The sequence below is a fragment of the Pongo abelii genome, chromosome 7, assembly GCF_028885655.2.
Source record: "Pongo abelii isolate AG06213 chromosome 7, NHGRI_mPonAbe1-v2.0_pri, whole genome shotgun sequence".
Taxonomy (NCBI): domain Eukaryota; kingdom Metazoa; phylum Chordata; class Mammalia; order Primates; family Hominidae; genus Pongo; species Pongo abelii.
This window is the reverse complement of record NC_071992.2, coordinates 125295810-125417705: the sequence shown is the minus strand read 5'-3', so window position 1 is coordinate 125417705 and position 121896 is coordinate 125295810. Positions and strand designations below refer to the sequence as shown.

Genomic DNA, 121896 nt, shown 5'->3' with positions numbered 1-121896 from the left:
CATTAAGTTCTTTCTTGACCTTAGTATGTGGGGATGCAATTTAAAGATTCTGCATTCAAAGTTCAGATGAGTAGAGTATGTGGAAGGAGCTTGGTATGGAGCCAACTTGCAAATGTTCTCTCTTCCATTAGATGGTAAATTCTTTGAAGCATAAGGAAGGCACATAAAGATGAGTAAGACCCAGTCCTAACCCTCAGAGTTTATAAACAATACGAATAAGACAACTGTAGTACAAGATGGGGCATTACAATTTATAAAATATTATGGGGACTCAAAAGAGGAATACACCATATGCAGTCAGAAAAGGTTGCTTACTTTCCAGCTGTTAACACAGAGAACTGTACATACTAAATACTTAAACTACATTAATTGCTTTTGCGCTCAACAAATTTGGTGAATTAGTAATAAAGACAAAGTCCCATTCATTTCAAAATCCAAGCAAACTTCAAACTCATTCATGAGATATTTATTAAAATAACACATTTAGGGAAAAAAATCAATACAATGTATACATCATTACTGAAAACTGTATACCATCATACAAAAAAGGATTTTATTTTGGGAAATTGTTTTCTAATTTATGGCAAGTTTTACTTTCAGAAATAAAACCACAACAACACAATCTAATTCAATCTTAAAGGCTGGCATGCTGAGCAAGGAATGTTCTTATTCTTTGTAGGAGCTCCTTCTTTACACTGTCAGGTACCAGGGCTGAAAAACAAAAACAAAAAAAAATAAGAGTAAGAAGGTACCAATTAATACATGACAATTTCAGATCTGACATTTTGCTCAGGGTAAACAACATAAGAATTTCATAAATTACCCTCATGTTCAATTAAAAAAATAGGTAAAAGACAAAGAAAAGTGTCTTCTTGCAATTCATCATTTTAAATGAACTATCCAATGCCTAAATGCACTGCATGTTGATGAGAAGAAAACATGAGAAAATTCTTTAGGAGTAAAGAAGACCATTTTTAAATACAGAGGCTATAACAGATGGATAAATTTGATTAAAACACAATAACAATTTATGCTGAATGAAAAATCACCATAAGCAAGGCCAAAAGATAAAAACTGAGGAAATGTTCTTACAGAAAAGGGCTGATCTTTCTACTATACAGTTGTTTCACACTGATAAGGAAAAGATCAAAAGGCTAATAGAAACATGAGCAAAAGAGATGAAGAAGAGTTCTTGAACATAAAAGGGTCTCAATCTCAGAAGAGAAATGAAATTAAAACCACATTTACATAGCATATTTTACCAATCATAGGCAAAAATACAAAGGTCAATAATATACTGTGTTGGCTGGGTACTATGGCTCATGCCTGTCATCCCAGCAGTCTGGAAGGTTGAGGCAGGAGGATTGCCTGAGTCCGGGAGTTCAAGACCAGCCTGGGCAACATGGCGAAACCTGTCTCTACAAAAAACAAAATTAGTGGAGCATGGTGGTGTGTGTCTGTGGTCTCAGCTACTCGGGAAGCTGAGGCAGAAGGATCACTTAAGCCTGGGAGATCGGGGCTAGTGGGCCATGATCATGCCACTGCACTCCATCCTGGGTGACAGAGCAAGATCCTATCTCAAAAAAAAAAAAAAAAAAGGGTATATATATTTATACATACACAAAAATATACATTTATATACATACATAAAATATATAAACATATATAATATATATTTTAAGTATACACCTATGTAAAAATATATATGTATACATACACACTGTTGGCAACACTGTGTTGGCAAGACTAAGGGAGCACTCTCATATTAGGTGGAGTATAAACTGGTATATGTTTTAGAAGGTAATCTGTATTTTACTGAAATAATTCACGTCTATACACTCCGAGCTAGTAAAAATCCAAAAAACTGCAACTGTTATACGTTATATCTTTGACCCATTTGACTATTATCTATTCAGAATATTAAACCATGAATGCAAAAAAAAAAAGGGGGGGTTAACTAAAACTTCTAATGTATTTACTTGTGTTCTGGGGAAATGGAAAACTTCAGATACAGTTCAATATTTCCATAAAAAAATTATACAAATCAAATAAGCCAGATATTCTTCTTTATAAACTGTTCAGTTTAAGCCAACCTACAAATCAAGACTATATAATTAATTCAAGTCCACTGGAAATGTAATCAATATGTATACTAAAAATAATTTTAATCAAAATTATGGTGATTGAGAACAGGATCAGTTAGTTGCCTTGAAATAAGATGGGACTATAAAGGAATACCATTAGGGAGGTTTTGGTGGTGAGGGAACTGTTTGTTCTGTATCCTGACAGTGGTAGCTACATGAACCTATACATATGTATAAAGTACACAGAACTGCACACTAAAAAAACGACAATTTTACTGTGTTAAAAAATATGTCTACTCTTAACAGTAAGAAGACTAAGAACATAAATTAAAACATCTATTTTTACTTCTCTTTTCTTTATTTGCTCATTCTCTAGCAGGGGAGCTACAAGACATTGAAATGTCCAAGGTTTAAGTATTGAAGGAGAAGCAAAGGATAGTTTCTAACTTGTACAGCTGGTTCCTAAATAATGTTAACAGACTAAGTGTAAGTCACAGAAGAAAACAAAAACAAAATGAATTTAGAGAAATTTAAAAATATAAATTCATAAGGGGAATAATAATTTTTTTTCCTTTCCCCAAGACATATTTGAAGAAAAAGTCATGTTTTTCAGTTGTAAACAGGCCTAAAGAGATGGCTGACAAGGACCATGGGATTCTATAGCTTATTCCCAGCAGGGAGGAGTTCAAAAATTCATGATCTGTAGTAATAATTTTCAAACTTATTTACTTTTTACACTTAAATTCTTTTCACAATTTCTGTGTGAGAAAACAACTTGGGCCATCTAATTTACCTTCCAGTTACAACCCCAACTTTACCAAAGTAAATGAAAATAATGTAGTTATATCTAAGATAACAATGATGTAGCTCCTGACAACATTTACTACACATCATCAGTTTTAATATAATATTTCCTATCTCAACTTTGCCTTCTGTAAACAAGGCATTAAAGGTTGAAATTAAGAAGGTGGTTGCATTGTGAGTCTTAAATATAAATTACTCTGAACATGAAGTCATGGAGCTACCAAATTCTTAAGTAGACATTTAAGAAGACAGACCTTCATTAATTTTTAATAAGGAGATAAAGGGGCAATGACTCAGGGGTTGGAATAAGACTTTGAATTATTAAATATTTAAGTGGAGTCATGCCATATCTGATAAAGTTTATAAATCCTAGCTTCATGTAGTATTTGACACTGCAGAATCCCATATTTTAAAAATTATTTGCTTGAACAACTGTATCAACTTGCATTGGTGCACTGTTCTAGAGTACAAGAACACTAAAACCTAGTATCTCATTTGTTACTCCCAGACTATGCTAGGAGGCAGGTAGGCAATTTTAACTCTTTACAAGAGGCAACACAGGTAGTGCTTTTCCTTAAAAACAGAAAGAAAATCTGAATCAGCAAGAGATTTTTAAAAAATCATGTCTGCAGCATGTTTCCTTTAACACACTCTGTATTCCTTACCTCTGCCTTTTGGAGTGATTTCAGCCACCAAGTCATCAACAGTAACGTGTTCTAGTCCTTTTTCTTTAATTACCTCTTATGCAAAAGCAAAAAACAAATCATATCATTTAAAATCATTATCTGTAAGAAAGATTTTCATAGAGGAAGGGTTAAGATCATGTTTTTAGAGTGTAGACTGGTTTTTTTAAAAAAAGGACACTGAAAATTTAGTTCAACCTTACAAACACATCAAGTATTCTTTAGATCTAAAAGATAAAAGTCTGTTCATAAGTCTCAGCTAAATAACCAGTAACTTAATAATTGTGACATAATAAATTTAGACTGTAATATTCAAATCTAACATCTGTAAAATGCCAAAAACTTAGTAACTGTTATAACTAACATTTACTAGATCTCTATAGGTGCTTTACAACATTTAATATTCACAATGATCTAATGGGTTAGGCATTTTCCCACTTCACAGGTGAGGCAACTGAGGCTTAAAGATTAAATAAGTCATCCAGCCCTGAGTTGAAATCCAGCTCTATTCTTTCAGTGATGAAAATCTATATGACCTTAAAGTCTATGCTTTTACTAATTTGTCACATTGCCTTCTTAAAGTTAACATATAAATAGTTCATTATTTTTATTTGTAGAAACCATTACAATACAATGGGGATTCATTAAAAATATCCAGAGTTCCATTATATCAAAAGCTGAGACAGAAAGAACGCTCCCCTTAGTGACATGTATAATCCATCAAATGGTATCATCAATACCCAGCAATTTAATAAGCTTCCCTGCTACTTTTTTTTTAAGTGCATTCTAAGAGCTTTCATAGATGAATTTTTCAAATTTTCACTGTTAAAGACAGGAAAGAGATAATTTCTATAAGTCTGCCAACCCTAAAGTGTTCCATTTAAGTTAAAACATAAGAAACAATAAAGTTGCTGAAAGACATGAGATTCCATATTCTGATGCCAGAGAAAATCTTAAGTGCTCATGTTTCACTTAACAGAAACAGAGAAAATTTCTAAAAATTTGGGAATTAGGTCTACATATGCCACCAAGAAGAGGAAACCATTACAAGATTAAATTCCATATTTGTTTAAAATCATGCTTGAATACTCAATATACCTCAAAATAAGCAACCCCCCAAACCAATCCTGATCAGAAAAATGGGATTAGTTTATCTTCCAAATGAAACTGATTACCTTTACAGTGTGCCTTCAACTGATCCTTCCAGCCACATTCAATTAATTTAGCTCTCAGCAACTCTTTGAGGCTGTTGAAACAGAAGTGTTTTCAAATTGAACAATGTATAACATCTTAGACAGGAATGTATGAAGCAAAGGTTCAGTGTTCAACTAAAAATTCCCTGCCTTCCAGTTACCAAACTTTAACTGTGGCCTAATCTTGGTTCGATTGCTAAATAGTTCTTTGATCTTATGCAAGTACTTAAACTGTGGCCTTTCATTTCATCTGGGTCTCATTTAGTGAGTAAAATCAAATGAAGTGGAGGGGCTAAAATACTTTTCAAGGAGATCTATTCTTTGGCCACGTTATATACTTTTTACCGTTCTCTACCAACAGGAATATCATGGGTCTTGTACAACATCTAGAGAGTATTAACTGAACTTGGAGCAGCTGCACCTCTGAAATCTTCAAATTCCAAAATCCATTCTTTAACCTTAACTTCTTATCCTTTAGCTCTACTATTTCCCCCATTACCTCTAACCTCACAGGCTACCCACTTCTTTGATCCCAGCCTATCGGGCCCTTCTAAACTACAAAATGACAATGGTATTTCATTGACTGTAAGACTGTTGTTCTCCCCACATTTTAACGGTTCAGTAATTGGCAAGCCCCCAGTGTTTTCTTTTTCTCAATGGCAAAAAAGTGGCAGTGTATATGCAACTAATGGCATCACAGATGCAATAAAATATTTTCTTATCCTTTTGCCATATCCACTTTTACAAATCTTCAGTCCTCAACCTAAATCATTTAACTTCTCAGGTTAAAAATGTCACATCCCAAACAAATTCTCTTTCCCTGCAAACCACTTTCACTATCCCTAGACATCCACTATGTGACATTCTCATCTTAATATTTAATTAGGTCTTTCAATCTTAATAGGGCCAAAATCCAACTTCTGATTCTCTACCACTTCATCCTGTTTGTTCTTCTTCTGAGAATGGCAATTCCATTCTTCTGGTTCCTCAAACTAGGAATCTCTGTAGTATCCTTTTGCTCAGCTGCCTTGTTAACACTGCACATCCAATCTATGAGCAAATCCTATTGGGTTCAATTTAAAACATATACCTAGAATTCACCTTTCTCAGTATCTCCACCACTACTACCCTAGTTCAAGCCATCATCTCTTCTCTAGAATATTACCATAGCATTCTAGGTTGTCTCCCTGCTTCTTCCCTTGTACACTTAGTTCTTCTCCTGCTGCTCAAAAACCTCCCAGTGCCTTCCCAATTTACTCAGAATAAAACTCCAAGACTTTATTACACCCTACTTGATCCTTCATGATCTGCCTTCTCCCCAGCTACGCCACTGACTTGATCTCCACTCTCCCTCACCCAATTTACTCAGTCTCCCTAGCATCCCTGTGCTCCTCAAAAATGAAAGGCAAGCTCCTATCTCAGGAACTTGAACTGCTTGCCCTCATATCCTTCTGATTTTTTTTTTTTTTGAGATGGAGTTTCACTCTTGTCACCCAGGCTGGAGTGAAGTGGCGCGATCTCAGGTCACCACAACCTCCGCCTCCCGAGTTCAAGCGATTCGCCTGCCTCAGCCTCCCAAGTAGCTGGGACTACAGCCCATCACCATGCATGGCTAATTTTTGTATTTTTAGTAGAGATGGGGTTTCACCATGTTAGCCAGGATAGTCTCAATCTCCTGACCTTGTGATCCGCCAACCTCGGCCTCCCAAAGTGCTGGGATTACAGGCGTGAGCCACTGCGCACGGCCTCCTGATTTCTTGTTTTTTCTATGTAAAATATTACACCTCTTTATTTTCTGCTTTATTGTTCCTCTAGTGCTCATCACCATCTGACATTATTACACATTTTTATTTGTCTCCTCCCATTAGAATGCAAGCTCCGTGAAAACACAGACTCCATTTTTGTCTACTACTGTTACCTCCAACACCTTAACAGGGCATGGCATATGATAGAAACTCAGTAACTTAAAGCTGCATGAATCAAAAACAAACAAAAAAAACAACACACAATCCGTACTCCTTACCAGCAGTACTATCCTCTAAAGCTACCCAAGGCAGTTATAGATGCCTCCTTCCTCATTTTGAGGGTTGCTGTTTCTACATTTTATTAAAATTCTAAGATCTCCTTCCAATTTTTGGAGTTTTCCATTTTCAACCCTGTATAATCTTCTACCTCATTTTTCTATCTTGTTCCCTTCAAGTCCAAGCTCCACACCAACAGAGTAAGATTCCTAAAGTGTAAATGTGATCTAGTCATTTCCTTTCTTAAAACTTTAAATGACTCCCATCATCCAAAAATAAAGTCAGCAACACATGTACCTCTTTTTCTTATTGTGTGAGATCTTACATGATCACCTTAATGCCCAGGTTGAGTTGAAAGATTCCCCCTCTTCCTTATACATATTTGTCTTACTCACTTTATAACCCTGCCTCTGGGAGCCTTTCTTGATTCCTCAGCCCCTTCTTTGTACTTCTAAACCTGTTGATTCTGCAAGTATTTACTTGGCCAATTATGAACCAAACAAAGCATTAGATGCTGGGTATACAATGTTGTTTTTGGTGTTAAAGAACTTAGACTATACTGGAGAATACAAACTAGCCAAGTAGGTTGTTAGAATACAATACTGATTAAATGCTATGATGGAACAAGGTATTCGGGACTTAAAAACATTCCTTGAAGAGACAACATATAAATTAGGCCTGATAGTTGAGCTAGAATTAGCTAAAAAGGAAGAGAAGGAAGAATGTTTTAGAGAGTGGAAACAGCACTTGCTGCTCCAAGGTTGAGAGCTTGGTAAATGAAGCTGGTTCCACAACGTTGTCTCCCTGTTAAAACCCAGGTAACATTATGTCTCCGGTTGTAATTCAGGTGTGTACTTTTTCTTCTCCGTCAAATTACTCTTTAAGAGCCATATCTTGCTCATCTTTCTACATCACCACTTCCCTCCAAGTCCTGCAATACTTAACAAACCTAAATTATTTTTTCCAGATGTTCGGAATAGAAACTTTTATAATCTCAATTGTCTGTAATTCTTTCCAGTGACATGTTTCATTTCTTGTTTAGATTCTTACAAGCTAACTATTAAAGACGGTGAAATGTAATTTATTGACACAATCTATTACTTACCGTTCTCTTTCTCCAGTTTCTATCAACTTTTGGTTAATCGCTGCTCTCATCTGCGCATCTTTGTTCATCTTGCTAACCTGGACATCAACATGTATTTTCAGATGTAGAACATTTACAAAGTATTTTCTTCTAAATCCTCTAGGCAGGCATCCTAACATGTTTACCATTCTATTAACTGAAGGGGTGATACATTTCAAGTGTGTTAACAATATCATTACTCTTTATTAAACACTTATGTGCTTGGCACTGGGCTAATGCAGTGTGGGTTTGCTTTTTTTAAAACATCACATTTAATTCCCAGAACGTAGTGTTACATATTAATAAAATAATCTGTATTTTACTGATGAGGAAACTGAGGCACAGAGAAAGTGAAAAGGCAGAATTTGAACTCAAGTACTTTGACCCTAGGAGCTCCAGAACTGAACATTAACTGACGATCACTTCTGCACAAACTGCATCCAAAAATTGGGATAAGTCATATATACTAAACATCAAAAAAAGATTAAACACTACTAGTTAAAAAATAAAATTACCAGGCCGGGCGCGGTAGGTCACGCCTGTAATCCCAGCACTTTGGGAGGCCCAGGCGGGTGGATCACGAGGTCAGGAGTTCAAGACCAGCCTGACCAAGATGGTGAAACCCCGTCTCTACTAAAAATAGAAAAATAAGCCGGGCTTGGTGGCAGGTGTCTGTAATCCCAGCTACTCAGGAGGGTGAGGCAGGAGAATAGCTTGAACCCGGGAGGCACAGGTTGCAGTGAGCCGACATTGCGCCGCTGCACTCCAGCCTGGGTGACAGGGCAAGACTCCGTCTCAAAACAATAATAATAATAATAATTAATTAATCAAAAAAATAAAATTACTAGATAAGGCTCTAAGTGTTTTGCTTTACTCTTCACTAGGATGAATCCACAATTACAACTGCTAAACCTAAGTGTGTGGATGCATGTGTTTACACATACATTGCTGATGAGATAAGGAGAAAACAAATCTCAAACTAATTCCTAACTTACAAAGTCCTCAATTTTCAGTAAAAACAGACAACCCAAACCAAAATGATGTTGAAAGGAGAGGAAAGTTAGGTTTTGAAAGCGTTCAAGCCACCTAAAAGTTTAAATTAAATAAAACTTGGCGTAAACTAACGTTTTCCCACCTCATCTGTCACTAACTTGAGATTACTTTTGTTGTCTTCCATCTGGCCTATTGAAAATTCAGACTGGCAATGAGTTTCCAGAGTTGTTTTTTTTTTCTTTTTTGAGAGGAACAGGAAAAAGGAGAAGTTGAGTAAGAACTAGGAAATGCTTGCTTTTGTAATTGGAGGCTAACATTTTCAAAATAACTACAAGGTCTAGTCAGTACCATTCCTGGAATATTGAATTTGATCTCCTCTTGGCTCCTAAAATTCGGATAGTGACCTTGGACAAGTCACTTAATTCTTAAAGGCCTCAGTTTTCTCACTGGTAAAACAAGGGCGCTAGGGTATCCCTCCCAGTTCAGACATTCTTAGGGAAAATAGAACAGGGCGGAGACAGCGGGAGAGGCGGGAGGGGAGGAGCCAGAAAACAAAGCGAGGACTGGCTTCAGGCCAACTCCGGTAGCACGCCCTGTCGGAGAGCCCTACAGGCCCGCGAGCGCGGGTCGGGGACGCTAACGAAAGACAGTACATCGAAAGGAGCCTGGGCTGGGCCCGGGTCCCGGCCCTGAGGACCACGGGCATAGCTCACCACCATCACCGCGGGCGAGGGCCGTCCCTTCCCAGCGACGAAATGACCCTTGCGCTGACGACCGTTACCTACCACACTCTTCGGCTGCCCGGACTTAGACCCTCAGTAGCTCGGGCACCTAAGCACACAGAAAGCTAGAACACGCATTTCCGGGGCGGGGTCTCGCCACCCTGCCTATAATGTGAGAATTTAACCAGCGCGGGCCGCCTCCTGGTTGCTAGGGCCTCTGGGTAAGAGAGTTCAGACCTTGCCGTCGCGCGGGCGTTAAGTACCAGGAGAACTACATAGCCCAGCATGCAACAGTCTCAACTTTTTCACGGACACTACATTTCCCAGAAGGCAGTTCGCACCGCAGTGTCCTGTGGGATGGGAACCACGCCGCTTCCCAGTCTCTGTGCGCGGCGTGAAGCGCGGACCTTTCAACAAGGGCTTTATTAATTCTCACGCTGCGACCCCGGAAAGCGATGGAGGTGGCGGCTAATTGCTCCCTACGGGTGAAGAGACCTCTGTTGGATCCCCGCTTCGAGGGTTACAAGCTCTCTCTTGAGCCGCTGCCTTGTTACCAGCTGGAGCTTGACGCAGGTGGGAAGCGGCGGCGCCCTTCGTACTCCGTTCCTTTCCCCTTTCGGCTGCCTCTGGCCTGACCCTTCCCGCAATTTCTTTCTTTCTGACTGGCAAGCGAAGCCACCGTGGCGGCTTGGGTGGAGTCACGGAGGCCGCTGCTTCTGGGGAATGATGCCCATCCCAGAACCCAGTGGGAGCCGCTTTCGCGCGCTCTTCGGTAACGGGACCCTGAGCCCCCTCCGTCAGCAGCCCAGCCTCTGAGGTCTGAGGTCTGAGGGCTGGCGTGCGGGTGCTGCCTGGGGCCCTGGCTGCTCTGTGTCCACAGCCTGGTTCCTGTTTCGGGGGACGCTGAGAACATTCCTTCCTCCTGGAGCATCGCTTGTGAACGTGTGCGTTGAGAAACCACACCTCCTTGGAGGACCCCCAGTTCCTGTTTCCTCTGACCGAGAGCCGTTTCTTAGAAGAGAAACTACATTCCGGTCATAGCATTTTTAATTACTCAGTTCCTGGCACATTAAGAACTCTGTGGTAGAGAACATCTCTAGAAGATAGTGAGGAAAAGTGGATTTACTCCCACACTGCTACTCCTTGCTTTATCTGTAGCTGGTAGAATATCCTTATTCTTGTTTTTACAACTTAACGGCATTTTCGTTATGATAGAGTCCAGAGATCTGCGTTTTAAAATACACACCCCTGCTGATTCTGATGCATGTTTTCAGAGATCACACTTTGAGAAATAGTGGTCTAGAGTTAATTATAATAACAGACATTAAAGTATAAAACAAGTTTTTGCTAATTTATTAAATTCAGAAATATTTACTGAGTGCCTGTTTTGTGTTACGTCCTGATGATATCGAAATGAACAAGACACCTTCCATAACAGAAGAGGACTATTAACTAGTTAGAAAGAAAATTGTGAACAGATAATTGTAAAACAATATGGGAAGGCAGTGATAGGGATATGTACAAAATACAATGGTAGTACTTGAATATCTTTCCTAAACTAGTCTGGGGATCTGGGAAGGCTTCTTGGAGGAGTTAATATCTAAGTTGAGCTTTGAAGGGTAGGTAAGAGTTGACTAGGATGACAGAGGATAAGCTTGATTTTTCTTTTTATTTGCTTCCTTTTCCTCTTTGCCACTGTGTTTCTTCCAGTGACCCCATGTCAGTAGATGGTACCACCATGTTTAGTTAGTGCATTAGAAAGTGAAGCCAAAATTCAGTGTCTCAAAACAAGAAGCAGTTATTATTGCTCACAAGTCTACGGGTCAGCTGAGTGGTTCTTCTAGTCCTACTTGGGCTCACTGATGCATCCTTGTTCAGTAATGGATCTGCTGGGAAGCTCTGCTCATTTGGCTGGACTTCCTCATATGTTTGGAGGGTGGGGGTAGGGTCTCAGACTATAGGCTTATTTAAGATTCTTTCAAATGGTCTCCTTTTGACTTTTCTCCATGTGGTCTCTTATCCTTTAGCCGACTAGACTAGCCCAGGTTGGTTCCAAGAGACACTTGTGCTGGAGTCATTTGGGGTTTATTTCTTTTAGCCACTGTCTGCTTGGTAGCAAGTCTGGTCAGCTCCACATTTTGATATCTCTAGGCCTCCACCCTTATCCAAATCAGAGTGATCTCTTACCTGAACTCTAGTAGCCTCCTGACTAGCCTTCCTGCCTTCACTTTTGGGCTTCCTCATTGCATTCTCCATAAGAGGTACTTATCGGCTTTTTAAATTCTATCTTGATTTGTTGTCTGTTTCCTCCACTAGACTATGAGTTCCTTGAAAACAGTGATGTTTTTCTTTTGCTCACTACCCTATATCTAGTGCTTGACACATAGTATGTATTCAATAAAATTAGTATATGAAGAAGAGAAGAAATTGTTGAGGTCATTCCATTCATGGAAAAGCATGAGGAAAGGGAAATAATTAGTAGGTTGTATGCTGGACATCCTTGCACTCTTACATTGCTGGAGCAAAATGTCTGGGAAAGTGAGAGGAAATAGATCAGTGAGGGCCTTGTTTGCCTTTTGGATTTCCGGTCATTCAGTGTTTCCCTGACATTTTTGTATTGAGCCATTACAATATAAAATAAAACTCAGCTGCTGTAGTTCTGTCAACTTTTCTGTTTACTAGGTGGAGATGTTTCTTAAAAACTATCATTTACTCATCCATCTTTTCATAAACAAAAGGATATTTTAACACCAAAAAAGCAGGAAGCAAAATCTCACAATAAACAATCCATTGAATACTTTAACTTTAGAAAAAATTCACAAAGTTGTCCTTGTTCCATACTCATTTCATCAGTGTTAATCTTAGATTCTGTGTTTGGGATGTACAACTGCAGGATATCAGTTGCCATTTGAAGATTTTTTTTTTTTTTGAGGCTGAGTCTTGCTCTATTGCCCAGGCTGGACTGTAGTGGTGTGATCTCGTCTCACTGCAACCTCTGTCTTCCGGGTTCAGGCGATTCTCCTGCCTCAGCCTCCCGAGTAGTTGGGATTACAGGCGTCCGCCACCATGCCCAGCTAATTTTTGTTTGTTTCTTTTTGTTTTTGTTTTGTTTTTTGAGACAGAGTCTCTATCGTCGAGGCTGGAGTGCAGTGGCGCTATCTCAGCTCACTGCAACTTCCGCCTCCCGGGTTCAAGCAGTTCTCTGCCTCAGCCTCTGGAGTAGCTGGGATTACAAGTGCCTGCCACCAAGCCCAGCTAATTTTTGTATGTTTAGTAGAGAAGGAGTTTTACCATCTTGGCCAAGCTGGTCTTGAACTCCTGACTTCGCGATCCACCTGCCTCAGCCTCCCAAAGTGCTGGGATTACAGGCCTGAGCCACTGCTTCGACCGATTTTTTTTTTCTTTGAAGTTCAGGTACATGTGCAGGATGTGCAGGTTTGGTACATAGGTAAACGTGTGCCATGGTGGTTTGCTGCACCTATCAACGCATCACCTAGGTATTAAGCCCAGCATGCATTAGCTATTTTTCCTAATGTTCTCCTTCCCCCTACCCCATCCTCTGACAGACCACAGTGTGTGTTGTTCCCCTCCCTGTGTCCATGTGATCTCATTGTTCAGCTCCCACTTACAAGTGAGAACATGTGGTGTTTTGTGTTCTGTTACTTCATTAGTTTGTTGAGGGCAGTGGCTTCCAGCTCCTTCCATGTCCCTTTGAAAGATATGATTGTGTTCCTTTTTATGGCTGCATAGTATTACATCGTGTATGTGTACCACATTTTAAGTACAAGGGACATGAACAGATACGGGAGTTGAAAAGCTTACCTCAGGCTCTGTGGAGGTTGAGTTTGGAAGATGAGATGACTGCACACAGCAAATAGGAGGCTTTTGCAATAGTTCACATGATGAGTTTTTCATTAGGAATTACTTGAGAATGACGAAAAAGATTATTTTGTTTAAAAACTATCATTTCTAGAGATAGTGAAGCATAATTGAGGTGCTACTGGTAATTTGATTTCTTTTATTCTAACCAAAGGAGTTCACTTTAGTTCCACAAACCTTTGATGGGCACCTTGGCTACCTGAAACACTGCATTTAAGATGTAAAGATGACATGGTCTCTGGTGTCAAGAACTTGATGCAATGAGGCTTATTCTCTTGTCTTAAATAAAACCTAAAGTATAATAATAATAATAATAAAAGAAAAAAATTATAAAAAAAAAAAAAAGAATGTTAAACTCAAAAACTTAAATAATGTTATTAAGTTGTACCAAAATTTCCTTTGCTATATAAGCAGTAAATGTCACTTTGTCTTTTTCTATTCCAAAGAACTAAACAAAATTATTTTTAATCAAATTGCAATTGCCTTTTGATCCGGCAATTCCCTTCCTAGGCATTTATAAATATCCTTTTCCTAGAATCTTCATTTAGTACATGTCTTTTTATATGTTTTTATATGTTTCCCACCTGTATTTCACCTAGCTAATTCATACTTCATTCTTTCATGTTGGCTTACATGTTACTTCCTCAGGGATTCCTTTCTTGACTAGTCAGAATCTACACTATAGAATCTGTATTTATACGTTGCCATAGTAACCAGTACTTCATAGACTTTATCATACTTCGTAGCATCCAGTATGTTTTCTTTGCTAAGGTTATTGATTTTGTATTGAAGGGTCCCGTGTCCATCATTTTCAATGCTTTATCTCCAGGGTTGGAGCATGCCTGGTAAGTAGGACATAAATTTGTGTCACAGATTAAACAGCTTTATGAAGACATAATTGACAATAAACTACAAATTTAAAATGTACAACTTAACAAGTTGTGATATATGTATACACCTGTGAAATCATCACCACAATCAAGATACTAAACTTAGCTATCATTCCCAAAGTTTCCTTGTACCCTTCTGTAACCATCTCTCTGCTCCTTCTGTGTAGGTTGACAGTTTTTTCTTTCAATGCTTTAAAGTTATAGCCTCAGTCTTCTTGCTTATATTGTTTCTGATGAGAAATCTCACATTATCCTATCTTTGTTGCTCTATACATAACATGCCTTTTTTCTTCTGTTTTAAGATTTTTCTCTTTTACATTGGTTTTGAGCAGTTTGATAATATTGTGCCCAGCTGTGGTTTTCTTTATGATTCTTATGTTTGGGGTTTGTTGAGCTATAAACTGTGGACATATAGTTTTTATCAAGATCAATGGCAGTATCTTGGCTATTATTTCTTCCAATTTTTCCCCCCTGTTCTCTCCTTTGAAGACTCCAGTTACACATTTTTAGATCACAGAAGTTGGCCTCAGCTCATGAATGCCCGTTTCACTTTTTCTATATGCTTTTTTCTGTTTTATTGCCAATAGTTTCCATTTTCATGCCTTTAGTTTCGTTTACTTTTTTTTTTTGTAATATTAATCTCTTGTTAATCCCATCCGGTGTATTTTTCATCTTGGACATTGTAATATTCACATCTAGAAGTTTGACTTAAATAATTTGCATCTTTCTTGCTTCTACTTACTTATGTTGAACATATATGGAGTACACGTGGCAATAATTGTTTTTACATCTTGTTGTGTGAATTGTAGCTTCCATGTCAGTTTTATATTGACTTCTGTTGATTGGTAATTCTATTCATTATGGGTTTTGTTTTCTTTCCTCTTTGCATATCTGGTAACCTTTGATTGGATGCCAGACATTGTGAATTTTACCTTGTTAGGTGCAGGTTATTTTTGTATTTTTATAATGTTCTTGAGATTTTTTTCTGGGATGTAGTTGAGTTACTTGGAAACAGATTAATTCCATTGGTTCTTGCTTTTATGATTTGTTAGTCCGATCAGGAGCGGTGCTCAGTCTAGGGTTATTTCCCACTACCGAGGCAAGACTTTCCTGTGTATACTACCCAGTATCCCACAAATTAAGGGTTTTCTCCATTCTGCTTATTGGGAGCAGTTATGGTTCCTAACCTTGTGTGAGTGCCCAGGATTTCTCTTCAACCCTTTCAGATGGTTCTTTCTGTAGCCTGGGGTAATCGCCTCAAACACATGCCATTAGTACTCTTGAGTACTTGAGGCAGACTCTTAGATCTCTGGGCTTCTCTCTGCATCTCTCTTTTCTCTGCTACTCTGTCTAATGAACTATAGCTGCCTTGATCTCCCCAGGCAGCCTAGTTCTTCAACTCAAGGAGGTTGAAGTCAACTCTACATACAAGTACTCTGGCCTTTTTCTTTCTTCAGAGAAGGGGGAAGAAAAGCTGGTGAAGATTTACACTACAGTTAAAGGGAGGGAAAAGCCATGTAACCGTTGTATTTTTATGTAGAGTTGACTATACCTCACTTTCCCTTCTTTGTGCTGTGGTCTGGAAACTCCTCAAGGCAGTAAACTAGATTGGTGGTAGGGCTAATCTCATAAGTCTCCTTTGTTGCTTTATGTCTGATGTCTTGAAAACTGTTGTTTCATTTAACTTTCTCTGGTTTATTTCATCTTATTGGATGTTTCTGGTGGAGAGATAAATCTGGTTCCTATTCTTCCATCTTTGCTGCAAGCAAAAGTTGTTCAATATATATTTTTAAGTGAAAAAATATTTTCTGTAGAATAATAGAGCTAGAAACAATTGAAAAGACCTAATGAGGATAGTGAGAAAATGGATGTATAAACGGCTTTTTAAAGAAGTTTGAGAAGAACAAGGTAGGGGAGAGCTCTGCTTTAGCGGCCAGGCAGAGAAAAGGAAGCCTTCTTTATTTGTTTATTTTTCGAGTGGGGAAGTTTCAGCATCTATAAGTGGAGGGGAAACACCAGTGGAGAGGAGATAACTTCTGGCAGGAGAAAACTGAATCATAAACACCTGTGTGGGAATTAGCCTTAGATGGGAGAAAAGGAACAGGGAAATCAATGCTTAATCTTATGTGCCATGCATTGATAGTAAATACATTGCATATTTCGATTGAAGCTTGTAAATGCTTTTGTACAATTAGTATTACTAACCTTTATTATAGATGAGGAAATGGGCAATAAGATGAGCTAACTTAACCAAGCTATTCATCAGTGGCAAAGCTGACCCTAAAGCTTATGCTTTTTCTAATGATCTTTGTGGTCACTCTGGCCTTCTTCTTTCTTCAGAGCGGGGGGAAGAAAAGCTGGTGAAGATTTACACTACAGTTAGAGTAAAGGGAGGGAAAAGCCACGTAACCATTGTATTTATGTAGAGTTGACTATAAAACTCATCTCTACCCTTATGGAGGAAAAGATGGGGAAAATACCCACATGAATGTGTTATGGTCAGAGAAGTATTGCATAAAATAATTTTATGGGAGCAGTGCTGTTAACTCGGGTTCTCCTGTGTTCTTTAAGTCTCGCTTTAGAATTTGTGGACTTGTACTTTTACTTTTTTACACCTTTATAGATAAAAAGTAAGCTCAGTAACTAGGTGAAAAGAAGACTTTTTGGATTGATTCTAGAAGATAAGTGGTCCATGAAGTGACTTTTGTAAGTTAATGTTCTTTGCCTCTCTCTTCTCCCTTTTTAAAGATTATTATACTTTGCTTATGTAAATATTAGACTGCATCATATTTAATTGGTGTCAAAGAGTTAAATATTGGCAATATCATGTGGTTCAAGTAATAGTGTATTTTGAGAAGCCAAGAAACAGTAATGAATATCATTGTTAGCACCAGTAGTGCAGGAGACAGGTCTGTTTTATTCACTGTTTGTGCCCAATGCCAACCACAATGTCTGGTACATATAGTAGATAATAAATAATTATGAATGAAGAACTATAGGCCTTTGAGGTCCCATGAGGCTTTTGTGGTTTTCATGTGAAAAACTAGGTTTTGAGGTTTGGTAAGTATTTGAGCAAATGTTAAGGGAAACTCTTCTTGTGAGGCCCTAAGTTCTTTTTAGAAGACAAATCCTTATCAGATTTTTCAGCAAAGCTCTTTTATTTTCAATGCAAGATATCATTAAATAATAAAATATTTACTACACTGGCTTCTCTGTAAAAAGTTCCTCTTCTTCAACCCTTAACAAAGATCTATGCAGAGATTGAAGCCTCACTGCCCCCTACTTCTTTTTTTGGGAGAACTGTGCGAAAGAGCTCTGCCGGTAGCTAAGAACTGTCACATTCTGGACACTGCTTTTCTACTTTCAGTTGCTCTGCCTCCCACTTTTATAATCAAGATAATTGACATGGTCATCATCATGTGATAACTTTTCCTTTCTCATTTGGGGCCAGAGAGGTGTCCTTTTTCTATGCATTAATAGGGATTTTACAAAATAGCATGTAATGTGGCCTAGACTCACATCTGTGTCTTAATAACTTAAATAAATTATCTTGTTGGAATGAAACAATCATGAAGTGTTGTAATAAGGCAGATGTCTAAGAAGCCTCCAGTTTGTTCAGCATTGCCCAGAGGTCTTTGCACAGATATGAAGAAAATGTATTTGTTATATCGTTGTCTAATATTACTGCTTCAGGCCCTTATGTTACCATGCACTTTTCCTGCAGTATTGAGTTTCATCCACACAGTGGTGCTAGAAAACCAAGAAATGATCATTGTTTTCCTCCTAATCAGTACAATACATATTTCTAACTGTTGCTTATAAAATAAGTGGTGTTATATGTTTCCTCAACCTCTATCAAATCTATCATAATTAGGATTTTTACCTGTGAAATGTTTCCATGATTATTCAACCAGATGATTGCAATAGCTCTCTAGTGGATCTTCCTGGATTTACCCTGCTTTATTCCAATTTGTTTTCCATATTGTAGTTATAAGTACTCTTTTATAAACTCAAATCTGAACTTTACTTTCCTGCTTAAAAACTGTTAATGAATTCTTTTAAGTTGAATTTGTCAACAAAAATAAATACAGTCCGTTCATAATCCAGTTCTTGCTGAGCTTTCATTTGCTGCAACCTTTCCTGTACAAGTCCCCTTGTTGCTCTGCATTTTGGCCAGTGTGGCCTTCTTTGAACAATAGTGTGGCCTTATTTGTGTTCTTTGAACACAAGTTTTTCTTCCTACTTTTTACAGATTTTCTTTCTGTCTGGAAAAGTAGAGGAGTGGGTATGCATGTATATAGGTATATTTTTTATTTTAAAAATATGTTAAATTGATAAACTGGGATTTTATGTTATATTTTGATGCATGCATACAGTGTGTAATGATCAAATCAGTATTTAGGGTGTTCATCAACTTCAGTATTTACCATTTCTTTGTGTTGAGAACATTTGAAATCTTCTAGCTATTTTGGTACTCGCTGTTTTGAAATATACAATATATTGTTGTTAACTGTAGTCACCCAACTGTGCTATCAAACATGAGAACTTAATCCTTTTAATTGTGTGTTCGCACCCATTAAGCAACCTCCCTTCATCCCCCACCCCCATCTTTCCCAGCCTCTGATAACTATCTTTCTACTCTCTCCCTCCATGAAATCCACTTTTTTAGCTGCGTATATGATGTCTTTCTGTACCTGGTTTATTTTATTTATTTATTTTTGAGATGAAGTTTCACTCTGTCCTAGGCTGGAGTGCAGTGGATCGATCTCGGCTCACTGCAACCTCCGCCTCCTGGGTTCAAGCGATTCTCGTGCCTCAGCCTCCCCAGTAGTTGGAATTACAGGCACGCACTGTCACACCCAGCTAATTTGTTTTTTGTATTTTTAGTAGAGACGGAGTTTCACCACGTTGGCCAGGATGGTCTCAATCTCCTGACCTTGTGATCCGCCCGCCTTGGCCTCCCAAAGTGCTGGGATTACAGGCCTGAGCCTCGGCGCCCGGCCCTGTGCCTGGTTTATTTCACTTAACTTAATGACCTCCAGTTCCATCTATGTTGCTGCAAATGATAGAATTTCGTTCTTTTTTATGGCTGAATAGTATTTCAGTGTGTGTATATACTACATTTTCTTTATCTGTTCATTCTTTGATGGCCACTTAGGTTTCCCCCATGTCTTGGCTTTTGTAAATAGTGCTGAAATAATCATGGAAGTGATGGTATTCCTTTTGATATACTGACTTTCTTTTGTTTTGATAAATATTCATTTGTGGGAGTGCCTACTGTGGTATAGTAGTTATAGTTTTAGTTTATTGAGAAACCTCTTTACTACTATAATGGCTGTACTAATTTACATTCCCACTGACAGATTATGCGTTCCCTTTTCTCCACATCCTTGCCAGCATTTGTTAATTTTTTTTTGTATTTTTTTGAAAATAGCCATTCTAACTAGAAGAAGATGATATCTCATTGTGATTTCGATTTGCATTTCCTCAATAATTAGTGATGTTGAGCATTTTTTCATGTACCTGTTGGCTATTTATTTATAAATTCTTTTGAGAAATGTCTATTAAGATCTTTGCCCTCTTTATAATGGGACTTTTTTTTTTTTTTTGCTTCAACAGCAAAAAAAATTTTCATTCCTTACGATTGAATAGTTTGCAAATATTTTCTCCCGTTCTATAGGTTTTTTTAAAAAAGAAAAACTGTGATTAATATTACAAAATATTAATATTGTTTTACATCTTGTTCTGTGAATTGTAGCTTCCATGTCAGTTTTATATTGACTTCTATTGATTGGTAATTCTATTCATTATGGATTTTGTTTTCTTTCCTCTTTGCATATCTGGTAATCTTTGATTGGATGCCAGACATTGTGAATTTTACCTTGTTAGGTGCAGGTTATTTTTGTATTTTTATAATGTTCTTGAGATTTTTTTCTGGGATGTAGTTGAGTTACTTGGAAACAGATTAATTCCATTGGTTCTTGCTTTTATGATTTGTTAGTCCGATCAGGAGCGGTGCTCAGTCTAGGGTTATTTCCCACTACCGAGGCAAGACTTTCCTGTGTATACTACCCAGTATCCCACAAATTAAGGGTTTTCTCCATTCTGCTTATTGGGAGCAGCTATAGTTCCTAGCCTTGTGTGAGTGCCCAGGATTTCTCTTCAACCCTTTCAGATGGTTCTTTCTGTAGCCTGGAGTAATCACCTCAAACACATGCCATTAGTACTCTTGAGTACTTTGCTCTGCAGAAGGTTTTTTGTTGTTGTTGTTGTTTAGTTAAATATAAACCCATTTGTCTTTTTGTTTTTCTTGCCTATGCTTTTGAGGTCTTAACCATAAAATCTTTGCATAGACTTATATCCTGAAGCATTTCATCTCTGTTTCCTTTTGGTATTTTTATAGTTTTTGAGTTGATTTTTACATATGATGAGAGATAGGAGTCTAATTTTATTTTTCTGCTATGGATATCCAATTTTCACACCATTTATTGAAGAAGGTATCCTTTTCCCAGTGTATGTTCTTTGCACCTTTGTCAAAAGTCAGTTGGCTATAAGTACATGGATTTATTTCTGAATTCTCTATTCTGTTCCAGTGGTGTATATGTTTGTTTTTATACCAGCACTAGGCTGTTTTGGTTATTATTGCTTTGTAGTATATTTTGAAGTCAGGTAGTATGATGCCTCCAGATTTGTTCTTTTTGTTCAGTATTACCTTGGCTATTCAGGGTCTTTTGTGGTTCCATACAAATTTTAGGATTGCTTTTTTCTTCCTGTGAAGAATGTTATTGGTATTTTGATAGGGATTGCATTGAATGTATAGATTGCTTCGGGTAGTATGGTCATTTTAACAATACTGATTTTTCTGATCCATGAGCATGAAATGTCTATCTGTGTTCTCTTCAATTTCTTTCATTAATATTTTGTAGTTTTCTTGTAGAAGTCTTTCACCTTCTTGTTAAAATACTTTTTCTTAAGTTAATTCTTTCTTATCTTTTATATCTTGGCTCAAACCTTGGAAAGCTTTTGTTAATGTCCCCAAGTATCTTACATTATGTGTTCTCATGGTACCCAGTGATTATTCTTTATCACAATTTAATTATATAAAATTTATTTCATAAGAATTATTTAAGATTTATATGATTATTTGACTAATGCCCATTTCCTCACTGTATCATAAGTGCTAATTGGCAAGATTCCATTCTTGGCTCATCACTGTGTCATTGATGCCTATTGAAATTTTATTTATTTATTTTTAAATTTTTAATAGTTGCTATATAAATGAATATAAGTCAGACAGGACTCAAAGCAGGTATTGGAAGTGGGAACAGGTGAGCATTTGGGGGAAGAAGAAAACAGTTGCCATCAGAATACAGTAAAGTGAGTTTTATATTAGGGTAGGATATTGACCCAGCATAATCCATATATATGTTTCCTGCTGGGGCGGAAATTAATTCCAGATCATGAGCAGTTCTGAGCCATGAAAATTTCCATCTTCATGAAAGGGCAGGAGGAGTGGGAGGAAGAGATCACATTTGCTAGATTTAAACCTAGGGAAGCATCTAATGCTTAAGTGAAGAAATCTCTGTTCTGTAAGTAGGAGATCTTGTTTCTAGTCCAGCTGTGATACTGTTTTGCTCTGTACCCTTGGAAAAGATGTAGTATAACATTGGAGAAGTCATTATTTGTGTATACATTTATTTATATAACTGTATAATGAGATTTTAAAAGTTAATTTATTAATATGTATTAAAATGAATGAGATAATAGTATATTAAAATGTTTTTAAAGTATATAAACACTTCATAAATTGGGCTTAACATTTTCCTGGAAATGGGAGATTCTTCAATTTTAGAATTTCTGTTATTTTTATTCATAATTATTAGAAGTGCCTAAAAGAGGGTCATGACATAAAAAGCCCTATCTCCTGTGGCCACTATATTCTAAGTCTTGTAAGGACGTGGGACCATATCAGTTTTACTTACTGTTTATCCTCTGTACACAGTACCCAGAAATTATCTTTGAAAGAATCATATACTGACTTGTCCTGAAGGCCTTTGTGATTGGCATCCTGTAATTTTTTTGCCTTGTAGGCATTCTACAGATAGAAACTATCTGAGGCAAAACTCTTGATGTTTATGTTTGCTTTTCTTGTATTTCAGCTGTGGCAGAGGTAAAGCTTCGAGATGATCAATATACACTGGAACACATGCATGCTTTTGGAATGTATAATTACCTGCACTGTGATTCATGGTATCAAGACAGTGTCTACTATATTGATACCCTTGGAAGAATTATGAATTTAACAGTAATGCTGGTAAGAGAAACATGTATGTAATAATAAATATATGTATGTAATGTCAAGCAAATTTGATAATTAAGTTTCCCTTTTGAATCTAATATCCAGAGAAGTGAGGTGCACATACCTGTAGTATATGGAATCCTATCTACGTAATACTCCATTTCTTATTTCAATTTTAATTTTTCTCTTTGATCCTATTATTTACACTTACCTCCACTCTCACCACTGGGCAGCGACTCTCATGGATTTTTTATATTATTAATACTGATGTAACTGTTCATGTCTGCTTTTCCTATGTGAGGTATTGTCCCCAACTATAATGGTGAATTTGCTTTTGTTTTAGTTTTTACTTTATATATCTTTAACTATGTTAATTGGTACAAACATTTAGGATTGTTTTGTTTATACTGAATTGATTCTTTTAGCATTATAAAATGTCTCTGTTTATCTCTAGGTTCTGTGAATATTTTTTGTCTTGAAATCTTCTTTGGTATTAATACAGTTATTTTTGGATTTTGTAAATTAGTATTTTTCTTCTTATATCCTTTTTCTGTTTATCAGTGTTCTTGTTTTTAAAGTATGTGTCATAAAGAGCATATAGTTGGCTCTTGTTTTTTCCATGTGACAGTGTTTCTCTTGATTGGAGGGCTTACATTTATACTTAATTTAATCTAGTTCCTGATATTCTTGGGTTAATATTACCATCTTGCTCTTCTCATTATGCCCTGTTTGTTCTTTGTTACTTGGTGTCTCTGTTCCTATTTTTTTGTGGGAGGAATTAATCACAGTTTTTCTTTTTAAAAAAAATGTCCTTAGAACTCGATTTAATTTCCTCTTTTGGCTTTTTATTTAAACCTATTTGTATTATTATTTTTTAAATGGTCAATACAGAGATTATAGTGTTTTCCTTGACTTACCACAGTCTGCCTCTAATTAATATTATTTTACTTTAAAAACAATGTGAAAACCTTAGAACAATATAATTCCTTTCACTTACCCTCTCATTGTTTGAGCTAATTTTATCATATGTTTTTCACCTTCATATGTTGGAAACTCCACAATACATTGTTAATATATTTGCTTCAAACAGCCAATAATCTGTTAATAGCTTCCTAAGTACTCTGTTCCTTCTAGCCCTCCTCCGCATTGCATCTACAGAGTAGTCTGTCTAATTTGCATGTGTAATATTATCACTTGCTGAAATTCTTTTAATATTTCCTTCATGGCAAAATCCATGTTTTTAATATGTAATTTAAAAATAGGCAATGTGTTCATGTAATTTAAAAAACAAAAAAGTTATAAAAGGTGTTTAGTGAGGCCTCCTTGATTGCATCTTTTATCTATCCTATCTCCAGTATCCATTAATTTCCCCTCCAATGTCTTTATTGGTTTTGTGTGTCTTTCCAGATGTGGTAGGTTATTTATTGTTGTTTTTTGCAAGTATAAACACAAAATGATGTTGTGGGAAGTCAGGGACCCCAAATCGAGGGACCAGCTGAAGCCATGGCAGAAGAACAACGTAGATTGTGAAGATTTCGTGGACATTTATTAGTTCCCCAAATTAATACTTTTGTAATTTCTTATGCCTGTCTTTACTGCAGTCTCTAAACATAAATTGTAAAGATTTCATGGACACTTATCACTTCCCCAGTCAATACCCTTGTGATTTCCTATACCTGTCTTTACTTTAATCTCTTAATCCTGTCAGCTGAGGAGGATGTATATCACCTCAGGACCCTGTAATAATTGCATTAACTGCACAAATTGTACAGCATGTGTGTTTGAGCAATATGAAATGGTGGGCACCTTGAAAAAAGAACAGGATAATAGAAATTGTTCAGGGAATAAGAGAGAGAACCTTAAAAACTCTGACCGCCGATGAGCCAGGCAGAACAGAGCCATATTTCTCTTCTTTCAAAAGCAAATGGGAGAAATATCGCTGAATTCTTTTTCTCAGCATGAAACATCCCTGAGAAAGAGAATGCGCACCTGGGGATGGGTCTCTGAACTGGCCCCCCTGGGCGTGGTCGTCTCTTATGGTCGAGACTGCAGAGGTGAAATAGACTCCAGTCTGCTATAGCACTCCCAGGCTTATTAGGAAGAGGAAATTCCTGCCTAATAAATTTTGGTCAGACCGATTGATCTCAAAACCTGTCCCCTGATAAGATGTTATCAATGACAAGGGTGCCCGAAACTTCATTAGCAATTTTAATTTCTCCCCGGGTCCTGTGGTCCTGTGATCTCACCCTGCCTCCACTTGCCTTGTGATATTCTATTACCTTGTAAAGTACTTGATGTCTGTGACCCACACCTATTCGCACACTCCCTCCCCTTTTGAAACTCCCTAATAAACACTTGCTGGTTTTTGCGGCTTGTGGGGCATCACAGAAGCTACCGACATGTGATGTCTCCCCCGGACACCCAGCTTTAAAATTTCTCTGTTTTGTACTCTGTCCCTTTATTTCTCAAGCTGGCCGACGCTTAGGGAAAATAGAAAAGAACCTACATGAATATCGGGGCAGGCTCCCCGATAAAATGATATATATGCTAAAATAAACTTTTCATCTTTGCATATATGTTTATATGCCAAGTTTTCTCCAACCTTGCCGTACAGCACTTTGTATACTACATTCTAGCCATACTAAACTCTTGCAGTTCCTGAGACATGCTCTGTATCCTATTTCTTCTGGTCCTTTTCTCATTGATTAACTACCTGGAGCATACTTTTAATTCAGCGTCAGTCTGCTTTGCAATCTTTACTTAAGTCCCAGGTAACCATTTTGTCATCTAGCAAGCTTGCCTTGACATCTTACCTCTGTTCCCCTAGGAATATTCACACCATTGGCTCTCAAATCTACATGTGCTATGAATTTCCTCTAGTCTAGAGGTTGATACGCTTTTCTGCACAAGGCCAGCTAATTTAGGCTTTGTGGGCCAGATAGTCTCTTGTTGCTCGCTTTTGCTGTTGTAGTGTGAAATCAGCCATAGACAGTTTGTAAGCAAATGAGTGTGGCCGTGTTCCAATTAACCTTTATTTACAAAAACATAAAATGGGCCGAGCGCGGTGGCTCACACCTGTAATCCCAGCACTTTGTGAGGCCGAGGAGGGCGGATCATGAGGTTAGGAGATCGAGACCATCCTGGCTGACACGATGAAACCCCGTCTCTACTAAAAATACAAAAAATTAGCCAGGCATGGTGGCAGTTGCCTGTAGTCCCAGCTACTTGGAAGGCTGAGGCAGGAGAATGGCGTGAACCCGGGAGGTGGAGCTTGCAGTGAGCGGAGCTTGCAGTGAGCCGAGATCGCACCACTGCACTCCAGCCTGGGCGACAGAGCAAGAGTCTGTCTCAAAACAAACAAACAAACAAACATAAAATGGGCAGGAATTGGCTTGTGAACTGTAGTTTGCCACCCCCTGGACGAGGCCATGGGTTCTAGCACCCAGCAGAAGGCTTGATCAGTATATTTGTTGAATGGATAATAGCTGTGTAAGGTTCATTATTACTGTTGGGAGTTGGCTTTGCATTCTGAATAGGATCTTCCTCCTGTTATTTCTAATCCGAGTATAGGTGTGAGTTCTGTATTGGCAATGCAGTGTTTATCTCAAAATGTTCGGAAAGGAGTTAGACATTTCCTGGTAATAAATATTTTCCTCCAGGTGACTCCTAAAACAGATAGTATAAAATTCTGATTCCTTCTTGTTGGATCAGAGGAGATGCAATCTGGCCTCTTACTCTCTTAGGTATTAGTTGCTTTTTCTTGCTAGCCCGATGTTCTACTAAGAATTACTATCTAGGCCCAATGTGTATAAGCCAACTAAAGTGATAGGACATGCATTTTTATGAGCGGCTATGCTCTGATCTCTCTGATCAAATAAATTTTAATGATCAAATAGATTTTGATGTAGAGTTCTGTGTGTATGTGCGTGAAAGTTTTTCCTTAATCCTTTTCGTGTTAACAAATAGGGCATTTGTTGATAGCATTTGCTGTACCATAAAGTTTGCCAATAACATTTATTCTACCAATTTTCTGACTCAAGAAGTTAGATGACATTATGGTAGATCTGAAAGTGTTAATTTTTGTAGCACCATCCATATTCATAATTTATTTTACTTTTCCATAGGTATCTTGTGGCACATGTGATGTAGCTCTAATACTTGTTGTTAGGGAGGTAGGGTAGTTAGTCGAAAGGGAACTAGATATTTAAGACAGACTTACCAAATGAGTTCATTTTAATGTGTTTATTGAAAACCTACTCCATGTAGGACACTAATGTATAGGTTGGTGCAAAAATAATAATGGCTTTACCATTACTTTTAACATGTTCAAGTACTTATATGTATACTTATACATGTATGTTCAGGTAACTTATATGTTATACTTTTTAGGTGCTAATATGAGTGTACAGGTAACTATTACATGGTAATATGTAGCTGACAGTGTACAGCAGTCTCCATATATCCTTGGCTTCAGTTTCATAGAAAATAAGAATAATGATAAGGTTTTTTAGACATTAAAGCAAGGTGTGTGAAAATGCTTTGAAAAGTGGAAGGCATTATGCAAATATAAAGAGATGTTACTGGCATATGCCTTGGGGTATCACTTTATGGGAGACAAACACTGGTTAGGTTTTTTGCACATATTCCTTCTTTGAGAGTAGTAGAACTGTATGATAAGAATAAATCATAATGTCAGGTAACTTTTATTGCATAGAGATTATTACATATCAGGAACAATCCTAAACACTTTACACGTACTAATTTTAATCCACAGAACAATGGATCCTGTGGATCCTTTCTCATAGGATAATATCCTGATATTATCCTGATATACGAGATACTGTTATTATGCACATCTTACAGTTGAGGAAACTGAGGCGTAGGGATGTTTGTAAGAGTCTGGATTTAAACTCATTTATTCCAGAATGCCGCAGTGCTCTACTAGTTCTCCTTATTTCTTGTTAATAGAGACGGATATTATGTGTTAATAGAGACAGAGTTTCACCATGTTGCCCAGGCTGGTTTTGAACCCCTAGGCTCTAGAGATCTGCCTGCCTCAGTCTCCCAAAGTGCTGGAGGATTACAGGCATGAGCAACTGCTCCTGGCCTCTATTATCATTTTCAGTGCTAATTCTCTAATCATTTGTTCAGTTTTTTGTGTAGTAATGGGTTTATTCAAAGTGTGTTTCTAGGGTAATTTTGTAATATGTATTTTTATTAGAGGAAATCATCAGTTTCCTCTTAGGTTTCCAAATATGCTGCTATAAAGTTGCATGCGTTATGCTCTTAAGATTATTGTTGTCTTTTCTCTCTTTTCTCTTTCCTTTCTATATTTTTCCTCTTTTTACCTAATCAAGCTTTAGGAAGGGTGTTAGTTTATTTTTAAAGAACCATGTTTTAGGCTCTTACAGCTTGTTTTCTGCTTAATTTTCTTTGGTTCTCAGACCATATTGTACCTCGGAATAATTGTGGAGTAATTGATCAAAACAAAAACTAATTTCAAGGTACCATTTCCCAAAATTCTGATTCATTATTGTCAGGGTTGGTCATGGACTGGGAACCTGCATTTTATCAAGCACCTCAGGTAGTTTTGCTTGTGGTCCAGGGATGACCAGGTATGAAGAAATTTTGTACCTGGGATACAGAAGAATACTACACTTATTATTTTTCTCATCAGCAACAAGTGAAATCAACCTACTCTGAGTTTCTGTCAGGTGCAGGCAGGTAGAGAATATTGACCACTAACTAGACTATTGGCTTATAGCAGAAAACAGCTCTTCCAATATCCATTTTATTGTTTAATAATTTTTTTTGTTTTCTTTTGTTTTCATCAAAGGCACACGTGCACAAATCCTAGACAGGCTCCTTTTCTGTGACTGAGGTACAAATGACCACCTTTGTTAAACCTGAACTGTTGTAGTAAAAGTGAATGCTATGGGACCCAACACTTAAAAGCCATAGGATGCTAGGTCTTCAGACTGTCTGGAGCCAGCAGGTGGCAGCAGGTCTACATACTGGTTTATAAAGACAGAATACAGTACTTACAAGAAAGTTTAACTTGTAGGTTTACAGTCCTTAATTTTAGAGAAGTGTCCCTTGGGAATAAGTGTGCTAAGGAAGTAGAAAATGCCTTGGGAAAGCAAAAAAGTGTTTAAAATTTGGTTTTTTAATATATCGTTATTTTATATGATATTATGGCTCATTTTAAAGTAATGTGTTCCATTTCTTAATATTTAGGAAATTATTTCTGTAATAATTTGTTTTGTATTTACCTGAAAAGCTAATTTGTTTCTGTTACTAAAAGAGTGTCATCTTATAATGCCTCTTTAATTTGTACTTAAAGGTCTAAGGGGCAGTTACTGGATTTCATTTGTAAGAATATATGTGTGAGGCTACAACTATTTGTTAGAGGAGCTCAGTTTTATGTCAGTATGTTCATCTCTAGGCCTGAATGTCAGCTTGTTTTCACAGTTGAGTTAATTATTAGGGGACCACTTACTTACCTGTGTAGAGACAAAGGCAAAGTGTCCCCTTTATTCTTAGAAGGTTTGCTGAAAATCTGTTGACAAACGGCAGATTAATATGAGAAAAAGGCATATAAATATATTTTAACATGTGTACATGGCAGAATCCAGGAAAATGACTACCCAGTAACCCAGTGGGGTACAGATGCTTATATACCCTTGTTCATACCCTTCTTGTGCTTGATCAGTAGGGGACATGGGGGAAATGCGGGATAGCAAATCATCTTTAGGGGGAAATGAATGAATGAGCCTAATGCTCAGGCAATGATTAGTTAATGCTTTTCTTTGGAAATTGAATGGGATGGAGAGCAGACAGTGGTTTGTGACTAAGTTCATCTGGGCTGTAGGTGGGGTGTTTAATTTTCAGCCTCTTCCTCTGTGATAGAAGTTTTAATCTTCTCTGGTTAATGAAATTTCAGGGAAAGCAGTTGTGTTTCTCTTTGGCAGGTCCAGTTTATAGGTAGATGAAGGAACTTCAGAGAATAACTTCATCCTGTACTTGGGAGAGACAGGAAGGGAGGGGAGGCCAGAAAGACCTTGAGGCTGCTTCATGTTGAAGTGCCATTATTTCGGAGTAACATTTTTTGAGCTGCAATGCCTGATGAAAGAAAAAAAAAATAAAGAGTGGGGTAAATTCTTAGAACTGTGTGTTTAATACAAAATAAAAGGGAAAAGGAAAAAGGAACTTTTTATATTCTTTCTTCCAAATAAAGTTAATGGTTATTAATGATGAAAAGACTGTCCAGAAAAAGATCACTTCCTTTTAAAAGGGCAAAGTTTTAAATATCATTGTCTCATAATACTAGTAAATAGTATCTAATAATACTAGTAAATGGTATCCCCACTTGCTTATTTTTTTAAAGTTGAGTAGCCCTTTCTATAAATCTATATTTATTAGAAAACTACTTTGTTAGTTCAAAGATTCTCTACTTATAGCTGCAACTAAGAGGGCCCCAAAATGTGTTTAAGATGTTTTTTATAAATATATATAGTTTATGTATTACTTGTTTACTATTTATTTACAGTGTCATTTATATATAATATATGGGCATTATAATTTTTATATTACATCTATGCTGACCCAGGCATCTGCATTAAAAATACTGTGTAGAGGCCTGAAGAAAAACTGAATACAGTAGTTACATTCAAGGTTGGTTTGGGGGGTTGGGGATGGGTATACTAGAAATTGTATTGAGATCTGAACTATTAATTTATTTAGAAAATCTTGAGAAGTGGTTTCTTCTCAAGCAAATGTGGAGTAGGGGAAAGAAAACCAACTTTTGGAGTAGGGTTTATCAGGATTTGAATCTTGGCCCTGTCATTTTCTAGCAGTGGAGCTCCAGGCAAATTATTTAATCTTTTTGAACCTCTCTTCTAAGTGTGGTTAATAATTTTAACTTCATAGAGTTTGGTGATAAATACATGACATGGCAAAAATTCAAAGCACTTATTTAATACAATTCTTATACATTATACTGATTCAGTAAGCATTCCATTCATCAATGAAATTTTAATCCTTCTGCAGTCAGCTATGAAATGTTGCCTTAGAATGATTTTCAGCGTTAGCCCTTGAATGTAGTTACATTAACTCTTTTTATGAGGAAAAAGAAAATGATTATATGAGACCTGGACATTATAGATGTCAGTTAGCATATAAAGTGTTGTTATGAGGGCATGTAGTGAAATTGTTGATAGAGGTTATTCAGATATAAGTAAATGCTATATTTTAGGATTTAGAGAAAAAGATATTTTATTGCTTATAGTCCAGTTAAACTGTACTTTGAAAATTAGATCTAAACAATCAGAAACATTTAGTTTGCTTTCACTTGAACTGTCATTAATGCAAGTAAGAGAGCCACAATGTGTTTCCTTTTGTGTTTTAATTTAATTTTGGTTTCACATTTAGATACTCAAGTATCTTAATCATTCTATTGGATATTGTATCCATTTATCTGATTGATAATTAGACTTCTAGCAACCTCCGTCATGTATAACCAGGTATTTTAAAGAAAATGGCTTAAAATGCTCATAATTGTGTATAAAATGAAGAATAGTAATTTAACAAGTTTATCTCTAGATTCTTCCCAGTAATCGTTTATTAGATTAAATGCAGTGTGGGGCATGTAGTAGAGACAGCTAGAAACCTTTACTTTGAAATAACTGTTTTGAGGAAAGCCTCCCATTTTATCTTACTAATACCTTTAAAATTATGTATATCACACACAAGTTGCTCAGTCTTAAAAAAGTAATGTATTTGAAGCAAAAGGCGAAAATTTTCTCATACTCCTCATCTCCCCAACCACTACACTTCAGTCTTATTTTCCTAATGGTAAACATTCTTAACAGGTCAGCATGTGTCTGTCTATACTTTGTGCTGTCGTATCATGTTTGTTTTGGCATGTATGGATTCATATTGTATGTATTCTGCATCTTTTTTTAAAAAGTCAGTATCTAGGAGATCTTTTTATGTCAGTATTATTAATCCGCCTCAGTATATTGAACAGTTATTTGGTATTCTATAGGGTGGATGTTCCATAGTTAACCATTTGCCTGCCAGTGCTCTCCAGACAAAGATACCAGGCATGCATCTGTGGTTGAAAGTGTTGGATTTGTTACTTTTGCAGTAGGGGAGAACACATACCATGGGAACCACAGAGTGTTCAGTAAAAGGAACAGGATGCTGTTAGAAGGTTGGGCTTCTGTTGGGTGATTTTGGAGGAAGGGTTAAAGAAAGTGAGGCTTTATTCTAGATTGAATACTGTCAGGAAACTGGTTGTTTATGTAATGGGTATCTTAATAAGTCTTTTCTAGGAGAGAAGACTAGACTGAGGCTCACACTATAATTAGTAAGGAAGCTGCAGCTGCTTATATTGGCCTGGTCATATTTGTAGCCTTGACAGTGTTCATGTTTTTTCTGTGTTCAGATATTACTGTGAAGTGCTGCTGTTTTTGTCCTGCTCCATCACGGTCATGCAGAGGCCTTATCTGATGTTTATGTTTTGTGAAACTATTCCTGTTCAACAGAACACCTGTTAGTGCCAGGCCAGCTTGTCAAAAAACAAAGGCCTGGCTGATACTGCTAGGCCTTCTCCGTAATGTCAGCGTCTGCTTTCATCTTACCTACTTTATTGATAAACAACTAGGTTGTTTTTCCTAGTTTTTATTGGTGCAGTTTTTCCTTTTCATTATTAAAATAAACATTCTTGTTACGTGGATCTTCGTGTACATATGCATGTATTCTTATTGAATAAATTCCTGTAAGTGGAATCATGTCAAAAGGTATATAAAACATAAAACTTAATAAAACCATAGCAGTACCTCATAGCTTTAAATTATCTCCAAAAAGCCTATAGTTATTTTTACTCCCACCAACATGGCACTTCAGCCAAGAATTGTCACTGCTAGTGTAAGACGGTTTTCTCTGGCCAGTGAGGTAATCATATCTATTAATCCATTATTTTATACTCGTGATTTGGGGCTTTTTTTTTTTTTTTTTTTTTTTTGACAGTGTCTCGCTCTGTTACCCGGGCTGGAGTGCAGTGGTGCGATTTCAGCTCACTGCAAACTCCGCCTCCAGGTTCAAGTAATTCTCCTGCCTCAGCCTCCTGAGTAGCTGGGATTACTCAGGTGCCTGCCACCACACCTGTCTAATTTTTGTATTTTTAGTAGAGATGGGGTTTCACCACATTGGCCAGGCTGGTCTTGAACTCCTGCCTCAGGTGATTCGCCTGCCTTGGCCCCACAAAGTGCTGAGATTATAGGCATGAGCCACCACGCCCAACCGACTTTTTTTAAACTATAGTTGTCCTGTTCAAATATTTTCCCCATTTAACATTTTTTAATTTTTAATTTTTAATTTTTTTATTTCCATAGGTTATTGGGGAACAACAAATGGTGTTTGGTTACAGGAGTAAGTTCTTTAATGGTGATTTGTGAGATTTTGGTTAAGCCATCACCCGAGCAGTATACACTATACCCTATTTGTAGTCCTATTTGTAGTTGAATTTTATCCCTCACCACTTCCCACTCTTTCCCCGGAGTCCTCAAAGTCCATTGTGTCATTCTTATGCTTTTGCATCCTCATAGCTTAGCTCCCACTTACAAGTGAGAACATACAATGTTTGGTTTCCTTTCCTGAGTTACTTCACTTAGAATAATAGTCTCCAATCTCATCCAGGTCACTGTGAATGCCATTAATTCATTCCTTTTCATGGCTGAGCAGTGTCCCATCATATATATACATATGTATATATATATACACACATATATATACACGTATATGTGTATATACGTGTATATATATACACGTATATGTGTATATACGTGTATATATATACACGTATATGTGTATATACGTGTATATATATACACGTATATGTGTATATACGTGTATATATATACACGTATATGTGTATATACGTGTATATATATACACGTATATGTGTGTACACACGCATACATGTGTATATGTGTGTACACACGCATACATGTGTATATGTGTGTACACACGCATACATGTGTATATGTGTGTACACACGCATACATGTATATATGTGTGTACACACGCATACATGTATATATGTGTGTACACACGCATACATGTATATATGTGTGTACACACGCATACATGTATATATGTGTGTACACACGCATACATGTATATATGTGTATATATACACATATGTACACATATGCGTGTATATATACGTATACATATGTATATATACACATGTACACATATGTGTGTGTATATACACATGTGTGTATATGTGTGTGTGTATATACACATATGTGTATGTGTGTGTATATATATACACATATATACCCACCACAGTTTCTTTATCCACTCATTGATTGATGGGCATTTGGGTTGGTTCCACTTTTTGCAGTTGCAAATTGTGCTGCTATAAACGTGTGTGCAAGTATCTTTTTTGTATAATGACTTCTTTTCCTCTGGGTAGATACCCAGTAGTGGGATTGCTGGATCAAATGGAGGTTCTACTTTTAGTTTGTTAAGGAATCTTCATACTGTTTTCCATAGTGGTTGTACTAGTTTACGTTCCTGCTAGCAGCACAGAAGTGGTCTCTGTTCACAGCATCCACGCCAACCTCTACTATTTTTTGATATTTTGATTTTGGCCATTCTGGCAGGACTAAGGTAGTACTGCATTGTAGTTTTGATTTGCATTTCCCTGATCATTAGTGATGTTGAGTTTTTCATATGCTTTTTGGCCATTTGTATATCTTCTTTTAAGAATTGTCTATTCATGGCCAGGTGTGGTGGCTTATGCCTGTAATCCTAGCACTTTGGGAGGCTGAGGCGGGTGGATCACAAGGTCAGGAGATTGGGACCATCCTGACCAACATGGTGAAACCCCGTCTCTACTAAAATACTAAAAATTAGCCGGACGTGGTGGCGTGTGTCCCAGCCACTCGGGAGGCTGAGGCAGGGGAATCGCTTGAACCTGGGAGACGGAGGTTTCAGTGAGCCGAGATCGCACCACTGCACTCCAGCCTGGCAACGGAGCAAGACTCCGTCTCAAAAAAAAAAAAGGAATTGTCTATTCACATCCTTAGCCCGCTTTTTTGATGGGATTGTTTGTTTTTTTTCCTTGCTGATTTGTTTGAGTTCGTTGTAGATTCTGGATATTAGTCCTTTGTCAGACGTATAGATTGTGAAGATTTTCTCCCACTCTATAGGTTGTCTGTGTATTCTGCTGAATGTTCCTTTTGCTGTGCAAAAGCTCTTTAGTTTAATTAAGTCCCAGCTATTTATCTTTGTTTTTAATCTCATTTGTTTTTGGGTTCTTAGTCATGAAATCCTGGCCTTAGCCAATGTCTAGAAGGGTTTTTCCAATGTTATCTTATAACATTTTTATAGTTTCAGGTCTTAGATTTAAGTCCTTAATCCATCTTGAGTTGATTTTTGTATAAGGTGAGAAATGAAGATCCCATTTCATTCTCCTACATGTGGCTGGCCAATTATCTCAGCACCATTTGTTGAAAAGGGTATCCTTTCCCCACTTTATGTTTTTGTTTGCTTTGTCGAAGATTAGTTGGCTGTAAGTATTTGGGTTTGTTTATGGATTCTCTTTTTTTTTCCATTGGTCTGTGTGCCTATTTTTATACCAGTACCATGCTGTTTAGGTGACTATGGTCTTATAGTATAGTTTGAAATCAGGTAATGTGATGCCTCCAGATTTGTTCTTTTAACTTAGTTTTGCTTTGGTTATGTGGGCTGTTTTTTGGTTACATGTGAATTTTTTTTCGAATTCTGTGAAGAATGATGGTGGTATTTTGATGGGGATTGCATTGAATTTGTAGATTGTTTTTGGCAGTATGGTCATTTTCACAATATTGATTCTACCCATCCGTGAGTGTGGGATGTGTTTCCATTTGTGTAATCTGTGATTTCTGTCAGCAGTGTTTTGTAGTTTTCCTTGTATAGGTCTTTCACCTCCTTGGTTTAGGTATATTCCTAAGTGTTTTTTTTTTTTGGCAGCTATTGTAAAAGGGGTTGAGTTCTTGATCTGGTTCTCAGTTTGGTGGCTGTTGGTATATAAAAGAGCTACTGGTTTGTGTGTATTAAGTTTGTATTTGAAAACTTCTGCTGAATTCTTTTATCAGTTCTGGGAGCTTTCTGGAGGAGTCTTTAGGGTTTTCTAGGTAAATAGTTATATCATCAGCAAACAGCAACAGTTTGACTTTTTGCTGATTAGGATGCCCTTTATTTCTTTCTCTTTGATTGCTCTGGCCAGGACTTCCAGTACTATTTGAAGAGGAGTAGTAAGAGTGGGCATGCTTGTCTTGTTCCAGTTTTCAGAGGGAATGCTTTCAACTTTGCCCCATTCAGTATTATGTTGGCTGTGGGTTTGTCATAGATGGCTTTTATTACATTGAGGTATGTCCCTTGTATGCCAGTTTTGCTGAGAGTTTTAATCATAGAGCGATGCTGGGTTTCGTTGAATGCTTTATCTGCATCTATTGAGATGATCATGTGATTTTTGTTTTTAATTCTGTTTATGTGGTGTATCACATTTATTGACTTGTGTATATTAAACCATCCCTGCATCTGTGGTATGAAACCCACTTGATCATGGTGGATTATCTTTTTGATATGTTGTTGGATTCAGTTAGCTAGTATTTTGTTAAGGATTTTAGCATCTAGGTTCATCAAGGATATCTGTCTGTAGTTTTCTTTTTTGGTTATGTCCTTTCCTGGTTTTGGTATTAGGGTGATGCTGGCTTCATAGAATGATTTAGGGAGGCTTCCCTCTTTCTCTGTCTTGTGGAATAGTGTCAATAGGATTGGTACCAATTCTTCTTTGAACATCTGGTAGAATTCTGCTGTGAGTCTGTCTGGTCCTGGACTTTTTTTTTTTTTTGAGACGGACTCTCGCTCTGTCACCCAGGCTGGAGTGCAGTGGCGCAATCTCGGCTCACTGCAAGCTCCGCCTCCTGGGTTCACGCCATTCTCCTGCCTCAGTCTCCCGAGTAGCTAGGACTGTAGGCGCCTGCCACCACGACCAGCTAATTTTTTTGTATTTTCAGTAGAGACTGGGTTTCACTGTGTTAGCCAGGATGGTCTCGATCTCCTGACCTCGTGATCCACCTGCCTCGGCGTCCCAAAGTGCTGGGATTACAGGCGTGAGCCACCACACCCAGTCTGGTCCTGGACTTTTTTTATTGGTAATTTTTAAATTGTAATGTCTCCCATTTTGTTTCTTATTGAGCTTATTTGGATTTTGTCTCTTCATTTTTTGATTAATCTTGCTAATGGTCTGTGCATTTTATTTATCTTTTCAAAGAACCAACTTTTTGTTTCTTTTACCTTTTGCGTTTTTTTGTTTGTTTCAATTTCATTTAGTTCTGTTCTGATCTTGGTTATTTTCTTTCTTCTGCTGATTTTGGGTTTGGTTTGTTTTTGTTTTTCTACTTCTTTGAGGTGTGACCTTAGATTGTCTGTTTGTGCTCTTTCAGACTTTTCGATGTAGGTGTTTAGGGCTATGAACTTTCCACTTAGTACTGCCTTTGCTGTGTCCCACAATAGGTTGTGTCACTATTGTCTTCAGTTCGAAGAATTTTTTAATTTCCATCTTGATTTCATTTTTTGACCCAATGATCATTCAGGAGCAGTTAATTAATTTCCATGGTTTTGAATAGAATGTATATTCTGTAGTTGTTGAATTAAATGTTCTGTATATATCTGTTAAGTCCATTTGTTCCAGGGTATAGTTTAAATCCATTGTTTCGTTGTTGACCTTCTGTCTTGATGACCTGTGTAGGGCTGTTAGTGGAGCATTGAAGTCCCCCACTATTATTGTGTTGCTATCTCATTTCATAGATCTATTAGTAATTGTTTTATAAATTTTGGAGCTCCAGTGTTAGGTGCATATATGTTTAGGATTGTGATATTTTCCTATTGGACAAGGCCTTTTATCATTATATAATGTCCCTCTTTGCCTTTTTTGACTGCTGTTGCTTTAAAGTTTGTTTTGTCTGATATAAGAATAGCTACTCCTGCTCATTTTTGGTGCCATTTGCATGAAATGTCTTTTTCTACCCTTTTACCTTAAGTTTATGTGAATCTTTATGTGTTAGGTGAGTGTCTTGAAGGCAGCAAATGGTTGGTGAATTCTTATCCATTCTGCAATTCTGTATCTTTTAAGTGGAGCAGTTAGACCATTTACATTCAATGTTAGTATTGAGATGTAAGGTACCATTCTAGTCATCATGCTCTTTGTTGCCTGTATGCATTTTTTTTAATTGTATTTTTGTTTCATAGGTCCTGTGTGATTTATGATTTAAACAGGTTCTGTTTTGATGTGTTTCTAGGATTTGTTTCAAGATGTAGAGCTCCTTTTAGCAGTTCCGTAGTGGTGGCTGTCACACACGTCCGTGTAAAGAGACCACCAAACAGGCTTTGTGTGAGCAACAAGGCTGTTTATTTCACCTGGGTGCAGGCGGACTGAGTCCAAAAAAGGAGTCAGTAAAGGGTGGTGGGATTATCATTAGTTCTTATAGGTTTGGGATAGGCGTACAAAGTACATTCTTAAGGGCGGAGAGAATATTACAAAGTACCTTCTTAAGAGCGGGGGTGGGAAGAATATTACAAAGTGCCTTCTTTAGGGCAGGGGAGAATATATCATATCAGTTAGGGTGGGCCAGGAACAAATCACAGTGGTGGAATGTCATCAGTTAAGGCTGTTTTCACTTCTTTTGTGGATCTTCAGTCGTTTCAGGCCATCTGGATGTATACATGCAGGTCACAGGGGATATGATGGCTTAGCTTGGGCTCAGAGGCCTGACATTCCTGTCTTCTTATATTAATAAGAAAAACAAAACAAAATAGTGGTGAAGTGTCGGGGTGGTGAAAATTTTTGGGGGGTGGTATGCAGAGATAATGGGCGATGTTTCTCAGGGTGGCTTTGAGAGGGATTAGGGGCAGCATGGGAACATAGAGTGGGAGAGATTAAACTGAAGAAAGATTTTGTTGGGGTAAGAGGTGATATTGTGGGGTTGTTAGAAGGAGCATTTGTCATATAGAATGATTGGTGATGGCCTGGATGTGGTTTTGTAGGAATTGAGAAACTAAATGGAAGACACAGCTCTCAATAAAAGAAAGAGGAAAACAGGTATTAAAGGACTAAGAATTGGGAGGACCCAGGACATCCAATTAGAGAGTGCCCAGTGGGGGCCGGGGGTGGGGGGGTTCAACGTAATTATTTGCTTGGTTGGTGAGTTTTTGGACTCTATCCTTGAGTTTTTTTTTTATGTTGTCATATACCAGGCCAGACTGATTTAGGTAAAAACAACACTCTTCATTTAAAAATATACAGAGTCCCTTTTGTTTTAGCAGTGAGTAAATAGAGGCCTTGGCGATTTTGGAGGAAAGAGAAATGCAAAGCGAGCAATTGTTTGTTAAAGAAGGATTAGAAACGGCTAGGAGAGAGTGAGTGAGATTGATAGTGTGGTGAAGATAGCTGGGGAGAGGTAGAGGATGGCATAAGAACGGAAACAAGAATAAGAGTGAGTATAAAAGTAAAGAATAGGACTTCATCAGGGTGAAAGTATTGGAGTGTATCCTGTCAGCAGAGATCATCTATCCACTCCAAGAGGGAGAGTCAAGAGTGGTGGATTGGGGCTAGTACCAGAAGATATCCACTACGGTAGTTTGGAAGAAAAGTGTAAACTGGCAGTGTAAACAAGGGCAGGGCATTTACAAGTAGTTGAGAATGGTGAATAGGAGTATGACTAGACAGGTGATAGTAGGGATGACAAGTTTTTGGGGTGCAGTCCAAGTAGTGAGAGTGACTGCATAAAGCCCTGTTGCAAAAAGCAGGGTAAGGACAAACAGACCTAATAGAATGAAGGGTTGTATTAGGCTTATAAGGATTATTACTGTTCTTCAGAAATGCGAGTGAGTTTAAGGGAAGTAGGGGGGAGTACTTGCGACTTCCAGGAGGAAGAGAAGAAATCAGGCTGGCTGGCTGACAGGCACAGCTTTACTCTGGATCTATGAACCTAATGCGGGGGTCCTGCAGACGAACAGCCATTGGGGTACTATAGATGACTAAGTGGGGTCCAGTCCACCAAGGTTGTAGAGTTTGAGGGGTCAGATTCTTAATAAGATTAGCAGCCTGGCGAATTTCCTGTCTATCCTGCTGGAGGACAGGAAGATAGTCGCTTAGAGGGCTAGTGTTTGGGATGAGGTTGGGGCCAAGCAAGAAAGTGCATCCATATAAAAGTTAAAGTGGATTGTACCCTGTAGCATCTCGAGGACAGGCTCTATTTTGAGAAGGGCAAGAGGTAAAAGTACTGTCTAGTCCTTTTTAAGTTGGAGGCTGAGCTTGGTGAGGTGTGTCTTTAAAAGACCATTAGTCCGTTCTACTTTTCTTGAAGATTGAGGACAGTAAGGGGTATGAAGGTTCCACTGAATACCAAGAGCCTGAGAAACTGCTTGGGTGATTTGAACAATAAAGGCCAGTATAGAGGTGGGAAGGCCAAACCGAAGAATTATGTCTGACAGAAGGGAAGAAATGACCACAGTGGCCTTCTCAGACCCTGTGGGAAAGGCCTCTACCCATCCAGTGAAAGTGTCTACCCAAACCAAGAGGTATATTAGTTTCCTGACTTGGGGCATGTGAGTAAAGTCAATTTGCCAGTCCTGGGCAGGGACAAATCCCCAGGCTTGATGTGTAGGGAAGGGAGGGGGCCTGAACAATCCCTGAGGAGTAGTAGAATAGCAGATGGAACACTGAGAAGGGATTTCCTTGAGGATAGATTTCCACAATGGAAAGGAAATGAGAGATTCTAAGAGACGGGCTAGCGGCTTGTAACCTACATGGAAGGGGTTATGAAATGACAACAGAATAGAATGGGCCTGTGAGGCTGGAAGGAGATATTTTCCTTGGTCCAAGAACCATTTGCCTTGTGTGGGAAGAGATTGATAGGTGGAAGTTTCAGTGGGGGAGTAGGTGGGAGTCACCGATGAGGAGAAAAACTGGCCCTGAGGGACAGAAGTTGGAAGCTGGCTGTTTCTTTAGCTACATTATCAGCATAAGCGTTGCCCTGAGCGATGGGATCTGATGCCTTTTGATGGCCCTTGCAGTGAATGACTCCAGCTTCCTTTGGAAGTAAAGCAGCCTTGAGAAGAGTTTTTATTAAAGAGGAATTAATGATGGAGGACACTTGTGTAGAGAGGAAACCTCTTTTGGCCCATATAACAGAATGGTGATGCAGGATATGGAAGGCATATTTAGAGTCAATATAAATATTGACGTGTAGTGCCTTTGCAAGAGTGAGGGCCCGAGTTAAGGCAATGAGTTCAGCTTGCTGACAGGTAGTGGAGGGGGGCAGAGCAGTAGCCTCAAGGATAGATGGGGAAGATACTATAGCATAGCCTGCCTTTGCTGGTGAGTGGCAATTAGGCCTGGTGGAACTGCCATCAATATACCAAGTATGGTCAGAGTGAGGGACAGGAAAGAAGGAAATATGGGGAAATAGACTGAATGCCCGGTGGATCAGAGAGATACAGTCATGGAGGTCAGGTGTGATATCAGGAATAATGTGGGGGCTAGCCTAAAACAGTAAGGTCAAGTTGTTTGGACAGAAAGGCTACATGGCACGGTCCCAGCTCTTGTGTAACAATTCCAACCACAAAGCCCTGCACTTTGGCTGTGTGTAATGAAAAAAGGGATGAGTTAGGGAGAGCTAGTGTGGGAGCAGCTTTTAGGGCTGTTTTTTAAGGATTGGAAAGGGGAGTGAGGAAAGAATTTAGGATTTATGGGGTCAGCTAGGTTTATCTAGAACAGAATAATGGGTTGTGGAGGGGAGGTGTTGAGGATAGGAGAGTATATGGGTTTGGCACCATGGGGTGATTGATAAGGCGCAGTTCCTGAACTAACCTGTAAGACTTGTCCAGTTTTTGGACAGGTGAAATGAGGGAATTGTAAGGAGAGTTTATAGGCTTTAAAAGGCCGTGCTATAGCAGGCAGGTGATAACAGGCTTTAATCCTTTTAAAGCGTGCTATAGGATGGGATATTGGCATTGAGCAAGGTAAGGGTGATTAGGTTTTAATGGGATGGTAAGGGGTGCATGATCCGTTGCCAGGGAGGGAGTAGAGGTGTCCTGTACTTGTGGATTAAGGTGGGGAGATACAAGGGGAGGATGTGAAGGAGGCTTTCAACGGGGGAAAAAGGCAGCAATGAAGTGTGGCTGTAGCCTAGGAATAGTCAGGGAAGCAGATAATTTAGTTAAAATGTCTCAACCTAATAAGGGAGCTGGGCAGGTGAGGATAACTAAAAAGGAGTGCATAAAATAATGTTGTCCAAGTTGTCATGAGAGTTGGGGAGTTTTAAGAGGTTTAGAAGCCTGGCCGTCAATACCCACAACAGTTATGGAGGCAAGGGAAACAGGCCCTTGAAAAGAAGGTAATGTGGAGTGGGTAGCCTCCATATTGATTAAGAAGGGGACAGACTTACCCTCCAGTGTAAGAGTTACCCAAAGTGTCTGTGATGGTCCTGTAGGCTTCCAAGGCGATCGGGCAGTGTCAGTCTTCAGCCACTAAGCTGAGAAGATCTGGGAAGGAGTCAGTCAGAGAGCCTTGGGCCAGAGTTCCAGGGGCTCTGGGAGTGGCTGCCGGGCGAGTTAGACAGTCTGATTTCCATTGGGGTCCCACACAGATGGGAGACGGCTTAGGAGGAATCCCAGGCTGCGGGCATTCCTTGGCCCAGTGGCTAGATTTCTGGCACTTGAAGCAAGATCCTTGGGGAGGCGGTCCTGGACGAACGCCTGGCCCCTGCAGTTTAGGCTTTTTGAAGTTTTTGTGTGCTGGAGATGTGGCTGGGGTTTCTCTCACAGTGGAGGCAAGTAATTGCAACTCTTCTCTATTATTGTACATCTTGAAGGCGAGGTCAGTTAAGTCCTGTTGTGGGGTTGAGGGCCAGAATCTAATTTTTGGAGCTCTTTTTAATGTAGGGAGTGGGTTGGGTAATAAAATGCATATTGAGAATAAGACAGCCTTCTGGCCCCTCTGGGTCTAGGGCGGTAGAGCGTCTAAGGGTTGTTGCCAAACGGGCCATGGACTGGGCTGGGTTTTCATATTTGATGAAAAAGAGCCGAAACGCTAACTGATTTGGGAGAGGTCTGATAAAGAAAGAGGAGCATTAACCTTGGCTATGCCTTCATCTCCAGCCACCTCTCTAAGAGGAAATTGTTGGGCAGGTGGGGGAGGGTTAGTCACAGAACGAAACTAAGCCAGACCTGGTGTGAGGAGGGGAGGTAATAGGAGGGTTATAGGGTGGGGGAGTGGAGGCTGAAGAAGAGTTGGGACCTGGCTTGGCCTGGCAAGGAGCAGCCTGGGGAGGAGGGGAGAGGTCAGATGGGTCTGTAGAAAAGGAGGATTCACAGGACTCAGAGCTTGGGGTGCAGACTGAAGGAACAGACAGGAGAGAAAGAAGAAAGATTTGGGATGAATCTCATTGTGAGCAGAGATTAGGAAGGGACCGATGTGTAAAAGAATGCCTGGACATCAGGCACCACACACCATTTGCCCATTTTATGAGAAGAATTATCTAGATCTTGTATGATGGAGGAATCAAAAGTGCCATTTTCTGGCTATTGAGAATCATTGTCGAGTTTGTATTGGGGCCAGGCGGTGTTGCAGAAGAAAATAAGATGCTTAGGTTTTAGGTCAGGTGTGAGTTGAAGAGGTTTTAAGTTTTTAGGAGCACAGGCTAAGGGAGAAAAAGGAGGAATGGAGGGTGGAAGGTTGCCCATATAGAAGGAGGCAAGCCCAGAGAAAAGAGAGGGTAGAGACAGGGATAAGGGAGGTAATGAGCAGCCCTGGGCTGCAATGTGGGTGAGCAACCAAAGCAGGCATCCCCGCACTTGACTTGCCACCAAGGGAATGTTGGTGAATGACCAAGGCAGGCATCCCTGCAGTGATCAGACACCAATGGAGTGTGGGTGAATAATCAGGCAGGTGTCCCTGCAGTGATTAAACACCAAGGGAAGACTTCCCGAGTCCATGACTGGTGCCGGAGTTTTGGGTCCACGGATAAAATGTGTCCCTTTTGTCTCTACTAGAGAGGAAAAAGAGCTGGAATTGGAAGAACAGGGAGATTGAAGGGTAGCAAGAGAGGCTGGAGAAGAGAGTGAAAAGGCCGCTTACCCCATTTGAAATTGGTGAGATGTTCCTTGGGCTGGTTGGTCTGAGGACCCGAGGTTGTAGATGGATCTCCTCATGGAGTGAGGGAGAGGACAGGGGACTGGTCTCCCAAAGGAGTCGTCCTGTCCTGGGTCTCCGGCACCAAATGTGTGGCGCATCTGTGTAAAGAGACCACCAAACAGGCTTTATGTGAGCAACAAGGCTGTGTATTTCACCTGGGTGTGGGAGAGCTGAGTCCGAAAAAGGAGTCAGCAAAGGGTGGTGGGATTATCATTAGTTCTTATAGGTTTGGGATAGGCGTACAAAGTACATTCTTAAGGGCATACAAAGTACATTCTTAAGGGCGGAGAGAATATTACAAAGTACTTTCTTAAGGGCAGGGGAGAATATTACAAAGTACCTTCTTAAGGGTGGGGGAGAATATATCCTATCAGGGTGGGGCAAGAACAAATCACAATGGTGGAATGTCATCAGTTAAGACTATTCTCACTTCTTTTGTGGATCTTCAGTCGTTTCAGGCCATCTGAATGTATACGTGCAGGTCACAGGGGATATGATGGCTTAGCTTGGGCTCAGAGACCTGACAGTGGCTTGGTAGTGGTGAATTCTCTCAGCATTTGTTTGTCTGAAAAAGACTATCTTTCCTTCATATATGAAGCTTTGTTTCTCTGGATACAAAATTCTTGCTTGATAATTGTTTTGTTTGAGAAGACTGAAGATAGGGCCCCAATCCCTTCTAGCTTGTAGGGCTTCTGCTGACAAATCTGCTGTTAATCTGACAGGTTTTTCTTTATAGGTTACTTGGTTCTTTTGTCTCACAGCTCTTAAGATTCTTTCCTTCACCTTAACTTTAGATAGCTTGATGACTATGTGCCTAGGCGATGATTTTTTTGCAGTGAATTTCCCAGGTGTTCTTTGTGCTTCTTGTATTTGGATGTCTAGGTATCTAGCAAGGCCGGGGAAGTTTTCCTCGATTATTCCACCAAATATGTTTTCCAAACTTTCAGATTTCTCTTATTCCACAGGAATGCTGATTATTCTTAGGTTTGGTCATTTAACATAATCCTAGACTTCTTGGAGGCGTGTTCATATTTTCTTATTATTTTTTCTTTGTCTTTGTTCGATGGGGTTAATTCAAAGACCGTGTCTTCGAGCTCTGAATTTCTTTCTTCTACTGGTTTGATTCTATTGCTGAGACTTTCCAGAGCATTTTGGATTTCTGTAAGTGTGTCCATTGTTTCCTAAAGTTTTGATTGCTTTTTATTTATGCTGTTTCATCGAATATTTCCCCTTTCACTTCTTGTATCATTTTTTTTGTTTCCTTACGTTGGGCTTTGCCTTTCTCTGATGCCTCCCTGATTAGCTTAATAACTGACCTCCTGAATTCTTTTTCAGGTAAATCAGGAATTTCTTCTGGGTTTGGATTCATTGCTGGTGAGCTATTGTGATTTTCGGGGGGGTGTTAAAGAACCTTGTTTTGTCATATTACCAGACTTGATTTTCTGGTTCCTTCTCATTTGGGTAGGCTCTGTCAGAGGGAAAGTCTAGGGCTGAAGGCTGTTGTTCAGATTCTTTTGTCCCATGGGTGTTCCCTTGACATAGTAGTCTCCCCCTTTTCCTATGGATGTGTCCTCCTGAGAGAGCCGAGCTGAAGTGATTGTTATCTCTCTTCTGGATCTAGCTACCCAGCAAGTCTACCAGGCTCCAGGCTGGTACTGGGGTTGTCTGCACGGAGTCCTGTGTTGTGTACCATTTGTGGGTCTCTCAGCCATGGATACCAGCACCTGTCCCTGTGGAGGTGTCAGCGGGGTGAAATGGACTCTGTGAGGGTTCTTAGCTTTGGTGATTTAATGCACTATTTTTATGCTGGTTGGCTCTCTATTAGGAGGTGGTGCTTTCCGGAGAGCATCAGCTGTGGTAGTATGGGGAGGAACAAACAGTGGATGGGGCTGTAGAACTCCCAAGAGTATATGCCTTTTGTCTAGAGTTCCCAAGGTGGGTAGGGAAGGACCATTGGGTGGGGGCAGGGCTAGGCGTGTCTGAGCTCAGGCTCTCCTTGGGCATTTCTTGCCACAGCTGCTGTGGGGGATGGGGGTGAGGTTTCCAGGTCAATGGAGTTGTGTTCCTAGGAGGATTATGGCTGCCTCTGCTGAGTCATGCAGATTGGTCAGGGAAGTGGGGGAAAACCAGCAGTTACAGGCCTCACCTAACTCCCATGCAATCTGAGGGGCCTGTCTCACTCCCACCATGCCTCCACTAACAGCACCAAGTCTGTTTCCAGGGAGTGGGCAAGCAGGGCTGAGAACTTGCCCCAGGCTACCTGTTTCCCAGCTGCAAAAGCAAATATGGCTTTCCTTCTTCACCCGCCTGTGGAGTCTGCCCACCAGATTCACGCCCTTCCCTGAGTTCTGGGAAGGAGACATCTCCATCAGTTCAAAATGTTACAAAGTTCAGCTGTCAATTTCCTTTTCCCTGTGGCCTTTCCCCGGTGACTCTGGCTGCCCTCCCGAAGGACCCCTGTGAGGACAGGCAGAAATGGTTTGTTAGGGAACCCAGGGAGCTGACAAGGCTTTGCCTGCTGCTTCCTCTCTCTACCCCTGTATTTTGCTCAGCTCTCTCAATTGACTCAGTTCCAGGTAAGGTCAGAATCTTCTCCCATAACATAGACCTTCAGGTTCCATAGTGGGGGTATGTGTTTGAGGGATCTCTCTTTCCCACTTCCACAGTTTGGGTACTCACAGTATTTGGGGTGTGTCTCCCGGGTCCTGTAGGAGCAATCCACTTCCTTCAGAGGGTCGGTGGGTTCTCTTGGCTTTCCTGATTTATTCCTGCTGTCATTCTGGAGCAAAAAATCATGATGCGAGGCACCACAGGCTGCTCTGTCCATCAGAGTTGGAGCTGCAATCTAGTCCTGCCTCCCGTCTGCCATGATCTGCCCATCCCCCTAAACATTTTAAATAATCATATGTTTCTTGTTAAGTTTTAAGGGCTCTTTTTATGTTATACATATTAGCCCTGAGTTATATTTATGACAAAAACTTATCTCCCTTTCTCTTACATGCCTTTTATTTACATGTAGAAAGACTTTTTCTATCCTGAGATTATAAGAACAGTATTATTTTCCTTTTCCTTTAACACACTTAGACACTTGATCTACTGGAATATGGAATATTTTTGTTTATGGTATGAGGGAGAGAATAAGTTTAATTTTTCCCAGAAGTTCTCTGGTGTCCCAGTAGCATTTGTGGACTAGTCTGTTTTCTTTTTATTTCACTAACTGGAAATACCACATCATGCTCTAAATGATGTGACCTACAGTAAAATTTATCTTAATTGACCTCCACTTAACAGACCAAATGGGTTAATTGATAGTCTCTGTTCTCTCTGTAAAACATACTGATGGAAGACCACGGTAAGCTTAATGTTTACTATTAATAGGCTACTTAATACTATGCTGGTATGATTCTGTTTCTTGCTTGTGGTTTTAGATCACTGATACTCAGATGACCATTCTACAAACTTAATGTGAGCTCTGCTTACCATTGTGTATTTATTATTTAATTTAATATTATATAAAGCAGTAAAATATGAAAGGAAGGAAAGGTGCTGTTTCGGAGAAAGCTAAATTAGGTGCTTTAGAAAGGAAAAATGGGTCACCAAAAATTTTGTGGCCAGTAAGGACATTGTATACAGTTTACTTAAATGTTATAGCATATATAGATCTAAGTTCTAGGAGCAGGTAATGAAATATGGATATAAAGGATTACTTTTCTCCTATAGAAAAACTTGTAAAGTTTAGCAACAAAACCAAATGGTTAAATTTGAGTGCAGTTTGGTATATGAGAGGAAGTTTATCTTCTGAATTATAGACCTTTAAAAATATATTATCTTGTAAAACATTTTAATGATGTAACTGTTGTAGTCCATTTGTGCTGCTGTAACAAAATACCTGAGAATTGGTAATTTATAAAGAATAGAAATTTATTTCTCTGAGTTCTGGAAGCTGAGAATTCCAAGATCCAGGTACTGGCAGGTTTGGTGTCTGGTAAGGGTTCAGTCTCTGCTTCCAAGATGATGCCTTGAACATTGCATCCTCCAGAAAGGAGGCATAATATGTCCTCACATGACAGAAGGCAGAGGGGGGAAAAGAGACAAACTCCCTCTTTCAGTCCCTTCTCTAATGTTACGTAATCCCAATCACCAGTGTGGAGCCCTAATGATCAGAGGCCCTAACTTCTAGTAACATCACTTTGGTTATTAGGTTTTAACTCAGCTTTTGGGGAGGATACCACATTCAAACCCTAGCAGCAACTCATAACTTTACATTATAAGTACATAGACCAATTAAAATTTGTTAACAAAAACCTAGATTCGTAGTAGGCTAAATGTAGTGTTTTCATACCGCAGACTGGTGTCTGTAGGCATTTTGAACATGATGTGGTATTTCTAACTAGTGAGTTAAAAATACTGATCTTTAACTCTAAAATTAAGAGAATGAAAACTAGATTACTGCATTGTATTAGTTTTCTGTCATATGACAACTTCAAAACTTAGTGACTTGAAACAATAACCACTTATCATATCACACAGTTTCTATGGTCAGAAATCAGGGAGTAGTTCAGGTGGGTGGTCTGGCTCATGAGTTTATAGCCAAAACGATAGCCAGGGCTGCAGTCATCTGAAGCCTTGACTAGGGCTAAAGATTACATTTTCGAAATGATTAACTCATGGAATGCTGATTGTTGGCAAGAGCCATCATTTCTTCCCCATGTGGGTCTGTCCATGAGGCTACCTTAAGCGTATTCATAGCATGGTAGCTAGCCTCCCTCCAGAATGTGTGATCCAAGAGAGAGAGTGAGGTAAAAGATGTAAAGTCTTTTATGACCTAGTTCTAGAAGTCACATACCATCTGTCACATCTACTATATATTTTTGTTAAAACTGAATCAGTAGGACAGCTCACATCAAAGGAGGAGGAATCAGACTCCAACTCTTAAAAAGGAGAGAAATCACCACACTGCAGATATTTATTTTGTGTGTGTGGATCAATGAAGGGGAAGAGATTAATGTATAATGTTTGGTCTTCTTTTTAGGACACTGCCTTAGGAAAACCACGAGAGGTGTTTCGACTTCCTACAGATTTGACAGCATGTGACAACCGTCTTTGTGCATCTATCCATTTCTCATCTTCTACCTGGGTTACCTTGTCAGATGGAACTGGAAGATTGTATGTCATTGGAACAGGTGAACGTGGAAATAGTGCTTCTGAAAAATGGGAGGTGAGGGTTTGTTTAAGACTTATGCAAAGTCCAGAAAGTATATGTAAATTACACCCTACTTATTTTAAAATGACACTTTTCAAGGATGGTTTACATGTGATCTGTTGTTTGTTTGATATATAATGTTTTGGATCTCTTTTTAACTAAATTATAAAATGTATATTTTTCACAAACTGTTACATTAACCACTCCTGTTTTGATCTGGAGTCAGTACAGTTGTCAAGAATTGCATTCATTTTTCAGCAGACATCTTACATGCGTAGAGTACTTCATTAAGCATTGACATTGCCTCCTCATTCTTGAAGAAGAGTTGACCAAAAGCTTATGTTAGGATGTTTTTCTCCTCTGCCGTTATGTTAGATTTGCTGGGATGTTTACATTGGTCAAATAGTGGTCAAATTACCAGAATATTCTCTACTTAGAAAAATACATGATATAAATACATAGTTATATGCCAATTTCCAAGACAACATTTTTACTTTAATTTAAAAAATTAGATATAAATCTAAATGGTAGGTTAGGATTTTAATAGTAATAAATAAGGAATTAATTTCTCTAGAACTACAGTTTTTGAAAGTAGAAGAAAATGAGGCCAAGTAGATAATCAAAAGATTTAGTTTACTGCTTCAGCTCCTTTGAGTTATGCTAATAAGTGTATTGTAATATTGCTACTGTCTGAATCTCAGCAGGTAGCCTTTAGTTCTGGGTAAATAAAGAGATGCGAGCTTAATATATTTATGTCTTATAAAATAATTTCATCTGACCAACAGATGCCTACAAAGACCAGGCTTTAATTACTTGAGAAAAACCAGTTAGGTCTTAGAACCAAATGGTTTACCTACCTTACTAAGTTATACTAAATGTTATACTACCAAATTATAGTATGTTCAGAATACACAGTAAATAACCAGAACAGCAGTAGCCTGTTTACAAGAGCCTGTTGCATTCACAGTTTCAGATGTTCATTGGATACTGTGACAATTTCTGTTTTGGCCTTTAGTAACAACTTTTATTTTTCTGAAAAACAGAAGTAATGTGGTATGTAGCACAGCTACCTGAAACAGTTGGAAGGTATTTTGAGAATAATGGGCAGGAGAGATATGAGTGGGAATTTATCTGGTATTGAGCTGTATGGATTCTGTAGATTTTGAACAGGACAAACCTACTTGGCTCACTTTCATCTTAAAAATAATACCACACATTATTTCATATGGGCTTATACTTCTTTTGGTTTTGTTTTGTGTATCCCCTTGGCATGTATTAAACCTTCAATAATATCTTTTAAATAAATTTAAAAACTTAAATCTACCTTGTGCCTTGTTTAGCGTATGCTGCCCTAATGAAATAAGCTCCCTTCAGAGATGTTTTCAGCTAATAATAGTTTTGACTAGGTACTGGTGGGAGAGGGAGGAGACTTGGGCATTAATTGAGGTGGGAGGGATACTGTGGAATATTGGTCACTTTAAGAAACAATTCAGGAGGGTTTTAGGACTTTAGGGTAATTAATATAACAGAGAAGCTAAAAGTAGAAGTGATTACGGAGCATGGTGGGGGGTAAGGGGGCCAAGGGTGGTGGTGTTGGTGATTACTGAAGTTTAAGAAGAGAAATTAAAGGAGACAGCTTGCTTTCCAAATGTGTTGCCTCTAATACCATGGAAGTGCCGTGTATCAACGGTATCACAGTTTAGATGCTGGGCTTGTTCAGAAAACTAGAAACTTCAGCCTAACAATTTTTAAAAGTACGCCATCTACTCTTTTGGTTTCATTCCAGTTCCTTTCACTCATACTAGAAAGAAAAAAAGAAACAATAAACTAGCTACTTGTTCTTGCCAAAACTTGTCATTTTCTGTTCTTCCCTTTTGTTTCCACTGTTCCCCCAAACAATAGCAAAACCCAATCAACCAATACAAACCTGCCTTCATCTGTCATCTCTGTTTTGAATATTTAAGGATTTTTTTTTTAAGCTTTTGCTTTTTCTGTTTATGGAAATCTTAAGAATGGATTCTGAAGGCCCACTACTTGAATGATTTTGGCAGATGTTCAAATACATAGGGAAGTTGATGACATTAAAGCACATTTTTCTTTGTAGATTTTCAAGTAGGAGTAGATATGTGGGGATTCCAGGTACAGGTTTTGTTTTTTGTTTTTTGTTTTTGTTTTTTAAAGCTACCTTTTTTTCAGTTAGGCTTTTTCTCAACTGTCCATATCTTATTTGGAAATCTTGTTTAGGAAGCAGCCTTAAAACCTTCTCTATTTTGTATTTACTCTTAAAAATGTAATAGTTGTTGAGATCTTGTGTTTGTGGTATAAGAAAGAATTTAATAAGATTTTGTGTGTTTCTGTATGATGCTTAGATAAGATTTTGTGCGTTTTTATATGATGCTTTTTGCTTTTCAAAAAATACTTTAGGATTATATTTTAAATAGAGTTTGTTAACTTATTCTTAAATGCTAATAGGCTCTTTTGATTTTGAGAAAAAACGTGTTTTGGTGATTTATTCTTCAATGTTTTTTACTCTTGCCTTTGTAAACTTCCAGAGAATAAACAAACAAAAAACAGGAAAAAGGCATACACACATGCACACTCATATACAATAGCTAGAAACTGAGAGTAAGCAAGGTAGCCAAGACTAATGATCAGGTTTTTTTCTTATACAAATAAATATTTTCTTAAAAGTTCTATCCTCAGGGAACATTATCTAAACTTGCAGTCTTTATGTAAAGGCCTTTTTATTTTTAAATTTCTTGTAATAGTATCCAAAATAACTGTTGAATCACCAGAATCCTATGTATTCCCTCTATACTATCTGTGTTCATGTAATTATGTACACTTTTTTATGTGTGTAATTTTGTTTTGTAGATTATGTTTAATGAAGAACTTGGGGATCCTTTTATTATAATTCACAGTATCTCATTGCTAAATGCTGAAGAACATTCTATAGCTACCCTACTTCTTCGAATAGAGAAAGAGGAATTGGATATGAAAGGAAGTGGTTTCTATGTTTCTCTGGAGTGGGTCACTATCAGTAAGAAAAATAAAGGTAAAACAAAAGTCTGAATCTCTCTTTACTGGTTGGCATTATTTAGTAGATTTTGAAACGCAAAGCTGTCCCTGTAAATACTGTTTGCTCTTTCTTGGGCATTGTGTTACAATTCTGTCACCTGCCACCACTGGTGGAATGAATATGTATAGATAGTTTTTCCTCAGGTATATTTTGTAGAAAAAAAATTGCAGTGTGCATCCACAGCCAATTATGCCTTTTATATAAAAGAAGACATTGTTATATAAATTTTGAATAATTTAACAGGCATATTTTTAATATATACAAAAATATATGCATATATATGTGTGATACACAAAAATTTATACCTAAAACTAAATGTAAATTAATAAATTATAGTGTAATTTAAATGTAAATAAATATAAATACTCATTTGGAAATGAATGTCTTTATTTCATTAAATTACAGGTATTATTTCTTTTAAATCTAATTGAACTTCATTATTTGTTTCTACATTTAGGAAAACTGTTACTTTTTCTCACCTGTTGTGCTCCCCAGTTTAGAATAGTCCTGAACTTTGGTCTGTTTGAATCTGTCTGTCAAGCTTCTAACTTGACATTAAAAATTACAATCTCATGAATTAATTAGGATTTCTTTAAGGTATTAAGAAATCTCTTTGCCTTTGCTTAGTTCGTGCTGACTCATTGAGTGTTTTCTTTTTTAACTGTAGTTGAGTACTGAGAGTGCTTGTTTCCGTAATGACTCTGTGCTCTTTTTCTCAGTAGTTTTTATTAGCTGACTCATTTATGAGTAAGTTAATATCATTCATCTCTGTAGAAAAATATTTCTTTACCATAGCTGCTAGTTTGCAATTCAATAAAGACTATTAGTATTTGTTTCCTAAGAGGGTTTTGCCTTTTATTCTAAAACAGCCATCTATCTTTCTATCTATCTATCTAATAGATATCTCAAAATAGTTTATAAATAAACTGAATAAGTCTCCTGGATTTGTTCTTTGAAGTATTCAATATAATTTATTAGTTCTTTGTGGTTTTTTATTAGTTCTTTGTAGTTTTATCTCTGGAGGAACACAGTAACTTTAAACTTTAAATTAGATATTAGAAAACTTTTTTGAAATCCCAGTTGGTAACCATAAGATCTATGTCACAGCTATCCAAGTATGCCCACACAGTGCAAAAGCAGCCATAGACAATATATAAATGAATGAGTATAGTTGTGTTCCAGTCATACTTTATGGACATTAAAATTTGAATTTTATGTTTTTTTGACATATATTTAAATATTATTCTTTAAATATTACTATTTTAACAATTTAAAAATATAAAATTCATGCTTAGCTCACAGGCCATACAAAAATAGGCCTAGATTCAGCTTTGGCTCAAGGGTCCTAGTTTGCAGAACCCCTGCTTTAGATAATGGAAGCCTTAATTTTTTTAAGGTACATAATTCAGAATCTTACAGGAGACATTGTCATGCATATTCCTCCTCCTTTCTCCAAGACGCTTGGTTCTGTAACATCTTTTTCTCAATCTGTGGTAACTCATCACATTGCCTCAGAACATAGCAGTACTCTGCTCCAGCTCTGTCTTCTCCATCCCCTTCGTCTTCATTTCTTTGCCTCAACTGGACAGATACATTGAGACTAACCTTTTATCTCCCAAGATTGTAGTTGTAGAATAATTAATTCTCTTTATTGTTCCCTTTATCTTTCTTTTATATCTTGTTCCTTCTCTCCCAATTACTAATATGATTGGTTTTTTTTTTCTTTTTCTTTTTAGTTAACAGAACAGTATTTTTGTAAACTATTTTTAATGAAACATATCATAAATTATATTTATGGTCAGATAAGTTTGAAAATGTGGACATAAAATAGCTCCATTACACATTAAGCATATTAAAGTTTCTAAAAATTGTGAGTAAAAAAAATTTAGGTTAGATGCAAAGGCTCATGCCTGTAATCTCAGCACTTTGGGAGGTCAAAGCAGGAGGATCACTTGAGCCCAGGAGTTTGAGACCAGTCTGGGCAACATAGTGAGCCACTGTCTTTACAAAAATTACAAAAACATTAGCTTGGCGTGGTGGTGTGCACCTATAGTTCCAGCTACTCAGGAGGATTGCTTGAGCCTGGGAGTTTGAGGCTACAGTGAGCTGTGATTGTGCCACTGCATTTTAGCCTGGGCAACAGGGCAAGACCCTGTCTCAGACAAACAAAAAACAATTTACGTTTAATTTTAACCTAGCATTTCTCCACATATTTAACCATGGAATCCAGTTTTTGAGACTTCCTATTCTTTTCTGTCCCATGCATGTTGGGAAAGGCCACCCTATAAATATGTAATGTCTGTGTTTGGATCTTTAAAGTCAAGTAGGACTTTTGGCCCTGCATGTATCTATAGGGGAAGTGTAGGAGTTTTGTTCATTCATTAAATTACAAGCCTGTTCTTAAATATGTGTGAATTGAATGTGTGAATGTAGGTGAGGATTTTGAGTAAAAACAATGAGATATTTTAGAACAGATGGTATTATTATGTAAAAACTCACAATAATATGACATTGAGTTGTGACTTCTGACTACTCAGTATGAAGCCTACAAGTATAACCCACTTTAAAGAGTAACAGTATAGGTAAAAGTATGGAGTCAGCTAAAATGTTTGAGTACTTTTTAAAGCAAAAAATTACTGTCTTTATAGGAAAATAAGTTTAATTTGTCAAACTTTTGGAATACAGTTAATTGTTTATATCTTAAAAGTAGCACTAATTTATGTTTAATTATAAGCATATAGATAAATGTCTTGAGTGTGTAAAAAAAAAAATCATTTCTGCTATAAATTTATTTCATTGTTAAAATGCCCCTTATCAGGAGTTAGAGCAGGCAGAAAAATAGTCCACACTGCATGTTTCCCTTGTCCTCAGTTTGTCAATTTTCAGAAGAAACTTATCACATACCTGCTGAGAAGGCAGACAGGCTTTAGTCAAGGAGAGGTAGGTCATACAGAAGCTGTTATTCCAAGTAAGCCAGTCATGTTGGAGTTCTGGGACACTGCTGTCTAATAGATTTCTCCAAGATGAACATGTTTTATATATGTAGTATTCACTTCAATAGCTACTAGCCATGTGTGGCTATTGAGCAATTAAAATGTGGCTAGTGTGACTGAGGAATTTAAATTTTACTTAATTTTAAGTAGACACTTCTGGCCAGTGACTACCACATTAGACAGGACAATCGGGAACAAATTTCACCAGACCTGGTATTTTAAAATAGGGACTTATTTACAGAAAATTAGGTTGTAAATTGTTTATCCTTATGAAAAGACTCTTAATAGTGTACCTTTTAATAATACATTAAAATTATTTAATTATAATTAAAATCAATTTTTAAATATCAAAATATTTTGATAATAGTTTTTATTTGTAATGTTTTGTTCTAAAATACTTTTTCTTACAGATAGTAAAAAATATGAAATTATTAAGCGTGATATTCTCCGTGGAAAGTCAGTGCCACATTATGCTGCTATTGAGCCTGATGGAAATGGTCTAATGATTGTATCCTACAAGTCTTTCACATTTGTTCAAGCTGGTCAAGATCTTGAAGAAAATATGGATGAAGACATGTCAGAGAAAATCAAAGGTAATTTTTTTCTTAATAGAGCTTATTTGTATTTGCATAAACATATATTTATGTCTTTTGTTTTCCCAGTTAGGTTAATAGTTCTACAAGGGCAAGATAGATGCATAATTTTTTCTTTATTTTCTCATGTATTTTCCAGAAGTCTTTTATAAGGTATACCACCTTCATAGTGTGAATGAACTGGTTTAATTTGATCATTTTGTTATTACCAAAAATGTTTTTTAAAAAAATCGTTTATTAGCTTCCTTGATTAGGTGCTTAATAAATAGTTATCAAATAAATGTCTATTCGCTATTAGTATTGATGGTATTAATAGTGTAATATTAAAGATATTAATTTTAAAAAATAAGCTAACGTACCTGTTCTTACCTTTTATACTAAACTGAAAGTAAGTTCCTTGAGGGCAGAATCACATAATTTTATCAATGTTGAATGAATGAATGAAGGTTATGTTTTAGCATGAAAAGACTGGCCAGGCAAGGCAGCTCACGCCTGTAATCCCAGCATTTTGGGAGGCCTAGGCGGGCAGATCACAAGGTCAGGAGATCGAGACCATCCTGGCTAACACGATGAAACCCCGTCTCTAATAAAAATACAAAAAAAAATCCGAGTGTGGTGGCGGGCGCCTGTAGTGCCAGCTACTTGGGAGGCTGAGGCAGGAGAATCGCTTGAACCTAGGAGGCAGAGGTTGTTGTGAGCCAAGATTGTGCCACTGCACTCCAGCTTGGGCGACAGTGAGACTGCCTCAAAAAAAAAAAAAGAAAAGACTAACGAATTTCAGAAGAAATTTATATTTGTATATAAAGAACAGACATTCTTTTAAAGCTATTCAAGAGAACATTCCTCTGTAAAAATTACTGTTCATATTGCTGATGTTCATAGCCAGAGAATAATATGTTTTACTTAACAGATATTTTTATAATATTTAACAATTCTACATATTATTCTTTGAATCTGCCTTTTTTGTTAAACAAGTTAATTATTTTAAAAAATTAGTTTTACCTTTTTATTTTTAAGTGAAAGCACGTTGATTAAGTAAAGAAATAAAAGAATGGCTACTCCATAAGCAGAGCAACCTAGGTTTACTATTTTTGGATGCTTTAAAAAATGAATATTAATGTAATATATAATTGAAAAATATTTTCCACAGGTTTATAAATATATGCACCTCTGAATACAAAAACCTGTGCTTAGTAGGCCTTTTCTTTAGACTTTTAACACCTTGGTTTCCTCATATGGGATTCGTTTTTTGTTAAATTATCCCTAAGATCCTTTCCTGAATAAATGTTACTATTCTGTCTAATTATAATGCTAACCTCATCCAAAGCTTAGCCAGAATAGCTATTTATTTCTCTGGATCATGTGTCTTTAGAATTCCTTTGGTAAGCAATTTCGAGGGAATAGAATGAATGCCTTAATCTTTGGAACCATTCTGCCCAGATAACTTGGAACCATGTAGTTCCAAGACAGATTGAAGCCTAAGTGGGACACATGTGTTTAAATCACTACCACAGATATTGTTTTTCTTGATGACATCTCATGCTATATCTCGAGTTCCCTCCAAATTCATTGTTTATTTTGTCATAGGATTTTCATAGTAATAAAGGAAAAGTGTTGTAATTTTTAAAAATTATGGGTAGTTTGGTCATTGATGGGCATGTGTAATACTTTCTGAATATTAATATATATACTGGTTTCCTCTTCTGTTAACTTCAAGAAGACTGGTATTATCTATTGGCTATTTGGCATTTTAATAACATGTTTTTAAAGACCTAAAACACAATCTCTAAAGGCATAGAAAGGTACTCAAAGCAACCAATAATTGAGAAAGTTATTTAGGTGTTTGTATACATTCAACAATGTATACAATGGGGAGGTGATTAAAAAACTGTGACTTTACCTTTAGTCTACATCCATGGCCTTTCATTAATTAATACATTTTTAAAATTTCAACTTTTATTTTAGATTGAGGGGGTACATGTCAATGTTGTTTTACCTGGGTGTATTGCGTGGTGCTTAGATTTGGGGTATGATTGATCCTGTCACCCAGGTACTGAGCATAGTACCCAACAGTTACTTTTTCCATCCTTTCTACCCCCTCTAGTAGTCCCTATTGTGTGTTGTTGCCATCTTTATGTCCATGAGTACCCAGTGTTTAGCTCACACTTATAAGTGAGATCATGTGGTATTTGGTTTTCTGTTCCTGCACTAATCTGCATAGGATAATGGCCACTTGCTACATTCATGTTGCTGCAAAGGACATGATTTTGTTCTTTTACCTGGCTGTGTAGTATTCCATGGTGTATATGTGCCACATTGTTTTTATTCAGTCCACTGTTGATGGGCACCTATGTTGATTCCATGTCTTTACTGTGGTGAATAGTGCTGTGATGAACATACTAGCGCATGTGTCTTTATGGCAAAAAAAATTATTTATTTTTTGTATATATACCCACTATTGAGATAACTGGGTTGAATTGTTGTTCTGTTTTAAGGTCTTTGAGAAATCTCCAAACTGCTTTCCACAGGGGCTGAATTAATTGACATTCCCACCAATAGTGTGTCAGCATTCCCTTTTCTCCACAGCCTTATCAGCATGTATTGTTTTTTGACTTTTTATTAATAGCCATTCTGACTGGTGTGAGATGATATTCTCCTTGTAGTTTCGATTTGCAAGTGCAAATCTCTGATAATTAGTGCTAATGATTAGTGATGTGGAGTATTTTTTCATGTTTGTTGGCCATTTGTATGTCTTGTTTTGCGAAGTGCTGTTCATGTCTTTTGCCCATTTTTTAATGGAGTTATTTGTTTTTTGCTCGTTCAGTTGTTTAAGTTCCTTATAGAGCCTTGATATTAGACTTTTTGTTGGGTGCATAGTTGCAAATATTTTCTCTGATTCTGTAGTTTGTTTACTCATAGTTTCTTTTGCTGTGGAGGAACTCTTTCATTTAATTAGGTACCATTTGTCAATTTTTTTGTTGTTGAAATTCCTTTTGAGTACTTAGTCATAATTCATTCTCAAGGCCAGTGTCCACAATGGTGTCTCCTAGGTTTTCTTCTAAGATTCTTACAGTTCGAGGTCTTAAATTTAAATCTTCAGTTCATCTTGAGTTAATTTTTGTATATGGTGAGAGGTAGGGGACCAGTTTCATTTTTCTGCATATGGCTAGCCAGCTATCCCAGCACCCTTATTGAATAGGGACTCCTTTCCCTATTGCTTGTTTTTGCCGCCTTTATCAAAGATTATCAGATGGGTATAGGTGTGTGGCTTTATTTCTTGGTCCACTGGTCTGTGTATCTGTTTCTGTACTTTTTTTGGTTACTGTAGCCCTATAGTATACTCTGAAGTCAGTCAGTGTGATGCCTCTGGCTTTGTTCTTTTTGTTTAGGATGGCTTTGGCTATTCGGGCTCTTTTTTGGATCCATATGAATTTTAGAATAGTGTTTTCTAGTTCTGTGAAAAATGACATTGGTAGTTTGATAGGAATAGCATTTAATCTGTAGTTTGTTTTGAGCAGTATGGACATTTTAACGATATTGATTCTTCCAATCCATTAGCTTGGAATGTCTTTCCAGCTGTCTGTGTCATTTGTTATTTCTTTCAGCAGTGCTTTGTAATTCTCCTTGTAGAGATGTTTCACCTCCTTTTTAGATGAATTCCTAGGTATTTTATTATTATTATTATTATTGGCAGCTACAGTAAATGGGATTGTGTTCTTGATTTGGCTCTCAGCTTGAACATTATTGGTTTGTAGAAATGCTACTGATTTTCGTACATTGATTTTGTATTCTGAAACTTTACTGAAGCCATTTGTCAGTTCTAGGAGCCTTTTGGTGGAATCTTTAGGGTTTTCTAGGTATAGAATTACATCATCTGCAAAGTTTGACTTTTCCTAATTGGATACCTTTTATTTATTTCTTTTGCCTGATTGCTCTGGTTAGTACTTCCAGGACTATGTTGAATAGGGCAGTAAGAGTAAGCATCCTTGTCTTGTTTCAGTTCTCAAGAGGAATGCTTCATTTTTGCCTGTTCAGTATGATGTTGGCTGTGAGTTTGTCATAGATGGCTCTTGTTATTTTGAAGTATGTTCCTTTGATGCCTAGTTTCTTAAGGATTTGTATAGTGAAGAGTTGTTGGATTTTACTGAACACTTATTCTTCATCTATTGAGGTGATAATATGATTTTCGTTTTTAACTCTGTTTATGTAGTGAATCACATTTATTGATTTGCATATGTTAAACTAACCTTGCATCCCCAGGAATGAAGCTTACTTGATCATAGTCAATTAACTTTTTGATGTGCTGTTGGATTCAGCTTGCCAGTATTTTGATGAAGATTTTTACATCTATGTTCATCAGGGATATTGGCCTGTAGTTTTTATTTGTGTGTGTCTTTGCCAGGTTTTGGTATCAAGTTGATGCTGCCTTCATAGAGTGAGTTAGGGAGGGAGTTCCCCCTCCTCGATTTTTTTGGAATAGTTTCAGTAGAATTGGTACCAGCTTTTCCTTGTATGTCTAGTAGAATTCGGATGTGAATCCATCTGTCCAGGGCTTTCTTTGGTTGATAGATTTTTTTATTATTGATTGAATTTTGGAAGTTGATATTGGTCTGTTTAAGGTTTCAGTTTCTTTCTGATTCAGTCTTGGGAGATTGTGTTTCTAGGAATTTATCCATTTTCTCTGGATTTTCTAGTTTGTGTGATACAGGGGTTCATAATAGTCTCTGGGTTTTTTTTTTTTGTATTTCTGTGGAATTGGTTGCAATGTTACCTTTTCATTTCTGATTGTGTTTATTTGCATCTTCTCTCTTTTTGTTAATCTAGCTAACAGCCTATTGATCTTGTTTATCCTTTCAAAAAAAAACCAACTTTTGGTTTCATGGATTCATTGTTTGCATATTTGGGTCTCAATTTCATTCAGTTCTGCTTTGAGTTTAGTTATTTCTTTTCTTTTGCTAGCTTTGGTGTTAATTTGTTTTTTTTTTTTTTCTTGTTCTGGGTGTGATATTAAATCATTAATTTGAGACTTTTCTTACTTTTTGAGATAGATACATAGCACTTTTCTCTTAACACTGCTTTTGCTGCATCCCAGATAATTTCCATGATACTGTGTGGTTTTTGAGAGATCTTCTTGGTATTGATTTCTTTTTTTATTCCACTGTGATCTTAGAATATGATTGGTATGATTTCATTTTTTATAATTTATTGAGACTTCCTTTATGGCTGAGTATGTGAGTGATCTTGGAGTATGTTCTGTGTGTAGATGAGTAGGATTTATATTCTGTGGTTGATGGGTGGGGTATTCTGTAGATGTCTTGTTAGATTAAATGTCAAATTTAAGTCCATAATTTTTTTATTTAGTTTTCTACCTTGATGATCTGTGTGATGCTGTGAGTGGTATGTTGAAGTTCCCCACTACTGTCTTGTGGCTAAGTCTTTCCATAGGTCTAGAAGTACTTGTTTTTATGTATCAGGGTGCTCCAATATTGAGCACATATATATTTGGGATAGTTCAGTCTTCTCATTGAATTGAACCCTTTATTATTATGTAATGCCCTTTGTCCTTTTTTACCTTTGTTGGTTTAAAGTCTGTTTTATCTGATGTAAGAATTGTGATTCCTGCCCTTTTTGTTTTCCATTTGCATAGCAAGTTTTTTTCCAGCCCTTTACTTTGAGCCTGTGGGTGTCATTATGTGTCAGATGGGTCTCTTGTAGAATGCAGATGGGCCTTGTTTTTTTTTTGTTTTTTGTTTTTTTTTTAAATCCAGCTTTCCACTCTGTGCCTTTCAAGTGGGATGTTTTGATCATTTACATTTAAGGTTAATATTGTTATGTGAAGTTTTGATTCTATCATGAAGTTGTTACTGATTGCTTTGTAGTTTCTATTGTATAGTTGCTTTACAGGGACTGTGGCTCTGTCCTTGTGTTTTTGTGGTAGCAGATACTGTTCTTTTGTTTCCCTGTTTAGAACTTCCTTAAAGATCTCTTGTTAAGGCTGGTATAGTGGTAACTAATTCTCTTAGTGCTTGCTTGTCTGGAAAAGATTTTGTTTCTCTTTCACTTATGAAGCTTAGTTTAGTGGGATATGAAATTCTTGGGTGGAATTTCTTTAAAAATTCTGCAAATAGGCCCTCAATCTCTCCTGGCTTGTGAGGTTTCTGCTGAGAAGTCTGTTGTTAGCCTAATGGGGTTCCCCTATGTAATCTCTTTTCTCTAGGTGCCTTTAAGGTTTTTTCTTTAGTGTTGACCTTGGACAGTCTAGTGCTATATGCCTTGTTGATCTTCATTTTGTATAGTATTTCTCAGGGATTCTCTGGATTTCTTATACCTGAATGTCTGCCTCTCTAGCAGGATTAGGGAAATTTTCTGAATTATTCCCTCAAATATGTTTTTCAGTTTGTTTAGTGTTTCTTCTCAGGAATGCCAGTAGTTCATAGGGTTGGTTACTTTACATAATTTCGTATTTCTCAGAGACTTTGTTCATTTTTTAAAAATTCCTTTTTCTTTATTTTTGTCTAGCTGGACTAGTTTGAAGGACTGGCCTTCAAGTTCTGGAATTCTTTTTTCTGCTTGGTCCAGTCTGTTGATAAAGCTTTCAATTGTATTTGGAAATTCCATAAGTGAGTTTTTCAATTCCAGAAGTTTGTATTGATTTCTTTTAAAGATGTTTATCTCTTCATTTCTTGGATTGCTTTAGAAGTTTCTTTGTATTGATTTTCAACCTTGTCTTAGATCTTGTTGAGCTTCCTTGCAATACATGCTTTGAATTCTTTGTGTCTTATTTCTGAGTGTCTATTTTGGTTAAGGACCATTTCTAGAGAGCTAGTGATATTTTTTGTCATGTCACTACATTCAGATTTTTTTATGGTGCCAGAATTCTTGCACTGGTTTCTTTTTTTTTTTTTTTTGAATTTTTTTATTATACTTTAAGTTCTGGGATACATATGCAGAACGTGCAGGTTTGTTACATAGGTATACACGTGCCATAGTGATTTGCTGCACTCATCAACCCGTCATCTACATTAGGTATTTCTCCTAATGCTATCCCTCCCCTAGCCCCCCACCCCCTGACAACCCCGGTGTGTGATGTTCCCCTCCCTGTATCCATGTGTTCTCATTGTTCAACTCCCACTTATGAGTGAGAACACGTGGTGTTTGATTTTCTGGTTTCTTATCTAGAGATCCTGGCACTTCAAATTTTTATAATATTTTTGTGCAGGTAGGATTTTTTCTTTTTCTTTCTTATAATATTATTTTTGTTTGTTTGTTTGTTTGTTTTCTTTCTCTTTCCCTCTGTAGGGGGTGTGACTGTAGAGAATGCTGAGTAGGGTCTTTGGGCTTTGCTTCCATAGCCCTGCGCACTTCTATTGGCAGGTTGTATATTGGGCTGTGCAGTTTAACCTACAAGCCTGTAGATGGTGCTTGTTAGTAACAGCCAATTGCAGCCAGTGCAGCAGGGTATATACTTAATCCTTGTTTACTGGGAGAACTCTGTTCCCTCAGGCAATGGGCTGATTCTTGGATTGCACAGTTGTCTGAGCTCCCTGCTCGGCACTGGGGAGTGGGGGCCAAGATGGGCAGGACGAGACTGGGCAGATCTGCCTACAGATCCCCCAGTGGCAGGTGTGGGCACCAGCGCTGAGGGAGAATCTACCTGGCAGCCACTAAATGCCCCCAGGCATGCCTAAGTGTGGAGCTGAGAAACCCTCCCAGCCCCAGGTTTTCTGGACAGGGTTCGGGGGATGGCATGAACTCCTAATCTAGGAGAGCTCTAAGTGCGTGGAGCTCTGCCTAGGCATGGAGCAGAGAGGGCCCCTCTGTATGAAAATCTCTGCACAGGAGATGTAGGTTAACTCAGGCTGTTGAAACAGGCAAAGAGGTGCTTTGAATGCCTGAAAGTCTGCCTGGGTGTGAAGCAGAGAGGGCCCCACTACACCAGATCTATGCATAGGAAAGGTAGGGCAGTTCAGGCTGCCAATCTGGGCAAGGTGCTTTGAATGCCTGGAGGTCTGCTTAGAAGTGGAGTGGAGAAGGCCCGGCTGCACTGTGATGTATGCACAAGAAGGGTTGGGGTAGTATGGCCTTTAATTTATACTAAAAGTGCATGTGATTTTGCACATCCTCCTATTCCCATTATCTGGCAGAAGCTATCCATTGAGATTTTATTATGCAACTGCTTTGCTAGCTTTTCTGGGTAACATATTTTGTGTCCTTTTGAACTAGGGATTCACTGTGTGTGTGTGTGTGTGTGTGTGTGTTTAAAGGAAAGGAGTGAACGAGGAATGAAGGGAGGGAGAGAGGGAAGAAATGAGGATAAAGGATTGCTATCATTAGTATTTTATGAGTGCTTTATCTCCTCAAGCATTAGGTAAGTCTGGAAGGGGAAAATTTCATGTTAATTGCTGCAAATCTTTGAGTGAAAATTCCTCAAAGAGATCTGTGCATGTTTGTTTATAATTACATTTTGTGAGATGATCACTAGTAAATATACTAAAATTATTTTAGATAGGTTTTGTGTGTGTGTATGCTTTGTCTAATTTTTTATTACATGATGCATTTTTCTTTTCCCAATAGAACCTCTGTATTACTGGCAACAGACTGAAGATGATTTGACAGTAACAATACGGCTTCCACAAGACAGTACTAAGGAGGACATTCAAATACAGTTTTTGCCTGATCACATCAGCATTGTACTGAAGGATCACCAGTTTTTAGAAGGAAAACTCTATTCATCTATTGATCATGAAAGCAGTACATGGATAATTAAAGAGAGTAATAGGTATTTTTATAATTTTACTTTAATATTCCATTATCTTCTTTTCTTTTGTTTTTACTCTTTCCTCAGTGGTTACATCAGAAATTAATACAATAGTTCTGTCTGTATTGCTGGTTACTTTTCTTAAGATATATTAAAAACAGAATTACTGTGTCAAAGAGCATATTTCTAGTTGAAATTAAAGATAGTAGCATAGCTATCACTTGGAGAATATGGTAGTGCTTTGTTTTACCAGCTCTGGATACAATAATAATCATAGGTGAAAATGGCTATTTTAAATTGCACTTTTTCAAACTTTTTAATAGAAATAATTTTTTTAACTTTAGTTTGCTGGCTTGATAATATATTTCCATTCTTTAAAATTTTAAATATACAAAAGGATATAGAGTGAGAAGTCTGCCTCCAACACAAGCTTGTGGGTCACCCATCCTCCCACTCCTCACAATCAGTGTTGTTACATTTTACATACATTCAAGCGTCACACATACTTTTTCCTTTTCTTTAAGGAAAACTGCTTTTGGCGGCTAGCTGCAGTGACTCACGCCTGTAATCCCAACATTTGGGATGCTGAGGTAGGAAGATTGCTTGAGGCCAGGAGTTTGTGACCAGCCTAGGCAAAAAGAGAAAACCCTGTCTCTAACAACAACAAAAAAGTTTTTAACACATACTTCACACAATTATACATCTTGCTTTTGTTCACTTGCAATGATAAATCTTAGGGATCTTTCCATAATGAATATATAAAAATTATTAAATTCTCTTTTATGATATCACGGTATTCCATCAACTGCACCATCATTTTAGACAATCCTCTATTGTGTTAATTTGGGTTGTTTTCAATAACTTCTGTTTATATACATATTATTTCACATGTGTAGAAATATATATGAAGGATAAATTTCTAAAAGTGGAATAATTAATATTTCTTTGTAAATTGTAGTAATTTTTTCTTATGTAAATTCTCCATTTACATTTCTTTTGTGGATTGTGTGTTCAGGACACAAAGCCATAAAAGAAATACGTAAGTGGCCAGGCACAGTGGCTCATGCCTGTAATCACAGCACTTTGGGAGGCTGAGGCGGATGGATTGCCTGAGGTCAGGAGTTAGAGACCAGCCTGACCAACATGGTGAAACCCCGTCTCAACTAAAAACACAAAAATTAGCTGGGTGTGGTGGCGGGTGCCTGTAATCCCAGCTACTTGGGAGGCTGAGACAGGAGAATTGCTTGAACCTGGGAGGCAGAGGTTGCGAGACCAGGCGATTGCTTTCCAGCCTGGGCAATAAGAGCGAAACTATGTCTCAAAAAAAAAGAAAGAAATACATAAGTTAGACTTCATCAAAACAGGCATTTTCTGCATATCAAAATTAAAAATGTTTGTTCTTCTAAAGATACCATTAAGAAAACAAAAAGGTAAGCCATGAACTGGGAAAAAATATTCACAGTACTAATCTTAAACAAAGGACTTTCATTTTTAGTGTATAAGGAAGCCTTACAAATTCATAATAAAAGTAAGCCAGTTTTTTTAAATGGTCAAATTATTTGAATAGACATGTCACAATAGAAGATATATGAACAGCTAGTAAGCACATCAAAAGGTAATTATCATTAGACATTAGGAAAATTAAAACTAGAGTGAGACACCAATACATGACTAAAACTGAAGACTGACAGTATCAGACGTTGGCAAGGATGTGGGGCACCAGCAACTCATTCATATCTGGTACGAGTGTAAAATAATAATACAATCACTTTGGCAGACTGTTTAGCAGTTTCATATCAAGTTAAACATATACCTATTTTTAATCTTAACAATTCTACTCCTTGATGTTTAACCAAAATAAATGAATGTATATAAGTTTTTGTTTTTCTGAGACACGGTCTCACTCTGTTGCCCAGGTTGGAGTGCAGTGACACAGTCACTCAGCTAATTTTTGTATTTTTTGTAGAGATGGGGTTTTGCCATGTTGCTCAGACTGGTCTCAAACTCCTGAACTCAAGCGATCTGCCTGCCTCGACCTCCCAAAGTGCTAGGATTACAGGTGTGAGCCACCGTGCCCAGCTGAAAATATATGTTAAAAAACAAAACAAAGCCAAAACAAATTTGCAAACATATGTTCATAGCAGCCATACTTATAAAAGCCAGAAATATCTCTAGTGTTAGTGAAAAGGTGAATGGATAAGTACGTGTGGTATATTCATACAATGGAATGTTACTCTGTAATAAAGTGCTAGCAATAAATAAAAAGCAATATGAGTGACTTAAAAACATGTGGGGTGAAAGAAGCCAAAGACAAAAAATCATACTGTATGATTCCACATAGGGAGTTCTAGAACTGGCAAAACTAATCTGTGGTGATACAAATCAGAACACTTGTTATTTCTAGGGTGTAGGGAGATTGACTAAAGAAAGGCCGAGGGAACTGCCTGTATGGTGGAAATAATTCAGTATCCTTATTGGGTTACAAAGGTATATGCATTTGTCAAACTCAGTAAATTCTACACTTAAAACCTGTGAATTTTATTTATAAATTATACCTCAATTAAAGGAGCAAAACTATATCTTTTAAAAAATAAAGTTAACTGTCTTATAAAATTATAATCCTTTGCCTCCCACAACTGTGCCATTTTGCAAATCTATTCCAGGCAGTTTATTCCCCAATTATTTGGATTACTAAAATTACTTTATTTTAAATCAAGTCTTAGTAATTATTAAATTCAGTGATGGATTAATGAATAGAGTTAGGCAGTTAATTTTTTAAGTGGTCAGATTTGGTCAGAAATGAGAAATGGTTGATTTAAAATACAACCTAAATCTTGTGCTTTAAGTTGATGTTACATAGAGGATAACTTAGATGTTTTTACACAAAGTATAGTTCTTAATTCGAAGTATATGATCCATGTGAGTCTGATACAAGTCTAAATCATGAGCATCTAAGAAAAATATATCTAGCTCAGAAAGTTTGAAGTTGTAAAAGCAGGTATCTTTCATTAATGAAGACATTTGGTGATTTTGTTACACTTTTTAATATATCAAAAATAATTGCTTGAAAGGTTCTTTTAAAAGTATTTTATATCTCCACATACTCTATTTAATTATGTTTATGTGTATGTGAGTCACATTTACAAATTGGCAAACCAACTAGAACATATTGTTAAATGTAAGTCATCAAGCAGTAGCCCAGCAAAGGTCTAGGGTAATAGCTTGACTTCATGTAAGTAGTTTCAGCATTCAGTGCATCAACATAGATCAGTATTATTTTTCCATTAAATTTGAGGTGTTTGATTATTATTTTGTGTTAAAAAAGATAATTACAATGTAGTGTAGGTGGTATTGTTATTTTAAAAACATGATTTTCTGTACATCAGTAAATTACTCATACCTCTCATTTTCAAAAGTTACTGTTGTCTCACTTTGGAAAGATTTTTTTAACTAATCTGTAGTTTATTATATTTGGCATTGTGTGGGTTTTTTTTTTTTTTTGGCTTGGATGGTAGCATACAATACTAGTTTTAAAACGTACAAATGCAGTCTTACAAGAAGGGTGCACTGATTAGCTGTGCAAATTAATGATGGTTTGGAAATTATAACAGATTGTATCAACTCTTTCAGATCTCTTTAGGTAGCAACTAAGAACAGTTAACTGGGTAAATGTTCTTTAATAGTTATTTACATATATTTTTTTCAGAGAGGCAGAATAGTGCAGTAGTGAAGAACATGGACTTAGAGCCAGACCGTTTAAATAGCTTGTGACCGTGGCAAGTTGCTTAACCTCAGTACTTTTTTTTCTTACTTGTAAAATGGTGATGATAATAATATTTACAGTACTTTATTTGGTTGTTGTAACCAATGAGTTAAAACATGTAAAGTGCTTAAGACAGCACCTGACATATAGGTAAGTGTAAGCTATTGTCATTATTACTATTATTATCATCATCATTATTATCAAGATTACCTTTATCCTTAGAAAAGGTAACTAAATCTGGGGGCTGGGCACGGTGGCTCACACCTGTAATCCTAGCACTTTGGGAGACCAAGGCAGGCAGATCACTTGAGGCCAGGAGTTCAAGATCAGCCTGGCCAACATGACAAAACCCTGTCTCTACTAAAAATACAAATATTAGCTAGGCGGGCATGGTGGCGTGGCCTGTAATCCCAGCTACTTACTTGGGAGGCTGAGGCATGAGGGTCACTTGAACCCGGGAGTCGGAGGTTGCAGTAAGAGAGATTGTGCCATTGCACTCCAGCCTGGGCAAGAAAGTGAGACTCTGTCTCGAAAAAAGAATAAATGTAACTAAATCTGGGCTTTTATTGTGGTAGTAATTTTCAGTGCTAATGATAAGTACTCATATTATTATTTTGTATAGTCTCTTAAAATAGGTAGTTTCAGAAAAATGTTAAATGCTGTAATTCATAAGGTAGTGATTGTAACAGTCTTGAAAAAGAACAGCTGATAAGTTTGCATGTCCTGTTTGATAACTATAATAGTTATTATTGTATTCTTGCAGTTGTGTTCCAGGGCATGAGCTAATATGGTACACGTGTATGAAAGATGGCACATGGAAAAGGTTGCTTTGTTGTGCAATAGCTGTTACCACTCCCCTTTTCTGTTATAGCAGTGGGTGCTCCCAAAGCATCTTACTTGGGTTTTCCTTCCTATTCCAGAGGAACATGGGCCAAGTTACTTCTTCTCCTATGTCCGTAGTCTGCCTTGACTCTGCTCTCTTTCCCTTTCCTGCTGCATCAGTCCTTGATCTCGGGGTTCCTGACAGGCCATTTTTAGTGCATTTGGAATTGTTTAGTTGTTTACGTGTACAGAATTAGATTTCAAATAAGTTAATAGAGAACACATTAACATCTTTTTTACCTGTATTACCAAAGTTAATTTTTTTCCTTATTTCTACTTTTCAATTATTTAACATCTGTATTTTAAAATTAAGAATTGCGTTGATTTAACCTGCTTGATCTTGAGGTTAATAATCATATATTATGGCTCTTAGTTTGTGAAAATAAAGTTAATTGTTGGTTCCAGACACAAAGAATTATCCTTTAGTTACAGCCTTTTTCCTCTTTGCTTACATTCCCACAACCCCGACCATTCCCCAGATGTCTTATAGATCCATGCTTCTTGTATTTCTATTAAGTTCAGGAACATACTGCATACCAGTACTTTCTGGATGACCTGACTCTTTCCAGCCAATCCTCTCTTCAGGCCATTTGCTGTACCATTTCCAGTGGTACTTTCTTTATTAAATCTGGACTATTTGCCTTTAGATTATAGGTTTTCCATCACATGCAAAACTTAAATGAGCAAGATATTTGGTAAACCATCCTCTGGACACTGGAGGGTTCTTTCTGTAGAAGATAGAAACAAACAATGTTTGTTACTGATTGTATAATTTGTATAATTGCTTAATGTAACATTACTTTTCCCATTTAAACTTCTAGCTTGGAGATTTCCTTGATTAAGAAGAATGAAGGACTGACCTGGCCAGAGCTAGTAATTGGAGATAAACAAGGGGAACTTATAAGAGATTCAGCCCAGTGTGCTGCAGTAGCTGAACGTTTGATGCATTTGACCTCTGAAGAACTGGTAAGTAGTTGGAATAGTAGTGTGACTTTCCAAGGGTCCAAAAATATGTTATGTGAAGATTATGCCGTGCTTTTCAAACAATATTTTGCTTTTCCTAATATAAAAGATACATGTCAGATACTACTGATCTGAGTGATGTTTGAATATGGCCTGAGTTCTAAGATTTATTTCTTACACTATGTAAATACATACATACATGTGTGGTCATACTGTATAGAGGGTTTGCCTGTATCTGTTTATGTGTGTGTGTGTGTGTATTGTGCACTCTCTCTCTCTCTACATGTATTCATGAGGAGAATCAACTGACCAATGCTGGTAGGACAAAAATTATGTTAGAATTTATTTGCTAAGAATCTAGTTATCACTAAAATTTTTGAGGTGAGTTTAGAATTTTGCAAGGATATGGGTATCATATAGTAATTTTTTCTTTATAATGTAATTCATTATGATGATTACATTGACAACACAATACTTAATCATGAGGTTGAATACATTCCCACTCTGATGATGTGTAAGATCATGTTAAGAATGTGAACAAATACAGCAGTACATCAGAATTTTAAATTATATGTTCGTTTTCTAACAATGATATCAGCATATGAAAGATGTCTGGTTTATTGCCATCTTGAATTATAGAGATGAGGAATACTGTACAAAGAATTATTTATACTGTAATGTTACTTACATCCTAAGATAGAAAAGAAGGACTGAAATATTGAAAGTGAATGTCTCTATCAAAAGGAAACATGGCTAAATAGAGAAACTAAGTTTCATGTTTGCCAGTAGTAATTGAAAATTTCAGGAATCACTGGAATTCATATGTAGGACTACAAAGCTTTGATTTCATAGCCGTGTTTACAACAAGCCATGCAGGCTGCATTGCCTTATATTCATTCACTCATTCAGCAAGTATTATTGTATTAGGCTCTGGGGATATAATAGTGACAGCAGTGGAGATGTGTTTTGAGATTGTAGATAATTGCAGTTAACTACTTTTTAAACTTGATGGTTTCAATTGAATATTAGTGTTTAGAGAAAGTTATTTATGCCTGAACACCAGTGTATTTGTTAGATTTTGAGAAGACAAATATACAGTCTTATCTGCAGCTGAAGGCAGTTTTATGTTTTTCAAATATTCATACTTGCCTTACTGCAGTGGTTAGAACGTCTCACAGCTATATAGAACTCTGGAATGGTAAAAGCAGACATTCTTGCCTTATTTGTGATCTTGGGGAAAATAATCGACATCATTAAGAAGGATAGATTTTTTTATTACATTGAAGAAATTTTCTTCTATTTGTAGTGTGCTGAGATTTTTTATCATGAATGATTATAGAATTTTCTGCATTGGTGGGATAAGCCCTTCTTGGTCATGATGTATTATCCTTTTACATATTGCTGAATTTGATTTGCTCATATTTTCTTGGGGATTTTTATATCTATTTGTGAGGAATATGGGATAGGTTTTTTGTTTTGTGTTGTTTTGTTTTTTACCATCTTTTTCCAGTTTGGATATCTGGGGTAATAACTTTGTAAAATGATTAGGGAAGTGTTCTCTCTTCTATTTCTAGAAGATAATGTATAGAATTAGTGTTATGTCTTAAAATGTTTGGTAGAATTTGTCAGTAAAACAGTGTGGACCTTGAGTTTGCTTTTTTGGAAGGCACTTAACTATGGTGCCTTAGTTTTTAATGTTTTTACAGATATAGGTCTAATGTGAGCATCTGTTTCCATTGCCTTTGTTTTTCAGTTTTCCATTTCTTATTTTCTGTGTTACATTTATTATGTTCTTCCTTTTGTTTACTGGGGATTTATTTTGCTCTTTTTTTCTACTTTTGAAGGTGATACTTAGTTGATTTTTGACCCTTCTGTTCCAATGAAAGCACTTAATGTTGTACATATCCTTCTAAGCACTGCTGTAGCTACATTCTCTAAATTTTTAGCCTACCTTCTTAATTCCATAGGGATTGATTTGATTCGATGCTAGGCTTCAGTCTTTTACATGGCTGATTTATTCCATGTTTATTCTTAAGGCAAAACTTTTCATTTATCTCAACTGAAAGCCTAGAATGGTTACCAGGTCTTCTCCTACTGTGTGGACTCTGAAGTCTAATTTTTGACTCCCAAGCACTTTAATACTCCAAACTCAGCTTTTCAGCCCCTTATTTGCTGCTTTCCGCTTGTCTTTTTCAACTCAGTTTAGAAATCAGCAAATGGTCCTTGGAAAGCAATATAGCATGTTTGACCCTTTTCTCTGCAATTTCCTTGTCTCTCTAATCTTGTCCTGTGAAGCACTGGTGGCCTTGATAGTCCTGAACTTTTAATTTTTTCTGCTTCTAAAGTATGAATAATTGGAAGGGGAAGGGAAGGAGAAATCTATAGGGTACTTTCTCTATTCTGCTGGACATAGATATCTCCTTGAGTCACTGTGCACAATGGCATCAACTAACCAGGAGATTGCTGGCGGTGCCTTTACAGCCAGCCACAGCAACCGTAATTGTTCCCATTGATATTTAGAGTAGAGGCAACAGCCACAACTAGGCGGTTCCATATCCCGGCTGGGACATGGACACATGTTGAGTATGTAGATCTTCTAGAACTCCCATCCATTTAGTTTCAGATTCTCTCAGTTCATTTCATTAAGTTCTTAATAACGTGAGAATTAGCATATCTCTGTATCTTAGCAACCTAGATGTTTACACATTTGGTCAGTTGTAGAATTGTATTTCTGCTATATGCAAATATTATATAATTTATTCCTTAATTATTGTGATCCTGTTACTCTGTGAGGTATATAAGACCAGACAGTGACCCTTGCATTAAAGCAAGGGAACATTTAAAAATTGCTTTTATGAATTTATGAATTTTATGAATTTATTTATGTCTACTTTAGGCTTATTGTTAACTATATTTCAGTGTTTCTGTTTGGGTAGATATTTGCGTGTGTGTGTGTGTGTGTGTGTGTGTGTGTGTGTGTGTGTGTTTTAGTGGTTCTAGAGGTTATATCTTTGACTTATCACCAACTATCTTTAAAAACTGTTCATCTATAATTTAAGAAATTTATATTTTCCACTCTATTCTTTGTATTATTGTTGTCTTACATTTTATATTCTATTAAAATTAATAATACCTTGTTATTTTAGCTATAGTCAGTAATTCTCTTTTAAAAGAGATTAAAAATGTAAAAAAAAGGTCTTTCATTTACTCTTATATTTGCCTTTTCCTCTATTCTGCATTCCTTTGTGTTGATTGACATTTTCATCTGATGTTATTTTTTTCTGGCTTGAGAGCTTCTTTTAGCATTTTTTCTAGTGTAGATTTGCTGGTGATAAATTCTCCCAGCTTTTTTCTGCAAAAATATTTCTCTTTTCTTCCCTTTTCCAAAGTTATTTTTGTTATGTATATAATTCGGTGTTGACAGGTTTTTGTTTTTGTTTTTTTCTCTTACACCTTCAAATATACACCATTGTATTCCGGCCTACATAGTTTCTGATGAGAAGTCAGCTGTCTTTTACATCTTTGTTCCTCTGTAAATAATGTATCTTTTCCTCCTCTGTTTGCTTTTAGGAATTTCTTTATTACTGCTTTTCAGAAATTTAATTATAATGTGACTTACTGTGGTTTTTTATTTTTTTAAAAAAATGTTTGTTGTGCTTGGAGTTCTTTGACATTCTAAAGTGTTGGCTATTACTTATATGCAATTTTTTTTCCCCATTCTTCTTGCCCTCCTCCAATTACCCATATGCTAGACCATTTGATATTGTTCCACAGGTGACTGAGTTTCTCTGCTTTTATGTTTTGTCTTTGTGCTTCATTTTGTAGTCACTGTTGCTATTTTTCAGGCTCGCTGGTCTTTTCTTCTGCAGTGTCTAATCAGCTGTCTGTCACATCTGTTTTGTTTTTCATTTCAGATTTGTGTTTTTATATCCAGAAGTTCAGTATGGTTCTTTCATCTCTCTCTTTCTCAACATGTTTATGTTTTCCTTTACATCTTTGAGTATATGGAACTGTTTATAATACCTTTTTTCATATCCTTTTCTGCTAACTTCGTCATTCTGTTATTTCTGTTTTTGTGATTATGATTTTATTGGTCATAGGTTTGCAATTCATTTTTAATTACTGCTGTAACCTTAACATTTTTAAAGCTGAAGAAACCCATTCCCTTGTTTATTTGTTTTACTTATTTACTTATTTTCTGGACTAAGAATCCAAATCCAGATAAAGAAAAACCACCTTGCAATGCTCAAGAGTTAGAAGAATGTGATATTTTCTTTGAAGAGAGCTCCAGTTTATGCAGATTTGATGGCAATACATTAAAAACTACTCATGTGGTAAGTTACTGATACTAATATTTCTAAAATTTTGTCAATAGTTACTCAGATAATGATTGGTCTATATATGTTTTTCAAAGATACTTGATTAGCAGTTACTGGCTTTGATAAGTCTCATCACTCCATAAAGTAGCATCTTTTCATACTACCACACTCAGCAAAACAGTGTTGTATAGTTTTGGTACAACTGTATATTGATATCTTTCAAGTGGTGCTTTTCTGGACAGCTTTTTAATATACAATTGTGACCCTGTAATGTATAATAACTTCACATTTTTTTTTTCATTCAACATTATGGACTTAAGTGTTTCCTCATGTTATTTAAATGTCTGGTTTAATGGCTGGATTATACTATGATGTTGGTCATGTCTGTATGTAGTGGTTCTACACATTACAATAAGTAATAACTTTTTTAAAGTACATTATTTATGATGATGCTGTTTTTAAAAATCTCTGTCATATGAAGCCTTTTCTATTTCCAGAGATAGTTATCTAATAACGAGTTACAGAATTCAAATTAATGAATCATAAGCCTCTGACAAATTGATTACCACTTATATTTTTATTAGTAATGATTGCAGTTATCACCTGATTCACTGCATCTTCACCTTCAGTTTTGTTTGATCATTACTAATTGGTGTGTAGAATAAACTTGTGCCAATCTTTTTTTTTTTTTTTTTACTGTCAACTATTTTATGTAATAACTATTTCTTTTGTGAAGAAGTTTTTATTTGTCTTAGTGTTTTTTACCAATTTGTATGACGTGTTTTCAATTTGGATAATGCTTCTATATCAAGTGAGTTAATATTTTCTTTTTATATTTTAGAATTTTTTTTATTCAACTCATTAATTCATCTGGAATTTGTTTTTCCTTTTCTCTCTGGTGTGCTATATATGTATATATTTCACACACTCCCCCTGCCCCCTGCGCCGCCACCTCAAAATTACACTCTGTTTACAGGCTTTGACAGATTTGTATTAAGATACTGAAGAAGACTGCCAGGAGTGGCTTGGTGCAGTAGATGTAGTTTTTTTTTTTTTTTTTTTTTTTTGATTTAGAACCTTATTAGATATTCCTTCTTAGGGGAATCCTTAACCATTAGTTAATACTACTAAATGTGTGTTTCATAGAGTTGTTTATGTGAGCAGGGTGTCTCAGCAAATCAGTGGCTAATTTAGAGCTGTGCATATAGAAATTAATCTAGTGTTATTACTGAAACCAGAAGGAAATTTAAGAGACTCATTCCAAGCAAAAGCAACAGAGGAGATTGAGAACAACTTGGTCTTTTGTTTCTGTTTTTAGACTTGTGAGTCTTTGATATAGGTTTCAAAGGTTCTGTTTTCAAGTAAAACCTGAAAAATTTCTGCCAAGTGTGCCCTGATGTTTCTTTGTCATGTAGAAATTTGGGGGAAAGTGTATTCTAGCAGAATTCATGTAACCGGAGTTAAAGGTGTCATGGGAAGCTGGCTTACCAGGTCTGAGTTCTGGCCCAACATCTTACTGACTAAAAGGAAATATAACTGTTCTTCTCACTCGCTATTCCTTCCTAGTCTTTTTGGATAATTACCAGCTTTATTTAATGGCTGAACATTAATTAGTACTCAAAAAAGTTGTAAAATGAGCATTTCTAGATTACACCTGTGTAGATAAATGAGGTGGAATGGCATAGGACCAGTGGCTAGGCAGAAGTACCATTTGAAACTGTATCAAAATTAAATATTTGCTTTTACAATTAATTTCTATCTCTTCACCGCTCTCTTCTTCACCACACTTTAACACCAGTAAGTTCTAAAAAGCACATGTATGACATTTTACCAGTGTCCTCAATACCTACCAAATGTTCTGATTCATAATAGATGCTTAATATATTTCTTTAGAATTATCTTTAAGTGACAGTCATTAAATTAAAAAAAAATGGTTTTAGGTCCATCTTGGATCTCAAGAAATGAATGTCTTTCGTTTTCCCGCTTCCTCCTCAATTGCTCTTCTAATTGAAGAGTAAGCAGTATTCTTAGTCAAATTATTATATCCAGGCTGGGCACCGGTCAAAACCCAAGATTATTGGAGCTGTTTTGGTTTTTTAGGAGTTTTACTTCCTAGATGTTGTTTAGTTTTGACATAATCCCATACATGATTCCCTGAATTGTGATAAATAAGAGCTATCACATCGCTACTCTTACTACCTTGGGTTAAATTTTAGAGAACCGGTTTCAAGCATGACTGATAGAAGGCTCTTGAATCTGACTAACTGGAGATTATTTGTTCTAATAATGAAGAATCTGGTTGTTCTTCTTAACGTTATAGTTTTAGGTGCTATAACTCTTAGATACTGTTTTCTTCCAAACTTTTATAAGGAAGGCAGCTATATCTTAAGTGTCATAAAATGCTGTGGTTTAAACGTAGCTTCCCTGAGAATTTCAGTTCATCTTAGTACTCCTGAGTAGTGTTGATCAGTAGTTTAATGTTGGTCACTGAGATACCCCCAGTTTATGATACCTTTCTTCATTTCCTATGTTTGAGCATATTAATTAAAACCAAGCAATGGCAAAATAAAACTATTATTACTGATACATTACAGTACCAAAGCTTAGTGGATCTACTTACTAAGTCCTAGAATTTAGCAGATTTAACTGTAGTCACAGGCAATGTTAAATCAGCTCTGGCTGCCCCTAGAGGGGCAGTTGAAACCTCTTATTTCCTGAGGCCTCTAGCTCCTTATAGGAAAAAGTGATAGAACTGAGCAGAATACACCGATTTTTCTTACATTTACCAATCAAATGTGACTTCACTCCTCAGGAATTTATAAAAGCTAGAATGTTATAGCAGTGGATCTTCTCAGTGTCGTAGATGGAAACATCAAGAGTGGGGAAGAAGTCCAATACATAATAAAAAGGGACAATCTTTCCAACTTCAAAGAAATTCCATATTTCATCTTCTTCATTTTACAGATTTATTAAGACAAGCTGAGATAGATGGAATTTATATGGGATCAAAGTGAGAGTCGGCAGTAGAAACTAGATCTCTTGGGCTGCCAGTATGCTTTCCATAATTTTCCCTAAACAATAGGATCATAGATTTCTATTTGGAGGTCCTAAGCTACTACAGTTAGTCCTTACTACTGAATAAATACAGTTAGTCTTCTGTATTCCTAAGGAGTGTGAACAATAGATTTCTGTGGTAAGCAGGTTCTATCCTCAGTAACTTAAGAAATAAACAAATAATCCTTCATTGTACCATAGCTTTTATAGACAATTTGATGAGACATTTCCAGTATTTTGTACATACCGTTTTAACTATTTAATCACATTTCAGAGTTTAATTGCTGGTTTAACTTCAATTAGTGTATAATTAAAACTAAAGATTCTTATCTTTGTTTCAGTTGGATTTTAAACCAAACTTTCTTTTTATAATTATAAGCCCTTTGTGGTAGAACAATTTTTGTTTCTTTGGATATATATACAATCATGGGATTGCTGGGTCAAATGATAATTCTGCTTTGAGTTCTTTGAGAAATCTCCAAACTGCTTTCCACAATAGCTAACTAATTTACATTCCCATTAGCAGTGTATAAGCATTCTCTTTTCTCCCCAATGTCAGCAGCATCTGTTATTTTTTTACTTTTTAATAATGGCCATTCTGACTCGTGTGAGATCCTAAATACTGAGTACATATGGACACACAAATAAAAACAACAGACACCAGAGCCTACTTGAGGGTGGAGGGAGGGAGGAGGCTGAGGATTGAAAAACTACCTGTCGGGAACTATGCTTATTACCTGGTTGGCGAAATAATCTGTACACCAAACCCCCATGACATGCAATTTACCTATGTAGCAAACTTGCACATGTACCCCTGAACATAAAAGTTAAAAATTATAAGCATTTTGATTTTTCTATTACTAATTTTTATAAGTATAGACAAAAATGCAGTGAAGTAAAAATGCATAAACATATATGTAGAATGGATACTCATACGATGTTTGAAATTTGAAATTACCTTACATGGGAAGGTTAGTATATGTCCTTAGAGTTTTAGAAAATAATGCTGTAATAAAAAGGTCAGAACTCTGTTTTAAATGACAAATATCCCAAAATATGTTTCCTTTAAAGCCATGGACAATAGGGTTAGAATTGCCATTTTGAAATAAAATGTTAAATAAATAAATGAAGCAGCACAATAAAAGAAATATTAAATATCAGAACTGAATATTTAATATTTATCTGAAATATTAAATTGGTCACCAAAGTGTAAAGCACAAATCAGAATTCAGAATTGAAGTTGAATTCTGTCAAATGTTATGCTGTCAGAATGTTAGCCTCTGGCCATATGGTGACTATTGAGCAATTGAAATGTGGCTAGTCTGAATTGAAATGTGCTATAAATATAAAATACACAACCAGATTTTGAAAACATGAAATACATAAAACATAAAATATTACAAATAGCTGGGCGTGGTGGCTCACGCCTGTAATCCCAGCACTTTGGGAGGCCGAGGCAGGCGGATCACAAGGTCAGGAGATCGAGACCATCCTGGCTAACACAGCGAAACCCCGTCTCTACTGAAAATACAAAAAAAAAAAAAAAAAAAAAAATTAGCCAGGCATGGTGGCAGGCACCTATAGTCCCAGCTACTCGGGAGGCTGAGGCAGGAGAATGGTGTGAACCTGGGAGGCGGAGCTTGCAGTGAGACGAGATCACGCCACTGCGCTCTGGCCTGGGTGACAGAGCGAGACTCCATCTCAAAAAAAAATATTTACTAATAAATGTTTATATTAATGTTTATGTTGAAATGATAATCATTTGGATATGTTTCATTAAATAAAATATATTATTAAAGTTAATTTATCCAGTTTCTTTTTGTGCTTAAATATGGCTACTAGAAAATTTAAAATTATATATGTGGCTCCCATTTTATTTCGGTTGGACAACACTGATCTGTATTAATCAAATTATATAGACTTGAATGACCAGAAGGTGAAAGGATATTTTTAAATATTAGATTATGGTGAATTTCTTAGATCAGATGCTATTCATCTGTTGCTTAAGATAGGGGTCCCAATCCCCCTGGCCACAGACCTTACAGGTCCCTGGCCTGTCAGGAACCTGGTCGCACAGCAGGAGGTGAGCAGTGGGTGAGCTCCGCATCCTGTCAGATGAGCAGCAGTCTTAGATTCTCATAGTGGCGCTATTGTAAACTGTGCCTGCAGGGGATCTAGATTATGCACTCCTTATGAGACTAAAGCCTGATGATCTGAGGTTTCATCCTGGAACCCCCACACACCCCTGCCTTTGTCCATGAAAAAATTGTCTTCCATGAAGCGTGTCCCTGGTGCCAAAAAAGTTGGGGACCACTGGCTTGAGATATAAAATTGAAACACCTGAAATAATATTTGTAACTTTTAAATAAACTCATCAAGATAGGAGGAAGAGTTACAAACAGAAAATAATTATTTTAAGTTAATGTCATTATGAAAGGAAGTAGGAAAGGCAAGTGCTGTATATTATTAATCCTTTCAAGAGGATATTAAGGATAGGATCAGAAGTTATTAGAGCATTTATAATAGTGTAAATAGTTATAATAGTTTAAAAAACATTTAAAAAGTATCTAAACCAGTGGTTTTTGGTCTCAGGACCCCTTTACATTCTTTTTTTTCCCCTCCATATTTTATTAAACTATTTGGAAATGAAAAATTTAAATTATTATAAAAAACATAGAATTATCCATTACAAAAAAAGTCATTCAAAGTAATGAATAATCAAGTAACTTCATGTAAATGGCATTTTTATGAAACAAAATTGTTTAATTACTAACAATTCATTTGTAATTAAAATTAATATGTTAGAAGATTTGAGATTTATTTTTTAATTAGGTTAAACAATGTCCTTGCAATTATGTTTCACTGAATAATTAGTATTCTTAGCAAGCCTTTTAACCACCCAATGGGTTTACTTTGCCTCCCTTTACCTCTTTAAGCTTTTTGGTGTACTTAATTTTTATATTTGGATTATATTTATCAAAATGTATCATATTAGAAATTAAGAAATTTTTAAAATATTCGTTTTAAAATAATACCTATTGTTAACATGAATAATATTTTCTAATGAAAATTAGGACATTTTCCAGAGTAAAAAAAAAAAGTAGGAGGAATGTCATTGTTTTACATTTTACAGATCTCTCTAATGTCTGCATTAATATAGTTGAATCTTTATATCTGCTTCTGCATTCAATCTCTTGCAATATGATACTGTAGTTGAAATATATTCAGATTCCTATAGATATATAATTGGAAAGAAAGGGATACTTAATTAACATTTGCAGTTAATGGTGAGTTTTTTCCTTTGATATTACACCAAAATTTGACATGCCCATTTCTTAAATGTTAGTTGCAGTGTAAACTTTTCATGCTGTTACTTTAAAATCAGTTGGTTTTTGAGACACTTTGAATGGATGTTTTTACCCATGACGATAACTTGGAAATATTGCTTCTCTGAGTTATGCAGACTTTCCAAATGCTAATCTATTTCATTATTCAATATAAACCAATACACACATAAGCATTTGTTAATATACCACTAATCTCACCAGAAGAGTGTTTAAGGATTGGCAGGCTGTTATCCTCATGGTGATAAATGTGAGTTCTTCAAAATTCTAAGTTTTATTCAAAAGTTGAAATTTTATCATTGGCAACAAATACTTTTGGGTGTTCTCCTTGAAGAGACAGACTTCGGTCATTTACTTTGGAAAAATGTTTGCCAAATCTCAATTCAGAGTAACCATAATTTGTCAACTGTTGTTTCAGGTAAAAATGATGTTCCATGAAAAAATGGCCATTTCAGTGTTCGCAACTCAAATGATTCCCAAGTGCTTTTCCTTGAGACAACCATCGTACTTTAGTATGCAGTAGAAGTGCTTTATGTGTACTTCCTATTTAGTCATGCAGAATACTAAAAAGACATATACTCAAGAGTCAAGATTTAATAAAATTAATCATTTTGACTTCTTTCTCAAGGACATTTTAAAGTGAAACTCGCCTTTTCTTTACAGTGAGTACGTGGCAGTGAAGAATGTGGCAACTTCAAGTAATTACTAGTATTTGGTGCTATTATTTGCAGTAATGTGTGCTATCACTCCAGCAGTTTTACCTATTTTTCCTTTTGTACCGTCCATACAAATTTAAAAATAGGGAGAAAGCAATTTACATCCTAGTATTATTATGAAAATAGTTTTAAGCCTATGGACCCCCTGAAGGTGTCTCCCAGCACCACCCCCCAACCCAATAGGGTTCTGCATATCATACTTTGAGAGTGGTTAATGCAGAGATTCTTTGTATATGCCACTCACACAGTAACAGCACTAATTCTTAGAAAGTTACAGAATAGTAGATACGTCAAGAACTGTGAAGGTTCTGAGATTTTACCCCATTTGCAAGCTAACAAGTTAACCTGCCAGTTTAATGGATGCTGGTAGGAGACAGGAAATTACTGGATTGGAGACTTTATTACTTTGCACAGTAAACAGCATAAGCATTAGCATATTTATGCCAATTTCTCAAGTCTAAAATTCCCACTGGGCAAAACAGATGGGTCCAGATGGATTCCCACCTACATCAATAGGCTGTATTACAGGAGAGAAAACTTGAGCTTAGGGAACTTGAATCTGCCATAATGATCAGTTAGCATGTCTAACTGCTTATTGTCATAAACATTTTGCCCATAGTACTGGAGGGAGGCACTCTATCTTCTAAGGCTATTCATTATGCAGACATCCCTGTGTGAACAAAGTTCTTTGAAAAGGGATTTGGAGGAAAGAGACTTTATTCCAGTGAACAGTTTGCAGACTAAGGAGATGTAGCCTTAGGCAGCCTTCAGTGTAAAATGAAGGTGCGTTCTAGAGAACAAAGAGAGGGTTCACGGTTTTTTTTTGTTTGTTTGTTTGTTTTTTTTTTGAGACAAGAGTCTCACTCTGTTCCCAGGGCTGGAGTGCATTGCCGCGATCTCGGCTCACTGCAACCTTTGCCTCCTGGGTTCAAGCGATTCTCCTGCCTCAGCCTCCTGAGTAGCTGGGATTACAGGCGCCCGCCATTACGCCCAGCTAATTTTTTGTATTTTTAGTAGGGACAAGGTTTCACCATGTTGGCCAGGCTGGTCCCAAACTCTTGACCTCATGATTCACCCACCTTGGCCTCCCAAAGTGCTAGGATTACTACGGGCATGAGCCACCGCACCTGGCCACGTTCAGGTTTTATAGCAACAGTTCCTGCCCAGGTTCCCAAGCAGATCCATTTATGCAAATGAATGAATGACAGCTTAGTTCTGATCGGTCAGCACAGCTGAGCCCCTTGGTCAATATAGTTGAGCCATGATTGATTGATTTACTTTGGAAGAATGTTTGCCAAATACCCAATTCTGAATAACCATAGTTTGAGCTGAATAACCACAGCTGAGCCCTGATTGACTGGGGCAGGTGAGCTCTGATTGGTTAGTTTTCAGGCATAAAACCAGAAGTTTCTGTCAAATGTTTCTTTCAAATGGTGAGTGATGGATGAGGGGATTCTGGCTGCTGTTTATTTTGGCACCAACAATAGGAGCTGGTTTGGCTTGGCTGTAGAAAAGGAGGTCGTGTCATACTTTTGCAACAGCTTTCTGAGAGCACAATAGGTGACCACTTCCTCACCCAACCATGGCTGCCTGCTTCTGTTTTAACTTTGAGCACTTCAGCCATGGGAGTCCATTTTGTCTGTCCACTGGGGGCATTAACATTTGGAAAGGTATTAGAGAGTAAAGAGCAGTCAGTATCTCTGCTTTCAAAACATACAGAAGTTAAAGAGAAATGCAGAATTAACTTACAACAATACGAAGTAAAACCACATATAAAGGTATTAAAATTTTTTTTTTTCTTGGTAGATTCCTTTAGCCCATAGAGAGTGGCTGAAGTGAGTAGTCTATTTTCTTGCCGTTGTAGTTTGATAACTAAAAGAAGTTTTTTTGTTGCAACAGTAATTGCTGTTCATAACACCATGTAATGCAGTGCTCTATACCTGTGTGTGTATGTGTGCTAGTATAGATGTGTATGTATAGGTATATATTATACTTCTTTATGGTATGTACTAGCCCTTACTAGTACATAGTGAGGCCCTATGAGTCCTGAGGGCCTATGAGTCCTACTTGAAGAAAATTTACATTTAGAAAAATAATTGAACTGGGCAAATTATGTTGGTATGAAGGCATCATTTTAATAAAATTTAAGTAGAAGTCTTTTATAAAAAATATATATTGCTTAAATAGCATTAATGTAAATTAAAATAAACAATGAAGCAATGTTTTTGTGTTTTATGTTTTCTAGATCTCATCTCTTAACTATTTATATCTCCTTATGCCTTTTTCCTCCTGCCCAAGAAAGCAGTCCTAAATGTCTAATATTTCATTGTTAATATTTATTACTTATATGTTTAACAGCCCTTATCACATTTACCTCTTAATAATAGGTTAATTTCATGTTCTTGAACTCTATGAATGGAATCATACTCTTGGGTATTCTTTTGTGACTTTTTTTCTTTAAGTTTGTGAGAGTCAACCACATTGTCATGTATAGCTGAGTTTCATTCGTTTTGACTCTTACATAGTTTTCATCATGTATATATATGTAATTTATTCATTCTAATGTGGATTCTTCATTTTCTTGATCTAGCAGTGCTAATGTTAACCTTTTTGAAACTTTCACCTTGTAGTCCTTGTGTAATTTTTATGTCTATAACAATAGTGTAGGTTCAATTTGTAGCCTACAGTTTTAAAAATTAATATTGCCACAAGCATTTTATACTAATATATTGCATGCTGTCATATAGGCTTATACTACAATTTAATCAGTTATCTAATGAATTTATTTCCCCTAGATTTTTAAAAATTATAAATATAATCATTTAAAATACCCCCTTACAGGGTATTTTTTTCATTATTTTAGAGTCTTGGCCTTGGATTAAAGTGCTCTACAAATATTGCAGAAGTTACCTGTCACCACTTTTAATGTAATCATGCCAACATTGAGCAAATAAATGTATATGGTGCTTACATTCAGTTTTGGAGACCTATTGGTAATCAAGACAGTCTCTACTTTTAAAACATACAGTCATGTGGGGAACAAGCATGTAAATAAATATTTATAACAATAATTATAGTGTAGGAAAGTGAGGAAAGAGAGTTGTATCAAACAAATATTGCAATTTATGTGATATCTCAGAGATGATGGTTCTTTTGAGATTCAGAATCAGCACAAATTTGGCATTGCCAGAGTATAGAGTCTCAAAGAGACGTGTGTGTGTGTGTGTGTGTGTGTGTGTGTGTGTGTGTGTGTGTGTGTGTGTGTGTGTGCGCGCGCGCGCAGTGATACTACTTACTACTGTTTCCATCTTAATGGTTATGAATTGATATCTGAGATACGTGAATTATACATTGAGTTTCTTTGGCTCATATTGCAGCTGATTTCTGTATGCTTGTTTTAAATTCTGTTTGCTTCTGTTGTACCCATTATCTATTTTTTAGCTTTTGGACTAGCATATGGGCCAGGCGCAGTGGCTCATGCCGATAATCCCAGACTTCACGGGGCCAAGGCTGGAGGATCACTTGAGGCCAGAAGGTCAGGACCAGCCAAGGCAACATAGCGAGACTCCACCCCCACCTCTTGTCTATAAAAAAAAATTTGCCAGGTATGGTGGTGCACACATCTAGTCCTAGCTACTCAGGGGCCTGAGGCCCAAAGATCTCTTGAGCCCAGGAGTTGGAAGTTCCAGTGAGCTATAATGGTGCCTGCACTCCAGCCTAGGCAACCTACAACAGAGTGAGACCTTCTCTCTAATAAAAGAAAAAAAATAGCATATTATTTGATTTTGGGTCATAATTATTGTAGACATTTCCCTTTGGCTGTTTTTGGTTAATATTGCGTATTTTTTCTCACTTTAATGACAGCCTTAAGTGTTTATGTATTTGAGTAATGTTTATATATTTGCCTTCTTGCACTTAGAAGATTATTGCCCTCATAAAAATCTGATAAATATTCATAGTTTTTTGATATTTTTATTGTGTCCTAATCTTCTGTGTGACTCTTTGAGGTTTACTTTTAGTATATGGAAAAATCTTTTGAATACTAAGCTGTTAAAAGTATGAATTAGCAAGTACTTGATTTGCCCAGAAGAAACTTATTAAATAAGGTAAATTTGTGTTGCCCCTGTTTTTGAGAAAGTGAAACTTATCATGAAAATCTTTAAAAAACAGATGGTGATATTTAGTTTATAGCAAAACAGAAATTAAAGCACATTATGCTTTAATTAAAGTACTACCACCAAATCAGTGAGAAGATAATTTCTTCTGGAAGAGGGTTAGCAACAGCCAGGGCATTATTCAGGCAGCTGTCAACCATCTTCCCAGTACTCAACCTGCTTTTCCAGCTCCTCATTAATAGGCAGTGAAGTGGAGGACATTTATTGCCTGATTAACCAGATAATCCCATAGACACACCTCTCACCTTGTTAATCAACCTATAAGGCTCTCATTTTTCTCCTCCAGGGAGCCCTTTCTCTGTCAGCATTCCATCTTCTTCTCCAGAATGACAGTGGGTCTGAGATTTTTAGCCTACTTGCAAGCTAACAAGTTAGCCTATCACAGTTTCATAGATGCTGGTAAAAAGACATGAGACTCCTGTGTCAGACACAAAGGGCAGTTTATTACTGACAGCAATAGCATTAACCCAGAGTATCAGCATTTGGACCAGTTCCCTGATCCTCAATTTCCACGGGGAAATATGGAGATGGCCAGTAAGCCTTCCTGTACTTTGCTTAGAAGAGACATTATTCTACTGGACTTTAAACAAATCTGCCTTTTGCTTTGGAAAGAGATACTGTATCTTCCTAGGTTATTTGCATTATTTGCTTTACAAACATCCTTGAAATAGTAGTCCAGAATTAAGGAATTATATTTAGTGCCTCTGCTTCAAAGATATGCAGAAAATGTGAGTATTTAGGATAATTGTCTCCCAGCAGCTTAAAGTTCAGGCATCACAGTAATGCTGACCTCATAATATGAGTGTGGTTTTATTGGAGACATTTTAGTTTCTTTCAGGTTTCTGAGAGTATAATGAATAATGTTGTTAATTATTGGTTGCCAATTATTATTACCTATGATGGACTTGTTTGCGGAAGTCTTCAATTCCTTTTTTGCCTTTCATTCTCCTCTGAAAAGATATAATTTTAGTTGCAAATCTTATATTTTTTGATTCTTAAAATTCTGTACAGTGTCAAGCCTTCAGTGCAGTAGAATTCAATCCTTTCCTTGGGATAGTAATGAAATGCTTAACTGATACTTTTTTTTTCTTAGAATCTGTGTTCATATATACTGAGCCTTTCTCCAGGAATATACTCCTCCTAGAAGCTGTTGTTTTAGCTAGGATATTTAATTATTTTCCTTCTAGAATCTTAAAGGGCAAAGCCATTTTTAGCAGCTATCATAAATTACTATCCCAGTTGGAAGAATTTTTATCAAATATAGCTTTTCTTTCTTCACCAACCTTTTCCTAGGGAGACTGCCCCTCACACACTAGATGAGATGAAGTCTGTGTTCCTGGCTGGAGGGATTGATAGATAGTTGATAATAAATGCAGTTTGTTTATTATTATCATCATTTGCTATACATTTTGTGGGTTTGACAGTAATATAAATAATAAACCTGACACATGAATACAATGACCTTATTTGTGACAAGGGTGACATAGCAGTGCAGTGGGAAAAGGATGGTCTTTTCAACAAATGGCACTGGGTCTGTTAGATATCTGTAAGAAAAAAAAATTATTTTGACTTTTACATCACACCATATGCAAAAATCAGTTACAGATGGGCTGCATATGAAATAATAAACTATGATGATAAACATGAAATAAACTAATAAAGCTTTTAGAGGGAAACACAAAGTCATCTTTGTGGCCTTGGATTAGGCAAAGATTACTTGACTAGGACATGCAAAAACACTCCAAAAAAAGAAAGTGATCAATTGGATCAAAATTAACATCTATTTTTCAAAAATATGTCATTATGAGAGTAAAACAAACCTACAGAGAGGGAAATGAATTTGTAAAACATGTGTTTGACAAATGATTCATTATCTGCAAGACTCAGTAGGCCAAGTACCTGTTTTTATAAATAAAGTTTTATTAGAACTCAGTCATAGACATGTATTTATATGCTATCTATGGCTGTTTACAAACTACAACAACAGAGTTTAATAATTTTAGTAAAGACTGTATGGCCTTTAGGCCTGAAATATTTACTGTCTGACCCCTTAAGTTTGCTGATTCCTTCTTTAGACAGTACTACACTGGCTTGATTACTGTCACGTTACAGGGAGTTTCCGTTCAGATGGTATTAGTCTTGAATTTTTTTTCCTAAATAGGTTTGGTTCTTGTAAAAACTTTACAATCAGCTTTTTAATTTGCACAAAAATGGCTATGGGGCTTTTAATTGGAATTGTGTTGGATCTGCAGGTCAACTTGAGGAGAATTGATACTTTAATGATATTGAATCTTCTGATCCATAAACATTGTCTCTTCATTTATTTAGGTTTTCATTAATGTGTCCTAGCAGCCTTTTGAAGTTTTCAGTGTTATATTTAATCCCAATATTTTGTATTTTGGGATTCTAATATAATTAGTATTTTTTTAATTCCCAGTTTATTTTGTGTATTATGTAGCAACAGTTACTTGACTTTATATTGTAACTTCAATAAATTATCTTTTTCCAGTTACTTTATTGTAGATACTCCAAGATTTCAATGTACAGGGTAGTATCTGTGAATAAAGGCAGTTTAACTTCTTCTTTTCCAATCTGCATACCTTTTATTTCTTTTTCTTACTTTATCGTACTAGCTAGGATATTAGATGCAATGCAGACATCAGTGATGAGAACAGGAATTCTTGTCCTGTTCCTAATCTTAGGAATAAAGATTGAGTGGTTTACCATTAAATATGACATTAGTTCTAGAGTTTTTATTTAAGTAGAAGTCATGTTTAGTCTTAGTTTTCTGAGTTTGTTTTTTTTTTTTTTATCATGAAGAGGTGTTGAATTTTTAAGTGCTTAGTTATGGTGTCTCTTTAATCTCCTGTAGTTTGGAATAGCAAGTTAACCAACATTTTTAACTTTATTTTGTACCTTTTTTATAGATTATCTTTTAATTGGATTGTATATCCTCATCAGGTTCAGATGTTGCATTTTTTTTTTTTTTGCCAGGAATACTACATAAAAGATGTTTCCCTTGCAGTGTATCACATTAAGAGGAACTTGGTGTCATTTTTTCCTATTCTGTGGTGTGATATTTCATTATGTGATGTCTACCAGGTTTCTGTAATCTAAAGTTATCTTTCATTTTGAATTAATAAGTACTTTGTATAAAGGTCAAAGTAATCTTTTTAAAGGATTTAGTAGATTATGCCATTTCTCTATTCCTGTTCTCCCTATAGTAGGCTTCCTATGTGTTACATTTAGAATAATTTTCAGTGTCCTTACCATGGTCTACAAAGAACCTTCCAAGTTTCTGCAACTCATTATATGTGATACTTGTTTAATTGAGACTCAACACATGCACACTCACATCTGATGCAAAAGTTTCACAAAACAGTACTATCCTTATTGTATGAGATGTACTCTAATATTCTTCTATGGTATTTTAATGAAATAAAACAGAAAATCCTGTTCTTGATCTTCTAACTTGATTTTGCTACCAATGTGGAGACATAGTTTAAAAGAACACTGCCATCCAGTCCTGATTATCTTATTTTTCACCGTTTTTTCCTAGTTCAGTTTTCTGGGTTATGTTTTGCTTTGTGTTTTGAGACGGGTGTCGCTCTGTCACCAAGGCTGAAGTGCATGCTCACTGCAGCCTAGACCTCCCAGGCTCAAGCAGTCTTCCCTCTTCCAGCCTCCTGAGTAGCTGGGACCACAGGTGCATCCCACCACGCCTAGCTAATTTTTGGATTTTTTGTAGATGTGGGATCTCACTGTGTTGCCCAAGCAGGTATCAGACTCCTGAACTTTCAAGTGATCTTTCCACTTCAGCCTTCCAGTTGCTGGGATTACAGGTGTGAGTCACAGCACCCGGCAACTAGTTCACTTTTCTTTAGCTGCACTGGCCATTATGCTGTTCTTCAAACCTACTGAAACATGCTTTTCCCTTAGAATCTTTGCATTTGTTATTATCTCTGCCTGAACTGTTCTACCTTTTCTGTTTTCTTACTTTATTCTTCTTATTCTCTTTATTTACCTCTGCTCACGTTGTCTTCCGTCCCCTATTAAAACATAACCACATTATCCATCTTCTCATGTGCTTTTTTCTTTTTTTTTTTTTTTTCCCGTATGGAACTTTCTATTTTCTGATATGTATCTGTGTATTTATCTGGTAACATTTATATGTATCTTCCACTGGAATAGTCAGTAAAATGTTATGATACATCATAGTTAAGACCTAATTTGATAATTTTCAAAAAATGAAAAAAAAGTATCAGTTTTAAAAAATATTTCTAAGTAATAGTTATTGTGGCTTTTTAAAGTAGAAATTTAAGTGCATTTCCACCAATTGTATTTTATACCACTTAGCTAAGATCTGACATCTTCCTATGCTTCAGTCTGTAGTCAAGGTAAAGAGATATTTAAGTATATAGGTGATTTAATGGGTGTTCAAACCAAAAAATGCAACCTAGGATTTACTTCTTTTCCATATTTTTTAGACATCAATTTTATACACAAAATGGATGAACAACTTATCTATACAACTTAACTGACAAAACTAGACTATAAGCATATTTATAGTATGTGAGTTACCATATCTGAACTAGCGTCTAGCCAGGGACACATTGTGGTGGTTAATAGTCGCTATAAAATGGACTTTGGGAGAACATGCAGGTGGTGGTAAAGAACATGAGTTTGGAAATATATCTGAATTTAAATTCTAGTTACCAGTTGTTAGCTTCTTGACTTAAATTTCTGAACTTACCAAGTTTGAGTTTCCTCTTTTAAATGGGATCATATTCTTAATTCTCAGTTAGTGAAGATTAAATAAGGTAGTAAATACAGATCAGCTAAATACTTGATGCATAGTAAGAACACAGTAAATAATTTTTACAATTTATTCTATGTACAGAATATGAATTTGGAATTAAAGTTTCAATCTGGTATCCCAATACATACTTTATTTCTGAGTAGATAAAACCTTTTTATTAATATTATTTTTAAATTTAAAAGTGTATTAGAAGTGATTAAAAGTTGTCTAAATGTCTTCACTTTGACATTTAATCTTCAGAAGTCTTTAATTGCTAAGTGTTCTACAAAGAGAATAATAAGACAATTAATTGACTATTTGAAATGCATGTCAAATTTTCCCTAGAGAATATTTTACTGTAATTGTAGTCTTCACTCAAAGACTACAAAGGTAATTCAAAGGTAAATATGACCTTTTCTAGAGTAAACATAAGAGAAGAAATGTGGAAGTATATTTTATTGCCCAAAGGATTTATGGAGTTTAGAGTTGTTTTTTATGCAGTAAGATATTTAGTTGGTATTAACAAGGAATGAATTTTCCAAATGAGTAAATTGCCTAAATAAGTTAATTTTTTCCATTCAAATACCAAAAATATTTAAAGCCTTCTTTTCCCCTTGGAATCTTACTAAAATGTATTATTTGCCCAACATCTTACATAAAGCATTCTGAAGAGAAAGTAACATTTTGTTGATGGTTACATATCATCAGAATGAACATTAATTACCATACTTTGTATTTCTAGGTAATTACCATTAAAGGTATTTGAATTAAATGGGAGTCTTTGCCTAGTTCATTTTAAAAAAATGTCTTTCATGTTTGTTTCCACTGCTCATAAGCTATTGGCTGCTTCATCTCACCTCTGGCAGTGCATGTACCCAAAGCAACCATCCTTTTCTTTCTTATTTGCTGTCCTGTTTTGCTCTTGGCTACCAAGTTGTAAACTCGATGGAATTTTGTTCACAGTCAGAATAAATAGTTCTCTAGTGAAAAATGGGTTTTGTGGCACCTGTTCTTGACTCAGGAACCTTCTGAACATCTTGTACTTTTTTCTTCCAGGTAATGGCCCATGCTAGATAGTGGATAATGTTTTACTTCCCCTGTTTTCCACTTCAAATTATGATGCAATATCCTTTTGTTCTTCATATATTTTTTTCTTTTTCTCATATTGGTGTTTTCTGTGTCTATAGGATTATTCAGTAAGTATACTTTAATTGTGCTTTTTATCACACTTCATTTTAATTCACTTAATTCACTTAGCAAAACTAGTTATTTTAGTCACTTTACTTTTGAATTTTAATTGTACTTTGCTTTTGGAAGAAAAAGCAAAGTACAGTTGTACTGGAAGTACAATTGTTTTGGAAGAAATCCTGTTACTTAAACTTTTAGAGGTTGCAGGCAACAGAGAAAACCTTTGGTTATCTCAGGTCATGCTGTGAGCATATATGGAGCCTATGAGGAACAGTGGAAACAATCTCTTTAGATCTCATGGATAACTAAGGTCATTTTGGAAACAAATTCACTGGCAAGTCAGGCCTAAAGGAAATGTGGAACATTGTTTAGAAAATAGCACAAGTTCTGACGACCAGGCGATCTATTTGCCTCTTGATAATCAACTTGTTCTCTTAAGTCAGTTCTGTGCTATTATGATCACATTGCCATCTTCTGTATTTGCTTCTGCTGAGCATACTTCTACTTATTGATCACTCCCTTCCTTTCTACGTCTTATCATGGTTTCTGCTTACTGTACTCTCTAGCTATGTCTTCTGCCTCTCTTCTTAGCTTGAATTGTTTATTTTTTGGTATTTAAACTTCCTGAACAAGAGGACTTTATTGTTTTGGCTAACCACCATCCAGTATGGGAAGCGTCTGTTCGAGAAAACACTTCATCATAACCATTTTATAAATCAGTAGATTAAAGATGGTTAACTTTGGATTAGATGCCAACCCTTGATTCTGTTAGCAGAAGCCAGGGAAGTGGGTTCCTATAGTACATGGGTTGGCTACTTGTATATTTGGAACCTCTTGTAGATATTGAATTGTCACTAGTCTGTTGATTATAAGTTGAAGTCCTAAGCTTTTTAGGCAAGTTAATAAATAGTGATCAAGGAAATTCCTGCTTTTGCCTAAAATGTAGAAAGTTGGAAAGATTGTCACACCCATTGTAATAAAATAATGCTGGATTATTTATGGAATCGTAACTTTTTAAAGACTCATCAGAAAGCTGAGCTTACAGGGCAGCCAACAGCTTAAAATCTAAGGAAAAGTAAGTCAAGGAGAGATGAGATAGGGACACTGGTTCACCTGAACATTGGAGGGAGACAGGAGGACTGCCATGTAAGTGGGTAAGAAGGATTCAACTAACAGATTGCTAAAGACGTGGTGTGACCCGTAACTGTCACCTAGCATTCACAGACATAAGGGAAGTTGCTCACACTTACAGGATCTTCTTTATGGACCTTGACGAGGGCAGGACATTAGAAAAAGCTATCTTGCTGGTTCAGAATTGGATTAGAGGGGAGTGTTCTCTGCTGTGGGAAAAGTATGAAGTCTTGCCTACACTATTTTTTTTTTTTTAAAGTATCAGCAGCCTAAGCTGCTGAGGGAAGAGCATCAAATCTTAGCTTGCCAAGGGTTCAGAAGAAGACCCATTGCAGCTAGAGGAAAAGACAAAAACCTCAAAACACCATCTGTATGCCTTGAGGAGGGGCAGAAAATCATCCAGGTTATTAGAAGTCTCCTACCACTGGAGGAGGGCAGTATCTCTGAAAAAGCTCAAACCCTGAAACTGAGGTCACAGAGTACCGAGCCTGAACCAGACAGTAGAGAATGCTTTTCCTTGACTCCCCAACCCACATCCCCCTCACCATCAGGCTAGGAAGCACATCAAGCAACAAGTAACCGCAGCCTACCACTAGAGAGGAAGTAAGAGCATAGACTGTCTCTGAGGTGAACATGCACAGTGAAGGCCTAAAGCTTGGGATGGAACAATACCATTGAGGAAAGTACTCGAGCAAAACTGAGTAACCTATGAATTATAGTGGAACTCAAAAGGAAAGTTAAAACATATTTTGTGTTGAATGAAGATGAAACATGGCACACGTGGAATACAGCTAAAGCTTAGGGGGATATTTACAGCATTACATGTTATACTAGAAAAGAAAAAAGTGCCCCAATTTAGTAGTTTAAGCTTTCACATTAAGAAACTAGGAAAAGAAGAGCAAACTAAATCTAAAGCAAGCAGAAGGAAGGACACTGTAAGGATAAAAGTGGGAACCAGTTAAATTGAAAGAAGGAAATAATAGAGAAAACTAATAAACTAAAAGCTAGTCCTCTGAAAAGATCAAGATTGGTAAGTCTCCAGCCAGACTGAGGAGAAAGAAAACACAAAGTATCAACATCAGGAATAGCACTTAGGATGTCAATAGAGATCCTAAAGACACTAAAGTGTAAAAAATGAAGTCTTGTGAACAACTGTATTTCCATGTATTTGACAGTTTATATGGAACAAATTTTTTAAACTGCAAAATTACTGAAGTTCACTTAAGAAATAGATGAGACCTGGCCGAATGCGGTGGCTCATGCCTGTAATCCCAGCACTTTAGGAGGCCGAGGCGGGTGGATCACGAGGTCAGGAGTTCTTCAAGACCAGCCTGGCCAAGATGGTGAAACCCTGTCTCTACTAAAAATACAAAAATTAACCAGGCGTGGTGGTGGGCACCTGTAATCCCCGCTACTCGAGAGGCTGAGGCAGAGAATTGCTTGATCCTGGGAGGTGGAGGTTGCAGTGAGCCGAGATTGTGTCACTGCACTCCAGCCTGGGCAACAGAGTGAGACTCCATCTCAAAAAAAAAAAAAAAAAAAAAAAAAAAGAAAAGAAATAGATGAGACCTTATTAGTTATATCTGTTGAAAAAGATTACATTCATTTTTAAAAACTTTCCAACAAAGAAATATCCAGCCGCAGATGGCTTCACTGGTTTATTTTACCAAATAGAGAAACAATACCAATTCTCTACAGACTTCTAGAAAGTTAAAGAGAAAGGAACACTTTCCAACTTATTTTATGAGGCTAGCATTACCCTAATACCAAAGACATTAAAAGATGAGAAAACAGGAAGAAAAAAATGAATATCCTCCATGAATACGGACACAAAAATTCTTAACAAAATATTAGTAAATGAAATCCATCAATAAGTAAAAAGGAAAATTACATTATGACCAAGTAGGGTTTATTCTGGGAACTCAGAGCTGATTTTGTTATTCAAATATCGTCAATCAGTATAATTCACCATATCAACAGACTAAAGAAAAATATTTGATCATCCTAGTAGTTGCAGAGAAAGAATATGAAAAAAAATACCATTCGTTTATGATAAAAATGCTGAGCAAACTAGGAATTGAAAGAAACTGCATCATCAGAAACCCTAGAGTTAACACCATACTTCATGTAAAAGACCGAAGGCTTCTGCTACAACTGGGAACAGGTATGCTCGCACTACTCCTGTTAAGCATAATGCTGGGAGTCCCAGGTAGGCAGTGAGGCAGGAAATAATGGTGAAAGGCATAAACAGTTATCAAGAGATTCTAATACCACCATGAAAAAAATGAAGCCAAACACCTTTTAGGCATTATCTTAAAATAATGCTCATGTTCAGTTTCTTTATCCACTCTTAGTTTGGAATCTTTGAATGGTTTTCCTTTTGTTTTCCTTTTGTGGCATCTGGCCAACCTAAGAAGTAGCAAACATCTGGCAGTGGCATAATCTTTATTTTATTTAGCTGTATGAAATACTCAGTTTTGAAGTAAAAAATAGGGAAGCTAGAATTTATTTATTAAGTAAAATGAGTATCACATAGTCTCTTACTACATACAGGAAGAAGTAAAGAATTCAGCAATTCTTGCCAGGCACCAGTGGCTCACACCTGTAATCCTAGCACTTTGGGAGGCCGAGGCAGGAGGATTGCTTGAGTTGAGTTCAAGACCAGCCTGGGCAACATAGTGAGACCCCTCATCTCTACAAAAAATTAAAAAATTCCCCAGGCATGGCAGCGTGTGCCTGTAGTCCCAGCTACCCAGGAGGCTGGGGTTGGAGGATTGCTTGAGCCCAGGAGATCAAGGCTGCTGTGAGCCATGAATGTGCCACTGGACACCAGCCTGGGTGACAGAGTGAGACCCTATCTCAAAACAAAACAACAAAAAAAAAATTAAACAATTCTTTATATATCTCATTTTTTTAATGGGATTCTTATGTCTCTCTGTAAATTATATGTAGTTACTGCCATCAAAAAATTGACTAGTTTGTTTACTTTGGATTTTAAACTTTAAGGTACTTGGTTTTGAGTATATGTTAAAAATCCAAATCTTATTTGAAATATGACTTTGTCCCTTTTCAGGGGCAGATCCATTTACTGAGGAATATGTGCATTATAGGAATATGTAAAGTTGAAAGCAATAAGCATACATTTGTAACCACTGATAAAAATAGAATTTATATGACAAAATGACAAGTAGAACAATGAATTCTGTATTTCTCATTTTTGAAATGGTACAAGAGTATAGAAATTTGTCTCAAATATGCTGGGATTAAGACAGAATAAGTGTATGTTATTTTTATAGCTATTTACACATTTCTGAGACATAAAATTGTATTAAGAGCTGTAGCTGTGAGCTACAGGAAGATTACTTGAAAGCTGCTATACTTTGTTGTCAGTGTTACTCATCTCCTTCTTAAAATTTGAAATGCCATTAATATACAAAACAAAATGTTTTAAGAATGCTGGAAGGGTAATAATTAACATTAATACTTATTAAGGGCTTTCCTAGACAGGTAATAATCAATATGAACACTTACTAAGTTCTTTCTAAGCTTTGAAATATATTGTTTACTCATCATAACAATTGTGAAGTGAGTAGTAGTATTACCGTATTTATAAGGGGAATAAAATGGTTTAAATATCCTATCCAAAGTCATAGCTATCACCCTCAAAGAGCATATAAGTGAAATGAAGAGACAGACTCTATAGGAAAGATACAAATAATTAGTTGCAATACATGATTTCTTTTTATTAGCATTAGGGAAAACTTCTTGGAGGAGAAGATGCCATTTGCATATGGCATAGAGTGTATAATGGACAGGATATGCAACGGGTTAAAAAGAAAGCATGAATAAAGGAATGGGGAAATAGGGGAGACAGTTTTGCAAATTGTGATCCAGTTTTGCTAAATGTTATATTTTAAGGAAAGTAATAGTGAATATTGAAAAGTATGCTGGGGTCAGGTTTTGAAAAGCTTTCAAAATGCCGTTTAAGGCAATTTGGACTTTTTTTTTTTTTTTCAAACAGTGGAAAGCTATAGGGGGAAATTACTGAGAAACTAAGATTTCTGGAAGTGAGAACTAAAAGGCACTGAGAACTATGTACTAAGTCTAGAAGCTCTTGACCCTAGTCACCCTCTCGTTAGGTTAAGAACCTAATTATGAGATTTTTGCCTTACAGAATCTTCAGCCAATTATTCTAACTATAAAATGGATAATTCCCAAATCTAAAGATAGTTTAGGCTTGGTGAAGATATTACAAAAATAATCACTTTTTACATAACATTCATTTAAAAAAAATTTCTTTACAATTTGGAGAAAAAAGGGCAGACTTCTAGTTCCCAAGAAGAATTAGCATTGTGAGATGGGTGGTATGTTAGGTTGCTGTTATTACTGCAACGAATTGCTGCAAGTGTAGTGGTTGAAAACAACATAGACTTATTCTCTTACAATTTGGGAGGTCAGAAGTCCTAAAATGATTTGTAGTGACTACTTTCATTCTGGAGGCTCTAGGGGAGAATCCATTTCCTTGCCATTTCTAACTTCTAGAGGCTGCCTCCATTACTTGGCTTGTGGCCGGCCCCATCCTCTGTCTTCAAAGCCAGCAGTATATCATCTTCTAAACTCTGTCTATCCCCTTGATGTTGTTGTTATCTCACCTTCTGTGTTTGTGGCCCTCCTCCCTCCCTAAGAATACTTCTTAATATATTGAGTCCACCCACATATTCCAGGATAATCTCTCCATCCCAGGACCTTAAACTTAATCACATCTACAAAGTCCCTTTTGCCATATAAGGTAACTTATTCACAGGTTCCAAGGGATTTAGATGTGGACATCTTTGGGGGACATTATTCAGCCTGCCACAGGTGGTATGTAAAAATATTAATAATCTAATATGATAAGTAATTTGATAGGAATAGCATACATGATGCTGGAGTTCTCAGAATTCAAGCAGCTCGTATAACCATGAGAGTGGGGGAATTCCGGGAGCAACTGATGGTTGAATTGAGTCTTAGAGGGTAAGTGGGAATCTATCAGGTAAAAAAAATACAAGGAGTCCAAACAGAATGCCATGTCAAAGGTATGGCAAAGACAAGCTGTATGAAATTGCTAGTTTCATAATTAACAACACTTGACACAGTCGTCATAATGGAAATATGTGTAAGGTAAGTGGCTGCTGAAGTGAAGAAACATCTAAGTCAGAGTGAGGAGCTCATAATAAGGCACCTGCCTTCATTCTCATCCTCTTATTTTCATGATTGATCTCCCTTGGTGGTCACCTTTCACTTGGTGGTTCAAGGTCCTCTGTTCTCACTGCTGTCTCTTCAAGTATGGATGGACCAGAGATCATTCAATTATATTAATCCTCATAATATTCAATACATTCTTTAGGCACTTGGCTCATGAAAGTAGATGTGTTTCTGTGAAAATATTATTTCAACTTGTATTTTATTTTAGCTGTTGTTTATTTTTCTTCTGTGAAAGCCCTTGGTTAAAAAAAATAGAATATCAGAGTTGGAGTACAGGGAAGAGAGCTGAAGCAGTGTTAGGTCCATCAAACCTTATAATAATAAAAGGCCAGTTAGGTAGTGGTGACTTTGAAAATAAACCTCATCTAGCCACTGATCATCAGGAGTAAGGAGAGAAAAGAAATAGTCTGTGGTCTCTGTGTGCTGGCCTTCTCCCCTTATTTTGTAGAGAGCAAGCACTGGCTCTACGAAAAAGCCCTATTTCCCTGGTGTTGCTGGGGGAGCAGAAGATGGGTTGCTCTGACACTGTATTCTCCTGTGACCAATAGCCTGTGTTGTCACAGCTTTACCAATAATAGGTCTCCTTGCTGGAGAGCCACTTCACAGCTTTCCCTATTGAATTCAGGTCAGGTCTCCACTTCTTACTTTAACCCAACCTTTTACTGTTCTCCAGTCTGCTTGCAAACTCCTAGAATCAATTACATATTTATTAAATACTGTGCTCATTTTATATTTTCTACATTTGATGTGACTTTTGTTGGTATTCTGTTTCGTATTTTCAACTCTCATAATAACATTTCTCATAAAGAAGACTATCCTTACAACATATCTTCATTTAGAAAAAGTATTTCTGTAGATGAAATTCAGTGAGTTTCAATTTGATGATTTTGTATTAAAATAAATTTCTTTAGGCATCAATATTGCAATAACAGTTACTGATGTGTTACAATAACAAATGTTGACATTATTGACATATTGACATTGATACCTTAATTAAGCAATACGTTTAAGTAAATAGTTTTAAACATCTGAGTGTGAATTCCAGCATTGTGATATTTCTCTTTAGCCTAGGACAAGTTACTCAAGCTCTCCAAGCCTGTTCTTTCATCCCTTAAATGAAGATAATAATAGCCTTGTGTGTTGTTGAGAAGATTAGTATTTATCACATGCCTGGCATGTAGAGTGTGCTCATAAATTCTGGTAGTGTCGTTGTTGTTGGTAATTATTACAAGTTAGCATTAGTAAACTTCATGTGTGTATTCTATGGTTTAAAAATAGTCTGCTTATAAAATTGGTGCTTTATATCAGCAGTCCCCAACCTTTTTGGCATCAGGGACCAGTTTTGTGGAAGACAGTTTTTCCATGGGCCTGTGGGGGCTTGGTGGATGGTTTCAGGTAGAAACTTTTCCACCTCGGATCATCAGGTATTAGTTAGATTCTCATAAGGAGCAGACAGCCTAGATCCCTTGCATGTGCATTTCACAATAGTGTTCATGCTCCTTTGAGAATCTAATTCCGCTGCTGATCTGACAGGAGGTGGGGCTCAGGCAGTAATGCTCCCTTGCCTGCTGCTCATCTCTTGCTGTGCGGCCCAGTTCCTAAAAGTCCACTGACTGGTACCAGTCTGTGGCTCAGTGACTGGGGACCCCTGCTTTATATCATGTTTTAAACTATTTACTAACAATTAAGAGGTGGTATATCACGTGGTGATTAAGAACATAGACTCTGGGTCCAAATTTCAGCTCCATGACTTATGGCCAGGCTGACCATCGACAAGTTACCTAAATGCCTTGTGCATCACTTTCCTCAGCTTTGAAATGAACATAACAGTAGCACATTTATCTCAGGGATATTATGAGGAGTCAATCAGATTAAGTATATAAAAAGTATAAAACAGTTGCTGACACTTAATGCTGGCTGTCAGCTTCTGCCATTGTTGTTGCTATTATTAATTTGTTGTTGAGTAAATTTTTTCTTAAATCGCTTTTTAGGTGAATCTTGGAAGCAACCAGTACCTTTTCTCTGTCATAGTGGATCCTAAAGAAATGCCCTGCTTCTGTTTGCGCCATGATGTTGATGCCCTACTCTGGCAACCACACTCCAGCAAACAAGATGATATGTGGGAGCACATTGCAACTTTCAATGCTTTAGGTATAAAGCAAACTCTTTGACATTTTCCATGAAATCAGAAATACAGTCATCATTCATTTAAAGTTCATTTCTTTTTTTTCTTTTTAATTTGAGCTGTCCTGATTACATTTAAATTGATTTGTGCTATGATTTGTTTGCTTGTATTAGTTGATGAGTGTTAGCACTGTTGGAACATTTAGACTAATCTGTTTTTATGCTTGTACAGAAGATCAACACAGAATAGAAATGAAAGTGGTTATCTAACCACTTGAATTATTCTAATAAGTCATTTGCTTTTTCTAATTCTGTAAGCCATATAATACTGGAATCTGAACAAGGAGCTTGATAATAACCCTACATGGAAGTTGCGTTCAAGTTTCTTCAGAGTAATCTTCAAAAACATCATAGAATTCCCCTAAGGTGTAATGCACATTAGGAGACATCTTTTTGTTAAAATTAAGTACAAAATGAAAACACTTATGGAAAGCGGTGATAAGCAGAAATTAAATTTATTTGGTAGGATAAAAGGAAAAAAAATCAGTTTTAAAATTAGGGCTTGAAAATGTTTAAACTACTTAATTGTAGACATATGCAATCATTGATTTTCTGTCAAAATGCATTAGTATTGTGTGACAGAAATTTTTTATGTGAATTAGCCACAGTTGTTGCTTTATTGAAAGGTTATTTTAAACAGGCAGCAAGAAGTGAAGTTATATATTTTGATGGCTATATGTGCACAACCCTAATTGTAGAAGAAATTTATTAATTATCCCTTATAGTTAATAATGTAGGCTGCTAAACTGGTTCAGACTCCAAATGGATTTTTATGACCTGAAGTTCAAAGTTTGGTTAACTAATTTAACCATATAATTTTTAGCCTCCCTACTATGATGCTATTTTTTAACTATCTATGCTTTAGTCAGAAGAAAGCTCTATCATATCATTTTTAGATGCTCAGATCTTCTATTTGTATTCGCAAATCCCCTATTATAGAGGAATTCTATGCTTAATTAAGTTAAATCAACATACATTAGATATGTACTCTTGAAATATTATATACATTATTCTGTCAAGGTTAGCCTGGATAGCTACTTTAAACTATTTAAATAGGTATCTAAATCTTCACTTTTCCTGCTTCAAACCTGCTTAATATTTTTAAAAACAGTATTGATCTGCATGTGCTCAGTAGTTCCTTTGCTTATTCATTGTTTGATGAGATCTCAATTTTAATGAATGTTATATTTTTATTTTACATGATCTTAAATACCTAACATTTGCTGACCATGTCACAATCTAAAAATCATAATTTATATTTTGGAATATAAATGTTGTTTTAATCCAAAAAGATACTTTTTAAACATGTACATGAATTAAGATAAGGATTTTTTCAGTTTAGAGACTTGAAATTATTTTTGAGGTTATAGTGATCAACATTCTACTTCTGGGGGCTGAAAGTACAAAAAAATCCGGTTACAGTGTTGGTATTGATGTATAAAAATATCACTAACATTTTAGGGATAATAAGAGAATGCATCACGAATACTAGTACATTCAGGGATACATTATGAACAGAAACCTAAAATAACTTTATGATGGTATCCTATACACATTTTCCAATTTATTTAAGAGGAAAAAAATGATTCTGTGATGCCCTATCCGTACTTCACGAAGCTAAATATTAAATTGGCACTTAAAGATATTTTGTCATGTATTGAGTGTTTTATATTTTAGAATTAAGGTGTTCAAATTATTCATGGAAATTAAATGAAACTATATTATGCTTTTTTTGAAGAGAGAAAGCCGTATCTGTTTTGTTCCTTAGGAATTAAAGTTGTATTTTTGTACCAGTTGGGAGAGACTGATTGTGGCTAATCATTAATGATTCAGAATTATATACCTTCTGGTATATATTTTACTTGGGCATTTTAATTTGTAATAAACATTGCAAAATATTAAATGTTAAATCATCATTTTTCCCTTTCTGTTTAATACAGTTTTTCTTTTGTTTGTCTCATATTCTTGGCAGGCTACGTCCAAGCATCAAAGAGAGACAAAAAATTTTTTGCCTGTGCTCCAAATTACTCCTATGCAGCCCTTTGTGAGTGCCTTCGTCGAGTATTCATCTATCGTCAGCCTGCTCCCATGTCCACTGTACTTTACAACAGAAAGGAAGGCAGGCAAGTAGGACAGGTTGCTAAGCAGCAAGTAGCAAGCCTAGAAACCAATGATCCTATTTTAGGATTTCAGGCAACAAATGAGAGATTATTTGTTCTTACTACCAAAAACCTCTTTTTAATAAAAGTAAATACAGAGAATTAATTATTCTTACATATTGGCCTCTTTGTACTGGAAAAGTATTCAGTGGTACCTGGAGGTCTGGACGGTTATACTGTAACCTCTTAAGTTTTAATGTGCTAAATATATCTTGTATGATTTTTTATTTTTTAAATAACATTGGAAATATATTCAAGAGATTATGATTCTGTAAAGCTATGGAATGAAGCTGCAGATTTAGAGAACATTGGCTTCTGTAAAAAAAAAAAAAAGAGTAAAGATAATACTAGCAAGTATACTTATTTTTTAAAGCAGGCTAGAATCTCATGTTTTATATGAAAGATGTACAATTCAGTGTTTAAAAATAAAAATATTTATTGTGTACTCTGTTCGTTGATTAGTTGCTACAGTCTGTACCTATAAAATCTACAGGATAGTAGTTAAATGTTGAGTATTGTACGTATGTATTTAAGTGGATTGAATAACTGAGTCTACATGGAGGGGGAAATGCTAGAGAATAGCAGGTCTAATATTTTTTAAATTTAGTGAGAGACCTTTATTATTATTTTCAAATTAAGTATAGCTTTATGTAACTTTTAGCCAGTTGCTCTGCCACAGACATAGACAAAGAGAGATAAGATTTCACATTATCCATCACTGCATAACAAACCACACCAAAACTCAGTGGTTTAAAACAAGGACTTTTATTATTTTTCATGATTCAGTGAGTTGGCTGTCTCTGCTATACAGGGCCTCTCAGCCTCCAGTAGACTAGACGAGTCTTCTTTACATAGTAGAGAAAACATCTTAAGAGAGCAAGCTCCAATATGCAAGAGCTTATCAATCCTGTACATCTATCATATTTACTAATGTTCCATTGGACAAAGCAAATCACATGGCCAAGTCTAGAGTCAGTATGAGGGGACTACACAAGCTGACAGCGGATGGTATGACTCATTGGGGGCCATTGATGGAACAATCTTACCACATAAGGACAAATTATAATTTTATCCTTGTAGCTCTCTTTATTTTTCTAACAACTTAAACAAAATAATCCTGTTTATATGTTATACATTTTTGCCACAAATTTTGTTTTTTCAAACTTATCTTTCCAGGTTTGTTTTAGTATATATGTACCTGGAAATTTTTATCACTTTTTATACCGTTTCAAGATATGTATCTTATATAAACCTCAAGTTGGATTTTATATTTTAATAAGGAAGTTAAGACCTTCATTTAAGAGGCAGAAGATTAAGATAAGAAATATAAGATAGAAAAGCTTTGTTCCTAACATATCTTTTGTCTGTCTGGGCAAGTATTTGACTCAACTAAATTTTAATGAATGAGTGTTTGAGAGACAGAGAGGAGGAAAAAAGATGAGGATTACATACATGTTCTAAACTTGTCAGAATGCAGTTTCCTAGAGAGTATTGAGGTGCTAGGTAGAAAGTTAGGAAAGGTCCTGAGGACTGGTATTGATAATTGGAGTCCTAATAGTACTCTATTTGTATTAGGAAAGAGAGACTAGATACCAAACATCATGAGATCATAGAGATGGAAAACTGTATAGTAACCAAAAACCAAAACAGTGATATTTCCAGAACTTTTTAGTATTGTTGTAAAACTTCATGAAACAAAAGACCATTTAAATAGTGAATTATGAAAAATCTTTATTATGGGAAAGATCTAAATTTTCTCTAAAATTTTCCCCAAAGATAATATCCTCTTAGGGAACATAAGAAAAATGTATAATAAAAATGTGGTGCTTAATTAACCATGACTATGTATATATTGCCAATTTTAGTAATCAATATTCTTTGTGCATGTGATTTTTTTGCATGATTAATGTTGAATTGAAAGCTCTCAGGATAATTAATCCTAAATATTGTCGCATGTTGACCTATGTTAAAAGATGAATAGGTCTAGAGCCGTGATTTCAAGCTATTTTCCTGAAATGCTTCAGGGATTCCATAAACATTTAACTCAGCTTAAACAATGTTCTAAGGTACATACACTTAGAACATTGAGGTATATACTACAAGTGCTAAGAATATAGTACCTTGTATTTTTGTTGATTTTTATCATGTTTTAAATAGGAATTTATAAAATATTTATGATAGTAATAAAGTAGTATTTTATGTGTTTTGTATATTAAGAGTCATTTAACAATATTCACTCTTTTAACACATTTAAACATCAGCTATGTACCTTAGCATGATTTTTTCAGTATTAAGGATAATGTATTACTAAGGATAAAGAGACAATCTACAGTCTAATGATTTTCAGGTAAAATTTCTTTTTAGGGAAAAAAAGAGGAGAGGGTGGCATAGAGTGGTTGCTTTCCTGCTAAGGAAGTCTGACCAGGGCTAGAACCTTGGAGACTACCCACAAGAGTCAGGTAGAGGAGTTGCCAATGGGAAGAGTTAAAAAAAGAATCAGAGTGTCAAGAAATTAGGAATGGTTAACAATGTTAAAAAAAAAAATACTCTTAAATAAAGTATACTCATCACATTTCTACATAAAAGGGAAATGACTGCACAGAACAAGTTAAACCATCATTACACAGGAATTTCTAATATTTTGTGTTATTAACTATAGAAAAGAACAAGTAGTAAGTTTATGTGTGGCAAGTCATATAAGAAGGCAAAACTTACACTTATCACTGATTATTACTGGAAGAATATTCTAATTACTTCTTAGTAGTAAGTGTGTCTTACTGAACAAGTAATAATAGTTGAGTGATTAAAAAAAAAGGGCTAATGATGGAAGTATAGAAGTAATAAAGCAAAGAGAAGTAAGGCCTTCTAGAATTGGTAAGAAAGAATAAATGCACAAAAAGAGCCAAGGTAAAAGGTACCCAACTAGATATCAAGATATATCATGAAGCAGTAAAAAGACGTAGCAACATTGCATTAGTAAACAAAATAGACACACATTTAATCATCCTATACTTACAAGAAGAAAATATCTATATTCTCAAGGTTGAGAAGGCTCCTTGAGACCCAGAAGACAAAAATATAAGCGAAAGGATTGATGAATTTGATCATTACAAAATGTAAAATTTTGGTATAAGATAAAGCAACAGACTGAGGAAAGATATGTGACTCATGCATAATGTATGAATGTTAAAATCTAGAATATAAGAACTATCATTTAATAAAAAAGCAAACAAGTTATACAAAAGGAAAGCAGACAAAAGATATGAACAGTTAATTCACAGAAAAGAAAATAAAGATGGTCAGTAATGCTACAGTAATCAAGACAATGTGGTATTGGCACCAATTTCGACAAATAGATCCATAGATCAGAATAAAGAGTCCAGATAGAGACTCAGACACATATGGTCAGTTGATTTTAGTCAGAGATATTTCAATGAAGAGATGATTCAAAATGCAGAGATAATTTGATGGAGAAAAGATGTATTTTTAACAAGTGGCGCAAAAACAATTGGGTATTCATTTTTGCCTTTGTAGTAGCCTAAATAGTGGCCACCCGAAGATATCAGGTTCCAATCCCTGGAACATGAAAATATAACCTTATTAAGATAAAGAGTCTTTGCAGAAGTGATTACAATGAGGATCTTTACATGGAAAAATTATCCTGGATTATCTTGGGTGGACCCTAAATCTAATTGCAGTGTCCCTTACAAGAGAGAGGCAGAGTGCAATTACAAACACAAAGAGGAGAATCTTATGTGAAGATGGAGTTTAAAAGGCCACAAGCCGAGGAATGCTAGAGCATGCTGGCAGCCACCAGAAGCTGGAAGAAGCAAGGAATAGATTCTCCCTCAGAGCCTCTGGAGGGGGAATGGCCCTGCTGACACCTTGATTTTGGTCTTCTGGCCTCAGAACTGTGACAGGAATGCATTACCACCAAATTTGTGGTAATTTCATTACAGCAGCCATAGGAAACTAACACAGCCTTTTGTCAGAATTTACTTAAAATAGATCATGGACCTAAATGTAAAACCTGAAACTGTGCAACTTCTAGCAGATAACATAAAGGAAAAATTTTGTAAGGCTGGGTTAGGCAAAGATTTCTTGCCTATGACACCAAAAGAGAAAACTGATAAATCATACTTCATCAAAATTAAGAAATTATGTTCTTAGGCAGTGTTGTGACAATGAAAAGCCACAGATTTGGAGAAAACATTTACAAATCACTATTTGATAAAGGACTAGTATCCAGAATGTATAAAGAACCCTCAGAACTCAATAATAAAATAATCAAATACATAAAATTTTTATGGGGCCAAAATATTGAACAGATACATCATACAAGATGAATGGCAAGTAAGCATGTGAAAAGGCACTCAACGTTATTAGTCACTGGGAATGAGCAGATAGAAAGCACAATGCAGTATCACTACATAGCTATTGAAATCCTTTAATTGAAGACTGACCATTCCAGATGTTGGCAAAGGTATGGAACAAATGGAGCTCTCAAACACTGCTGTTTGGAATGTAAAATGGTAGAATTGCTTTTGAAAAGAGTTTAGTGGTTTTCTAAAATGTTAAACATGCATCTTCCATGTGACCCAGCCATTCCACTTACCCATTCTTTTACCTAAGAGAAATGAAAGTATATGTCTATTCAAAGATTTGAACAGAGAAACAGCATTCATAATAGTCAAACCTCAGAACAAGTCAAATATCCATCTACAGATGAAGGGCTAAATACATTGTGCTATGTCCATGCAATGGATTATTACTCAGCAATAAAAAGTATCAATATACCCAGCATAGATGAATTGCAAAGTAATTATGCTGAGTGAAAGAAGCCAAAGTACATACTGTATGCTTCAACTCGAAATTCTAGAAAGTGCAAACACATAGAAAACAGATTAGTGATTACCTGAGTGGGAGGGATTTGAAAGATTATAAATGGGCAGAGAAACATTTTAGGTAAAGAGATATCTTCATTATCTTAATTGTAGTTCGTGAGTGTATACACAAGTTAAATTTTATTAAAAAGTATACTTTAAGCATTCTATTTTGCACATCAACTCCTCAATAATGCTTTTTAAATTTTTTTAAAGATAGTATTGAATCATCAAAATTTTCTTATTGATTTAATTTCTGCTTTTTAATTTTTTTTTCTTGTATTGCAATGGCATTTTAATGCATGTTTCCTGTATTACGGGGATCAGTATCCCTTCCCTTTTATCTTGGAAGTATACCCATTCCCCTTATTTTGGAAGTATACCATAATTTCTTTCTAAGCCAATATATTTGTGTGTTACTGACTCTGTCTTTGGCACCATGTATAGAGAACATTATTAAGGCTAAACCAGTCAGTACTTTGCGAATGCAGAATCCCTGGTCACGGTGACTGGTTCATAAATGGGCACTTGACCCATTTAGAAACAGTGATTCACAGTGAGAATTTGCAGTGATTTCTGGGACAAAGGCTTGCCACTGGATGTAAGAGTAAAGGGATATAAACAAAACCACATTTGTCACTACAGTAAGGTGAGAACTTCTCAAAATAGGGAGCCAACGAAGGATGGCGCTAAGAGACTGAGAAAATGAACCTTGATACTATCATCTAGTCCTACCAAGCAATTCTTAAAACCAGCTGTTCTTAGAATTTTGGATAATGGGAGTCATTAAGTTTTCTTTTTCCCTAAGTCAGTTTAGGTCAGATTTTCTGTTACTTATACTCAGAAGAGGCCTGATTCCATGGTGGAAAATTCTTTTAATGTATGACTATTCTGTGCACATTGAGACTTTATTCTAGATTTTTATATCAGAATCTGTGGATGAGAATTACTGATATTTTAATCCACATAGGGGTTTAATAGATAAGTTACAAGTGCTTTTTAAATGGGGGAATTTTTTTTCACTTTAAAATAGTTTAGCAACTCCTCAAGAATGTATATTAATGAAAAGAAATTTGGAAGAAGTTTCTTTGGTACCAGGGAGGGAAGATAAAAGTAAATGTACTTTCAATCCTGAAGCTCTATTTTCTGACTTCAGTATTTTCCATGCACCCAGTCTACAATTTTTTTACTCCAAACAGGAAAAAAAAAAAAAATCTGTAACATATTACATTTTTAAGCCATTTAAATTTTTTCCACTTCTGCAACTGACTTTAAGTGTTTGAGATTCACTTTTAATGCTTGCCAAAATATCCAATACGAATCTATCTCATAGTGCAGGAAAAAATGATATCAGGTGAATATTGAAGAAGATTAAACATATTCTTGACATTAGAATAAATATTGTTCTCATATCTGCCATCTATGTTTTTCACAAAGAAAATGTAGTTTGGCCTACAAAATTAATAGAGTCACTGAAATTTATGAAATGAAGAACTCTCAAAAAACTATTCTTCTGAAGTCCTTTACTAAGTAGTAAATAAGCATTCAGTGTTTTTCTTTTATCTGCAAATATACACTTACTTAGAGGAAAAAGACAAGGATGAATATATCTTAGTGAAGGCACAAGGTAATATAAGCATAAAGCATACCCCTACATAGGTTGATATAATAGGAAGTTTATTAGTGGTGCCTCAGGAACCCAGCTGGAATCAGGTGTGAGGAAAAATAACTGAGATTGCAGCCAGCACGGAAAGCTGCTTTGTAAGAGTCTGGCAGTTTTTCAAAAGGTCAACAGTTACCATATAACCCAGCAATTCCTCAGCTAGGTATATACCCAAGAGTAATAAAAACTTGTACACACATGTTTATTGTAACCAAAAAGTATAAACAAACCAAACAGCCATCAACTGACCAATGAATAAATAAAATGTTGCTTATCCATACAGTGGAATATTGTATAGCAATAAATGATGCTACAACATGGATAAACCTTGAAAACATTATGCTAAGTGAAAGAAGCCAGTCATAATAGTCTACAGATGGTAGGATTCCATTTATATGAAAAAGCAGATCTCACTGGGCATGGTGGCTCACGCCTATAATCCTAGCACTTGGGGAGGCTGAGGAGGGCAGATCATTAGAGACCAGCCTGGGGCAGCATGGCAAAACCCCACTTCTACCACAAAAATAACAAATATTAGCCGGGTATGGTGGCACCTGACTGAGGTGGGAGGATCACCTGAGACCAGGAGGTCGAGGCTGAAGTGAGCCATGATTGCACCACTGCACTCCAGCCTGGGCATCAAAGTGAGACCCTGTCTTTAAGGAAAAAAAAAAAAGCAGATCTATAGAGACAAAGTAGATTAGTGCTTGCCAAAGGCTTAGGGGCTACAGTGGGGGAGGAATGGAAAGTAACTGCTAATGGGTATAGGGCTTATTTTGGGGGTAACAAAAATTGATTGTGGTGATGGCTGCACAACTCTGATTATACTAAAAACCCTTGAATTACATACTTTAAATAGGTGAGTTGTGTAGCTCGTGGATTCTGTTTCAATGAAGCCATATGGAAACAACAACAGCATGAGAAAAGAGCTAAGAAAAAGACTCAGATCATCTTCTATGCTAAATATGAATGGATTTCTAAAAATGAATTAGTATTTTTGCCTTTAACTTTGTTGAAACATCATATTTTTAAAGAAATTTGAATTTTATGGTAGGAAAATTATTCCTACAATTTTATTAGGGAAACCAGATAAAGTGGTGATACCCTCTCTTGCCAAAAACTGTCAGAGGAAATACTTTTCCTATAATATTATGAGGAGTTATTTGGACAAAACATTTTCTTGATTTTTATTTTTGTTATTTTCTTCTGATATTTACGTTTCATCTAAGACTATGTGAGTCTATAGTAAATGATTTTAAGCTGTCAGCATTTTTGTTCTTGTTAACATGCGGTCTACGAAAACCACAGAAAACACTCTACATATCTTGTTTAGGAGTGCATTCACCAAAATTGCAGTGATCCTAGAAAAATGTATCTACTGACTTCAGGACCCCTATGAGACATGTGCCATCTAAGAGCTTTTAGCGTTGGAGTACATTTTGATATTTAAAGTTTTTCTGAACATGTTATAGTTTAAATTAGCACCTCTGAGTTTATCATTTATACATGTTCCATAATGAATAACTTAAGCCAATAATAAGAATTACGAGTGCTTAAATGTCCACAGTCTAGTTGAAAATCCTTGCAGTGGGCCCAGGAGAAATATCACAAATTTTATTTAAGGATGTGAGGCCTGTTAGGGCCTTGGAACAGGGGAAAAGCATTAGCAGGAATGTTCATGTACTCGAGTTTCTTATGATCTAGAACTTCTAATTTTCTTTGTCTTTCTCTTCTTTGCTCCCTCTCTCTTCCTCCCCTTCATCCTTTGTACTCTCATCTCTCCCCTTCCTCCTTTTCGTCTCTCCTCTCCAGTTCTCGCTGGCAGCTACTGCCTTGGCAGAGTTTTCCCCATCCGTTAACCCAGACACTCATCTGCCATACACCTACCAGGAAAGATCTAAGATATCATCACTAACAGAAAATACTGTAATGAGAATGCATTTGACTGCTGATATTTTCAGATCACCTCCTTAATACATAAAGAGCAAAATATATCTGTTTATACTTGTGTTAGCAGAGAGAATTGTTAGCAGGGATAATTCTTTGTTATCAACATCACATGGCAAAATGACTGTAAAAAACTAATACACCTGTAACTGTGGGTGAAGGTCTTAGATAATGAGAGATGCTTGACATGTGAGCAGAGAGCAGAGTATGGGGAAGCGGTTTGAAAGAGGAGATTGGGCATCAAAAGGGCCAGATGTTATAGTTACCTAGTCGGCTTTATTACCAATATTACACTATGTGTGGGAGGAAACTGTATTCAGATTATTCTTGTGCATAATTATGGATGTATATATGTATATATACACATGCACATATATGTGTATATACATTCATAATTATGCACAACAAAAATAATCTGCAGTTCAGACCTCCTGGGCTCCTTGTGTGTGTGTGTGTTCCTTCCTTGATTACATATTTCTTTTTTTAGCTGAAGAATCGCTTTGTTAGATTTCAGTATGCACATTTTACACATCTTGAAGAGAAAAAAAGACTTCAAATTTTGTAAACAGGAAAAGCAAAATGTTACATGGTCAAAGGAGAGCTCAAAGTGTTTTAAGCTCCTTGTATAAAACACATCAGAAAGTGAAATAATAAAATACAGGCAGTTCCTCCTTGTATTGCATTTCACAGATTTTGCATTTTTTACAGATTGGAGGTTTATGGCAACCTTGCATAAAGCAAGTCCTTTGGCACCATTTTTTCAATAGCATATACTCACTTTGTGTCTCATATTTTGGTAATTCTCATGATATTTCAAACTTTATTATTATATGTTATAGTGAATAGTGATTGGTAATCTTTGATGTTTCTTTATTTTTTTTTTTTTATGAGATGGAGTTTCACTCTTGTTGCCCAGGCTGGAGTGCGATGACGCAATCTCGGCTCATCGCAACCTCTGCCTCTGGGGTTCAAGCAATTCTCCTGCCTCAGCCTCCCGAGTAGCAAGGATTACAGGCATGCGACAGCACGCCTGGCTAATTTTGTATTTTTAGTACAGACAGTTTCTCCATGTTGGTCAGGCTGGTCTTGAACTCCAGACCTCAGATGATCCATCTGCCTCGGACTCCCAAAGTGCTGGGATTACAGGCATATGCCACCATGCCCAGCCCAATCTTTGATGTTTCTATTCTAATTGTTTTGGGGCACCATAAACTGCACCAATATGAGACAGTGAATTTAATCTATAAAGGCTGTGTATATGTTCCAACTGCTCCACCAAGTGGCCCTTCTCCATGATCACTTTCTTTCTTTTTCTCTCTTTTCTTTCATTATTTTTTGGGGGGGTGGGGGTGGGGGGTGGCATGGAGCGGGAAACAGGATCTTGCTGTCACCCAGGCTGGAGTGCAGTGGTGTAGTGGTGCAATCACAGCTTCATGGCTCACTGTAGTCTCAACCTCCAGGGCTCAATCTATCCTCCCACCTCAGCCTCCTGAGTAGCTAGGACTACAGGCACATGCCACCACTCCTGGCTAATTTTTTTTATTTTTTGTAGAGACAGATTTCATGATGTTGCCCAGGCTTGTCTCCTGGGCTCAAGCGATCTGCCTGCCTCGGCCTCCCAAAGTGCTGAGATTACAGGCATGAGCCACCATGCCCAGCTCATGATCACTACTTCTTAACAGCTGTATGCTCCTGTGTCCCTTTGCTAGTGCAAAGGAGGATCAAAATGTAAACACAAATCTTCAAGGAATTTTGTTTTCTAAAATGAACATGATTTAGGGAGTCAGACTTCCCCCAATACCGACTCTGTAAAATGGGGACAATGCTACATTCCTCATAGTTATTATGAATGAGGGTTATATGTTACATAGCGTGCCCAATTTTTAGTACATGGTGGTTTCCGCAGAAGAGTTTATAATGTCTTAAAAGAATATACAAGTGTTAGATAAGGAATAAATTGTAACAGCATGATACTGGGTGTTAAATGAGTTTTTCCCCCTGTAATTGACCATTAAAGCTCACAGAAAGAAGTTTGCTAAGCACCCTACCCTGTAGGCTTGGGTAACCACCCGATATTGAAGGCACCAGGGCTTGCTGAGGCCATTGTTTAGTGGAACCTACAGTGATGGTAACATCACTCATACCCCTATTCCCTCCAGATGATTTTAGAGGACTGAGATGAATTTGCCATTTGGTGAGGGTGAGAGTAAGTGCCTGAATATTTTTCTTCTGCAAAGAGATGCTGAGAGATTCTTATAAAGTTTGGGGATGTTAAGAAGGGTTGACTGTATTTATTTCCTAGTTGGATGTCTGCTTAGCCGTCAGGCTTTCCCGCCTACCCAGTGGAGCAGGGTAAAAGGCAGTGTGGACAGATGGTTTGGTAGTGGGGCAACAATGAGAAAGTGGGGTAAGGAGCCTGGAATGAGTTCCTGTTGCCTGAGAGGTATGGGGATGGTTCTCTTCATGCCTGCAGGTACCAGTGTTGGGGATAAAGAGAGATGATGATATTGGAGCCAGAGGCTCTCCAAGGGCCACCACAGTGTGTAACAATAAAGCACTACATCTGAGGGGAGCTGCAGGTTGCTGCCCTATTGGAGTAAGCTGCTCTTTGTGGCTGAGTCTCCCAAAGGCAACTGTCAAAGTCAGAAAGCACAATTCTGAAAGTTTCAGGGATGAGGCGGGGCAGGATGAAGCACCTAGGTAATCGAGGGTTAGTGATGACAGCAGTAAACTGTGACAATGGTTGAGCCCCTAGCTACTGCATATGCTACTGCATAGGTTCAAGTCCCAGCTTTGCCATTTACTAACCATAAGATTGGGTGACTTTGTAGTTTCTCTTTGTTTCCTCATCTGTAAAAGGGAGATAATAATTGTACCTGCTCTATAGAATTATTGTAAGAATTAAATGAGTTCATACATGGAACAATGTTTAGCACATAGCACTCAAATGATAACTTATTATTCAAATTGTAATTACAAATCTTGAAAAAATGGTACTACTTGGACATGCATGTACAAGAAGAGTCATTTAGGCTCTATGAGAGTCTGAGCTTCTTTAGGATAGGGAATGGCTTGTTCACCTTTATAAGGACTGTCATATGATAGATGCTCAATAAATGAACAGATGATAAAGTAATGTTGAAGAATATATCAATTCCAGGCAGAAAGAGTATCATTGGAAAAATAAAGCACAGAAGCAGGAAATTTAAGCAGATATGTGAAATAGCTATTACATTTGGCTCGAGCAGGGTTTCTCACAGTCAACACTATTGACATTTTTGGCTGGATAATTCTTGGTTGTCAGAGGTTGTCCTAGGCATTGTATGACCTTTAGCAGCATCCCGGCCTCTACCTACAAGATACCAACCAGTAGCATGCTTCCTCAGTTGTAACAAGGAAATGTCTTCAGACATTGCCAAATGTTCCCTGGGAGGCAAAATCATCCACAGTTGAGAACCCATTGTGATAGAGTATTGGCTTTATGAGAAAGGAGTAGGAAGAAATAAGGTTGGAACATTAGATTGAGGCTGTATTGAGTACAGTCTTAAACAAACTAAAGATCTCAGAGTTTATCTTGAAGACAGTAGGGAACTGTGGAAAGTTTTGGGCTAGAGAGTAGTGAAATTAAAGTGGTGCTTAAAAGGGTTCATCTGTAAAAGTATGCATACAAGAGAAACATGGTAATAGTCTTTACTGTCAACAAGAGGACAAATAGACAATAGTAGCAAATAAGCAAAAAGAAGGAAGAAAATATAGTACAGATTTATCTTTTATCATACATTCAGGATTAGGAACAAGTTATAGAAGGGGTACATTGTCTTTAACTTGGGACATTTTGTGTTGAAAGTTCCAGCCTTTTAAATTTCTTTGAAAATTTTCTGCAAGGTAAGGACAGAGAATTCTCCTTTCAGAAACAGAAAACTCTTGAGATCTTGAAACATAAAATAGACAATACCATCTTAAATTTACATATTTATCTAAATGACAGGTTGAAATCTTTGCCTTAATATGCAAAGAGCTACAGACATTTCAAAATTCTATTTCTTAGTTACAATTACAGCTAATACATAGTAGCTACTATATACCAGCCACTGTTCTAGCACTTATTAGCTATTTTTTCATACCAACGCTATTTTACAGAAGAGGAAACTGGGACACGGAGAAGCTAAGTGATCTGTCTGAATTACATAGTAAATGGCAGAACCTGGATTTGAACCAAGGCAGTCTAGACTTTGCTGAACTCTCAGCCACTTTTAAAACCTGCTTTGTTGGGAGGCCGAGGCGGGTGGATTACAAGGTCAGGAGATCAAGACCATCCTGGCTAACACGGTGAAACCCCGTCTCTACTAAAAATACAAAAATTATGCGGGATGGTGGCGGGCGCCTGTAGTCCCAGCTACTCGGGAGGCTAAGGCAGGAGAATGGCATGAACCTGGGAGGCGGAGCTTACAGTGAGCCGAGAAGATCGCACTGCTGCACTCCAGCCTGGGCGATGGAGCGAGATTCCTGTCTCAAAAAACAAAACAAAACAAAACAAAACAAACTGCTTTGCACACACAGCTAGTAAATTGTTTATGTACTTTTTGGTAATTGTGGTGATGACTTAAATCATATGTGTCCCAAGTCTCTAGAATTTTAGGCAAATGGAGTTCAAGGCACAAATGTACTTCTCAATCATTGCTTTTCTTTTGCTGCTTGGTTACCTTTTTCTGCAATTGTCAGTATTCAGTATCTTCAGAGACAGAGGTTTTAGGAAAATAAGTAAAAATATTCAAATCAATGGGAAAACTTTTATATGATTTTAGAAGCTGGCGATTTTTGCCTGTGCTTTGTGGGGTGGGTCAGGATAATCTGTACTGTGATTTTCATAGCACTGTTTTTGAATTCCTTCCAAATGAATGCTTTTGAATGGTTTCCCCTGACCGACAGAGTGACTCACCCCAGCTGTGTGATAATTCCTAATTAGGCCTAAAAGGGTTATTATAACTTGGTACAATGAGAAGAAAAACTGCCATTCAGCTGTTCATGAGCAATCTTCCTTTAGGCTATGCTTCTTTCATTTTTTTTACTCTCTTTTCTCCAAATCTTGTTTTGTTTTGTTTTGTTTTGTTTTAACCTCCCTTGATGTGTTTTTCTTAGGGTATCATTCTGACTTTTGTTGAATCCCGGGCTAAAAGTACTTGTTTACTTACCCAAAGATCTTGTTTTATAAATATAGCAGTGGGCTAAGCTCTCTGATCTACCTGGTGTCCATGATGAGTCATTAACAAAGCAGGAAAGTTTGTTGACCTATTTGCTGAGTCTGCCTACTGTGGAGACAATTGTGAAGACATTTTTTTTTCACATGAGTGAACTTCTCCAGTAGGGGTTTAACCAGTGTTTTCCATTGCATTTCTGGTAGGACTTTGGAATCATGATTCATAAGAATTGACTCAGTGTAGAGTTAGAGAAAGGAGTAGTGCAAGCCATCTGTCCCCTACCAAATGTGGTTAACAATTATTGATACTAGGTCTGACAGCAGTCTAAAGGCAAGTGATGCAAGCTTTTCAAACTTATGTGGAATTAGAAACTCCAGTAGTCCATGACAAACACCAAATATCATGGATTGGGTTAGAAATGTTACTTTTAACAAATGAGATAATTCAACACTGCCATACACACTTAAGGTTGCTTAAAGAGAAGCTTCTGGCAATTGTCTTCTCAATTTTCTCCAAGAATAGTGTTTGAAAAACTACATTAAAAAATAAAAACTATTATATGTTGATGCCATTATTCTGTTTTCACCCAGATGAAGTAATGGGCCAAAAGATAGCATTGTCTAAATTGTACTCCCTATCTGGGTTTGTACATTCTAGACTCCAGAATGTTAATCTCAGTGGTAATCCTAGAGAGATTCTTTAACTTGGTATATTTATTGATATCTTAGTTTCTGAATGTAACAAATTACTAAAATAACAATATATCACAAACTTGATGACTTTAAACAACACAAATTTAATATCTTAGATTCTGGAGATCAGAAGTCCAAAATCGGCCTCATTGGGCTTAAATCAAGGTGTTGGCATGATAGTATTCCTTTGGGAGGATCTAGAAGAGGATCTGTTTACTTGCCTTTTGCAGCTTCTAGAAGTTGCTTATATGGGTCATGGCACTCTTCCATCTTCAAAGTTAGCAGTTGCTGGTCAGATTTTTCTCATCTGCATCATTGTTCTGACACTGATTCTTCTGCCTCCCTCATCTACTTTTCAGGGCCATTATGATTACACTGGCATTGGGCCCACACAGGTAATCCAGGGTAATCTCTCCATCTTAAAGTTATCAGATTAGTAACCTTAATTCCATCTCCGACCTTAATGTTTCTTTGTCATGTAATATAACATATTCACAGGTTCTGGAGTTAAGGATGTGAACGTCTTTGTTGGAGGCATTATTCTGTCTATTACTGCTGTCTGATTGCCTGCTATCTAGAATATATGGCTTCCTAAATTAGTGTTATAGATTGAAGCTTTTAAATACATCTTAATTTCATTGTTTATTTTTGTTATCTAAGTATATGTATCTTAAAAGCAATCTCTACCTTAAATTCTGTTTCAAATAAGACAATGTATAAAAAAGGTATATTTGCTACAATTATGACAAAAAGTCAAATATGAAATTATCATACAAATGGATAGTAAAAACCTAAAGATCACCCTCAAAATAAATAAAGAAAGATAGCAAATTAAGAATCTTTCAAAATAATTTCTGGAAGACAGAAGTTGGAAGTTGGTTGATGATGAAACAAGTAAAGAAAAAAATAGCTGTAATACACTAGGAGAGGACCACTGAAGAGATAGAATAGAAGCCAATTTACCAAAATGGAACCCCAAGGAAACTCTGGGCTCAGATTCAGTTAGGTGAGAAAGCTAATGAGGCTGAAATCAGAGGGATTAATTAAATAACTTGATATGGGCCAACTCTACCTGTATATGGGCGCCCATTTTTTCCTCTACCCTATTCATGGATCACAAGAAGATGGCATTTCTCCAAGGCATGACTTGTGTTGCCTTTATTATTATTATTAAAAAGAAAAAAAAGATTATCTGGAGACAACTAAGGCTTCCAAAGATTGTGATGCTTCCAAGAAAAATATTTCTCATTCTGGATTTTGGGCAGATGTGTAGCTTCACAATAGGTTCTCTATCGGCTTACAATGAAGGAGATTATACCAATGGCTATACCCTGAATTTCCTCACTGGAGTTCCTCGTCAAATTTTTTATGCTGGAGAGAGACCTGGTCAGAAGAAAGACCAAGATACCCTATACAACACAAAATTAACAGTGGCAGCTTGCCCATTTATTTTAAACAAAAATGAATAACTTGTGGTAGTGAAGGTAGTAGTGGTGAGGATTAGCCAACCAATTATAGAAAAGAATTTCCCAGAATTGAAGGGCCTTCAGGCTAAAAAGACCCACCTATAGTCCAGCATAAATAAGTACCGAAAGATTGTATTAGTCCATTTTGCATTACTGTAAAGGAATACTGGAAACTGGGTAATGTATAAAGAAAAGAGGTTTATTTGGCTCACAGTCCTGCAGGGTGTACAAGCATGGCATCAGCATCTGCTCTTCTGATGAAGAAGCTTTTACTCATGGCAGAAGATGAAGGAGGAGCAGGCTTGTCACATGGCAAGAGAGGGAGCAAGAGAAAGGAGGAGGTGCTGGCCTCCTTTAAACAAACAGCTTTGGTGTGAATTACCAGAGTAAGGACTCACTCATTATCATGGGGACGGCACGAAACCATTCATAAGAGATCCACCCCCATGGCCCAAACACCTTCCACTAGGCCAACCCCCTACACTGGAGGTCACCTTTGAAGGGGACACACATCTAAACTATGTCAAAGACCACACCTAGATAGTGTCATAAACTTTCACAATATCAAGATTAAATACTGATTCTAAAAAGTTCAGAGACAAAAAGTCATTTACAAGGAATTAAGAGTCATATTGACAACAAATTTTTTCACATGTATTGGAGAGTGGAAAATAATGGCATAGTAAATTCAAAATTCTGTCTTGAAGTTATCTCCAGTCTAGAAATTTCTGTCCAACAAATTATTAATTTAATGTAAGGGCAGAATAAATATATTTTCCTACGTGTAAATTTTCAGAAAGTTGAATATCTTCATTATAAGCTTATAGTCCAACAAAATGAGAAAATGAACCAAGAGGAGACACACATGAAATACTGAAAAACAGTAAGCCCAAACAAAAAGTAAAAAGGGTCTCATGCGGATTGTGGTGTAGTGGATTAAAGAGCAACCAGTCCAATTAGGAACGGAAGTACAGAGGGCTCTAAGAGGGAGAGCTTTAGGATAGAGGAAGACTTTATAGAATAAAATAAATGAGCTTAGAAAAAACTCAGAGTATACTAAATAAAATTAATGCAAAAGAACAAATTTCAGAATCCCTGAGAAAAATAAATTTTTGGAGAAGAGAGGCATGGTTCAATACTATGCTAGGTGGCACCTAGCATGAAGTTGAGCATGTTAACCTTAGTTTTCCCTTTGAGTGGCATTAGGGCAAGCTATTGTACTCACAGAGGAAGAAATGCAATCCCAACGAACTACTTGGGTTTTTAATGAAAAAAATACTGATATAAATATGAGAGAGAAAAAGGTATGGGGGAATGGGAGAAAATGAAAAGGCTATGTGGTATGTGGCATGGCTGTATTGTAGGACTCCATCAAATCTTCAGTGTGGGGCCTGCTAAACCCTGTGTGCTTGGATGAGTGAATTTTATGGAGGCTATCCACAGACAAGGTTGTCCACTTGTGTGGTCTGTTCATCGTGTAATACAGGTAATACGTAAAGAGGCTGGGTCCCAGTCACTAGAGTGGCACAGATAACACAAACTTCCCAAGAGTTAGCAAATGTCTTCGGTGGAAGAGGTGGAAAGTGAGGAGAAGGAGTGCAGCTTTGATTTCTACAGGCAATGGATTTGGAAAAGGAGAGTTTAAAGACGTTTCCCCTATATTTGAATCACCAGCATTACACCTGCATGACAAACTAAGGACTTGGGTTATAAGTGACAGAAGCACTTGTTAAAAGGACCAGAGCTGCATGAATTGTGGACCATCTGGGACCTCGACGTTTCAACCACAACTTAAACACCATTGTCATTCAGTCCTGTCTCCTTTATATCACCTTTATTCTCTCCTGCTGCTCACTGGATGTCTCCATCTGCTGGTAATGTGACTAGCAACAGTTTACAGTGCTACATTGTAACAGTTTCATAATCTGCTTAAATCTGAAAAATCCCAGTGACAGCCCTCAGATGGATTTGCTTTGTTTTGTGTGCCCATCTCTGCAGTCATTGTGCCTAAGGAGCAAGGCTCTCCAATGGCTCAGCTGTGGAGTGGGGGTTAGGCCTGTTACCAGATTACAGGAGACCAAACAAAGCCCATCGGAGAATTCCGAGCCTAGCTTGTCTCCACAACACAAACGAGCAAGCAGTACAAACTCCAAAGCTAACACAAATACAAAAAGTACCAAAAAAATCATAAATCAGAAATTTAAAAAACTCTCACTTGGCTCCAGGGACAATAACCAAAACCATGGACTGAGGTTTTATTAACCTATCAGGCTGTGGAGATTAGAATATGTGGATACCTATTCTGCAAGCACCAAAGAATAAGAATTTTGTTACTTAACCTTTTAAACCCACACGTTAGTCATAGATTAACAGCTTTCTAACTGCAAATCCAATACACTTCCTTAGTCAATCCAGCATTCTCGGGGCAGCCTTTATCTCTTTGCAAGGCAACTCACCTTCCTTCCTTTCCCCTTACCGACCACCTCTTATTATCCTTCATAAAAATCATTTCTCCTGTGCCCTTCTACTTGTCTTCAGGCGCTGCTTTTCATTGGCAGTAGCTTATCACATAGACTCATCTCTGCTAATGTGTTACATCTCCCAGGTAACAGAGCTCATTGTTGACTACCAAGGATAAATCTCCTTTATATCCAAACTCTGTCCCCCTGAGCCCAATTACTTTCCTCTGAAATACCAGTGTATTTTTCATTAAAATGCTTGCAAATCCTTTGGGTTATTAGGTTTATGGCAGCCCCATTAAGCAGAACAATGATGATTTATGTAAGAAGTTAGACCAGAATCTTTGTTTTGTTTAATAAAAAGGTTCACAGCCTGCAGCTAGATGCTGAGCTCTTGCAACCTTGCATCTTTCTGTCACATAGACCATCTTTCTATTTTGTTTCCCAGGAGAATGCTAGTCCTGCTTGGAGTTGCTTTTCTAAACTTACAAACCAGGAAGCCCAGCTGTGATGTTCAAGCTCATTCTGCTGAGGAAGCAGCACAGGCTTTGGATCAGGATAGACCTTGGTGAAACTTCTAGATCTGCCCCTTATTGGCTTTGTAACTTTGCAGAAGTCACTTAACCTCCATGAGCTTAAGTTTCCTCAGGTATATAATGGGTGATAAGACTTTACTGAGTGTTGCACAAATTCAATAAGATACTGAGTAAACCACTGTGCTAGGCTATAGTATCTCCAACCTCAGATCCATGCATTACCTTTCCCTCTTTTGTGTGTTGCAAGTAATGAGACCCCTGCAGGCTGCATTTCCCAGGTTTCCAGTCCCAGCTGGGTTCAATCAATAAATGATACTGGTAGGGGATTAGGGGTGTAGGGGAAGGATAAGCCAAGGAATCCCCACAATGCCCAGTCTTCTCCAACTTAGGTGGCATATATCGTAGCAGTCTGTCTCCTTTGTGGCCCCAGTTACTGCTGGCCAGGTGCACCATGATGTCAACTTCTGGAGGTAACCCTGGCCTCTTAGTTAGCTAAAGATGGGGTTCTTTGTCCCACAGCCGTGAAAATTCAGGCTCACAGACAATTTCAATAGTGAGT

The 121896-nt window shown here is 36.7% G+C and overlaps 2 protein-coding genes across 8 annotated transcripts; one reads left to right on the top strand and one right to left on the bottom strand.

Annotated features, from left to right (window-relative positions):
- Positions 1–425: 425 nt before the first annotated feature.
- ENY2 (ENY2 transcription and export complex 2 subunit) lies at positions 426–14185 on the bottom strand. 6 transcript variants are annotated; one of them, XM_054518771.2, is made up of 7 exons: positions 14087–14180; positions 13680–13793; positions 13446–13547; positions 7891–7967; positions 4747–4817; positions 3554–3628; positions 426–711 (listed from the first exon to the last, which is right to left on the bottom strand). In XM_054518771.2, the coding sequence occupies exons 3-7, from the start codon at positions 13536–13538 to the stop codon at positions 635–637; spliced, it is 393 nt and encodes a 130-aa protein (XP_054374746.1). In that variant the 5' UTR covers positions 13539–13547; positions 13680–13793; positions 14087–14180; the 3' UTR covers positions 426–634. The 6 variants fall into 6 exon arrangements, with proteins under 6 accessions (XP_054374746.1, XP_054374747.1, XP_054374748.1 ...); XM_054518772.2 differs by having other exon boundaries at positions 13702–13793; positions 14087–14165; XM_054518773.2 differs by lacking the exon at positions 13680–13793 and having other exon boundaries at positions 14087–14185.
- NUDCD1 (NudC domain containing 1) lies at positions 9968–102938 on the top strand. 2 transcript variants are annotated; one of them, XM_002819353.4, is made up of 10 exons: positions 9968–10196; positions 22552–22706; positions 48980–49165; positions 52025–52205; positions 55633–55815; positions 64390–64594; positions 70040–70184; positions 74390–74515; positions 100142–100301; positions 102307–102938. In XM_002819353.4, exons 1-10 carry the CDS (start codon positions 10079–10081, stop codon positions 102597–102599), a joined length of 1752 nt encoding a protein of 583 aa, XP_002819399.2. In that variant the 5' UTR covers positions 9968–10078; the 3' UTR covers positions 102600–102938. The 2 variants fall into 2 exon arrangements, with proteins under 2 accessions (XP_002819399.2, XP_054374744.1); XM_054518769.2 differs by lacking the exon at positions 74390–74515 and having other exon boundaries at positions 10063–10196.
- Positions 102939–121896: the final 18958 nt, after the last annotated feature.

Bases quoted from the DNA above. Each gene is read 5' to 3' on its own strand.
- ENY2 (XM_054518773.2), bottom strand. From the start codon at position 13,538: ATGAAAAACTCATCATGTGAACTATTGCAAAAGCCTCCTATTTGCTGT. The intron at 3,629-4,746 runs GTAATCAGTTTC...CTTTTGCATAAG, and splicing joins GTTGAAGGCACACTGTAAAG to AGGTAATTAAAGAAAAAGGA. The intron at 712-3,553 runs GTAAGGAATACA...TTTGTTTTTCAG, and splicing joins AATCACTCCAAAAGGCAGAG to CCCTGGTACCTGACAGTGTA.
- NUDCD1 (XM_002819353.4), top strand. From the start codon at position 10,079: ATGGAGGTGGCGGCTAATTGCTCCCTACGGGTGAAGAGACCTCTGTTG. The intron at 52,206-55,632 runs GTAAAACAAAAG...TTTTTCTTACAG, and splicing joins TATCAGTAAGAAAAATAAAG to ATAGTAAAAAATATGAAATT. The intron at 64,595-70,039 runs GTATTTTTATAA...TTAAACTTCTAG, and splicing joins ATAATTAAAGAGAGTAATAG to CTTGGAGATTTCCTTGATTA.